General features: G+C 41.8%; 15 protein-coding genes and 2 long non-coding RNA genes across 32 annotated transcripts in view; 13 read left to right on the forward strand and 4 right to left on the reverse strand.

The window, feature by feature from the left end:
* Positions 1-14,502, forward strand: part of tnikb (TRAF2 and NCK interacting kinase b) — a 35,606-nt gene extending 21,104 nt beyond the window's left edge. Inside the window, exons 14-33 of one of the 5 annotated variants that reach the window (XM_027008045.2) lie at positions 696-782; positions 1,806-1,997; positions 2,161-2,466; positions 3,653-3,817; positions 3,901-4,146; positions 4,278-4,387; positions 4,740-4,858; positions 5,026-5,123; positions 6,711-6,892; positions 7,458-7,572; positions 7,970-8,137; positions 8,720-8,816; positions 8,929-9,105; positions 9,199-9,342; positions 9,850-9,984; positions 10,123-10,223; positions 10,448-10,597; positions 11,382-11,541; positions 13,121-13,260; positions 13,556-14,502. In XM_027008045.2, the coding sequence (XP_026863846.2) occupies positions 696-782; positions 1,806-1,997; positions 2,161-2,466; positions 3,653-3,817; positions 3,901-4,146; positions 4,278-4,387; positions 4,740-4,858; positions 5,026-5,123; positions 6,711-6,892; positions 7,458-7,572; positions 7,970-8,137; positions 8,720-8,816; positions 8,929-9,105; positions 9,199-9,342; positions 9,850-9,984; positions 10,123-10,223; positions 10,448-10,597; positions 11,382-11,541; positions 13,121-13,260; positions 13,556-13,639 (2,976 nt within the window). In that variant the 3' untranslated portion in view covers positions 13,640-14,502. The remainder of the gene's footprint in view (positions 1-695; positions 783-1,805; positions 1,998-2,160; positions 2,467-3,652; positions 3,818-3,900; positions 4,147-4,277; positions 4,388-4,739; positions 4,859-5,025; positions 5,124-6,710; positions 6,893-7,457; positions 7,573-7,969; positions 8,138-8,719; positions 8,817-8,928; positions 9,106-9,198; positions 9,343-9,849; positions 9,985-10,122; positions 10,224-10,447; positions 10,598-11,381; positions 11,542-13,120; positions 13,261-13,555) is intronic. The other 4 variants (XM_027008042.2, XM_035525998.1, XM_027008043.2 and 1 more) reach the window with 4 other exon arrangements.
* Positions 14,503-19,558: 5,056 nt separating this feature from the next.
* Positions 19,559-23,255, forward strand: eif5a (eukaryotic translation initiation factor 5A). The gene is made up of 5 exons (XM_027008105.2): positions 19,559-19,634; positions 20,273-20,462; positions 20,567-20,671; positions 21,862-21,993; positions 22,196-23,255. The coding sequence occupies exons 2-5, from the start codon at positions 20,295-20,297 to the stop codon at positions 22,256-22,258; spliced, it is 468 nt and encodes a 155-aa protein (XP_026863906.1). The 5' UTR covers positions 19,559-19,634; positions 20,273-20,294; the 3' UTR covers positions 22,259-23,255.
* A 2,411-nt stretch (positions 23,256-25,666) lies between these two features.
* rpl22l1 (ribosomal protein L22-like 1) lies at positions 25,667-27,619 on the forward strand. Of its 2 annotated transcripts, XM_027008026.2 has the most exons (4): positions 25,667-25,704; positions 26,673-26,777; positions 26,948-27,069; positions 27,378-27,619. In XM_027008026.2, the coding sequence occupies exons 1-4, from the start codon at positions 25,696-25,698 to the stop codon at positions 27,517-27,519; spliced, it is 378 nt and encodes a 125-aa protein (XP_026863827.1). In that variant the 5' UTR covers positions 25,667-25,695; the 3' UTR covers positions 27,520-27,619. The 2 variants fall into 2 exon arrangements, with proteins under 2 accessions (XP_026863827.1, XP_026863828.1); XM_027008027.2 differs by lacking the exon at positions 25,667-25,704 and having other exon boundaries at positions 26,684-26,777; positions 26,878-27,069.
* A 9,173-nt stretch (positions 27,620-36,792) lies between these two features.
* On the forward strand, positions 36,793-44,732 carry slc7a14b (solute carrier family 7 member 14b). The gene is made up of 8 exons (XM_027008120.2): positions 36,793-36,870; positions 39,694-40,236; positions 40,692-40,928; positions 41,081-41,298; positions 41,480-41,626; positions 42,287-42,495; positions 42,661-43,496; positions 43,605-44,732. Exons 2-8 carry the CDS (start codon positions 39,939-39,941, stop codon positions 43,832-43,834), a joined length of 2,175 nt encoding a protein of 724 aa, XP_026863921.1. The 5' UTR covers positions 36,793-36,870; positions 39,694-39,938; the 3' UTR covers positions 43,835-44,732.
* Positions 44,404-47,539, reverse strand: cldn11b (claudin 11b). Its single transcript, XM_027008121.2, has 3 exons — positions 47,148-47,539; positions 46,698-46,862; positions 44,404-45,975 (listed from the first exon to the last, which is right to left on the reverse strand). The coding sequence occupies exons 1-3, from the start codon at positions 47,371-47,373 to the stop codon at positions 45,716-45,718; spliced, it is 651 nt and encodes a 216-aa protein (XP_026863922.1). The 5' UTR covers positions 47,374-47,539; the 3' UTR covers positions 44,404-45,715.
* A 5,127-nt stretch (positions 47,540-52,666) lies between these two features.
* si:ch211-230g15.5 (polyhomeotic-like protein 3) lies at positions 52,667-63,326 on the reverse strand. 4 transcript variants are annotated; one of them, XM_027008095.2, is made up of 15 exons: positions 63,223-63,326; positions 60,777-61,001; positions 60,512-60,655; positions 60,000-60,074; positions 59,580-59,732; positions 58,186-58,284; positions 57,728-57,983; positions 56,783-57,642; positions 56,504-56,663; positions 55,841-56,091; positions 55,382-55,520; positions 55,059-55,173; positions 54,283-54,394; positions 53,887-54,154; positions 52,667-53,749 (listed from the first exon to the last, which is right to left on the reverse strand). In XM_027008095.2, the coding sequence occupies exons 2-15, from the start codon at positions 60,972-60,974 to the stop codon at positions 53,589-53,591; spliced, it is 2,991 nt and encodes a 996-aa protein (XP_026863896.2). In that variant the 5' UTR covers positions 60,975-61,001; positions 63,223-63,326; the 3' UTR covers positions 52,667-53,588. The 4 variants fall into 4 exon arrangements, with proteins under 4 accessions (XP_026863896.2, XP_026863897.2, XP_026863899.2 ...); XM_027008096.2 differs by having other exon boundaries at positions 60,777-60,987; positions 63,223-63,316; XM_027008098.2 differs by lacking the exon at positions 60,512-60,655.
* A 749-nt stretch (positions 63,327-64,075) lies between these two features.
* On the forward strand, positions 64,076-65,989 carry LOC113576156. Its single transcript, XR_003410474.2, has 4 exons — positions 64,076-64,217; positions 64,426-64,484; positions 64,590-64,673; positions 64,942-65,989. It is a non-coding gene; the product is annotated as an uncharacterized LOC113576156 (long non-coding RNA).
* A 2,328-nt stretch (positions 65,990-68,317) lies between these two features.
* On the forward strand, positions 68,318-77,800 carry skilb (SKI-like proto-oncogene b). Of its 2 annotated transcripts, none has more exons than XM_027008106.2 (8): positions 68,318-68,715; positions 70,186-71,492; positions 73,897-73,974; positions 74,071-74,159; positions 74,477-74,670; positions 74,801-75,015; positions 75,142-75,327; positions 75,697-77,800. In XM_027008106.2, the coding sequence occupies exons 2-8, from the start codon at positions 70,320-70,322 to the stop codon at positions 75,904-75,906; spliced, it is 2,145 nt and encodes a 714-aa protein (XP_026863907.2). In that variant the 5' UTR covers positions 68,318-68,715; positions 70,186-70,319; the 3' UTR covers positions 75,907-77,800. The 2 variants fall into 2 exon arrangements, with proteins under 2 accessions (XP_026863907.2, XP_026863908.2); XM_027008107.2 differs by lacking the exon at positions 68,318-68,715 and adding an exon at positions 69,366-69,438.
* A 219-nt stretch (positions 77,801-78,019) lies between these two features.
* lrrc31 (leucine rich repeat containing 31) lies at positions 78,020-82,431 on the forward strand. 3 transcript variants are annotated; one of them, XM_027008030.2, is made up of 11 exons: positions 78,037-78,056; positions 78,370-78,435; positions 79,089-79,299; positions 79,568-79,714; positions 79,819-79,986; positions 80,138-80,308; positions 80,605-80,772; positions 81,021-81,188; positions 81,285-81,449; positions 81,837-82,004; positions 82,091-82,431. In XM_027008030.2, exons 1-11 carry the CDS (start codon positions 78,054-78,056, stop codon positions 82,429-82,431), a joined length of 1,776 nt encoding a protein of 591 aa, XP_026863831.2. In that variant the 5' UTR covers positions 78,037-78,053. The 3 variants fall into 3 exon arrangements, with proteins under 3 accessions (XP_026863832.2, XP_026863831.2, XP_026863833.2); XM_027008032.2 differs by lacking the exon at positions 78,037-78,056 and adding an exon at positions 78,258-78,277 and having other exon boundaries at positions 79,084-79,299; XM_027008031.2 differs by having other exon boundaries at positions 78,020-78,435; positions 79,084-79,299.
* A 5-nt stretch (positions 82,432-82,436) lies between these two features.
* lrrc34 (leucine rich repeat containing 34) lies at positions 82,437-85,984 on the reverse strand. 3 transcript variants are annotated; one of them, XR_003410472.2, is made up of 11 exons: positions 85,852-85,984; positions 85,653-85,777; positions 85,444-85,508; positions 85,262-85,345; positions 85,035-85,163; positions 84,817-84,912; positions 84,577-84,731; positions 84,318-84,473; positions 84,096-84,222; positions 83,118-83,996; positions 82,437-82,988 (listed from the first exon to the last, which is right to left on the reverse strand). XR_003410472.2 is itself a non-coding variant. In XM_027008033.2 (10 exons), the coding sequence occupies exons 1-10, from the start codon at positions 85,950-85,952 to the stop codon at positions 83,784-83,786; spliced, it is 1,251 nt and encodes a 416-aa protein (XP_026863834.2). In that variant the 5' UTR covers positions 85,953-85,984; the 3' UTR covers positions 82,437-83,783. The 3 variants fall into 3 exon arrangements, 2 of the variants coding, with proteins under 2 accessions (XP_026863834.2, XP_026863835.2); XM_027008033.2 differs by having other exon boundaries at positions 82,437-83,996; XM_027008034.2 differs by lacking the exon at positions 82,437-82,988 and having other exon boundaries at positions 83,856-83,970.
* Positions 85,985-86,007: 23 nt separating this feature from the next.
* mynn (myoneurin) lies at positions 86,008-91,026 on the reverse strand. 2 transcript variants are annotated; one of them, XM_027008021.2, is made up of 8 exons: positions 90,953-91,026; positions 90,045-90,335; positions 88,422-89,914; positions 88,096-88,255; positions 87,808-87,986; positions 87,577-87,660; positions 87,386-87,472; positions 86,008-87,282 (listed from the first exon to the last, which is right to left on the reverse strand). In XM_027008021.2, exons 2-8 carry the CDS (start codon positions 90,314-90,316, stop codon positions 86,702-86,704), a joined length of 2,856 nt encoding a protein of 951 aa, XP_026863822.2. In that variant the 5' UTR covers positions 90,317-90,335; positions 90,953-91,026; the 3' UTR covers positions 86,008-86,701. The 2 variants fall into 2 exon arrangements, with proteins under 2 accessions (XP_026863822.2, XP_035382426.1); XM_035526533.1 differs by lacking the exon at positions 90,953-91,026 and adding an exon at positions 90,418-90,539.
* LOC113576100 lies at positions 90,395-93,387 on the forward strand. The gene is made up of 3 exons (XR_003410471.2): positions 90,395-90,449; positions 91,530-91,700; positions 93,323-93,387. It is a non-coding gene; the product is annotated as an uncharacterized LOC113576100 (long non-coding RNA).
* A 5,082-nt stretch (positions 93,388-98,469) lies between these two features.
* apodb (apolipoprotein Db) lies at positions 98,470-100,875 on the forward strand. The gene is made up of 5 exons (XM_027008099.2): positions 98,470-98,557; positions 99,248-99,386; positions 99,473-99,594; positions 99,696-99,781; positions 100,137-100,875. Exons 2-5 carry the CDS (start codon positions 99,270-99,272, stop codon positions 100,370-100,372), a joined length of 561 nt encoding a protein of 186 aa, XP_026863900.2. The 5' UTR covers positions 98,470-98,557; positions 99,248-99,269; the 3' UTR covers positions 100,373-100,875.
* Positions 100,876-101,391: 516 nt separating this feature from the next.
* Positions 101,392-102,482, forward strand: otos (otospiralin). The gene is made up of 3 exons (XM_027008028.2): positions 101,392-101,443; positions 101,779-101,820; positions 102,295-102,482. Exons 1-3 carry the CDS (start codon positions 101,392-101,394, stop codon positions 102,480-102,482), a joined length of 282 nt encoding a protein of 93 aa, XP_026863829.1.
* A 496-nt stretch (positions 102,483-102,978) lies between these two features.
* Positions 102,979-104,971, forward strand: cops9 (COP9 signalosome subunit 9). The gene is made up of 3 exons (XM_027008078.2): positions 102,979-103,178; positions 103,590-103,662; positions 104,797-104,971. Exons 1-3 carry the CDS (start codon positions 103,116-103,118, stop codon positions 104,832-104,834), a joined length of 174 nt encoding a protein of 57 aa, XP_026863879.1. The 5' UTR covers positions 102,979-103,115; the 3' UTR covers positions 104,835-104,971.
* A 1,116-nt stretch (positions 104,972-106,087) lies between these two features.
* and1 (actinodin1) lies at positions 106,088-111,667 on the forward strand. The gene is given in 6 exon segments (XM_027008103.2): positions 106,088-106,175; positions 106,386-106,474; positions 108,355-108,400; positions 108,881-109,026; positions 109,575-110,555; positions 110,557-111,667. Coding segments are annotated over 4 exon segments (1,692 nt in total). The 5' UTR covers positions 106,088-106,175; positions 106,386-106,474; positions 108,355-108,387; the 3' UTR covers positions 111,109-111,667.
* A 729-nt stretch (positions 111,668-112,396) lies between these two features.
* Positions 112,397-120,830, forward strand: LOC113576168 (beta-galactoside alpha-2,6-sialyltransferase 1). Of its 2 annotated transcripts, none has more exons than XM_035526531.1 (6): positions 112,397-112,748; positions 117,696-118,312; positions 118,469-118,566; positions 118,786-118,887; positions 119,587-119,761; positions 119,876-120,830. In XM_035526531.1, exons 2-6 carry the CDS (start codon positions 117,901-117,903, stop codon positions 120,115-120,117), a joined length of 1,029 nt encoding a protein of 342 aa, XP_035382424.1. In that variant the 5' UTR covers positions 112,397-112,748; positions 117,696-117,900; the 3' UTR covers positions 120,118-120,830. The 2 variants fall into 2 exon arrangements, with proteins under 2 accessions (XP_035382424.1, XP_035382425.1); XM_035526532.1 differs by lacking the exon at positions 112,397-112,748 and adding an exon at positions 113,184-113,213.
* The last annotated feature ends 11,908 nt before the right edge of the window (positions 120,831-132,738 follow it).

The raw sequence follows: 132,738 nt of genomic DNA on the forward strand, positions 1-132,738 counted from the left end.
CAGTTACAGAGCACAGTTATGGACATGCAATCTATAGATACACACACACACACACACACACACACACACACACACACACACACACACACGGGCGCTCGAACCGGGGAAAAAAAAAAACCCACGCTCGCAAAAACATTCCGACAGCACTTCAGAGCTACAGCAGTATGGCTGCCAGAACACAGCGTCAAGAGCTGAGCGCGTTTAAAAGTGACAAGCCTTCTCTGCAGCCAGGAGAGAGGCTCAGAGTTTTCCTGCTGCTGACAGACTACTTTAACCAGGGGCGTGGTCAGTGGAGGTGTGGTCGGGCCACGCCCACTTGGTGCGCCCCACATCTGCTTCACTCTTTATGCTTTGCCCAATGACTGCACCCCCAGGTTCTCCTCATCCAATGTTTCCTTTTTTCACCTCCTTTACTTCAGTGGTTTCTTTTGGGGTTTTCTGTCAATGCATATTGCAGATTAATTCAGAAACCTGTTCTGCCCTTCCTGTATCCTTGATGTTTGCTCCTCGTTTAGGTTTCTAATTTCCTCTGATACTATTTCTGCTTCTTCTCTCTTTCCACTCATCCTTGTTTTTGTTATTGTTCTCTTGCTCTCATCCTCTCTTTCTCCTCTCTCTCCGTCTGTCCGTCTCTCTCTCTCTCTCTCTCTCTTCCTGTCTGTTGGGGTGTGCTCCGCTCTGTGCGGGGATGGCAGGAGTATATCCGCCGTCAGCTGGAGGAGGAGCAGAGGCAGCTGGAGATCCTGCAGCAACAGCTACTGCAGGAGCAGGCTCTCCTCCTGGTAAACTGACCCTACGCCACTGAGCCCTCAACTTTCACCCTTCTCCTCCATCCCGTCTTTGCTCGAGCCTGATTCAGACCCAAAAACTAATCCTCTACCTTCTACCATTTTCCTTCCTGTTGACAGATTATAGCCTCTAGTTCTGCCATGCTCTCATATGGCAACACGCTAAATTCTAATAATAGATTCAATATCCCTGTCACTTTTACTACACGGTTTTACAGCAAATTTCACTGTAAATTGAAAGAGAATAGAAGGGACACAAAAAGTGGATTCCATTAGCTCCATGGCCCAAGGTTTTTCAGCGTAGATCTAGCTGGGGTCCGTGAGGAAGGGCTTTCTCCTAGCTGCTCTTTCACAGCGGTTGTGGTGTGAAGTGCCCCTTAGGCAAGGGGTGGTTATCCCCCCGCACCCGTCCTTGGCCTGCACTCCCTCTGCAGTGCACACAGGGTCGCGTCCAATGGGCCGATCAATTTTTCGACAGCCTGGAGGTGATTAGGCAGCTCTGTAACTTTGCCTTATTGCTGTGGGGAAATTAGATTTTGAGGTGGTAGATAATTGGCTATCAATAAATTTATCTCGCGTAGCTGATGGGTTCATGTGAAATTGTTTCCCCTGTAGATGTCTGTCGTAGATACAAATGCCCTCGATTCAAAAAGTTTCTGAGCCTTGGGGCCACCTCAAGTTCGAAGGTCTCGCCTGCGTTGTTTGGGAGTGATGTTATAGCAAAGCACGGTAACGGGATCTGTTGGCAAGGCTGATATACACCAGGCTGTGATTCTTCTGCACGGCATCCAGAGGTCAAAAAATCACAAGATTTGCCTTTTAGAATCATCTCACATGATCGTTGTGTGTGTTTGTGTGTTTGTGTGTGTGTGTGTGTGTGTGTGTGTGTCTTTCCTCTTACACACATACCATCAATTACAGCATTCCTCCAGGTGTTGCAGAGGCACCATAAGCATGTACGCAATAATCCTGTAATTCCCTCTTGCTGTCGCTCGTCTATCTGTCCGCCGGCTCCAGGAGTACAAGCGGAAGCAGCTAGAGGAGCAGAGGCAGGCAGAGAGGCTGCAGAGACAGCTCCAGCAAGAGAGGGCCTACCTGGTCTCCCTGCAACAGCAGCAGCAGGAGCAGCCGCGGCCTGCCGACAAGAAGCAGCTCTACCACTACAAGGACTCGGTCAACCCCAGTGACAAGCCTGCCTGGGCTAAAGAGGTATGGAAGGAGGTGGCCGACGGTAGCGAAACCGCCCCACAGAGTGTTTTGGGGGTGGGAGTGGGACTCCGTTTTATTGCTGAACATTGTTCTCTCATCTGCAAGCGTCAGCGGCGTCTCTGTCGTGTTTTAAGTGCCTTTTGTGGTGCTGGTGTGCATACAGGTGATGCGGCGAGCCCAAAGTAACTCCCCCCGTCTCGCCACAAAGAACGAGCACTCCTGCAGTCACCACGCGGAGGCGCGAGTTTCGCACCACATCCCAAGCCATCTCCCCAACCGGCCCCCCTCCTACCCGGCCGCCGCCCCCTCCCACAACCAGAGGGAGAGGGCCGAGGCTCAGCTCAGGCAGATGGGTGGGAATGCCTCCCGGATTCGGGTGTCCTGCGAGCCCGACCTGGCCCAACTTGCCCAGCTGTATCCAGGTTTCGAGGGGCGGGGACGCACCCCTGGCCGCTCCTTCCAGAGCGAGGTAGAAGGAGACAGGAAGGCGTGACTTCAGACACGATCTTACTGTCGCTGCCTTCAGTCATGACTGGAACTGTTGTCCAGTCTTGCTACCTTTTTATCAAAGGGCCTGTGGGAAAATATTTCTACCGAAATTTTCTCCAAATCCCTCTCTTTCATCTCTCGGGGAATGCTCATGCCTTCTTCGTCCTTTTCCTGGTCATAACTTCCAATCTTATGGGTGCTAACTCCTGTTTGGTGGGATTCTGGGTTTGGTGCCTGCAAAACTCCTTTGTCTCTCCAACTGCCAGGGTTGGCCTCGTCTCTTGTGATCTACAGACCATTCCTCTTCCTCTTCCTGCTAGCACAACAACCTCTGCAATGGCAGTGGGATCTGAGTGTGTCCTGCCATGTGAACCATAGTTAATGCCAAAGCAAAACTAGAACTGAACATAACTGAATGATTTAATACCTATTCATTGCTGTATTATGGTTGCACATCAGATTTGCACTGAAGACCACACAAATCCCTCTATGTTGACCAGTGGGAATAGAAAATGATCAGTAACTAAGCTTTTCTCTCCTCTCATCCTTTCAATGTTTTTTTCCATTAGGTGATTTCCTCTGCTGAGAGATTAACATTTTGGTTGAGAGTATATTCCATATACGCAAAACCAAAAACGTTGTATACCGTAAGGCTTTCTGAGCACACCCTTTATTGTCTGTATGACAGCGACATTTTGAATTGAACACGTCTCCTGTTTTGCTGACAAGCGGGTTCATATGACCTTTACCACCCCCCACGTTTAACCCCTTGTCTTCCTGTAAGTGAGCAAAACGTAGCCATATTCCCAAACCAATTGGATTAATGAGACAAATGTATACAGTCCAGATAAAGTGCTCTTTTAAAGTGCAGTCTGAGGAACTAATTTTGGGCAGGTCTATTTCTGAAAATATCCTGAAATGAGGGCATCCTGTCAATGTAGGACAAAAGGATTGTTACAAGATTTTTGATCGATACAGATCAAAAACCTAAACTCTTTTGGTGATGGACACATCTACTTATCTCGGTAGCACAATAGAATCAGTTGTGAAGTGTAAGTATTAGGGCTGTAAGCTGCTGAGTTCAGAACTCAAAGCCCAGATTACCCTTTAGGGTAATGCATTCCCGACAGCATTCCTCACTTCAGCGGGCTTTCCCTTTGTCCCAGGTGGAGGAGCGTTCCAAACTGAACCGCCAGAGTTCTCCTGCCCTGCAGCACAAGGTGGCCAACCGCATCTCCGACCCATCGCTGCCCCCTCGCTCCGAGTCGTTCAGCAGTGGCGGCATCCAGCAGGCCCGGACGCCGCCGGTGCACCGGTCCGTCGAACCCCAGGTACAGCCTCTTGCAGACGGCTTCGCACTCTGTCCAGTCCACGGAAGTGGCACGTGTTGACCGTGAAGTTGTGGCTTCCACAGATGGCCCACCTCGTGTCGGTGAAGTCCCACGGCTCCTCCATGACAGGCTCCCAGTCGCTGCATGACCAGTCTTCCCAGGGTGTCTCGGCGTTCCAGGAGAGCCTGTCGCCCCACCGGCCCCCCATGCCCCGGCAGAACTCCGACCCCACCTCGGAGACGCCGCTGCCTCCACCCCGCGTCACCAGCCGGGAAGAGAAGTTCGACCGCAGCTCCTGGCTAAGGCAGGAAGAGGAAGTTCCGCCAAAGGTGAGCGCTTTGGGCCAGAGAGGGTGCACAGACGCAGAGTTATTTCGCAGTGGGATAGGTGAATGTCTTTCCACTTTTCATTTCACCCCACAGGCTTATCTGTCGGTATCTGTGATGTTTGCTGCTTTTAGGTCCCTCAGAGGACCACCTCTATATCACCTGCCCTGGTCAGGAAGAACTCCCCTGGGAATGGACCAGGAGGTCTTGGACCAAGGGCTGGCTCCCATCTCATCCGAGCTAGGTAGATACAGACCTCCTGACCTGTCTTGAAGCTGATAGTTGATAAGTGTGTGGGGTTTTTTGTGTTTGTTTTATGTTTTTGTTTTTAATTTGTGTTCATAAAATAACAACCACTGATCGGCATTTGCTGCTGTTGTTGTTCCTTGTTGTTATTTAGAAATAAGACTTTGTTCCCTGACTTGTCTTCTTTTTGACTTGAAACCTGAAAATAAAATTAAATAAAAAAACTTTATCATCTCTCAACAAAAGCAACAGGTTCTGAATGTGAAAGGCCAAGTATTCAATGCACCTTAAACTTTAAGCAGTCGCTAACCTTCTCAACACCTCTTGCTTGTGGTCCTCTATTGCCGCAGCAACCCAGACCTTCGCGTTTCCATAGAGCCTTCCCTCCCGAGGACGAGTAGTGGCAGCTCCTCCAGCTCCAGCACCCCCAGCTCCCAGGGTGGCTCCAGTGAGAGGAACCGCGTGGGAGGTGAGAGCTCCTCCGAGTCCCAGGCTGAGAAGCTCTCGGAGCTTCCGCTGCACGTTCTTCCCTTGCTAGCACCCAGGGCCTGGCCGTGCGCTTCAGGACGCTGCCATCTGCTAGTGCCTCTGCCCCTACTCTTAGCCGGTTTGTTTGTCGTCTCTGGTTCGCCGCAGGTTCCGCTAAGCCTGAGGGATCTCCAGCCATCTCCCAGGAAGCCAAGTCTAAAACACAGGAGGAGAGCAAGGAGCTGCCCAGGCCCAGCCGACCAGCGGTAGGCATCCAACCGTACATTTTCTCCGAAGGTCACTCTGAAGCTCTCTCGTCTGCCATAAACGTGCCATAAACGTGCCATAAAGTTCACCAAAAACTCTGTCCTAGGACCGTGCCCTAGAGGGTGGATCTCCGTGCGTAATGCTTTGTACCTTAGCTGTGTGCTAATAACCATTTTCCCATCTAACATTTTCTTTAATCCATCTCTCAATTCTTTCTGCATTCCTCTTCCAACATTCTATCTACTGCTGATCCTCTACCACAGAGTTATAAGAGGGCTGTAGATGAGGTTAGTAAGACATTTGTCATCTCTCTCTCTCTCTCTCTCACTTCCCACTCTCTCGACACTCATTTACTCACATCTTTTTCTCCAGCATTCACTCACTCAGGCACTCAGTCACTGTCTCTCTTTTGCTCCTCCACCGCTCATTCTGAGAGCGGGCTATAAATGTAATGACTTCTCATCTACGTACCAGCGCCGTGTCACACACCTTCATTAGCTGCACTTTTCTGCATCACTCTAATTCGACTCGGTCTCTCGCAGTCTCAATAAATCCCTGACACTGTCTCAGGGTTCTAACTGTTACCTTGGCAACAGCGGTCTCCGGGCAGGGGGAAGCAGAGATTTGTTTGCCTAACCTCCACTGCCACAGACATGGAGATGTGCCATTCTTGGGTTTGCTTTTGAACAATTTCAGCCAAATGCCCATATCACACTGCAAGCACAGCTGGTTCTTTTCCCCTAGATGCAGGTTTCCCACATATGGTGGTAGATGTAGAGCAGGGGTGTCCTACTGCGTGCCTGCAGGACTCCAGCGCAGCAGGGTTTAGTGGCATTCCCTCAACTCGCCCACCTGATTCAACACATGAGGGGCTTGATAATTAGCTGGCAAGTTGATTCAGGAGTGTTAACACAGGGGGTGGGTCTCCAGGATTGCCATTTGTTGCAAGATTTTGAGGGTCCATCTTCCCGGCTTCTGCCTCACTTGTACATTTTAATAACTTGGAGTTTGATGATGTGCCACGTGTTGCGCTCGTGGAATTCTGTTTTCTCAGTGGCATTTCCTTTTCTGTTCGGCTGCACGGTCCTCGGCTTCAGGAGGAACTGGTAAGAGTTGCAGGCTGTTAGGACTCCCTCTAACCCTCCTGCATGCGATGTCCAGGCACGACAGGCTGCTCTGCCTCGTGGGCCCGTTCCACCTGACTCGAGACTCTGCACGAGGCTGCCCTACCCTCCCCGTTATGCATCATTCACTGAAATGATGGACAGACTTCCCTTCTCCCACCCCATCAAGGATCCTGCTGGCACTGTCCACCATTTTGTTTCTGTCCTTTTGTTACAAGTTAGCGTTAGTGTATAAAACTGAGATAATGCTCAGCTTGTGACACATCCCTTGCTTCCCACAGACAAGCATCTTTGCTGCTGTCAGAGTCATTTCCTGTTCCTGACAGAGTAGTCACAAGAGCTTTGTTTCTAGTCTTTTTTTTCCCCACATCGGACATTCGGATAAGTTGCAAAGCGGTCTTTGAAGACTGGTGATTAATGTGAAACCTCACGTTAATCATCACTGTGACCTTTCACCCGCAGGATCTCACCGCTCTGGCCAAAGAACTCAGAGAGCTGCGCTCCAACGAGGAGACCAACCGGCCGCCTGTCAAAGTGACTGACTACTCATCATCCAGTGAAGAGTCTGAAAGCAGTGAGGAGGAGGAGGGAGAGGGAGGAGCCCACGATGGAACAGTGCCCGTCAGCGACATTCCGCGCATTATGTGAGGCTTTCGCTGTTTTTTGCTGTTCACATTTTTGTTAAAAAAGAATAGGTGTGTGGTTTTTGGGTGGGTGGGTGGGTATGTGTGCGCTCCATGCCTGGCTGTATTCAAGTACAATCTCCAAATTCTTCAAAATGTCTGTTCAATTCTTATGTTAGTGTTTGTTATCTTCTCAAATTCACAGTGAACCTTCTTTATAATCTTGCTTTTTGTGAAGTGCGAGTATTCGTTCCTGCGTGTGTGCGTGGTGCCCTTTTGAATGATGTTCCAAGTGACCAGGATTTTTTTGTCAGAATATCATTTCTTACATAAACTTTGCCCTCACCAGTTAGAATGCTCCAACGTCGATTTAACAAAACTGCACTGATGCATTCTCACACTGTTTAGAGTGAGAAACCTAGTGAGCAAGGACTATCTAGCAAGCACAAGCTAATGATGATTTTGAATGATTTGGGTTTTTTCCTGTTTAATTATTCTTGGGAAAGTTTCCTAAATGTTTAATATAACACCATCTTGGTATCGTAGTCATTTTTATTATTATACAACGTTTCCTGGCTTTTAACAGGCCATCGGCTGGCCATGGTGGCAGTGAATCCTTTGGAGGAATGGTTGGTCAAGAGGACTCTCACGAAGAGCCGTATGGAAACAACTCCAAAGACAGCACCCTGATGATGAGAGAGGTAAGACCCCCAGCACTGATGGCTCACATGACCTTCTGACCTATGACCCGTCATCTCTAGCATCAATGAACTCTGGTCCAGATGGTTCCTTCTACACTCATCTGTTTTGTCTGCCACCTTTTCGTTTTCTTCTTGGTTTGTTTTTATTAGTTAATTTTATTTCTCTTCACTATGATTTGATGGTTCAGTTCTTCTCACCATCTTGACTTCCCCAGCACCTCCACTTTATTAAAAAAAAGTGTTCTCTGATGGCTCCTCCCTCTCTCACTGCCAGGGGAGCCCAGGTTGCGTTCCCCACGTTTCCCCCCCAAGGTGGCGCACTGGCCGTGCTTGGCGGGGTGCTTGCAGGGGCCAGCAGTAGCATAGCCGTTCTTCTGTCTTTGTTCCTCTCCTGCAGATGTTTGGGGAAAGAAAGCGCTCGGGTCACGCCGAGAGCAACGGTTTCCCTGGTAACGCCAATCTTCCCGATCTAGTGCAGCAAAGCCACTCCCCCTTGGCCACGCCCAGCGAAGGCCCAGGCCGCCACTCCAGTCTGCATGCGCAGGACCTGGACTCTGTGGCTGAAGTAGGTGATGCTGCAGCTGTCCAAGCCAAACCCCTGCTCTCCAACCCTTGACCCAACTCTAACCTGACCTCCTTCCCTCTCGCCTCTAACCATCACCATCCAGGCCGGTCCAAACAAACATCTCTATCTGGTTGTCTTCTGGCTGTAGGTTCAGGGGTGGCCCGCTCTTATCTGATCTCGGACTCCCGTCCCTTTCTTGTCTGTGGGCAGGTTTTCTTTGTGATGAATTTCTCATTTTACAGTACTGCTCATTTTTTTTTTTTTATCATCTATAAACGCATGAAACGAGAGCCGTGCCATTTATGTACAATGTTGTGTACTTTCTAAACAATTTCTGGTTTTACTCTGACTAAATGCTTCCTTGCCTGTGCTGCCATGAGACTTTGTCTTTTTAAAAATTTTGGATTTTTGGATTTACGTGTTGACAGTTATGTATACATTGGCATTAACACTTGCTGCATACTGTATGCCAATTTAGCACTGTGCTGCATTCAGCCATGTAATCAGTTGCCAGTTTACAATGAAGGGCAAGAGTGCATGTGTGCGTGCGTGAGTGCCATTTTCCTGATCTGTCACCGACAGTATGGGAGTGGGTCAAAAGCCTCCTTTACCCCATTCGTGGACCCAAGGGTATACCAGACCTCACCCACCGAAGACGGCAATGAGAACTCTGCCTCAGGTCTGCATCTCTCAGTGCTCTAATGAGATACGGGATAATAATTCTGTTCCACGGAGCTTGGTTCCCTTGTCCTGTTTTGTGGGTTAATTGAGGTCGTTTTGTCTCGCTGCAGCTCTCTTTGCGGACGAACTGCTGAGGCAGGAGCAGGAGCAGGCACGGCTCAACGAGGCACGCAAGATCTCCGTGGTCAACGTCAACCCCACCAACATCCGGCCGCACAGCGACACGCCCGAGATCCGCAAGTACAAGAAGCGCTTCAACTCCGAGATCCTGTGCGCAGCCCTGTGGGGTGAGTCCAACCGCCATCCTGCCACAGTTCCGCCCCCCAGCTGAGCCCCGTCGGAGGCTGGATGTTGACCCGTCCGCGCTCCGTGTGCCGTAGGAGTGAACCTGCTGGTCGGAACCGAGAACGGACTGATGCTGCTGGACCGTAGTGGTCAGGGCAAGGTCTACAACCTCATCAACCGTCGCCGCTTTCAGCAGATGGATGTGCTGGAGGGTCTCAACGTGCTGGTCACCATATCTGGTAAAACAATACAGGCACTCACAGGGGCTGAACCAATACGAACATTTGGTAACTGATACTGACTGCACAACTGATAATAACTGAAAATTTTTGCATGGTCAAAAATTTAATAGACTGTAGTAGTTTACAGATTTCAGATCTGTAGTTTACAGGTCTGCAGTAAACAGATTTCTTAACCAGCAGAAACTCACAAACTCTTAAATAACAAATATAAAACGGACTACTTCATACATTACCTTATAACGGGTAAAGCAGCTGTCTTGCTGGGACATGTGGCTTGTACATCTTCATTTGGTGGCCACGCAAGGCCCGGTATTCACAAACTGGGTTATTAGTGAGCCTAAGGCTCTGATGGTATAATCCAATTTTATCAGCCAAACAATATATTGTTCGGTACTAGACTTTCGCCATTCAGCTTTCGTACGGATACATCCAGATTCAGAGAAATAAAAAAAATAAAAAAAAGTAGGATTACAAAAAAGATCGTGCCCTTCCTTCCTCCTCCAGGCAAAAAGAATAAACTGAGGGTCTACTACCTGTCGTGGCTCAGGAACAGGATACTCCACAATGACCCTGAAGTGGAGAAGAAACAGGGCTGGACCACTGTGGGGGACCTGGAGGGGTGTGTTCATTACAAAGTTGGTATGTCCCATTCAGTGCTTTAGTGTGATTCTTCCAAATTTTTGTAAAGCACCCTGTCCAAGGTTCCAGATGATTAGTGTTTCACAGAGTGACTTGTATTTATGCTAAACCTTGCATGTATGTCTTTGCATTTAAAAGTGAAATATGAGAGGATCAAGTTCTTGGTGATAGCCTTGAAGAATTCTGTGGAGATTTATGCCTGGGCTCCGAAGCCATACCACAAATTCATGGCTTTCAAGGTGGGAGACAGAATCCATCAAGACTCCATTTACAAAATTTTATCAGTATCTTCAGCTGTCAGACCATTTGTAATCACTAGTGTTATATCAGAGAATTCTTAGCTATCCCATAAGTTGAGAGAGTATATGATTCCAGTTGCTATTTCACTTCTTCAGAAAAACAGAACTCATCAGTAGGGCTCTCACAATTTATTGGTATGGTCTCTCTCCTTCTTCCCCCAAAGTCGTTCACTGATCTGCAGCATAGGCCCCTGCTGGTTGACCTAACTGTGGAGGAGGGCCAGAGGTTAAAGGTCATCTACGGCTCCAGTGTTGGCTTCCACGTGATAGACGTTGACTCTGGGAACCCGTACGACATCTACATCCCATCCCACGTAAGTGACAGTGGGCTGGACAGAGGAGCTTTCGCCTTCCTCAGCCTCCACCGAGCTTCCTGAGGTCAGGGTCAGGGCGGAAGACCTCTACCACAAGGACAGTGTACTGAAATCTGTTGCTGTCCAGCTTCCTAATGTGAAGTATTGCTACTACAACAACTGCTGCTACTGCTACTTAAAACAATAATAATAATAATTTGGTATTATTATTATTATTATTATTATTATTATTATTATTATTATTATTATTATTATGCTGTGTGGATCTGTGGATAATGTATCTAAGACACTGTTATTAACTGAATATTTATTAATGTTGTATATACTGATATGTAAATGTCATGTCTGTATCATTTTCCAATCCTGTGTAATAGTGCTAAACGTATAACGCAAAATGATTTTGCTTAGAGCAAAAGCATTTCCCCCGACCTACGACCTTTGACCAACCAAAAGCGTGTGTCTGATTAAAGCGATCCGAAGCAACCACAACATCCTAAGGTCCCCCATTGGAGGTGGCGCAAGCCGGGAGGCAGCCCATCTGAGGGTGGCCCGGACTTTTGAGCAGGTTTGGGGGCGGTCAGTTTGTGGCGGTGAGGAGACTTTATTGTTGCAGCAGTTTCTCGCCGGGGACAAAAAGCGCTGGCTGGCCCCCGAGGGAGTGGTGCGCTGAGGGGGAGGGGGGAGAGCGCCACCTGCAGGGGAATGTTGTGCACTGCCGCTCGTGCTTGCCACCGAGGCTCATCTGCCCCCACCCCTCCCCCTCCCCCCGTGTTCCCTCCCCCAGATTCAGGGCAGTGTCACCCCCCACGCCATTGTGGTGCTCCCCAAGACTGACGGGATGGAGATGCTTCTGTGTTATGAAGATGAGGGGGTCTATGTGAACACTTACGGCAGAATCACTAAAGACGTGGTGCTACAATGGGGAGAGATGCCCACCTCTGTTGGTAGGTCGTGGTTGTTTTTTTAAATTGGACACAACGCCCCTGTTCTCCTTGCAGGGCCCCCATGCCCTGCTTATAGGCCATGCCACCCCCCTAAGCCCAGCACTTCCCTGCGCTCCAGCCTCAACCATCTATATAAACATACGTTTGCCTCACTAATCCAATAAAAATACACATACACACACCTCTGTTGCATGCCTTTTGTTCTTCAATCTGGATCTTCATTCTTTTTCTGTACAAGACAGCAGTCCCTGCATACAATCAGACCTCGGCCCTGGGCACAGCCGTCTGTATCGCTTTCCTAAACCCCCAGACTCCAGTTCACCTTTTTAGCCATGGCATGTGGTGTGTGTGTATGCAGTTCATTTAGTTGTGGGTTTTTTGGGTTTGGTTTTGTTGTTGTTTTTGTTGTTGTTGTCGTTGTCGTCGTCGTCGTCGTCATCGTCTTCCTTGTTGTTTGAAAGTTCCAGTCTGTAGGTATTACCTGACACCAGATTCAGCACTCCATGTGCCTCTAACAAGCTTAGTTCATTTGAGGTGTGTTTCATTTTGGTCTTCACATTGTTGAATAAATCTGAAACACATCTGACTGTCTTTCTATGTCCCTGAAGCCTCAAATGCACCTCAAATACATACTGGAGCATTGCAGTGAAACAGGATGGGTGCTTCATGGATCCCAAGTGATGTTGATGTATCTGAATGTTAAAAGTGGAGGTCCATTTCAGATGCGAGACCCCACCATGAGAATCATGAACATTGCTGACTCTGGTGTGGAAGGGGTCTAACTTTTTAGGATGTCTTGTTTACAGCAAATGAGCTATCTGTGTGTCTTGGATGTGCATCATTCATTTTTAGCACTAAATATTTTGGGGGTTTTTTGTTCTCATCTTTGTTTTGGAAGAATGTGAACGTAAGTTATAATTTATTTTATTTCAGTTATTTCTTTTATTGCCAATACTGAGAATTCCAGTTCAGCCCAAGCAACTGGCCCCTCCCTCTCCCCCGGCTCAAAAATAGTAAATCCAAATGTTCAGTGGTTTCTTACCCAGAATGTGAACAGTTCACATCCCTCTGGTTTTCTGAAACCTAATCTCTTGTGATCTGCCTTGTTATCGTCATAGTTTCATTATCAACATCTGTGAAATTACCTTTACATTCATGTCGGTACATAACATTGCTCATAGTCAGTGTAGGTTTCCGCATGGTCTTCATAGACCCACTGTGCATCGAATCTTGACTGCTGTCATGTTGAGTGCTTCAGTCTCTTTATCCAGCCTTACTGATATCCTGCCTACAGAGGAGAACAAATATGCCATCATAATCATTGCTGATCTCGAGCAGGCTGTATTTTCTGAGCTTCAGAAACTGCTGCAATAATTACCTCCTGGTGGTGTGGGGTGTCTGGGGTGAGACTGTCTTTTATTCTGGCCCAGGCCAGTTTTGGGTTGCTGTTGACAGTCAGAAGTCGTTGAGGAACGGGGCGTTCTCACAAACGTGTCGTGCTTCCTGCCCTCCCTTTTCAGTGGCAGTCATCGCTGTCCTGTCGTATGTCCTGCGTCCTGTCCCCCTTACCCTTCTGTAGCCTACATCCACTCCAACCAGATCATGGGCTGGGGAGAGAAAGCCATTGAGATCCGGTCCGTGGAAACGGGACACCTCGACGGAGTTTTCATGCACAAGCGAGCTCAGCGACTGAAGTTCCTGTCTGAGCGAAATGACAAGGTGAGTTACTGCAGTTGCTGTCCTTGGATTTGTGGGGATGTTGAGCTCCATTGGTTCCAACACACCGTTTATTGATTTTTGGACTGGCACATTCGAGGACATTTGATCTGCTGGTCCAGCTAAATGTTCAGTAGATGTGGTGAGTGGTTGAGTCGAAAATACTTTTAGAATATATCAACCTGTTGCTTAAAATAATCCACAATGATCAGTAGGCAGTTTGTGCTATTGGCCACTGAGAAAGGGGCTGTGTTAACATCTGTTTCCCTGAGTGTCCCTTCCCTCTGCTTTTTGGCAGGTCTTCTTCGCCTCAGTCAGATCAGGAGGCAGTAGCCAAGTTTTCTTCATGACCTTGAACCGAAACTCCATGATGAACTGGTAACTTGTCCACACCCTCCCCTGTATTGTGTCTGTGGACATGTTCTGTTTTGACAAGCAAGGGAGGGGGGAAATTGGGGGGGGGGGGGGGCAAACAGAAAACCACGGTATGTGGAATAGCAGAACAGTAGAATAAAGACCTGCCCGGGTTCCGCTCCAGAGAGCCAAACAGTCAGACCCACCTCCACAGTCCGTTATGGAGCGATCCCCAGACCACCAAGGGGCGCCAAAGAACAACAACTTCTATACAGATTTTTTTTTTATGGCTCTTTCCTGTGGGGTTCTTATATTTTTCAAGACAGATATGTATGCTGATTCTTTTGGAGGAGGTTGTTGGTGGAATGGAACACAAATTCCCCAATGTAGAGTGATTATTAAGAAAAAATATTGTAACTGTTTAGACAATTCCAACACAATAATATATTGCTGTTGGTCTATACATGGAAAAATCTCTGACAAACAGTTCCCTGTTAGGGGTTGGTGCGTGCGTGTGCGTGCGTGCATGTGTGTGAGTGCTTGCACACATGCTCACCCTTGTTTGTTGTACACTCCAAACTTACATGGAACACATTTCAACACTTTGTTTTCAAAGTTGCATTATGTCACACTGTAGCTGTACTTGAGTATATGTCCTGTGTGTGGGTGTGTGCGTGAACGAGTGGGTGAGCGATTAGAATGTTGGAAAACAAAAAAAAAAACAAAAACGTACCATTCATAAAAACCACAAGAAACAAAGTATAGCTAAGACAAATCTGGAAAGGGATGTCTCGATGTTTTGTACAATCAGAATAACGAGTAGTTCCAGTACATTTTTGACTGTCCAAAAAAATGAATAAACAAAATAAAATAAAGCTCCATTTCACATTATTATGAGACTATGCTGTAATTTTGTATTTTAGTTTGGACATTCATTGCTCTCAGCACAAGGGCAGTGAAGGCCATAGGTGATCAGTGGAGACGTGTGGCTTAGGGCTGTAAGCGAGGTGCTCGCCACTCCTGCCGTCCTGCTGGCTGACGGCACGTTAGTGATATTCTCCACCTCCCTCTGTGTCCCTGCTCATCCTGTTCGCGCCTCGGCTTTCCGAACAAACAGAGTCCCGCCAGCAAACCCAGAACACACTGAAACTGTGACTCCGTAAGAGAGCAGCTTTCAACAATGCACTCGGCTCTTTGGGCAATCTACTAGCTACTTCATAAAACTACAGTGAATTACTAATGTGATGTTTTTTCCTTTGTCTGAGTTGTGTGAAAAGAAGGAATGAGTTTTATGTATTGAGCTTCCTCTAAACCTACCTCATTTTTTCCATCTAGTCATTCAGTTGCCATTTTGTATACAGACCATGGCTTGTCAAAGATAATGATGATATTTTCACTATAGTTTACACAGGGAAAGGCAATATTTAGATTGTAGATTAGATTAATCAAAACATTAAGCCATCCATTGTATTTGATATTTGATCATATACAACTGACTTTTGACTTCAACCAAATTTTCGTCTGGGCTTATCTTCCCGGAATAAAAAATATGATTGAGTTAGACTGGCACTTTATACAATGAATCAAAAACCCTCAAAATTATTTTAAAAATGTGGTTTGAAATGTTACACCTGGACTCTGTTTACTCAAAATGCATTTTTATCACCAGTGCCAAAATCACAACTTAAAAATGTCATACTCTACAACAAATTATATAAATTAGAATTCTTCTAAATTGTTTACTGTGTTAAAATGAGGGCATATTATGTAATAATATAAAAAGTTCTATACTTTGTGATATTTTTAGCAGTGGCTTTTGGGTGGCAACAGTGTGTGATGTTCACATCTTCTCACATGTGTGTGATAACAGAATGGTGTATAGCTCCCTCTTCTGTAACTGAGTGCTGGCTGGTAGAGTGGGAAAGCTCTTTTTGGGAGCCTAGAGCACTGCTGCACTGACTCGGGGCAGGCTTGCCTTGAGGGCCCCAGCAAGGCATTCAGTTTAAAACATGACTAATGCTGAGTAACGCAGACACCCACCTCTGTGTAATCAAGAAGCATAACGCTGATGCCCATTGTCTGGGAGTACTGGTCACCACCAGGGGGCGCTGGACAAAAGGGTTGGGGCAGGACAAAGGGAAGTGGCACCAATACGGTGCTAGATGGATGTCTGAACGGTGGTTCTCGAGTAAAAAAAGCTTATTGGGTAGGACATACTGGCCCTTGCATCAGAGCTATCTTCAGGTGATCCGTGGTTACAGATGTATCAGGTGTGTTTACAAATGCCGCCGGGAAGTATGTTGCATCTAATCCTTTACTTCTGTTTTGTTTTGGAATTTTTTGTTTTATTTTGGTTTTTAAGCATTAATCTACGAATAGTGAGTGAGGTGCAGGTATGTTTATGCATGACTGGTAAATTCACTAGATTCTCCTGTTACCTTTAGGATTGTATAGTCAGTTTTACCTTCACAGAAACAAACACTGACTGTCAACTGGGGCTGAAATGTGTCACTCTTTTATGTGCTGCCTGCAGTATAGATTACGTATCTCTACTCTCATTTCTATGAAGTTTCACAGTAGTATGTGCGTGATTGCCCTCATATTATCTGGACTCATTAAAAGGGATTTTCACTGTAAGTACATCCTTTGATATTCAGTTTATCATCGTCAGATTGCTAGATTAGAGGTTACTGTCCTGACACCTCATTTACTTATTTGTTTTACAAAACTGGGATAATGGCCCTTAAGGAAATTACAGAAGACCCAGCCAGTGGCCATCTATTGGTCACCTAGCCAAAGCACAGCTTTTGCAGTGCAGAAGTGAATCCTACTGAGGTAGTCTCACTCCCAGATTTTCATCGGGCTCGGATCCACCAGTGAAACTAGCCAAGACAATGTAGTTGTGCTCTAGCAAACACAAGGATGGGGTACAGGGTTTGGTACTTTTAAGCCTTCCCTTCTACTGAGCACACTGAAGCTACTAATTCAACCCTTTGAAATGTGGCATACTCGTGTTTATTCATATAATGGATATTATAACATTTTTTTCTGCTGTCAAAAGTGCTTAACTATAAGAAAATTCAACTATTAGGAGAAATGCGTAGCTAGGTCTTTAAAGAGGTCCAGATCTCATCTTACCTGTGCCTAGTACATCAAGTTTATCTCAGCTGTTCCATTCGATGTAAAGCATTTTTTTGGTTGTATTCCAACACTGCTGAGTTCTGAGTTACCATAAAATTAGTATTTTATGGACATGACCCATTTGTGTGAAACCCAGACTTGCTTAATATTCTTATCCAACCTATTTATTGGTTTGTACAGTACATAATTTCTGGTATGTCATTGTATTTGGAAGCAACAGTATTATTACTGGTTTTGCAAAGGGATTCTTTTCTATAGCTGTATTTTGGATTAGCTTGTTGGTCTGAAAGTGCTATGAAATCTATATTAGAATGTCAGAGATGATGATTAATATCAGTGCTTTACGTATTTACAGGTTTTCCTATTTTTTTCCAGTATTGTTCAATGTTTTCCCTCATTTTCCTTATAAGTTCACTGCTAAATATAGCCAAATGAAATATTACTTTTTTGTATGGTGAAATTTTCCTGGTCTGGTTTGGCAAAAAAAAACAAACAAACATCATATTTATATATGAAGAAGAAGCTAAAACAATGATGTAATTGAAAAGTACACCTAAGAGATCGTCAAAGGTATTATCATTAGCAATAAAGTCTCACTGATTTTGTTAAGGTTTTCTAATATTTCATTTTGTCTTAATTTGGTATAAAATTGTTCAAATTGTTGATGTCCGGTATTTGAGAGAGCAGGATTTCAGGGGTCCAAAATGACAGGCATGGCAATGGACACATGATCTCTATCTCCAACTTTTAAGACTTTGTTCATAGTTTGTTCCCATGTAACATAAAACATTAGACTTTGCTGTTTTTTAATAAATTGATGTATCAAATCAAATCTGTTGTTCTTTTCATTCACCATTCGAATAAGAAGATTCCAGCGCACATTTCTGAACTTCACTTCTGCCTGTCACGTTTTCTGCAGTTGAATTTCTGTTGGCATGGCTAGCCTGCTGGTTGGTCAGCCCGGTTCACAGACCTGGTTAGGGTTTTGCCTGAGGCAGCTGTCGAGGGATGAGTATGTGTTCCCTCTAGAAAAGTACTTATACTGTTGTAACTTGGCTGCTTTTACAATCATCACTACTCATGCTAAGCATGTGCTGAGTTTTTGTTGGGCACTGTGGCTATTTGACCAGATTCTTACTGTAGCCCATGGCCACTTGCATGGACCCTTGCATGTGAATGCTTTATTTGCTCAAGTATAATATAATCATGATCCATGATGCTTCATTGAGGAGCGTCAGGACCAAACAGTTACTGTGCCTTCTGGTACCAAAATGTTTGCTTACTTCCAAAAGAGTAATCCATAGAATGTTACTTAAATAAATGAATACATTTGTTATTACTTGATTTATTTCTTAATCCACATTTTCATCATAAGTACAAAACTACCACCTCCTTGGTATTAACCTTATGCTCCCAAAATTCTTGATTATGAACAATTCATTTAATAAAAACTGTAAGTACAATGTAGAAGCAATTAAACTAAATGCAGAATCGACACAATTCATTACGTAAAGGCACGAAGCAATTAAGATTGTCTCGTTTGCTTTGCCATGTTCGGACCTTTTGAAGACGTGCTACCGAGGGGCACATTCTGCAGGCTCAAACGATGTGTTGAGAAAGTAAAATAAGATCAAGTACGGGATTCAGCTGTTGCTCCACACTGAACATAAATATAAAGACAGTTTTGAGAAGCGAAAGAACGTTACACTTGTCAGTACAAAATAATTTGATTCTAAAATATCAAGTACTTAAGCTGCGTGAGTCGCTAAGGAAACGTTAGCGTTATGCCTTTTGTTTAGCCTCCAGCGAGACGTGACGAATTATTTGTTTCATTTAACTGCAGTCTTCTATTATACAGCCAGCAATTAAAGGTAATGCGGAGTTAACGGGTCCTGACAGCGTTGCGTCTCGCCGCCTCGTCCTCCCGGTCGAACAGGGCGCTAAACACGCCGCTCCACAGGCGGACATCGTTTTCCGCAGAAGAAGAAGAGGCCCCGCCCACTTTACGGGTGCCGCAGTAAAATTGGGCGCGCGTGCGTATTGACATTCCTTTTTTTCTTGGAAGTAAGTATTGCATGGCGCGTGCCTTTCTCTTATGAAAAAAATGTGGAATTTTGTTTAATATGGTCGCACGTGGCGTGTTATGGGACGCCTTCGTGCGCCGGCTCGGTTGGTAAAATAGGCGGCTGGCATGGGGAGCTACCGTTAACCTTTTTAACGCGGCCGTAAGTGGCCGTGCGCTGAGTTCGTGTTTTAAGTGCAACTTGGAAGTTACTAAAGGCTGGCCAGCCACCTCATGCGCGAGGCCTTCCGCGCGCCTGCAGTAGTGACTGGTCACATTTTGTTAATTGTCGCTGCTGTCCATCAGCTTGCTGAACTTTAACTGAAAAAAAAGATTAATGTTCCATTTATTGTTGTCATGTGTGGTATTCTTTTTAAACCACAGTGCCTCTGAGTAAGTTGTGTTGTGCGTGTTGGTTAACTTAGCATGCTAGTTAGCTAACAGCCATCTCGGCTGTCGTTGAGTGTGTAATGGCATCAAGCAACAAACCACGTTGAAGTAAGTACCTAGAAAAGCACAAGAGAGTGCTTGCAATGGCTTGAACGGCGTAATGTGTCTTACCATATCGTTTAAAATAGCCGGGCAATTTAGAAGCTGCTGAGTATTTTTATGTGGCGCTGATAGCTAGCAGACTGCCCGTGAGTTAGCCAGCTACATATGGCCTTGTGTGTTCATTGTGCTGTTCAGCAAACTGTAGCGGTTCTAGCTTCTCACCACGCGCAGTACACCGATTTCCCGTCTCTGTTTTAGTAACTCTTGGAAGACGTTTGTCAGCTGCAACAACTGCTGAAAATTGTGAGGATTATCTGTGCGGTTACAGGTTTGTTTGTGTTTTTTTTTACCGTTAGCGCCCGGCCTTAGGGCGTGAAACCAGAGCGCCATGATGCGGCAGGTTAGCGAGCGCATGATTGGTAGCGTAGGCATTCACTTTGCGATCAAAAGTTTAGTGCCGTTCAAAGTTATGTAAAAGGGGCCTGACTCGTTTTGGGTGCGTTGAAATCACTCTTTATGCAACTTGATTTGGATTTTTTAAAAGTCTTTTTTTTAAACCGGAGGGGTTAAAAATACTTCGTATTTGACCAGCAATGTGTAACCGCATTAAATGGATGACGTCAAAAAAAAGGGTGGAAAAAAAGTTTCTGCTGTCGAATGGTCAACGTTAGAGGCACCACACCCGGAGTCTCACATTTTAAAGACGCTGTCAGAGCACTTTTTGGGCTATTGTATATAACTGTATGTTTATACATATGTTTGTGTGTGTATCAGTTTTATGCTGTGCTAATAGGAAAATGTGTGTGTGTGTGTGTGTGTGTGTGTGTGAAATAAATAAATATATATATATATATATATATATATTTATATATATTTATATATTTATTTATTTTACACACGCTGTGTAAATACACCAAATGACAACTTTTATTATATCTAGGGGGAAATATGTCTTTGTCTCTGCAGTGCCCTTTGATTAGACCCCATCATGGCAGATCCAGATCTTGATTTCACTAGTGGAGATGCTGGGGCCTCTGTGACCTACCCACAGCAGTGCAGTGCCCTGCGCAAGAACGGATTTGTGGTCCTGAAAGGTCGTCCCTGCAAAATTGTTGAAATGTCCACTTCAAAGACTGGCAAGCATGGTCATGCAAAGGTATTAAACAAAAAAAAAAAGTATTCAGAACTTTTAGTAGTTTAAATGGATGCTTTCCTTCCATTTTTTGTATATCTGAGTAAACTGCCCTTTTTTCCACCTAGGTTCACCTGGTTGGTATCGACATTTTCACTAATAAGAAGTATGAAGATATTTGTCCCTCTACCCACAATATGGATGTACCCAACATAAAGAGAAATGACTTCCAGGTATGCTATAAACTAACTTATGAAACCTTATGGTTTCTCAGACTTGGTTGGAGACATGAGATGTAATCCAGGCCAGTACATTACTATTATCTATACATTTTTCTTTGTTCTGAATACGTAATGTGTAAGATTACCTTTGGCGCTCCTCTCCCCATGATCCCCATTCATTGCTTAATTAAAAGTTGGTCATTGTTTTGAGGCTTCCATTCAGAAACAAATCTTATTCCTTGACTGTACTGCTTGACTAAGGTTCAAGTGCCCTTGGCTGAGCATGAAACTGAAGTGTTTTCAACGTAATTTTCTTACCATTGAAAGGGAACAAAACCAGTTTTGATTGGCTGACTGATGTCTCTGTATTATGCCTCTTGTAATGCTTCAATTCATGCACTTCTGTTTTATTATACAATTCAGAAAGAGTGCTGTCCCATAGGTCTGTTTATGGAGTACTGCATAGTATAGTAAAAGTAATGGTTTGGCTAAACATCAAACTTGCACAGGAAAAGGGGACTTGAGCCTTGTTGGGGCTTGTTGACTTCATTTGCAGTAAGAGGAAAACTGTAATTTACTCTTCCTTCCTTCTTGTGGTATTTAGGGTAACACAGGCATATAGTACTTCAGTATTGTAGCAATTGATATATGCACAGCAACTATGCAGTAATGGGTAACACAGTTGTAATGGGATTGATATGGCCATATTAAAATGGCTTTACTTCATTGTTCCAGAGCAAAGCTTAGTCATTGTCCTTGCATCAAATGTGAAAGACCCAGGTTTTAATTGTAATGACTAATGTATGATTAAATAACTCATGCAAGTGTGTATCTGACCATTAAGACTCCACTTTGCTTTGGTTGTATAATATAATTGTAACCAAAGTGATCTTTTATAGGATATGCAGCACTGCTAAACTTACCATTATGAAATTATAATAGCCTGTAAAGGTGTCCTGATGCTGTAAAGAACAATAGACAAAAACCTCCCCCCCCCCCCCCCCCCCCCCCCGAATTTCTTGTATATGGCATGGCCAGCCTTTAGATCAGGTGCTGCTTTTGCAGGCCCACCACTTACATGTGTTGACTTGCTTATTGCTGTGAAATGAGTATCTGAACATGTAGAAAATCCTGGCATTCATCGAGCAGTTTTAGACATTGAAATGCTGCACTGCATTCATTGTGGCCCTTTTCTCCCTCAGCTGGTTGACATCAATGAAGGGTATCTTTCCCTTATGATGGACAATGGTGATGTGCGTGAGGACCTTCGTGTTCCAGACGGTGACTTGGGCAAGGAAATTGAAGGCAAACATACTGCTGGGGAAGATATGATGGTTGGTATATTTTTTTAGTACTAGTTTACTTGGCTGAAGTTTAGTTTTGGGTCAAATTTCTACTGTTAAACCAACTGTTACTTGCAATCAGTTTAAAATTAATCAATAAGCCTCTGACAGCTTGGTTTAAAGTTGACTTAATACTGTCCTGTGCCCAGTTGTCTTTTTGTTTGGTCAGTATCTTTTTCTCCCCATTCTCTAGATTACTGTGCTCTCAGCTATGGGGGAGGAGGCTGCAGTGGGCATTAAGGCCTTTACCAAATAGGAAGAAGGACTGGGCTGCTCAGGCTGCAACATGCATCACCTTAACAAATTTCCTGCTTTTTGGTTTGGTTTTGTCACCAAAGCTATGGCCTTCACAAGCAACCTCATTTTTTTTTGTTTGTTGCGATTGTACTCCCTTTTTCTTCTCCTTCAAATACTGTGCTGGACTTTTAACAACTTACTCTTGTTAGGTTGTTTTGGCATTCCCTCGGGTCATAGGTTTCGTTTTATTCTTTTAGGTTTTTCCCTTCATTCCACTTTATTTTGCCTTCAAGATGTTGGTCTGGCCACTTACATTCCTGGATGTTAAACAAATGGAATCCATTTTTGTCTTTTATTTTATATATGTACACATGCGTGCGTGCACACATTACATGGATAGTGTGCAGAATTTATGCCTTTTGGGGGAAATGTGCATGAGTTTTAAAGAAGGGGAAGAAAGGCCCTTACTGACACTTACCTGATTTTTATCCCACCCAACACCCCCTCCTCTCTTATGGGTGCCATACCTTTTGCTTAACAATTTATTCCATATATGCACTAAGGTCATTTCTTTCAACATTGAATGCCTTTTTCCCAAAGTAAGATGTGTACTGGTAGTTAGCACTTTGTAGTACTTGCAGTACTTTGAGTACTACCAGAAACATTTTGAATTTCCCCCCTTCATAAAATCACTAATTCACACCAGTGAAATTTCTAAATGCCAGTCTCCATTGTATAGAAGTGGAAAGAAGAATGTGATGGCCATGTGCGAGTACCTCTGTAATGCAATAGCAGCCAGCCTGGTCTTGGCTGTGATTGACAACCATAAATAAAGTGTTGAAGCCTGTATTTGTCTCCAGTAAAAAGGTGTTTATGGATGTTTTACCAGCATTTGCAGGGTGTTTTTCTTTCCACTGGACCCAGTATTTGGTATGATGTGTGATTGGTTGAAAACTCTGTTCACTTGAGGCCTTTGTCTCAGCCATGGCAAAAATAAATATAAAATTAAACAATAATGTTAATGTTCCAAGGATTTATGTGCGATACATTTGGTAATTGGTAGTCACTTTGGTGGTAAAGTAATACCATACGATTGTTTCCTTGGTATGCCTGTAAGTTTTTAGATTTTTGGCTGGGTGCTTTGCTTATTTGTATTTAATAATACAATAATCTGTTGTGACCTTGCCTAATAAGACCTGAGTTTAATTGTTCTCTACCTGTGCTGAGTCTTAAACTGCTCCTTCCTGATTTATTTTTAAACCACAAATCAAAATGAATGTTTGAGAGACTGCCCTTGACTAGCTTCTTCAATTTATATGATATTGCTTCAGAAGGGTTTTGGTGCACTGAAAGTTAAAACTAATGTTAAAGATGAATGTGTAAAAGGAAATTGTTTTAGTGTGTAAGAGGCAGGTTAGGGAGGGGCAGATAGAACATACAGAAGCCAAACTCAAATCTGTCATGGAGAGTTTAATATTGATTGTGTTGGTGAAGACTAGGACAGATATCACTTTTGCAAGTATATAATCTGTAGCTAGTCCCATTTACTATGCTGGTCAGATGCTTTCCTTTATACTTTTATAATTCTGGCCTGGTGCCCAGACTTCATGGTGGCAGTGAATATCTAGCACTAGTACAGACATCTAAAATGTTGGGTTGATGAGTGCTTGCTAAATTATCAGGTTCTTTGGCAATTTGAGACTGTCTAGAGACTTTTTTTTTGTCAGTTTGTAATTTCACATTCTTGAATAACTATCTTACAGAGCTTATGATTGCACAACATTTGTCTGCTACTTGATTATGAACTAGTCAAGTCAGGCTGCAGCTCTGTGGACTCCACCCTGGCCTGAACTGGTTATCTCCCACACTCCTGTAAAGATGAGTCATGCTGCCTTTTTAGTTATGTGCCAAGTCTATATAGAGTTTATGGCTAGGGCATACACTCACAGACACTTAAAAAGAAACACTGGCCTTGTACATGCACTAACTGGTCACTTCATTACACACGACATCTTATAGGTATTTTATGAGCATACTCTAGCCCATCTATAAGCATGGTCCATTTGTCGCTCACCCTCAACCCACTTCAAATCTGGTAATTTTCTGAACAATTGACTAGTGCCAATTCGATTTTTTTTTTTTTTGGGGGGGGGGGGCAGACCTTTCTCAATCCAACATTAAGCCTGAAAAGGCAGTGGCAGGGTTGTGGGTGTTAAGATGGTCAAAGTTTAAAAAGGGGTTGCTGGGGCTTTGACAAGTATCATGTCCCTCCTCAGTTGAGAGTGTATAACCACCTAAAAATATCTAGGAAAGGGTTACTGTCGTGAGAAACAGACTTCTGATGAATGACTAACACAAATTGTAAATGGAAACCGATGGCTATGATAGATTCTACACGTACAAGGTGTTTCTAATAAAGTGGTGTTAGTAGGTTGCCCACGCATCTTGTTTCTGTGTTGGGAATTTTGTTTGTGTTTGATGGTGAATGGATTATGCTTCCATGGATGGAAACAATCATTATAAAAATTCACTGTTTAAAATGGTCATTTATTTTGTGAGTGATTCTTACAGTCCTAACAAAATGAATCTCCTGCCAGTGTTTCCCCTGGTCTGACCTGGACTCACAGAGTCCTGATAATTAGCTGTTGTAGCGAACAAAGTTAGAGAGACAAAACTCTACACAGTAAACAAAGGATAAAAAACATATTTGGGTTTGGGCATTGGCATAGCACGAAATACCTTTCCATTACATTGTACTTTGTTAGCTTGTATAGTTACATTAGCCTGAGACAATAAAAGGACGAAAACTGGTGGATAATAATTAGTAACTACTATTATGTAACAACAACAACAATAATAATAATAATAATAATTATTATTATTATTATTATTATTATTATTATTATTATTATTTGTAGTAGTAGTTGTAGCATACAACCTATTTGACTTCAATCCGCAAAAACCTTTAGGCGAGCTGTATGTGTTGCACTCCATTCAGCTTTAATATTTAATTGCAAAAAGTATTATCTATCGTTACCCCGTGTCAGTAGGTACCGTATCATCTATGGTTCGATACCTGCTATATCAGTACATCTTTAATGTTGATGAAGTTAATGTTTCAGTAACTTAGATGAGTGGGTGGGTGCTACCATAAAGATTCTGCAGGTTACAAAGAGAACTTTAGGTGCTGTGATCATCAAAACATCATTTTGGCACACGAAGCTCTTGGTCTTGAAATGAAATGAAATAAAATAAAAAACCGCTTGGACACAATGCTTTACAAGGAAAAGAACTCAGCTAAGAAGAATAAAAAAAAACAGAGATGTTTGTTTATTGTAGATCTAGCTATGTTATTATTGCTCGGTTCAAATTGATTGAAGAACCACGACAAAAAAGAGAGGGACAAAAGCGCGAACACTAACACGTCACTTCCTCTTTTAACTCGACTTCGTCAAGATGGCACTGGTATGTAAAGTCTCGCAACCCGAATTCCCAAATAGTGGGTTTTGGTGCGATTTTGTTGACGGACTAGCTAGCTAATTGTTAATTAGAGTTAGGAAAGTACTTAACTCTTGACGGTTCCTTACCGCCATGAGAATACATAATGAGCTAATCTGACATCATTGGTTTGCGTGAGCACGTGTAAGGCCAGTAGTTTAGCCTACAGGCTAACTAGTTAGCCATGAAGTGATTAATGCCACCAAAAGGCAAGCAAAAACAAGTAGCTTCACAATACTAACGTAGTTTGTTGTAACTAACTAGGGACGCTATTCCAAAACGATAGTAGCAGTCGTTCTGGTCTAGGTGACCAGGCGTTCTCGCCCATGCGTGGCACCGACCTGGCATTTTCCTTGGATCGCGTTCCTGTGTGTCTGGTCGTGCTCCGCTCGTGTATCTATGTCACACGTATTTTTAGTGGGGTTGGATGAACCATTCGAAGATTATTCAGGTGAAATGCAAGACTGATAGAAAGAGGAAAATGGGAGGACGATTAACAAATGCGCAAGCAACGCTTGTTAACTAGCTAAGTGATTACTCCTCACCGCTGATGGTCACACATTGACGTGATAATGAGTATTTCTAGGTACGAGACGATCAAAGCGTGTGATGTTTATATTCAGGAAATTTGCCCCGTTGGTTTCAGTTGATGTATGTGGTAATTGTGAAGACATATCGAGCCATAATACATAAGTAACATCTAGCTCGGTTATAAGTAATAATCAGGTTTCCATATTAGTTCCATCTCAGCATTTGTAGTGTACAGTGTGCAGAAGTAAAATAAAGCACCGTGAAAAAAACCCAAGAAAGTTCGTACTGGTGCATTACACGAAGAATTTTAAAACATCCGTTAATTTTAGCCAATTGATAGGTTCTGTGAATTCACCGCACCTTGGTGACTTCTAATCCAAAGACTTTTTGTACTGATCCCCCAGAAAAGGCAGACTGTGGTAAAAAAGAACAAAAAAGGAGCTTCCTGGAAATTCACATTGGACTGCACTCACCCCGTGGAGGATGGCATTCTAGACTCAGCTAATTTTGTAAGTAGAATAATGACTTTAAGTATAAAATATTCATGTATAATGATGAATTTTGTGGTGATTTTAGTTACCTGCTTCACTAATGCTGTATTTCAACTAGGGTTCCCTTCCCTAGTTTAATGCCTAGGGCTCTCTTCCCTAGTGGGGTCATTTTGTTTTATCACAAACAGGAGACATTTCTGAGAGAAAAGGTGAAAGTTAATGGCAAAACAGGCAATCTTGGCAACATAATTCAGATTGCTCGCCAAAAGAACAAGATCACAGTGACATCAGAAAAGCAGTTCTCCAAGAGGTGAGGCCTGTGAAGACTCAAAAGAAAATAAATACCTTAATGAAAATGTTTTCTTATTTGCACCCTTAAATGCTTCTCTGGGTGATATGATGCCCTTGTTAATTATTTGCAGAAATGCTTATAATTCTTAATTCCAATCTTGTAATTCTTGTTCATACATACTTTTCTTTCCATTCATGCTAGGCATTTGCTAACTTGCCAAAATGTCTACCTTGTTTTTAAACTCCAGCTAACTCGTTCTGTTATTTCAAATAAATTTTACTTTCTGACACTTTATGCTCTGAAAGTGACTGTATATTGTTCCTCAGGTATCTGAAGTACCTCACAAAGAAGTACTTGAAAAAGAATAATCTTCGAGACTGGCTGAGAGTGGTGGCCTCCGACAAGGAGAGCTATGAGCTGCGCTACTTCCAGATCAGCCAAGATGAAGAGTCGGAGACTGACGAGTGAAGGTTTAGTTTGTGGGCAAGAGTGGTGTATTGAAATCCTGTAGTAGTCACATCTATGTCGAGTTTTATGATTGTAAATAAATTTATGGATATGCACCAAACTTGAAAATAGTTTTTATTCCCTCTAGGCTCTCATGGCATTTTTTTATATGTAAAAAGATTTAAATTCTTGATTTTGGCATGTTTTATAAATGATGGTGAAAGAAGTGTAACTTGAAATTTAAAAGAATTCAGACAGGCCAGTGGTATCTATAGGCTAATGAAATCTGTCTTTCCATTGTTCTTTATTGAGCAGACTTCCTTGGCATTAATCAATGATTATCTATTCATGTCCCAAGTGTTGGGTAATGTAATTTACTGGGAATGCTCAAACTTTGCCACTAATTAAACAGTATCAGCAGATTGTGTTGCATATGAAGAGCAATGTTTATGTATGTTAACGAAAATGGCACAAGCCTGCTTTTGTCTCAGGACCAATACCTAATATCCTAGCGTTCAAACAATACTCTTAGTTTCTGTGCCTAAGTATCTGTTAGCTTGCAGATTTTCAAATGTCAAAAATAAATTAAGCTTCATGGTAGGCAGGTTGAGGATTTTTGGGCATTATAAAGTTCTGTGTTTAATTACTGGGATGTGCTTTTAGTGCTTACTTTTCAGAAAATAAAATCTCATAAGGCCACATGTTAAATTGGCCCATTGTTAGGTGTAAGCTTTTCACAGAGAAAACTTCAGTTGTTTGGGCCTTTCATCATGTTTATCACCTGATCCAAGCCAAAGATTAGTGAAAATCTCATTAACAGTTTCATCAGCTCATCACAAAGCAACTGGGTGAGGGTGGGATTGTTATCTAGCTAGATGGTTGGGGGATGGGTAACCACTATAAGTGCCCACTCCTAAAAGGAGACGAAGTACTTTTTGCAGTTAATCAAGCAGCACAAGCTGGTTATGGAGGTCTCATCTGATGAGAAAAGAGTAGAACAAGAGGCAACGTTATGGACAACTGAGAGAAGAAAACGCATGAGAGGACGTTTCCGCGCAACTTTAGCTGGACTACTGGAGCTGGAAGTCCTGAGGGTCAGGCACAAAGAAATGGTGGAGACTGCTTTAGGCATGTGTGAAAGTCCTGACCATTCAGGCAACTTGGAGCTCCAGCAAAGACGATATCAATACTGGGTGGAAGAGAGCTCCTCCAGGCTGAAGCTCAAACGTAGTCTCTCGCATGAGAACAACATTGAACACAAAACGTCTCTGACCTCTCTGGACATTAAAAGGACTGCCATGCACTCTTCAGAAGACCTACCACAGCTCTTCTGCCACAAGAAAAGCACAGCCCTTGCACAAGAAGACAGTCAGTCAAGGGCTACCTCCGGATTCTGCGAGAGTGAGTTTGGAGACATTTATAATTGCACTGATTATAACCATGCTATTAGTTCTCTCTCCACATCTTTGGCCTCTTTAAGTTACCAGAGCACTGTGAGCGATGCAGGATACAGTAGGTGGGAAGGTGCTGTGCAGCGATGGCCTTTGCTACTGAGAAATGGTGAAAAGCATAGGGGGAAGAGTGACCAAGAGGCGCAAACTTTTTCAGGGGATGTGATTCCCAATGCCAGCTTTCTCTCTGTGGCTGACCTGTACCCCGATTCACACTGGCCTGACATTTCTGACATATTGCTGCCGCAAGTGGTGTTGGAGCATTCTTATAGGTCTGATCTCAAAAGTTGTCAGGGTTCAAAGGTTTATCACTACCCAAGTCCACTACATGCTGTAGCTTTGCTGAGTCCTCTATATACCCCGCAGAGCCCAAGAACACACAGGAGGAGAAACGGGAGATGTTCTCCAGGAAGTTCTACCCGTAACTCAAGCTCTTTACCAAGACATGGTTCTGTTCAGGAGAAAAGAGATTTTGAACATGCTTGCTACCGTTCAGAATCTTCTCCATTGCTGCAGTCCACCATGTCACTGCCTCAGTGGCATGCCAGTCGGAAAGACAAACATGCTCATTCAGAGAACTGTAGGTGTGAGGATATCATTTTAAAGCGAGTCCATGGTCAACTCTGGAGATATGCTTCTGCAAAGAGCAATGAAGGTATCCACTCATGGTCAAGGAGAAGCGCAGTTACACTTCACCGCCCTTGTTCAATGGGCAAAAACAGGGCAGCTTTTAAATGTTCCCATTTTCAGATTAGAGGAACAGAAGCAACAGCATGTGAGCCAGCAATCTCATTAGCACCTCCCCAAACATCGTATAGTGGGTGCCTTAGCACACTGAAGGAGAGAGCTAGAAGACACACAGCTGCTTTGACCAACCTGAACATTTTCATGGAAAGCAATAACACTTCATTTGATGCATTATTTCATCGCCGCCGTAGTCTTAGAGGTTTTGGTGAGAAAAACTTAATTTGTCGTGGGCATTCCTTTCCATAACTAAAATATAAGGGAGAAGAGCCAGATTTGGTTGCAACAACTTATTTCCAATGAGGCTATGTGAGCAAGACCAAAGGTTTAAAATAAGGGAACACATTTTAGCAGCATGGTTTTATGATTAAAAAATAATTGGAGAAACTGTTCATTTTATCACATTTTGTTTTGTTGCTTACAGCTTCTCAATATGTAGTTGACCTACAATTTATTTGGTGAAGGATGTTGAGCAATGCATTATGTTATGTTCCTGATTCATTTAGTATTAAGATGATTAAGTCTTTCACATTTATAATATTTATTCTCATGATTATGAACTTTTATGAACTTATAATAAAAACAAACAAACAAAAAATGCATGTCATTTTGCAAGGTTGGAAAGTTGATTGCATTATTTAAAGACTACCAAAATTCAATTTAAATACTATTTTTCAATCTCTTAAGTGATCCTTTATTGTGAGTTCAAAAGCATTGTTTGCAAAGTACTTGAATTAATCACCCAGATTATCATTCAGTTATTATGTACTTTAAATAAAAGAACACATTCACAAAACCAGCTACGTTTGATGTCATGTTATGTGTCCTGATTCTGGATGTATTAATCATTGTATCTGAGATGAGACCAAAGAAAAAATTCCAATCTCACTTGGACAATAAGGTCATTCAGTTCAATTCAATTTTAACGGTCCTGTTTAGTTGAGGTGTAGCCAGTGAAATGGATTTTTGATTGTGGATCCACCAGATGTCAGCAGCGATTCAAACGGGTAGCCGACGGTTAGAGACTAGGATATACACTTTAGCGAACCATATTATAAAATATTTTGGATTAAGTCAGAGTTTTGGATTTAGTGAAATTATTTCAAGAAACAAATTATGTTTTTTTTCCTTTGATATCATGTCAGTACTATTGTTTATCTTCTGAATGTGTATGGGGATTGCCAAAAAACCCAATTTTCACTGTTTCTAGACCAAAATAGCATTTTCAAACTTACAACATACCATGAACTCAGGCTCTACTTTATCTATCATAAAAAGGATTTTCTTTTAAAGGGGATGGGAGAGTAGCCTGCAGGTCTTACTGGGCTATTTTTGCTGACGAGAAAGTTATATGTTCATACATGTGGGAGTCCCTGTCTTCCAGATGTTAAAGATAAAAAGGGGTTCTTACAAATACATGTGGACAAAGAATAATTTTAAATTAGAAAGGCAAAGTTTGTGAACAAACATTATTCTGGCTTGACAAAGCAGCTAAAAACAGATTAAAGGCTGTTTGGCTGTTTTAACACTGATAACTCAATAAATACTGTTAAATGATGCTAAACATTGTATAAACATAAAATGTAATCCTGAAGTACTGTTTAATGATGTTAAATGCTGTTTAAACATAAAATGAAATGTAATTTGCTGTGGGGTAGTTGAGAGTGAGGGGCTATTTCGTTGTTGTGGTAGTTGTGATTAGCTGTGGTGCTCTTTTTCTCTGCTAATAGGGTAGATAGTGTTGAGGGGTATTTTGCTAAGGGATCATTTGGGTTGAGAGGTAATTGGCTGTGAGGTAGTTGAGGCTGAAGAGTTATTTAGCTGTCAGGGTAGTTGTTGAGGCCAATTTGGCTGATGGAGTAGTTTTTGAGGGGCTGCGGAGCAGTTTGGCTTGAGGGGTAATTGGCTGTGGCGTAGTTTCAGCTGATGGGTTGTTTAACTGTCCATGTAGTTCTGGCTGGGGAATGAGAGTGGAGAGGGTCTGTGAATGTGCTTTGTGAAACTGGCCAAAAGAACATTCTGCCATTCATTTCCTATGGGAAAAAAAAAATCATAATTACAATCTGTGCCAGAACCACAAACACACAATTCCCTCATGGGAACTACATTTGTGCTGAATTTGGTAGCTCTACAACAGAAACTGTGGAAAGTGAAAAGGTCCACAACAGTTAAATAACCCCACAGCTTCAAGCTCCTCACAGCAAATTACATTTCATTTATTTTTCCATTTTCACAGCGTTTAACATCAGTTCACCTTATTTCAGGATTTCAACTGTATTTCAGGGTTGCTTTTTACATTTAAGCAGTCTTTAACATCATTTAATGGCATTTATTTTATTGCTGCTGAGTCCCCTCATCAAGTCTGATAGCTATAGCTTGAGAATTATGGGACTTCACATAATATCACACAAAATTACAGGGTTCCTGTGGAGGGATGGATGATGCAGGCATGAATAAAGGGATAGAAAGGGTTGAATAAAGAGTGCCATCAGTATGTCAGTAGGTGCAGTTTGGTGATTGGGCACAGTAGTATAATCAGTACAGCAAATTTAGTTGTTTTACCTTTACCACTGAATTTTGATTACAGATACAGTTTGATGACTATAACTTGAAAATTAAAGGAGTTATAAAATGAATGGATTCCAATGGAAGGATGGAGGGATGAATTGGCTATGGGGTAGTTGATAATGAGGGGTTATTTAGCTGGGAGGAGGTTGTTGAGGTCAATTTGGCTGATGAAGTAATTGTTGTTAAGGGGCTTGTGAGGGGTGATTAGTTATGAGGGGTAATTGGCTAGCTGAGGGGTAGCTGAGGTAGAGGGGGGTTTAGCTTTTCGGGAACCTGTGGTTAGGAGGTTATTTAGTAGTTGGGGTAGTTGTTGAAGGCAATTTGGCTGATGGGGCAGTTGTTGAGGGGCTGTAGATGTAATTTGGGCTGAGAGGTAACTGGCTGTGGGATAGATGAACCTAAGCGGTTATTTAGCTGTGAGGGTGGTTTTGCTTGAGGGTTATTTGGCTGTGTAGGGCAATTTGAGTGTGGGGTAATTGGCTATGGGCTAGTTGAGGCTGACAGGTTATAAAGCTGACATGCAATTCTGATTGAGGGAATGAGGGAGAGGAGAGGGATCAGTGTGTGTTCTGTGAAAGCGGCCTATTGTGATGTCATGGAATCTTACTGTTACCTTTTCTGCCATTTATTCCCTGTGGAAAAATATCGACTTTGCCCGGTCGTCACGCAAAACTGGAAGTCCAACATGTCCCAAAAGCACAAGCACACTATTATGCGATATATGTTTATACCAAATTTGATGATTCTACGACAAAAGCTGTGGGCTGTAAAAAAGTTTAAAGTTTGCGAATACGGTAAGAAGAAGAAGAACTAGAAAGGCAAAGTTTGTGAACAAACTTTATGTTTGCTTGTCAAAGCAGATAAAAATGAATAAAAGATGGTTTGGCTGTTTTAACCCAACCCTAGAAATGTGCATTTCCTGAAGAAAATGAAGAGTGATTGTGCAGCTCATTTGAGTCCCAGGTGGTTTCTAGGTAGTTGCTATGGGGTACAATGTGGTTGGTAGTTGGTTGCTATGCTGTTGCCAGGTGCTTGCTAGCTGGTTTCTATGGTATAGAAGTTGCTTGCTATGGACTTGCTAGGTGGTTGCTGTGGTATCACAGGTGACTGTTATGCAATTGCTAAGAGGTTGCTGTGGTCTTGCTAGGTGGTTTCTCTGATATCTCATGTGGTTGCCTGAAGAATATACTGTCAGATAAAAGTAGTGATTGCGCATTGCATGTACAATCATTAAATAATACGAAATGAGATCAGAGAATAAGAACAGAATGTTGGCTTGGTCAAACCAACATCACAATAAAAAATAGAGAACAGGTTTGTCAAGCCAACCTAATAAGAAGAATATCAAGAAGAAGACAATATTGGATATGTCTAGTCAACATTACAAAGGATACCATTTTAATAACAACAACAACAACAAAAAACATTTTATTCCTCAAACCTCATTCCAAGAGCTTGAGTTAAGGTGTGTTGAAATTTTGGGCATGTTTAATGATGGAGACTGAGGTTGGTTTTGGAAGCATGAAAGAATTTTGGAGCATACTTTCAAAGAAAACATTTAAATGCAAACTAAACCACCACAGGCTATACCAACACTTCAAATTCAGACTCTCATGACACAACTCTGGACAGACATGATCAGTGGTTGTTTTCAATTGCAGATGAAATAAAAACAGAGAGAATAGAAGAACATTTTTTCTTGTTTTATATATGCCAGTGCCTTGGAGGCCATTGTGAATAAATCTACTGTGATCTTTTTTTTTTGGTCCATAAGACATTAGGCCTGTTTTAGAAAATCCCATAAACATGTATAGAACGCTACCGTGTAAGAGCAACTATATGTTCAGTAGGTAAGTAAATGAATATTTTTTAACATATCTAGGTTCATGTTCCCTTACTCATCTGTTTTGTGTTATTCTCTCAAAGTTTAAGGTATTTTCAAAGCTGGTATTGCTCCTGCCCTTTCAGATTATTTAAAATATGGATAATCTTCTGCAGTTTTAACATTCGCACTACAAACACTAATTAGGGGTAACTGGTTTATCACCATATTTCTGTATCTCTATTTTTTACTATACGAAGCTACTGGCTTCAGACATGTTTTGTTTTCTTGCCTCTAAGATGGCCCTAAATGGGTGTATAGGCTTCCTTCCAAAGGGAACCCCATTGAGGTATGAGCTTTAAAATAACCAGGGATCTTGTAATTCAGTTCAGTCTTCAGTTCAGTCTCCAGAACACACTCATAATCCTACTCCATCAGGCTCTCTCTCTGCTGGACAATAGTTAAGCACAGATTCTAACCCCCTTTAAAATTAAGCATGGAGCTGCAGTAGAAAAGCACTCTGATGGTTATATTGTTTGTTTTTTAAAGTTCTTTATGTCATTGCTTTCAGCTTAATTTGCATAAAATTGCTGATACACAATTAGATGATGACCCCTTATATGTTTCAAAGAGTCATCATGGTGCCTACAGAAGTGATGTAGTTAGAGTGTAACCATGGCAACAGTGAGTCATCCAAGGCAGATCTCTGCGTCCTTTGCAGAGACAAGAGACCAGATCACCCTGATGTTGTTATTGGGCACTGACCAAGCTCATTGTTTTTGGGCTGGGGCTCAAAGTTGCTAATAAAACATGTGATTTGGAAGGATGTAGATATTACAAAAAATATAAAGGTGTGATAGATATGAATCAAAGCAAAAATCATGTTCAGATCAGAATGTCTTAAAACATTCTGAACTCTCTGTGGCTCTGTTCTTTTCAGAAGCACTTTTCAGAAAGTGTTAAATTTTTAAAGACTTTTAAGTATTCAGTAAAACAGTAATCTTTTATTTGGTTAGGACAGCTGTTAGTGGGATGAGCCAAGCTCTTCTTTTTATGCACTTAAAAAGGCCAGAAAAGCTTTCAGGATGCCATGCCCAGCTGAATGAGTCACAGCTTTCCTGCTGTAACAACACCAGATCAAAGCAGTGAGGAGCAAAAGCCTCTTACGTCAGTTTTACTCCTCTAGTTGAGCTGATGTGCACAGTCTGTGCTCTGGCTTATCTTTGCTGCTGGCACTATCTCAGCCGATAGTGATAGCAGAGTTAAAGAGGCTGTTGCAAATCACACACTGCTGAGCTTTCAGAGATGAGCAATACCTACTTTTATTAAACCTGCCATATTTTCCAGCATTAAGCATTGCTAGATAATAGAGTATGAAGAATTGTTATGCCAAAAATGATGACCTGTAAAATAAGTGTTATATAGAATCTGCATACTCAAAGGCATCTATATTAGGAGATACCTTCATTTGGAAATACATTAATTAATTCCATCATCTGCATTATTAATTTACTTATTAATACTGTAAGTTGAAGAAACTTGGCAAGTATGAGGGGCTGCTGATAGTAAGGATTTATTTATGAGCATTTCTGGTTCTTTTTTTAATTTAAGTTTGAATGTCCCATTCAACCAAGAGCTGCCCAGTGCACGCTTTTGTGTGTGATGCCTGGTCGGTAATAATGCCCATGCTGTCCTTAGATCAGTTTAGTGTGACTTGTACTGGCATTGGCACAAGTGAATACACCCCATGACAATAAAGCTGAGGTTTAACTCATTATGCATGTTACGTGGTGCCTTTTTATTCCTCAGGTAGCCTAACTAGGTCAGCAGTGCAGGCATGTGTCTAATGTAGGCTACTATTAATGAAAATGGTGTATTGAAAAGGCTACTTGTTTAGTGCAGCACTATGAGAGTGACGCAAACGTGAAGCCGTGGCATCCTCTGACTGTCACCATAGCTACACGTTGATTGAAGCGGAACCTGAGATCCACTTGAGTCTCGAGAGCTGGAGCCCAGAAGGAAGGAAGGTGATTAAAAATAAATTAGTTGGCATATTCCAGTTTAGCACAATAAAAACAAATCCTCCATTTGCGACGCTTTGTTGCCACACTTGCTTTTCTGTTTAATCATTTGCTGTGTCAAATACGTTGTATATTGAACCCTGACGTTTTGGAAACCGAACTACATTTAAGGCGTTGCAACTAATCAGCCGCCGCAGTCCAAAAACAATATCTATCATGCTATTCATTGAAACATATCTGTTTGGAAATCCAGTTTTCAGTCTGTTTTTAGGGATTTTTATATACGTTTATCAGGATATTGAACGTGCTTCTGGTTATTGCTGGTCATTTTGACTACAGGCTACCTCAGGTTTTTTGCTTATGTCTTGGTGTGAGCGACGCCTGTGTGGTTCACTCTGGAGAGAGAAGGAAGGAGGTAAACCTTTAAATAGGCACTATTTTCTTTTTTATTTTCTCATCGTCGCATTAAATATTTTCATATATTTAGCTTAGGTTTTGTGTCGGGCAGCGCATGGAGGTTGAGAAATATTAATTTAGGAATTTTTAAAAAGTAGGCAATAGACTACTTTGAAATATCCGCCGAAGCAGCGGTGACGTGAGCAGCCGCTGAATGGAGGACAGCGCTGAATAATTCATTTTGATCACATGGAATAACCAATGAATAATTCACCACACCTCGGCACTGTCTGTATTTTCTGTGCCTGGACGATTTCCTCTAGAGATGGCTCAAACAAGCGCGGTCTGTTGATCTGTAGGTCCACCACGGGTAAGTTTCATGCTCCGTGTGAACTAATAATTGTTGCTTTTCAACCGAAATTAGACAGCACCACCCGGTTCGAAGTCATTTCAACTAGCTGCATCACCATGAAAGCGGACACATACAGGTCATTCCAGTCCCACGCGACTTAAAACAGTATTAAAACAAGAGCTGAAGCGTGCTACTTTTTTTTTTTTTTTTTTTTTTCCAAAATCTGCCATCACAGGATTGCCTCATGGTGTTCCTGCGTGTCCCGGGTAGTTTGGAGAATTGAGAAGTTGCACGCTCTATTTTGATAACTCTCGATGGGCACGGAATCGACTCATCATCCTTATGAATATTTCATTCGAGAATGGCTTTACATTACAGCAATATAAGATGCACGTTTCACGAAAAATTATATTAGATGGACTAGGTATAGATATACCTTAGTTGATTCGTCATCGGTAGCTTTAAACAAGGCGTCTTTCTGTGTTTACACAACCGCCAGAAGAAAGTATGAAAAAGGAATGTTGACGAGGACTTGTGTTGTCCCAGCGGCGTGCCACAGGAGCTAACCAAGGTCCTGAATGTCTGTGGAGATTAGCTCTTCTTTGTCTGTTGGAGATTTGGATGCATAATTATAAACACATACGGGGCCTAATTACCCCGATATTAATTTTAAAGTTTAACGTAAAAGTGTTTCTAAAAGTGTTTCAAAATGTCAGAAACCTTCTCTTTGGACGTAATGTTGATTTCAGGTCGTTTTGTACGCGTGCACCTGGTTGACCCTGTGTAATTCTTTTAGTTTTGCATTTCAGAATTTTCAAGTTTGTCATTGCTTCTGCTTATCAAGGTGTAGGTGTTGGAGGTCTGAAAGGACTGGATAAAATAGAAATTTCTGTCATGATATTTAGATATTTAAATGTCAAAAGCAATCAAAAACAACTGACAAAATCCTCTAAATAGCATTCGCATAGGTTATCCAGTAATTTACCCCTATCCATTCTCAAATGAATCCTCAATTAGTTCACTGATTACAGGAATGTAACTAATCTGAAGTAATTATTGGTGGCTGCCGAGCGCCATGGTTTGGACGGCTCCAGTTCATCCAGCAGTACCAGCTGTATGATCTAATTTCCCTTTAGCTCAGAGCAGAGATGGACTGCAGGCCGCATTCGGTAGCACGCTACTGCGCGCCTGTGTTGCGTGCCCCTGTTGCGTGGTCCTGTTGGATGCCCATGTCACGTAAACCGCAACAACAGTGTTTTACTCTCTCTTAGCATGTTCCTGCAACTATACACTTTTCTGTTCTTGTCCATGGCAAGTACTACAATCATTATAGACCTTAAACATGTGATTTTATAAATGTCACTAATACCATGTAAGTAATACAGGATCAGCTGCTTATAATTCTAATGGTCTGGGTTGGCGTTATGCCTTTCCCCTCTTCTGTAGTGTTTTGGTTCTGTCTTTATCCAGCACTCCAGCCTTAGAGTGCCATTAGAGCTGATGGGAAGCAAAGTCTGTTGCTTTTAGACTTACTTCCTAAACACTGTCTGGGAAATGGTCCATTCTTCAGCCCAGACCCCCTTTCCAGATCCCAGCTGTGACGTCAGTGCTTTGTCTGTACATAAAGAGCAAATGCAATGAAATGACCTCATCAGTCAAGGTGCCCTGAGTGATTCATCTCAAAGTCTATATTGATTAATCTTTTTATCAGTGACTGACTTGTGTTTCTGAGCTTACTGTCCCTTTTTATTTTGTAGGATTTCAATTTGTCTTCAATTTTAACTTATATACAGTAGCTTGTGGAGACTGAAATATTACTTTACATTTTGTGATGTCTGCCACTGTACATTTATCTAACTGTAGAGTCACAGAGGTCACAAAATGTAAAGGAAAATTATAGACCAGGTCGAGATGAGTTTGCTAAATACTATTAAAGCCTACAAAATTGTGCAAGAGAAAACATGGCTTGATGAGCATGTGGTCCAGCAAGGTGCTGAGTCATAAGTGAGACATGAGCTACAGACTTGTAGCTGTGACACAGGAGGAGAAGTGTCTGCCTCTCTCTCTCTCTCTCTCTCTCGGAAGATCCCTCTCTTTGTAGCCTATCAGGGTCGAAGAATAAACCTCTTCCATCTGCCTGTTTCAAAAAAGTGGTCATAGCAGTGGCACTTTCTGACGTTATGAGGATGGAGCAGTCGTCCTGTGCCCGGACTGGTAATTACAGCCAGGCGGAGGGGGCATCTCAAATGTCTGAGGTCTGGACTCATTCAGCTGCAGTTAGTGGAGCTTGTTTGAGTCAGACACAGGTGTACATTAGAGTGAAAGAGATCAACTGTGGGGATGGTGTCAGTGTGAAGCACCACAGTGGAAAGAAAGCTGCTGAGGAAAGGAGACACAACTTAAAGGCATTACCAAGGAAGTGTTTGATGTGTAGGTGATGGAAATGGAGAAAGTGAGAGTAATAATGCATGAAAGTAAAAGATTAAAGACTAGGTGCAATTTCCTCTCATTTTTTTAGTACTTGTCAACAGTGGTGCTTCTAATTGTTCTGTATAAATCTACCTCCATTTTGTTTGGTCTGTAACTGTTATTGTTGTTGTCTATTCTCCATTCTGCCTCTTCAGAATGAAACTCAGGAATGGTCTGTGATGCTAGGCCACAGAGCTCACTTTGTTCTTGCCATTTGTATTTCAAGACCCTGCTGCATATAATGTCTGATTGTTGTCAAACTCTGGGCTGTATTCACTTTGATTTCCTGGAGTTTTGTCCAGCAGTTAATGTTACATGAGTGCTTTTGGCTAATTCTCTTGCTCCTGTCCTGCATTTTGTGGTCTCTCCCAGCATCTCAGCACAGGCCCTGGTTTTGAGCAGCACCATGCTGTCACACATGCTGGTGGGTCCTCTCTAAGAGACCAGCAACAGCGAGAGAGGGAGAGAGAGAGAGAAACGGGAAAACGAGAGGTGAGGCACCAACACTTACGAGCACAGGAGCAAGAGGCTTCTGGAACGCAAGGTCACGAGGCACTAAGACGGAGCGCATTCATCACTGGGCCACTAAGTCAACCTGCGCATCCTAATCATCCAAGATGAACTCCTTTTTATCGAAGCTGGACCCCAGGCGCATTGAGTGGGACATGTCCTGGTATGGGTTCCACTCCCGTGTGCTGCGCACCAAACCAATGGAGTCCATGTTGGAGGGCTCTGTTGACATGCATGGGACCAGGCTGGCGCAGGTGCTCACTACTGTGGACCTCGTCTCTCTCGGCGTGGGCAGCTGCGTGGGCACTGGGATGTATGTGGTCGCTGGGCTTGTGGCCAAGGAGATGGCGGGGCCCGGAGTGATCATGTCCTTCATCATTGCGGCCATGGCATCGATCCTGTCAGGTTAGACAACAAGCGCTCGGGATTGGTGGTGGTGCTTGTGAAAATGTTCAGTGGAGGTTTGAGGCTTTTGTGTTGTTGCTAATGATGCTAGATTGTCTTGTATCTTTCTATCTGTCTGCTTTTTTGTCTCTCTATTTTTCCAAGCCTTTGTGTGCGTGTATGTGTGGGTATGTGCATGGGTATGTGCATGAAGGAAATACAGGGAGCTGATAAAAATGACCAATTATCTGTGTTTACTTTCCCATTCAATCTGATCCAGGACCTCACTAATCATTCTGAAATGGCTTCTTCAGCCTGCTGCACCCTTTTCAGTCTGCTTTTATCTGGCATCTTACTCTTTACAGTTCACAATGTCACTTATGTATGAACCCAATTTGCAAACATTTCTGGTAAAAAACTATTTCAATGGGTTTAACTATGCAGTCTGTGTAAATGTATACATATTTCACCGCAAGGAGTGTGCTATGCTGAATTTGGGGTACGAGTGCCAAAGACCACTGGCTCAGCCTACACCTACAGCTACGTCACAGTGGGGGAGTTTGTGGCATTCTTCATTGGGTGGAACCTCATCCTGGAATACCTGATAGGTACAGCAGCAGGGGCCAGTGCTCTTAGTAGCATGTTCGACTCCCTGGCCAACCACACCATCAGCCAATTCATGATCAATCATCTGGGCACTCTTAATGGTTTGGGTGAGTGACCTTGACATTCTGCAAAATTTCCATGCAATGCATTACGCATATCAGGATACTCTGATCTAACATTACATGTTGATTTTTGACCTTTCAGTCAGGGAGGTCATTATATGCAATATGCATACGCAGTGCCTCTCTGCCTTGCTCAGGTAAAGGAGAAGAGTCTTATCCTGACCTGCTGGCTCTACTCATTGCTGTGGTAGTAACGGTGATTATAGCATTAGGCGTGAAGAACTCTGTGAGCTTCAACAATGTACTAAACATCATCAACTTGGTCGTCTGGGTGTTCATGGTGATTGTGGGCCTCTTCTTCCTCTCCGGATCCAACTGGGACGATGGCAGGTTCCTGCCCTACGGCTGGTCAGGGGTGAGGACAGGAACAGCCTGCTTCCATTTGCCATGTGACCAGTGCGTTGTGAAGTCATGTCTGTAAACGTAATGGAGGATCAGTTTATCTTGTGGCAAATGGAAGATCTCACTATTGTGCACAGAAAGCGTATAGGTGTACTGAAACACCAGCCATAAAGTGCTAATGTTTTGTTGTGCAGGTGATGCAAGGAGCAGCCACTTGCTTCTATGCCTTCATCGGGTTCGATATAATTGCTACTACGGGCGAGGAGGCCAAAAGTCCGAACACTTCCATCCCCTACGCCATCACCGCCTCCCTGGTCACCTGCCTCACAGCATATGTCTCTGTTAGTAGCCGACTGCACACACTGAGCTGGGCCTGTTTCCCTTATGTCATTTTACATTCTTATTCATTAATATAATCAGTAGTCTTAGAACATACTGGACTCTCTATTTATACTTGTTTCTCCTTTCATAAAAAGCAGTGTAAAGAGTTATCTGTACTCTTGCTGAAGGGTTTTCACTGCATTAGCCAGCATTAGCTGGTTTCTAGGTCATTGCTGGGAAAACTGGTGGTTTTTACCGACCGTTCATCACACTGTGTATTTTGCAGTATTGGTTATTCAACATTTAGTTATCTGAATTGTGAAAAGTGAATGAAAAGTTTTTGCAATTAAAATCCCTCATCCAAAAAGCTGAACATACTTTGAGACAGGAATAACCATCTAATTGTCATTTTCACTGCTAATAAATTACTTATGTCTACATTGTTATTGAAAAATTGGAATTTGTGTAGTCATGAGTCATACCATGAAAGCCAACCATCCATAGCCAGAAGAGCATTCATTCAACACTCATTCATTCCTTCAACAATCCTCCCTGGCATTTGACTTTCACTTCTGCAATTTTTGTGGTATAAATGTTTCAGTGTTCATTACATTTTTTGTAGTACTTTGGAAAATAACTGAATACCTAATAAACGTATGTGTTGATTTATTTTGCGCTAGGTGAGTGTGATCCTCACCCTCATGGTACCCTATAATCAGATCGACGAGGATGCTCCGCTGATGGAGATGTTTGCTGCGCATGGCTTTCTGGCTGGGAAGTACATAGTGTCTGTGGGTGCCATCGCAGGTCTCACTGTCAGTCTGCTGGGCTCTCTTTTCCCTATGCCCAGAGTCATCTACGCCATGTCAGGCGATGGCCTGCTTTTTAGGTCAGCGGGTGATCATCTATGTGTATGAGCTTTGCAGACGTGTGACTCCACGTATATGCATGTTTCTGCTCTTTTGGTCATTTATGGAACAAATGAAATGTGATTGAAAAAAAAAAAAGCTGTTCTTCCTTTGAATGTGTGTGTGTGTGCATGCTTTCTCGACAGGTTCCTGTCTCACGTCAGTCCACACACGGAGACTCCCATGGTGGCATGTATCGTGTCTGGCTCCATGGCTGCTCTGCTGGCCCTCCTGGTCAGCCTGAGGGACCTGATTGAGATGATGTCCATCGGCACACTGTTGGCCTACACGCTGGTGTCCGTGTGTGTGCTCCTGCTGCGCTACCAGCCCGAGAGAGATGGCTTCACCACCATCCTCCCGGAGGAGGCCGAGGCCTGGAAGAGCAGTGAGGTTGACATCAGCTCGCCCACCAGCGATGGAGGCGAATATGGCAACACCTGCGGAGCCAAGAACCTCCCCTCCAAGGGATATGATGAGCGGCTGATCACATCTGACTCCGGTGGCTACCAGTCTGACAGCTCGGTCTACAGCGAGAAGGGCATGGAGTTCGATGACAAGGCAGAGGGCATGCTGACCTGCCTGCTGAAGCGTGTGCTGGGGGCCAACTACTACACTTTGAGGATACGTCTGGGCCTGCCTGATTTGAGTGCCCAGCCCACGCCTGCTACGGGACGTACTGTCACCTCCTGTGTCTTCCTGCTGTTCTTCCTGTCCTTCCTACTCTGGACCCTCGTCATATATGGCCTGGACGAGACCTCAGGGGCGGCGCTCTGGGTCCTGGAGCCACTTGTGATGTCCATTGTAGGCTTCATTGCTTCCTTGATTATCATTATTCTACGGCAGCCGGAGAGTCCTAGAAAACTGCCATACATGGCGCCTTGCGTGCCCTTCGTGCCCGCAGCTGCCATTCTGGTGAATGTCTACTTGATGCTCAAGCTGTCCAGCATCACCTGGGTTCGCTTTGCCGTGTGGTGTTCTTTGGGTATGATGACTCTAATAATCAAATTAAATTTTAAAAAAGGTTTCCACACTTGGGGATTGAGATGTGGGCATCATCTCCAGTCTCTGTCCCTCTTCTCTCCTCATGCAGGTCTCATGATCTACTTCGGCTATGGGATGTGGAACAGCTCTCTGGAGCTGAGCGCCAGAGAAGAGGAGGCTCATGCCAGCACCTACCAGAGGTACGATGCCGAGGTTGACGACAGCTTCGCCGTTGATGAAGAGTCCCACCCTAAGGAGAGCGCAGAGGAGGGCTACCATGGCTGGGCAGCCGAGCAGAGGGGCTACCAGTACCAGAACCAGCAGCAGCAATACCAGTAGTGAGCCAACAAACACAGAACACCTCCTGATGGTTGCAGACCCCTGAGGCAGGGACAGGAGAAAAGGGCTTTGAGCAGCTGGCCATTGATGACATGGGACCAACAAATGAGGGAGGACTGCACAGACCATTTGTGGAAATGGCAATTAGTATTGGTTTGACAGCTGTTTCCACCTGACCATATTTTGTTAAACATGACTATAGTTGAGTAGTTTTTGTTTGTTTTTTTCAAAGCTTCTTTTTTTATTTGCTTGACATTGTACAGTAATGTGCAATTATTATATAACTATGTTTATGATGATGGTATCTGCATTTTCAGATCGAAATTAAAGGCAGATATGCATGGGAGGTCTGGAAAGGTAGTTCAGTTTGGCTCAGTCAGGAGATGAAGCTGCCCACCCATCTGCTTTGAATAACGCTTCAATAGTGCCTTCTCATTTCCCAATTACTCTAATGACGCTTTCAAAAAAGAGAACATGTCTCTGTGTCTGCTTGGTGTGTACTACAACTTGAAATTCCCCAAAATTATGTTTGTCAGAGCCCACTTGGAACAAAAAAACACAATGCATGATTTTGTTTTTCCTTATTTTATATGAAAAGAAAAAGCAATGCAAGTTTATCTTTTCTAAAGATGCCTGTACTTCATAACAACATTCATGCGGCTGTCTTGTTTTAAGAGGTCAGTGTACAGAAATATGACTGGCATGGCTGAACAAATAATACAAAACCTTTTCAAAATATTCCACAACATTAATATCATGTTATTTATATTGTGGTTTGCAGAATATTTTACTGCTGTGGTTCCCTCCCCCAGCTGTTCGAATCTGTATGTCTTTGTTCCTGTTTTAGATTCAGCTATGCGTATAACTTTTGTCTCAAAATAAAAAGTGTGTAAATATACTTAGATCCAGAGTGATTTTGTTGAACAATGCATATTTCAAATTAATTAAAATTATTATTTTTATTTACTTTATTTATTCATTCTACAATTTATGCTCACTTTACGCTATTCTCTGTGTGTGTGTGTGTGTGTGTGTGTGGTGAATGCATGCCCTATGGGATGTATTCATTTTTTTAGCATGGGTAAACAAAATAGATATTAGTCCTGCTATTAGTCCTGCAGCCAGTTCAGACCTAATTTGGTTAGAATTGATCCCAAACAGTGCATTACTCTCTACGCTCTTTTGAATATTGTCCAGCATGAACATCAAGAATTCATTAAATGTGACAGACATAACTGAGTTAACAGACCACATGCGAGAGAATGAGGCATTAATTGGTTTAACTAATGAATATTTTCTCTTTGGGTTCACAGATTTCCTGAGGGATCCTGAGCAGGATGGAGGGAAGAGCTTTGCAGGAAAAAACAGAGAGAAGACAACTGGCCTCCTAGCACCTCCAGCTTCCTGCCTGCCTGCAGTTTGACTATCTCTCTGTCATATGACCAGGTAGAACAAATAAAATCCCATGACTAACATCTTCTTACAAGGGCAGTCTGCGATACACATAAAACAAACTTTGTAGGACTATCGTAAATGAATACAATCAAAAGATGAACATAGTAAAAAGCTTATAAAAAGATTAGAAAGAAGCATTATAGAGGACACTGATGGTTGAACGCGTCCAGAGTGGAATAAAAAGGTAAAATGGGTTTTCTAGGTGTTCAGGTGGTTGCAGTGAAACCACGGCTATGGAAAATCGCACATGCTTTCCTTCTGTGTGTGTGTGTGTGTGTGTGTGTGTGTGTGTGTGTGTGTGTGTGTGTGTGAACATATGCCTGTGTATGCAAGTGTGAAAGGTAGAGGGAGTGACAGAACATTCCCTGCCTTCAGACGTGAATCTGTGAATCTGTTTGAAGTCTGTTCCAGCCTGTGTCTCTGCTCTCAGACGTGGGCGCTTTTGGCATGGCTGTTCGAGGCCTGGATGGAGTTGCTCAGGCCGCTCTGTTTGGAGTAGTAGAAGCGGTTCTCATGGTGCCGGGCTGCAGCGTCCTCCCCTGAGCAGCACATCACAAGAGAACCCCCCAGGAGACAAAGGGCAGAACCCAACCAGCCAGCATACAGGGAGAACCCAAATGACATCAAGCCGTCCTCGTGATGAATTCCGACTGGAAACCACACAGTAGACACCATTCCACATACAGCTGTGAAAGGAGAACACACCTTTATAAATAATCCCCTGATTTTACATCACTAAATATCTAATAAACATGGACTGACAATAGGTCAACAAACAATCTAACACTCACAGCAACAAGTGTATATGTGGAATTTTTAAAGTATAAAAAGAACATCCTCAAAATAGCTGAATTATCAGACAGTATAACACAATGTCATTCTGTGACAAATGACTAGGGCAGGCCCTTCCTACAGGATGACGGATACCTCTGGAGAATCTAGGGAAGAGTACCCAGGCTTGCAGCTAGTTTCAACACCATCACTACAGAGAGGAAAAGGACTTCGCAAACAGATGGTGAGTGACCTCATCCTGATTTGAGCTTCGTTTAGGAAACCTCAAACTTCAAATATGTATATAATCTGTAGAAGATTACAGAGATTAACTGCAGTGTACTGTAGTTAAGGAGGTAGAGGCTGAAGTAATAAAAAGTGCAAAGTAGTGCTTTAGTGCACAAGGTTTCAAAAGAGACAGGCCGTTTAATTCATTCTTAGTCGTCAAACAACTGCTTTGTTGTATTAGTTGCACACTAGCGTGGCTGGAATCACAACCTGCAGTCTTTTTCTGAGGAGACCGAACAGCATAAGCACACAACACATTGTCCACCCACCAACAAAACACCTCAAATCACAAACGTGCGCACTTGAGCGGTTCGTTTTGAGTGCCAGCGTATATGCGAGAACAACTTACACATCAAGAGTATTAGGACCCCTCCCGTGATGGCGCGCCTGCGCTTGGTGCTTTCTGTCTCGTGGTTGAGCTTGACGCACGGCATCGCCAACAGCACGAGCATCATACACGGGAGGCCAAGGAGGGAGGCAGAGATCATCAGAGCGCGAGAAATCTGAATATACGCTGGCAGTCCAAAGGTTCAAACACATGCAAAAAAAGAAAAACAAAGAACGGCTTAAAAGACACTTCAGATGCTGAAAATGGCAATAATGATGAAATGACAAAATATTCCACATGGGCAACTTAATTAGAAAAGTTCCCAACACTTTTTATAAATTGCGACAATTCGTTATTCCTGCGTAGTAGGTGATTAGAGCATATCAGACGTCTCCTCGAAAAATCAAAACTCAGGTCAAGCAAGTAGACAGGTATAACGAACAAAGTGTTTCAGAACCTTATTAATCTTACCAGGCAGCGTAAGAATCTGATTCAAGGATTCACAGTGGTAAAGAGATGCAGAAATAACGCATTCTGCCCATAAGCCTTTAGACTCCAACTTGTCCAACTTTCTGCAGGTCTGTATTCCATACTGGCATGTCACCACCCAGTCATTTGTAGAGGTCGCAATTATAATTCCAATCCATCCGATCACACTCAAAAAGAACCCACAAAGTAGTCGACAGCTTAGCGACATGTTGAAAATTGTTTTTTAAATGTTATGGGGAAGAGCGGAATGGGTTCAATAAATAGTTTACGTGACAGTGAGTTCGATGAAACTTGGATTCTGTAAGTTATTTTTGTATCATGGTCCTTCGGTCCACAGGCAACGAGAAACTGACCTCAAAACACACTAAAACGTAAACTGTATCTTTACATAAAAGATCGCTTTTATAGTAGGCCATTGGCGCCGCGCCCCCTTTATGATTTTAAACCAATTAAAAGAAGGGGAAATACATACGAAATAACGTCTGTTGTCATATACCCTGCTCTAGAATCAAAACTTCACTAAACATTAGTCTAGCCTAATACATATGCATAGTAATTACAGCAGACAAATACGAATATATACACCAAGATGACTTTATTCACATATATATATTAAAGTGCTTCAGCAACATTTTGACAAACTAGCTAGAGAAGATGATGTAGATAATATAAATATATATATATATATATATATATATATATATATATATATATATATATATTAGAGTGAGACAATCAGCAGGACTTAACTGACACGATAAGTGAATAAAGTCATCTTGGTGTATATAATCGTGTATGTGTGTGTATATATATATATATATATAGTTTCCTCCTTTGAGTACATTCTCTGTACCTTTGACATTTTAATAAATAAAGTATGCATAGTTTGTAAAGCTTAAAAAAAGATCACAAAAGTCACAATGTCTCATGTCCCTGAGATTAATTGAAGGATAGCAAGTAGGCTAATATTTTTTAATTAGCTAACATGAGCTAATACGTAAATTAAACATTGTTACAATTTTACACATGAATCTTTAAAATAATATTTTATGCATAAACAATGCAAAAAAAAATTATAAATTTGATCAATTTGTCCTCATTTTTTGTCAGCTTTGCTATATTGAGGGGGGGGGGGGGGGGGGGGGGGGGGGGGTGCATCCTGGAAGTTGTAATTGCCTGTCTTGAGTCACATGACCTGAGTGAAATATATGCGTGTGTGTGTGTGGGGGGGGGGGGGGGGGTGTTATATATAATATTTGGTCAATTAAATGTTCATTTTTTTGTAATTAGTTCTTATCATGGTGTGCCAGGCATGCCGCCCAAGGAACACGCCCATTGTCACACCACTGTCTCTCACTCTCACACACACACACACACACACACACTCACACTCAAACACATACACACAGACGCTAACTGACACGCACACACTCACACTCACACACACACACACACACACACACACACACACATCACTTGCCCTGCTCCCAATCACCAGATTACTGACTGCTTGCACCTTTGGTTTGTTTCCTCCTTTGTTTTCTCTTTCTATTTAAAGCCCAAAGGAACATTTGTGCAGTGCTGTGCATCACTTCTCATTACTGCATGCAAAGGATGCCCCTAGTGAACACACTAGTGAACACACTAGTGAACACACTATGCTGCTGCATTGCTACACCTTGAGAGCTACGGCCAGCAATATCGCCTTTCCTTTCCTTTTTTTAGTCTCCTCGCTGCAGTCCTTCCTTTGTTAGTTTGTATCTCGATGGAGAACACACACACTTCATACCCAAACTCGGGTCTCTCTCCTTCCCTGCCAATGACACAGAGGCGAATGCAGCGAACTTCAATCCATGATTGATTGACTTCACTGGTTGTATGGAGAGCCTCTCTGTGAGTCCGGCCATCAGGTCTGCTGAGCGCCCAAGCCTCTTGGTGACTGAGGAAGTGCCCTGCCATATTACCACTTCGGAAGTGTATGGTGGAGATCCTGATGGCTGCGAGGGGTTCGTGATGCAGTGTGTACTCTATTCCTCTTACCAGCCCTGCCTGCCTGAACATGCTAAGGTGGCCTTCGCTCCTGGCTCATGTGGAGGGCTGAGGCCTGGTGGAATGCACTGATGTTCTACTCCTCTCTACTACTGTATGATTACCACAGAACTTATTCCAAGAACCAAAGGCAGTGTGCCATCATTGGTGTAAGGTTTGCAGTCAGCCAATGAACTACACAATGGAGTTCCAGACATTTGTTGCCGCTGTGTGGTGGAATGAACCATTGCTTGTGGACTCCTTCATCAAGGGTCTATGAGGAGAGCTGCAGACAGAGCTTGCCTGCAAACAGGAGGTGGCATCCTTGAATGACATTGTCCACCTTGGCATAATCTAAGACTGCCTCCTGGAAGAAAAACACTGCTCTCTTATTCGCATGTCTAGGCAATCCATGTCCCCAATGCAAAAGTCAGAAGGAGCCCATACAGTGAGGGGGAGTCTAGCACAGGGCTGATGAGAGATAGAAAAAGAGAGAAGCTGAGTGCAACTCCTGTCTCAGTGATGTTTTGCATAGGTCCATACACAATCCTCTGTAAACAAGGTGACATACAGGGTCATCTTTCTGGGGAGCAGCCATGCATCATTTGGCCTTCCATGTCTCTGCCCTGAAGCCGCCTCAAGGAGAGTGGCAACACTACCAGATCACCACCATCACCGCTGGAGCTTAAGCGGGGTCCATTGTATAAGGTGAGTACCCTGCTGGACTCACAGTGAAGGAAGAGGCAGCTGCAGTACCTTGTAGAATGGGAGAGGTACAGCCTGGAAGAGAGAAGCTGGGGGCCTGCATCCCAAATCTGGATCCAGACCTGGTGGCCTCCTTCCATTGGGCGCACCCATCCAAACCTGCTCCCCACTCTCAGGAGAGGGGGAGGTTCAGGAGAGGGGATACTGTAACGGTGCACTAGGCACCAGCCTGAGGGACAAGCCCATTGTCAAGGTCAAAGTCAAATTGATTTATATAGTGCTTTTTTACAACAGCTGTTGTCACAAAGCACCTTTACGCATGTATGCTTTGAGCAAGCCAAAGGTTATCGTCACAAGGAAAAACTCCCTAGATCATGGGGAAGAAACCTTGAGAGGAACCAAGACTCAAAGGGGGGGGGGGGGGGGTTCCTCACCTGACAATCGACACCATAGTAGCAACAATATTAAACAATAGACAATCGAACAAATTAAGTAGTGAGAGAAATAACAATAAAAAATAAGCAATGAATGTCTATTCCAGACTTCTAGAAGTCCTAGTCTGGATTTGATGAGTGTACATATGTCTGAAACCCATCTTGCACTAGACCTGTCCAGGGCATCAAGATTTATTATGTAATTAAAGAGGAAAGTCCTAGCTATCTTTGGGTCTAATAGAAGTACTGTTTTGTCATAATTAAGTGAAAGTTTGCAACATCCTGTGTCTGATGTCCTTTACATATTCTTGAATACTATTAAGCTCATATTTGCCCTCTGGTTTGGCTGAGCAATATAACAGTATCGTCAGCATAGCAGAGGAAACTAGCACAGTGTTTTATGTACAATCACACCTAGAAGTAGCATATATAAAGAAAAAAAGCAGGACCCTAGAACAGAGCCTTGTGGGACACCAAAACTAACCTGTTGTATACTGAAAAGTCTCCATTTATGTTGACAAACTAGTAATAATAGGCTAAATAAGATTTAAACCAGGAAAGGAAATGATTCCTCTAATCCCCTAATACTTTCCCCAGGAAATTATTCCCTTAATCCCAACAACATTTTTGAGTCTATTTAGTAAAATGTGATCTATGGTGTGAAATGCTGCATTGAGATCAAACAATATAAGAAAAGAGACATAAGCCAACAACAGTTCATTAACTAGTTTAATCAGTGTTATCTCTGTACTATGATGAGGCCTAAACTTTGACTGAAAGACTTCATGTATCTGGTTCTGATTCAGATACAGAGCTTGGCTGCTAAGATACAGCTTTTTCTAGGAGCTTGAAAATATACGGAAAGTTTGAGATCAGCCTGTAGTTTGACAGCTGACATGGGTCAAAGGTAGATTTTTTTGGTAAGTGGTCTGATTACTGCTGAGTTGATTTAGGTAAGTAGTCAGTGTTCAAAGAAGATTTCAATAAGTTTAGTAATGGTTCAATTACTTCAAGTATAATTTCTTTAAGAAAGTATGTCGGCAGCAAACATGCACATCGCACCTGCCCTGCATCCAATCAGCTGATTACTGAGTGCACCTGTTCATTGTTTCCTCCCTTTGTTTTCTCCATCTATTTAAAGCCCATGGGAATGCTTACCCAGTGCTGTGCGTCGCTCCTCTTTGTTGCATGCAAAGGATGCCCCGTGTGAAACTGCTACTCTGCTGTGTCGCTACGCCTCGAGAACTACTGCCAGCACTATCGCCTTTCTGTTCTTTTTTTATTCTTCTCGCCACAGTGCTTCCTTTGTTAGTTTGTGTCTCATTCCCTCACTCACGTTTCGCTCCCTCCCTGCTGAAGTCACAGTACTCAGTATATCATGAGAACAGTATGTACTACCATTACAAATAAGTACATAGTGCATATGGTACCTGATTTTGGATATAGCCAAATATAAATTTATGGTGAATTTGTCTGGCCTGGTATTATTAAACACTGATCACCCAAACAAATGCATTAGATGTTAAAACAAGAGTTGGAGCTCATTACCTTATTACTAAAAGGAGTGGCAGATCAGAGTGGCACCTGGTGGTTTCCAGAAACTGTAATTATAGCAGTCAAAGTGTACTCAAAGTATACAACCACCACACTGGTTTCAAATTTGTCAGTAGCAGCAGCAAAAAAAAACCCCAAAAAACAAAAGATTTTGCTGCTTTATTTCCAAAATTTCCAATAAAAAAGATGACCAGGGACTTTACTCTCTCTTGGGCTATGAGATACAAGACTTTGATAAAGCTTTGATGCACAGGTGAATCAATATGCTTTGCAATAGTGAAATGGACTATCAAACATCCCATCCCTAATGATAACCCTAAGTGAGTCATTTTAACTTTCAAAGTATTGATAATTCCAATGGACATCAGTTTTCCATAATACTATTTTATGGCACAAAGTTTTCCATTGAGATAATTTTATTTAACAATCAATCCAATTTTAAGTGAATTGTAGTCTAAGGCATAACTTTTAAAGAATTTAAGGGGTTAACTGTGCCTCTGCAATACTTGGTAGTATTTTTAGTCTGGCTATTTATATTCTGCACAAGATTGCCATCTAGTGATTATCTGGTATTAGGATTTCTAAGGGAGGCTTGTAAAACTATATGAACTGCAAAAGACAGATTAAAACAGAACTGAAAAGAAAAGATAAAACTGACCAAAAACTGACTTTGAATTTAGAATACAACAAAAGTCAAATGCTAATCAGTGCAGAACATTTTTTGCATAGCTTTCATTTAGCCAAACACAAAATGTCCAACACAAGAAAATAATTTCAAGGTTCAGTAACAAAATGTAGTCTGTTTAATTATTAAATAATCAAAAATGGCACAAGAAAGGTAATGTAACAATGACAAACAACACTTTGATGACAATATAGAGTACAATGCCTACAGCAGTTTCATAAGGTCTCCATTTCAGAAAAAGGCACGTTTGCTGTACCTTGATTGGGTGAGACTGCGTTCAAGTACCTACACTTTTTTCCTCTGTACTGTAACATACTGTGACATGTTTGATTTTCACAGTTGGACTGGAGCAAGATTCATAAAATTTATTTTAGCCTACATTATCTTGTCAGCATGTCAAATGTTATTTAAAAAGGCTTAAAAATTGAAATCACTTGCATTTGTATTTCCTAGAGCCTTAGAAGACAAATATATTAAATATTACAAATCCTTCACAAAACATTTGTATAGATTTATACACACAGAGCACTGCATTGCTATACATGTACACATATACAGTACATTAAGAAAATATCTACAATGGGACATGCTCACAATAATAGCACTTCCATTCCTTTCTGACTTCTCCACAGACACAGGAAGCAATCTTTTCCTCTCAGTGAAAAATAAAAACTCAACAACCCTGATTATAATAACCCATACAAAAAGCAGACACAAACATTTCCCTCCTACTATGACTGTATATAGGTCTTGTATTATGCTCACAGAAAGAGACCATTATATTGCTATCATGCTTTCAGACAGAGGCTAAGGTTACTGGTAGGCTACTGTAATGTTATGCTAGCTCAGGTCAAGCAAATACACACAAGTTATCTCAACACGTTGACTTTATCGCGTAAATCTCTTAAGATTAAAGTGCACAAAATGGCTCTATTCTATTGGCAAGTGCTCTGATCGTCCACAAGGGCAAACCAATCCTTTCTGTGTCTCTTTTTCTTTCTCTGTGCTTTCATCTCTTTACCTCCCTCCCTCCTTCAGGGAGTTGATCCGGGCGCAGATTTTAAGAGCCGGCCCTAGTTTGACATTCATGGCACTCATCAGGTGATCCTCAGTGAGCAGTAGCAAGGCCTGTCCATCAATCTCTTGTGCTCGAAAGGATTCGGCAATGTCTTGACACCCTGAGGAGGTGACATGATTTTGGTGTTTGGTACAACACACAGAATAGCAAACACAGATCATTGAATACTCAAAATGCCTGTGCATGCGTTTGGAGAACTCAGATCTCAAACGTGTTTCGGTTCTTAAATTTTCTTACCTGGTAAATTGGATATAAAGCTCCAGACTTGATCTACTGTCCACTGAGCAGGTCTAGGGTGTGCCGAAAGGTCTGCAGGCGACACAGGGTCCAACGGTGAGGTGGGGGCACTGGCGGTCTCGCTTGGTGTCTCCCGGGCCCTCATCTCACGCGTGCCCTGTTCTGTGTGCCGGCGCAGCCTGGTCTTCATTGGCGCCGACATCTCGTCCTCACCCTCCTGCAGGGGGCGCTGGAGAATCCTCCACTGCTCTGTGGCACCATGCTTTGCCTGAAACATAATAATGTCGCCGAGGCTGTGAGGGAAGGCCAGCCCCTGAAAGTGTACCAAGCTGAGAGTTTGGTCAGATTGGCCTAGACAGAGATGCATGATGCTGGTGAGACGTGACCGAGCCAGACCTGTTGGAAGTTCTCCTCCTGCAGCTCTTCCTCTCCACCATTGCACTCCGATCGATGGCCCCCTTCGCTCACACAGCGTCTTAGGCTACGGAAGCGTTTGGTGTAGCTGAACCTAGAGCCAGTAAAACAGGGCAGAGAGGTGAGCTCAAACCCCGACGTTCAGTCCCTCCCACACTGGCCCATCTCACCCCTGCTGCCCAGGTGAAGATAAAGGAAGTACTGTGACAAACAATGATGCAGTGCTGTTCGCAGTATGAGCTGTCTGGCAAAGCGTTACTTCTGACCACATCCTGCAAGTTTGTCGACATGTATTAAGGTGATGGTTTCTTTAAATACACTCAATAAGAGAGGTATGAGAATAGCTCCCGCATTAGCACATGTACACGCATTTATATGGTTTGCTGCCTGGAAACAGAAATATTTAAATAGATTATTTATGTCGTATGCTCTTTTGTCAAGCCTACAGCATTTCATGAATTAAAAAATGTCCTTGAAAAGAGGTGGCTTTCTTTAGGTACACACAGAAGCCATACTCTGACCTTTATCACTGTGGTCAGCAAACCTCTGAAAATGAAATATAATCATTTTTTAATAAAATATTTTCTCATGCATATATGGTTTTAAAAGAAAAACAACACATAAATGAATAACAATGGAGTTTTTCGATCAGCCAACATACACAATACTGCAATACAGTTCCACATGGGTTTTTACAGCCAGTCTCCCTGAGTGCATGATGTGTAGGTGTGATGTGTAGTTTTGAGCTGGAGCCCCACCTTTTGGCACAGGACTTGGAGCAGAAGCGCTTGGAGCGGGCAAATGTTTGGGCGGTGCCTTTCCTCTTGCAGAACTGGCACTGCAACACAAGCCTGTGTCCTACTCCAGCACCATCTAGACAAAGATACCATGCAGAGTGTCAACCTAATCCCAACATACTTACACACCTCTACACAGTACACACCCTTAGCTCCTCTCACTCTCATCTTGGTGCCCTGGAATGCATCAGCAGATTGCAACACCTTAGCTATGGTCCCCACAGGTCCCTTAATAATAGGTTGTAGCACAGTGATTGAGAGAATATGGTATACATGATACCCACTGTTTGTGATAGTGGTCTCATCGTCTGAGTCAGTGGAGTCATCTGGGGGTTCAGAGGAAGTGGGAAACAAATCAGTCCCGCCTGTCCCGTTCAGTCCTGAACCACAGTGTGGTGACACCATGAGAGATGACCGGCTCACCTGAAGGCAAACAGGCAAAGGTCCTATAACACCCTTCTAGAGTGAGCCAGCACACTGGGCTGGGCTGTTTTGCAAAGCACACACGTGCTTCCGACAGGAATGGGCACTTAACGGTGGCCCTACCAGTTGTTATTCCAAAGTATGCATTTTATGTGTCCATGCAGAGAATGCTGTTGTTAGTGTGCATGCGTTTTGAAAAGCAGCCTTGATCATAGTCAAAGAGTGCTGAACAATGACAAAGCTAACTTGTGCTACCTTCACACATACAATTGTATTAATACTCCTAAAACTAAGAAGCGCTTTCAGGTTGAGCAGTGTACCGGAAATGGCTCAAGTCCTTCCTGAATGATGAAGCCCTCCACCAGGTGGGTGAGGATGAGTGGTCCGGCCGTGTCTGGGCAGTGCTGGGTTCCCGCTGGGCTCACATCGCTCGATGGGGGCTGCTGAGCTGGTTGCCCATCCGGCGTACCGGTGAACTTGGGTGGAGAGGCGTAGGCAGTGGGGGATGCTTCTGATGGCCGTATGGCAGTGGACTGCAGTGGCGAAAGGTCCGAGGACAGGCTGGATATAGCTAGGGAAGTGGTTCAAAGGCAAGATTAAGGTCTGCTACCATCTCTTTTAATCATATGGGGTTCAGACTTATTTAATCGAGTTTTAATTAATGTAGTATTATAGTTTTTGTATTATATTATATTAATAAAATATAACTGCTATTCCTTTTCATGTCTAACACACAACACTGATATTAGTTCTAAGAAGGTTAAAACTAAGTATGATGCAATAGGTCTGTGTGGGGGGAAAAAAAAAAAAATTATAATAACAATAATGGTTCCCACTGAAATGTAGATTATCCACATTTACCACGGTGGCTTGTTTCAGGCACCTCTAGTTCTGGGTCATCCAGCTGCTGCTCGGAGCGTTAACACAGATGCATTCTGAAAAACAAACCGGTTTGACGCTGCCGTTAGACTCATCCCGCCTACCAGAGTGATTGTCTGAATGAGCAGACAAGTCCTCGCAGATGTCCTCTCTGTCAGCGGGTGATGCTCTGACTGAGATAGGTAGCGCCTCGGGCTTGAGAGGCAGTTTAGCGTGACACTGGCTCGTCGACTCCTCTGCGCAGACAGCCACTCTCTTACATACCTGAGAAACACAATACACACGCATGAAAAAAACAAACAAACAAACAAACTGAAGACTGGGACCTGGCATGGTCTTAATCTAGTTAAAATAATACACAGAGTGACTCGAGAGTAACTGACTGTGGGCTTGTCCACAGCCTCTCCACACTGAGGATCCGTTGCCGTGTTCTGCACCGTTTGGTTCTGTTCCGCTCCTTTCACGTGGGATGCTGGTAGTTTGAGGTCTTGGGGAGTCTCTATGACACTGTCTTCCTGCTTCCTTCTCTCTGCGGAGGCTCTCGGTTCAGTGGACGTGACGCCGGCATGCGCGGGGCTGCGGGAGGCGAGGGGAGACCGTGGCGGTGGTGCGGAGGAGGTACTGCTGCTGGTGGACATGAGGGGGAGCACAGGGGAGGGAGGGGAAGCCCTCTGGGGGGACGCCAGGCGAGGAGCGGTGGCCTGTCTGGAGGGCGACAGCTGTGCCAGCTGGGGGCACGAGGTCGAAGTCTGTGGTGATTGGACGGGGCATTCAGGCTTGGCCAGCACGGTGGAGGCTAAAGGCTTTGATTGGATGACCTCGTGGGGCGGTGACACAGTGGTAGCCTTAGATTGGCCATTGGTGCACTGGGCAGATGCAGAGGACAGCGCGATCCTTAGCAGCTGCTTAGTGGCCAGAAAAGAGCCGCCAGGAGAGGAGGAGCTTAAGGGCAGGGACATGGTGGGCGGGGTCAGATGGGACCTGCTGGGGCTGGGGACAGTGATAGGTACAGAGACCTGTGTCGGCCCACTCTGAGCAGGCTGAGAGGCAGGGCAACGCTTCAGCTCTGGCAGGGGCTTCTTTGGTGCAGCTGGAGGGGAACTGGGGTGAGCCTGCCTCTGGGAGAACGGATGCTGAGGGATGCTGATCTGGCTGTGGGACCTCTTGAGGCTTCCACCTCCAGCACCACTGCTGGCCAACTTCTGCTTTGCCAGGGCATGAGACTGGGCAGGGGCATACAGAGCTGCAAACACAAAGTGCCTTTTCAGAATTATGCTCCCAACACAGTATCCCACAATAGTCTGTTTTTATATATAACAGTCACTTACATGGAGGCGGAACTGTGAGATGGCGCACAGGTGGAGCTTTGGGTGATGCAGAGGGTGCCTGCAGGGTTGTGCCCTCAGCCCCCATGGTCGTCTCTTTCCCAGTGGCACTTGGAGGCGGGCTGGGTCTCAAGCTGAAGTTGGATGCTTTCGGGCGAGACAGGGCTGGGCGCTGGCCTGGGGTGGCGGACTTCAGCGGGAGGTTCGGTGGGATGGTCAGAGTGCCAGGAGGTGGGGGACGGAGTGTGAGGCTCTGAAGCTATAGGGGAAAGAGCCAGGAAACCTTATGATGTTACACCAGGGATTTTCTCAAATATCACAAGGAAAACAGCTGTGACTGTTGCTGCAGTAATGAGCCAGTGTTGTAGTGGAGCAATAATGTACACTCACAAAATGACATTAGCGAGGCACGTTTACCTCGAAGGTGATAAAGCAGAGCATTTACTGACTGAGGGGCTCACCTGTGAAGAGGGGAATCGAGGTGAAGAGGAAGAGGGGGAGGAGGAAGAAGAGGAGGAGAGGACAGGAGCATCAGGTCGCACTGCAGATGTTAGAATTAACTGCCAGATCAGAAAGAGATCAGAGATGAAGAAAAAGAGAGACAGAACACAGAGCGAGAGAGAGAGAGAGAGAGAGAGAGAGAGAGAGAGAGAGATTGAAGTAAAGAGGTGCTACGAGAGACAAAGGGAAGCCCTGCCCACGTATTCAGATGTCTCTATATGAGTATAGGACAGTTTCACTGCAAAAGTGCTTTTCATGTGGTAAAGACACGACACATGCACTGAGAGCAGGCCTTCAGAGACCCCTGTGCTTTCCTATTGATGGAGAAAGAAGCGCTGAGTACCAAAACGCAAGTTGCTCACCAAATGCTCAATTTCTAGTTTCCATACGCCACTTCTCTTGCCATGTGCTAGTCACTGCCCCTTCTAAAAAAGGAAGTCACTAAATCATTCAGGAGCGGGTAAGTAACGGCTCGCTTGAAACAGTGCAGCCAAGTACAGTAAGAGTGGGAGGAACATACTTGTGAAAGACACACGCAGCATAAACGCTTTCACATACTCCGGCCTCAGAATTTTCCAGCCACAATCAGAAGTGAGACCATCAAAATGAACAGCAAAATCCCTGATGTCGACTGATCACCTACTATGTTGATTTAACAAACTTATGTGTTGTATTAACGCCTACAGAATTTGTTTAAATACAGCTGGACACTAAAGAACATCATAAAAGTTAGTTCAAAATAGGATGTGTTTTGTTTCATTTAAATACCTTGGTGAAATGTGTATACTTCAAATACATCAAAGTCTAAAAGTTCTCTCCAGATTATGAATGAGATCCTTTGCACCTCCTCTTTTAAACATCATTATTCTTAATATATCGCCAAGAAGCACTTTTAAATTAAAATTACATTAAAAATCTAAATACACTTTATTTAGATTTACCTTACTTCATTTATGTGGGCATATCAAATTAAATCTTGCAATAATGCTTTAGATAATTGTTGTAAATTTTGTTTTAGTTTAGTTTTTTAGTTATATTTCTTGTTGCGGGCAGTGGTAGCTCAGTGATTACGGTGGCTGACTTGTAATTGGAAGTTCAAGCTCCACTGTTGGGCCCTTGAGCAAGACACTTAACCTTCAATTGCTTAAGCTGTACTCACTCATAATTGTAAGTAGCTTTGGATAAAGGTGTCAGCTAAATCTTGGATGTAGAAATACAGTAAATGGACATGTATGGTTTTTCATTGCAAGGGCTCAATTATAATAATATTTTTGCACAAACAAGTGATATACTATCATTGGCTTTTCATGTCACATGGAAAGGAGAAGCGTATGAGAAAAGTGCCATCTCCTACCATCTGAGCCCTCAGGAGCATCTGGGCTTGGCTGCAGGGACTCTTCCCCAGGAGAAGGGCCTGGGGCGAGATCTTGCGACTGGTGCTGGTGGGACTGGGGCTGGGGCTGGCTCTGACCATCGGTGGTGACCCTGGCACCGAAGGCGCTGAGACCTGAGGGGTGATGAGGACAGAGCTGGGTCACAACGACGCGGTCGGGCAGCATGCTGGAGCCTGCGGCTGGACGATCTGAATACCACAAGAAAAACTGCTCTGGCAGGAGGCGTGGGATCATGCTTGAATGAGCTCGAACTTTCGACATGACAGGATCATCCTGTATGCAAATCAAAAAGTCTTCAGGAAGGGAAACAGTGTACAGCCTCTTTCAGAGAGTGATAAGGGAGGGGGAGGGGACTGTTAAGATCCGGTGTTGCCACATACCACTTTCTGAGTCTGTTGTGATGATGAAACAGCAGTTGAGAAGGAGGGGGCCAATCTGTCCCCAAAAAGATTGACCTGACAGGGAAAAGACCGAAAATCACATTCCAAACTCAACACAAACAAACTCTCTTGGATCCTGCCCAATTTTGTTGCATGCAAGCAGCGATGGAGCAGGTGGTGGCAATCAAAGAGCTTTGTGGCAAATGACAACTGTTTAGAAACATCTGTCTTATTCATGCACTAAAACACACATGGGACGCAATCAACCTGTGTCATACCTAAAGTAAGGAAAGGGAGTGACCTAGCATGAGGGAATAAGGTATGAGTGCTCATAAAGCTGACAAAGTCAGGGAGCTACGTGCAGGCAGCCACAACAGAGCCACAAGATGTGACGAAGAAGCATATGGGTCTATGAGGAGGTGAGTGGCAGGGTCACTACCCTTAACCATAGACAAGCAGCAGGTACAAGAGATAGATGGGGAGGGTGAAATAAGACCCTGGGACTTCTGCACCTGCTGTGCAGAAGCTGACCGGCTGCATTGCTGCTGTGGAGCGGCTGGCTGAAGCACGCCATGCTGCTGCTGCTGGGCCGCATACATCTGCTGCAACAACTGCGCAGCCGAGCCCCGGGGTTGCCGACTGGTCTGCTGGATTACCTAGGGGAAGGGGCCAAGCGTCACAGCATGGGAGAAGAAGGCGGGGACACAGCGGTGCAGACTAAAGGTTTGAAAGTGTATGAAGGGAAAAATAATATTTGCAGAGTTGAACTTTAGTTACCTGGATAACTTTTCGGTCTGTGGTAGGAGGCTGATTGTGGAAGGTTGTAACTGTGGTGAGCGCAGCGGTGCTTTTCGGAGTGCCATTGGTCTGCTGAGAGGGGCTGACGGTTGAAGCGGTTGCAGTAGTGGTGGTGGTAGTCACAGTAGGGCTTGCACTCTTGGCAGGTTCGGGTTTTGCCTGGGACTCCTTGTCCATTGCTCCACACAGACTGGACACAGGACACTGAAATGAAGTTGGTAGGTCATTGAGAGGTGGCTGCATGTTTCGCACTTACACTGAATTTGCAAGGTGGGTCTGTGGTTCATTTTGAATATGTTAATCTTTCAAACCTTTACTTTTTTTTGCAATTTTTGTATCTCTTATCTCTTACCTTTATCACAAATGTATGCATAAATTAAAATTTCCAATAGGGTACACCTTAAATGTATGGCTTACATCTTACATGTACGGCTTATGACCATACCAAGTTGATAAAGTTTGCTCTTGGCAGCTAAGCAGCGTTAGCCCTGGTTAGTACTTGGCTGGGAGACTGCCTGGGATTACAGGGTTCTGTAAGATTCTCTAACCTACTGCACTGGCTAGGAAACGTTAAATGACAAAGCACTTTTGTAAGTCGCCCTAAATAAGAGCATCTACTAAATGTAGTCTTCTACTATAAATGTTTATTTTACAAAAAATAATAACACTATTACAATTAACAGCTATAAATGTAACAGGGACAAATCAAAATTGATAAATTAAAATAATTTAATATTAATAAATTATAAGACGGAGTAAATTGTCTCTGAAAACAATGTGCAGTAAGTTTTTACTGGGCCTCTAATTCAAATGGCTTTTATCAATTAATATGCAATGAACACCAATTTACTGGCCTAGAAGAAAACTTCAATCTTCAATCACTATCAGTTAGGTTGATCTAATTTAACTGTTTATCTACAGTCTGAATTAATGTGGCAGTAGGAAGGCAATCAGCAAAGAGGGTGCTGTTTTTCTATTTTCCACAAAGAAGAAAAAGTGAACTTTAATGTGGTCCATAGACAGACACCCCACCACGCGAGCACATCAGATAAGGTCTGAATAAAGGAAGCAAAAAATTAATGTCTCCTTTTGGAACAAAACAAAGCAGCACATATTATCGGTTACATTTCATCCTGTTGGCTCGTAAACTACGAGAAACATAGAGGCTGTTACACACATGCAAAGTAGTAATAAAAGGAAATAATCATATATAATTTGGAGGGAAGTTACAGACATTTGGTTGCCTACAAAAGAAAAGAAAAGAAAAGAAAAGAAAAGAAAAGAAAAGAAAAGAAAAAAGAAAAGAAACAATAAATAAATATCATTAACCTAAATCTCATCCTCCCATCCCTGAGTTTACGCTATTCTGTTAATAGATGCCTCCCTAGTGTTTCACTGCAGCTGGAAAATAAGGCATGTCCACAACCATCTCATTCCAAAATTAAGGATAATATAATTGTATATACTGTGTGTGTGTGTGTGTGTGTGTGTGTGTGTGTGTGTGTGTGTATATATATATATATATATATATATATATATATATATATATATATATATATATATATATATATATAAATTCTAAGCAATAGCTTGATGTTCCCTAAAAAGGTGGCAACACAGCGAAAAACGACGCTGCCCTTTTGTTTCAGTCGGCCAAGTGTGTCTTGAGCTTCACTGGTACCAGAATCCAGATGCAGGGAAACAGGCAACGTGCGTCCCAGTGTTATTACCCAGCACGCTAGGCTACCCGTACAGGTTAGGCTGCTCTCCAACGCCAACCACATAATGGACATGCCAGGAAATACTGCAGTAACGTGCAGCATCAGTGGCCAGCGCTCAGGTGGCATCTTGTCATTTACCTACATTTTACGCACGACGTATCGAGGGTCGAGCGTAGTCATTTCTACCGAAACACAGGCCGTTGTAAGTCAGAGATTACGTTTGACGTGACGAACGTTATTTTAAAAATAACGCGGAATAAAAATCAATGAAAACTTCTCTGACCTGTATTGACTGGCGCCCTCGACAGGTAGTCAAATTATACTTGACATTAATATGATGGCGAATATCGTCATTTTTTTTTTTGCTGTTTATGGAAGGAAAAATGGGCGTGTGTGCGCGTAGTGACAGAACCCTTGCACAAATCTCGTGCTACACTTCCTTAATTTGTAGAGCCATCGATAAATATTGACAATTATCCTTTACAAAGCCAATAGTAACCAGGGAAATCGTCACGGTGACAAATCACCATAACTTTGCCGAGCATCGAATGCACAAAATGAAAGTCAAAAGAATAGGATGCTTTATAGCTTGCCTTCCACGACTATGTACGCACGCTCCTCCCATCGCACAACCGGTCTCATGCAATTCTAAAAATCTCATTTGTAATTTTTTCCCCGTTTAATTGCAGTTGAATTACACATACCTGTCCGAAGTCAACAGGGGAGATCACCCATCTCACTCTGACCGTTTTCCGAGAGCGTTACAATCCCGTCATGTTCTAATGCGTCAAAGGTAAAAGTAGAGAGCGAAAAAAAACACTGCGCGCACGGAACTGAATCTCCTACAGCACCACTTGCGGTGTAGGAGGACCTCCGCTGATGCCACTCATATCACTCATCCTTTATTACTAAAACCAATAATGCCCTCGGTTTTGAAAATACCCCTATTCCTGTAAGACATTTTGAGATCTATGCATTTGGTAATTTGCAGTAAATACAACCTTACTAAAATGGAAATGCATAAAGATTTAGTGTGCTAGTACGTTGTTTTTTTTCCTGAAGTAAATTATTAGTCAAAATTAAACTGGAAATTTTTTTTCTGACACTTGTTGACTTGTTAATTCCGGGTTTAATTTGTTATTTTTGTTAATTTCTTTTGTATATATTTCACCCATTTCACATTGGTTGATTATTCACATTCACACACACACACACACACACAGTCAGATCATTAGACAAACAACATTTATATCTTTATATACTTTTTAATAGATCATTTAGAGCTATATTTATCAAATCATGACCTTATAGTCTAAGTTCTCACGCTAGAATGGACCTAGGCTTGGTTTCATAGAATTCTGATTGTGGCTAATTTTCGCGAAATGGCAACCACGAGAATTATCAAGACACAATTTAAGACCTAATTTAATCCCCAAAGAATGACTACGACAGCGAGGACAGCTGAAACAAACACGCAGCGTCGAGAGTTTAGCTGCTGGAAGAAGGGTATCAAGTTGCCCTCCATGTTACCATGACAACATACGCAAATCTGTTACAGCAGAGTTAGACGCAGCGTTTCAGAATGTAAGGTGATGGCGAAGTCAACTGCGACTTCAACAAAATCCAGAAGTCCAACATCTGGGCTTGCGAAACTGCAATTGCCACAAGCGCAACCGAAGGCACCCGTTGATAAACAAAGGTAGGAATTACTGCGATACATCTGGTCGGCTATGCTGTTGGTCGTGTGCTGCAAAGCTGCAACCCACATGGTAACTGCGCTGAACTATTCCAGCGTAGCCTGGCCGTGTGCATTGGCCAAACAAACATTTATATCGCTTGTCCTTTGCACACTAGTTGTCTATCTGGGTGCTACAATAAAATAACAGCCAGTGTGTTTCCTTTGACAGCCATAAAGGGTTTACAGTTTTTACTCCAAACCCCAATAAAAGAAAAGATATTCAGAAAAGTGAGTTATTTTAAGCGCAGCTACATTTTATATCGAGTGTAAGTAGTTTCTTTAAGTGCTGCAGTTTCATAACCACTAGAACGTCCCATTGACCTGCGATTATAGAAGCCGAAGCAGAACTAGCAGCTCTAGAGGACTTTCCCTTGAGTCGGGCTATGGGCTATGTTTCCTTAACGCCTAGACCCGTAGGTAAGTCACGGCTGTTTAAAATAGTTAGTATTGTACACACACACACACACACACACACACACACACACACACACAAACACAGAGTATATTAAGTCCACTTGGTGGCGCTGCTACGCTTTTAATAGTCATTTAGATGGACTAATGCCTGACCAGCAAAGAGATGTGTCAGAAAATAATGAAACGCACATTGTGTATTATGTATTCAGACGATTTTATCCTTGGCGTCAGGAAAATATGGAGTGGATTATGTTTCTGTTCCAATTTTCAGGTGGACGCCTAACACTGGAGGAAGTCAGAATAAAACAGCAACAAGAGATGAAAATAAAAGATAACAAAAAACAGGGCCCGATTGACTTTCAGTGAAATACTAGTTTGAGTCCCTCTTCAGCTGATCGGATTTCTTAGGCCTTCCTTTGTTTTCCAGATGAAAAATGCTTTGAAAGCATGTCCCATAGTATATAGTATAAATAACCCAATAATCAGGTTTAATTGCAGCTTCCATAATTCAGATCCTTATGCTCAGTGTGTACACTAATATAACATTTTTTTAACCTAAATTGCAATAAAATATTATTTTGAATCTTTTAAAAATAAATATGACTTATTTCCCCTCTGTCTCAGAAGTAATGTTGACTTTGTTTACTGTATTGTAAAGTTGTTAATGGTTACCGTATTTGTACTTTATCATTTAAACGTCCATTGTATAAAACTTTAACAACTTTAAATGTATTGCTTATTTTTGAGAAGACATACATCATGCAGTACTGCAATTCAAATTCACACAGTAGCCAAATATTCCTATACTTGTGTAAAATAATGAAAACTCACTTTTCTTACATGCCTGGCGTATGTTGCACAATCCAATCTGAGTATGCCAAAGAAAAAACACAATAACAAAAGATGTACTATTACTGCGTTATTACAAATGAGCAGTGTGTTACTGAGTTTCATTCATTCCGTTATATCATGCTGTTCAAAGCACACTGTAGTGTTTCTCATCTGTTCCCTAGCAACAACGTCTTCTCTCTCTTCTTTGTTTTGTCCTCCGTGTATATTCTGAGAGCCGTCTACTTTGAAGTTTCCAAAAATACAAACTGGTCTCCTGCTGCCTGGGAGAGAGACTGAGAGCTGTGCATATAACAGGATGAACGTGGAAAACAGAGGGAGCAGCCGGGGATGACCAGCTAGATATTTCCTTAGTGTTTTTTAGGCTTACATTTCCTTAACACACCATCGCTCCCTACCAAGCAGTAGTACTTAGCCATAATCTATGGAGTCAGTTGTGAATGTTTGGACAATGCTACCATAAGACCGTGTTGTTGATGACTTAAACAAAATAAAGATATTAAAATCTCACCAGAACGGACAAGATTCTGATCTGCATTTAATGCTACTTTGTAGAATGACAGTACAACAATGACTCATTCCCACATTTGAGGAAGACTCGTTTTGCCAGGGTGTGCCTGCATGTTCGTCTCTGCCTGTTTGGGTCACAGCCCAGTTACTGACCCCCCCCCCACACAACTTCTTTAAGTAAATACAGACTTACACATAGTCTATAAATATTAGACAAGGGCCATTATCACTCAGTGACACAGTCAACCATTTGTTTAGCACTATAAAAGCATGAGAACCAGGAAAAGGCATTGAAGTAGTGGAAGCCATGGAGATTCCAATATCGCAGAAAAAAATGTCAAAACCATATATACACACTCTAACACTCAGCACTCAGGAGTAAATCAACCTCTAAAGATGTTTGTTTGCTAAAGAAGTGTTAAGAATTAGGGTCACTTGCCAGCAGCTTTGCCATGAAAGTAAAATCAATCTGGAACTATGATCATTTATTTATACATCCCCACAATTTAGATACAGCCAGTTCTCCATTTGCATAAGCTCTCTTTGTGTGAATACCAGCAGTTCAAGAGAAACGCTACTATCTTTCTTAACAATAAAATGGCAAATGGTGTCCCCAGGAACTTCACACCTTGGATAGTTATTGACCCTACTGACTGAGATCACTACTGACCTGCCCTCAGATCCAAACTTAATTGTCTGTAGGTTCATACTCTTTACTGCTGAGCAGAACTTTTTCAAGAGACATTCATAACTGAGGAGTTTCAATTTTAAAAGTTGGAAGAAAAAGAAAGAATATGTTAATATGGAAATTAAAGTTAGAATACATTTTTATTTAGAGACCAGCCTTAACTATATGTCTATTGCTTCTTTTCCTTCCTCTCCTTTTAAATTAATAAATCGTAACTAAAACTTTAAACTCCCAGGAACTGAGGGGTTCAGACTCCCATTCCTCAATCTTGTAACCATATAATTATTTTTATAGTAGTTTCACTGGAGTTACTGATTATTTTAGTATTTACTGCATAATATATGCCTGAAGATTAATAACTAAATACACAGATAGATTGTGATGTACAAAGCAGAAAAAAAAGGTTCTTTGAAATTTTTTTTGAAAGTCCAGAATATTGTATGTTCATTTGTCACAGAGCTAAGTAGCAGCACATACTGTGTTTCAAGTTTCAAGTTTGGTTTATTTGTCACATACATAGCCATACACTGTATAACTCACAGTGAAATGGTTGATAACTCGCAGTGAAATGGTTGATAACTCGCAGTGAAATGGTTGTGTGCAAACATATACTGTATAATATAACATCCTGGTTTTTGTTATGTAAATATATGGTTCTGAAGAGCACAATGTAAATTCTGACGGTCAAAACATTTTAATAGGACTATTAATAAAGACAGCTTGTCAGTGCATGTCTGGAACTGTAGCCAGTACATATAGGCTACTTCCGGTGTAAGATCTGCAGCACATGGAAGCGTAATAAAGTCTGTATAATCTGGATGGGCCAGCACACAGGTGTTTCCTCATGCTGCTTTTGAGTCACCATGCCCTAGACAGACCAGGGCGGAAGCCTATATTAGACGTGCGGCATAGAAATGCAAAGCCTGACGCAAATTAGCACTATTTGCATTATGCTAACAGAGAATCAGACAAAAGAGAATGCAAATGCTTGCCTGGTTTGAGTTTCATAAGACAAACACAGACAGTCCAGTAGATAGAGTAGCCAAAATGAGACATGATATACAAAAGTACGTAGCTGGAATATCCATGTGGGAGCATAACTTGGGGGTGTCATAACAGTGTAATAGTTTAGTTTGGTTTTTGAGTCAGATTTCTTCATGCTTCATAACATAATATGTGTGAAGTAATTATACACTGCTAGAAGAAGAAAGAAAGCAAACAACAGTATAGTCCAGGTTGAGGAAGATTTGTTTACACCTGGAAACTGAAACACACTATAGGTGGCATATCCTGACATCTTAGCCCAGTAGAGTAATCTTAAATTTTGGTTAATTAGGCCTACTTACATCCATCCTAAGGTCAATGCAGGGGAAATGCCAGTAGTTTCAACTAATGTCTTTAAATCTAAAACATTTTAAATAACTTACAGAATCACTCATCGAGTTATTACAAATTATTGCATTACAGTGTCCTAGCGAAGTCCTTAAAGTAACGTCTATCTAAACCTTTGTTGCGTTATAAGTATCAACGGACCAGGGCTCTTCGATTGCAGTACATTAGCCTACCAGCTGTTCTGTTAATTCGTTGATTCATTCGTCGGTTTGGCTTGTCACGTCAATGAACGACAAGAGCAACAAACTGTCATTAAAAAGTTACAACGCAGGTGCTTATCTGCCAGATGTAAACCCCAGTCTGCGAGACAGACTTCCTCTTTGCTAAACTCTGCCGTCTAGCCGTGGCGTGCTCGGTTCCTGAGGTAGGATATGGTCTGGTGACGTAGCTTGTCGGGCTGCGGATTGACGTCGCTGGTCTATCACCACGAAGTGCTCGTCTCGGCGGTGAGGAGAGAGCGACGGCGACTCGAATGCAGCAGACGGTAAACACCCTGCCACCAAGAGAAGATAGGCTACGATTGTTCCACGATTATTCTTCGCTTACTGGTGAAGGGCATCGTCTTAAATTAAGGGACCATTGTTTTTAATGTTTCATCTTAAAGAGGTACGGTACGATTTTTTTTTTCTTACTGAATGCATCGATGGTTCGCAGTTTTAATTTGATAGCGTTAACATTTGTCGGCGTATGGGGGTTCATTTCGTTGTGTAACGCATTTAAGAATCGTTTGTGTTGTGACCACACCATTTACGTGGTGTAACCTAAATAGACTCGTCGCAAGTGTGACAGAATAGTAGCCTATAGCCGTCTTAAAGATGAAATGTAGCTTAGGTATTTTATCTGAAACAAGTTCAAAGGGCAGTTTACGTCGGCTACAAAAGGTGTCTGTTGGAGAATTGACACGCTAATGGAAACATTTGGTTAGTGGGCTGCGTGCGATTGTAATCCTGCTGCCTACAGTAGGCTGGTTACAGCGGGCTTGGCATACCGTATTTTAAGGTTGCAGTAAGTGGTTAGAGAGAAAATATGTATTTTTCCCTTACACGGCAGTTAATGTTTTCTTTACATTATTGAATGAATAACTTTTCGTGGCTTCACGGTTTGTTGTGAAATGCAGACAGGGCTCGGGTAGCGAGTATGGGGGTAGTCCCGTAAAGGTCTGTGGAGTGGTGAATGTCATTACCACAGCGGAGGGGGGAGGGGAGAGCCATAGTGAGGAAGCTCGAGTTGTAGGCGGGGGCGGATTGTCTGTCACTTCCAGCTACATTTGCGTGACTCATTTCTGAATCTTAAAAGATAGGGTACCGAGAGGGCTTCTTTACAACGAAGGTAGTTATTTTTGTTTGCTTGTTGTTGTTGTTGTTTTTTAATTTTTATTTCACTTTATTTATTTATTTATTTATTTATTTTTTTAACATGTATGTTGTAAAAAAGATTAGAAGCATGACAGATGATGTTTTCTGTATCCAAGCACCGCGCAGTAAATGGGATGGCCTTCACTTTCCGTAACATTTTATAGTAGGCTACCGTTTACTCAGAATGTTGACTGTGGTTTTTATTTTTCGGTTTAACTTGGGCAGAGCTAGCTATTGAGGTTCTTATTGTCGAGGAAGGGGTTATGAATCGACAGAAATACAGTAACCTCGACACAAGTTTAGAGCAGAATGTGCTGCAGTTTCGCTTTGGAATTGCGTAGAGGACATGACCATTGCAACGTGGAGCCGACAGCACAAACGCACTAATCCAGGCTAGAACTAGAAATTCCGTCAACATAATGGATGGACATGTTGGTAAAATGCTTGTTACTACAGTGATTAGGCTGTCTGACAGTAGTAAATCCTATCAATGATTTTCGGTATTTAGGACAGGGAAACTTGGGATGGACAAGCGCAATATATTAAAATTTTGCTTCATATATTCATGATAGATGGCATTGTTTAATATAAAATCTTAACATCTAAATGTAAAAATGTGTGATTTCTAACATTAATTTCTTTACTAAATAATTTACCTACAATAACTGATATGTGATATGTAATATGAGTTTACTGAGTTCAAGTTACTGATTTTTTTCAGAGATCAAGAAGCCTGATGTACAGATGACGACAATGCTTCTCATCTTATAAAAAATAAAAAATACTGTTCCTGAGTGGCAGACAGTGAACCTTGTGTTACTGAAAATCGCTTATTGATATCTCAGTCATTGTAATATGGCTATGGTCCAGAATAACCGTCCTCACCCTGACAAGGACCAGGCTCTCCTTCGAGTGCCACTGAAGAGGCTGATGCGAGAGCGACCAGTAGACACCACACCAATAAAAAAACGTGTAATGGCTGCCCTTAACCTGTCGTGCAAAAAACTCTCAGAGTCGTCGATTTCATCGTCGCCTTCCTCATCGTCAAAGCTGCCCATTGTAAAGACTGAGCATGTGGACAAAGACTCCATGTATCTGGGCTGTGGCCATGATGCTGGCTATCAGCAGGACTCTAAGCTAAAATGTGGAAGGGACAGTGCCCTGGACCTGAGCCCGGCTCTCAGACACACTCTGGCCCAGTTCACTCTGAGCAGCCAGTGTTCTTTGGGTGGACCAGCCGCCTTCGCTGGCCATCTTGGCACGGACAGGCTCGTCCCGTTGCTCACCCAGGGCAGCGTGACGGGAGGGCCCCTGCTGGTGCCTCCAGACAGCTCGACGGAGCTCGCCCTGTGCGCCCTGCAGGGCGAGTCCATCTCATGCTTCTCGGTGGGGGGGGAGCTGCGGCTCTGCCTCCCCCAGGTGCTGAACACCGTGCTGCGCAACTTCTCCCTGCAGCAGATCAACTCAGTGTGCGACCAGCTCTACGTCTACTGCTCCCGCTGTGACGGTGCCCAGCTGCATGTCCTCAAGGCTGTGGGTGTCCTCCCACCCGGCGCCCCCTCCTGTGGCCTCATCACGCTCACTGATGCCCAGCGCCTCTGCAATACCCTGCTCAACCCAGGCGATGCCGCCCTGACTGAGCCCCCCAAGGACCGCACAGAAGAGGAAGAGGAGGAACAGGAGAGTGAAGAGGGCAGTGGCTTGTGGGTGGAGCATCAGTGCCTGGGCAAGTGCCAGGGCCTGTTCGAGCCACGCCTCTACGTGGGGCCCAGCGCACCATGCATCCGCTGCTCACAGTGCCGCCGCCTGTTCTGCCCTGAGCGCTTCGTCATGCACTCGCACCGGCAGCCTGATAAGCGCACGTGTCACTGGGGCTTCGACTCGGCCAAGTGGCCCCGCTACCTGCAGCTCGGGCGTCGCTACCATGGCACGGCGGAGGAGACCAAGCTGCAGTCGCTGCTGGAGGTGCTGAAGATGAAGTTTCACAGCCTCCTGCCAGAGACAAAGCAGCCTTACCAGCCACATCTGGTAAGAGTTTCTCGCTGTTTCCTCGGCCTGTTGGGGAAAAGAGTGCTTATTAGGAAATATGCTTAGATTTAAGGTTTTTTCAATGCCAGACATGTTCGCTTGCTCAATCCTGCGTTTAGAAGCCTGTGACCCATATGCTTCAGGTAAGTACATGCATTTAAAACCAACAGGGAGATAAAGCAGTTTACATTGGTTACTAATGTATGTGATTAGTAACTAATGTAATGTAATGTAATGATGGTAAGGAACTACAAGTAAATGTTAATATTATGAGAAACCTTTTATAAGTAATATCTATTTGCGAGAATTGTGTCAATAATCTTCCTCTAGAAACAAGCAGAGGTGGCTGTTTTTTGTAGCATAGGAATAGGATGTGTCTGAGGGGATGGCGCTTGTCTCCAAAACCAGCTGTAAAAAGGTTTTGAATCAAGAGTAAACAGCAAACCTGACTTATACTGGGTGTATGGTAGGAGAGACACCCCCCACCGCCCCCAGAGGAAGCCACAGGACACAGTTCATCCAGGGTCGCCTGGCCCACAAGCTCCAACTGACAGTCTGCACAAACAGTAGGAACCACAGCAACAGGGCAGAGAAACAGAGAAAAGAGAGAGGGAGAGGGAGGGGAGTGAGTGGGAGGGAGAGAGAGGGAGGTAAAGAGAGATGAGGAAAGAATGGCAGACAGAGAACACAAGAGAGGCCAGGGCAGTTCGTCACATGTGCCTATAACCTGCCATTCTCTCATCGTGAGCACAGCACTCACCTCACAGGACCTCCTTCCCAGCCAATGAAAGCACAGACCCCCTGCTCCAGCCTCTCTGGTAGCCAATGGACTTTAAGAACATTCAGTCAATTCCCAGCTCATTATATAATAGTTAGTCTGAGACTCAACAACAGTGGCCAGTGACTGTGGTTCTGGGAATATGCCGGTGTTCTCAGGACACTGACATGACTGCTAGTTTTAATTATTTATTAAATTTGGATGGATCACATGATGGTGTTATTATAATGACATAACAACCTTGACAGAAAAAAAACAAATTGTTTTTCATTTAGCCATACTACAACCTCAGTATTAAATACGCATAATGAAATATAATCAGAGCAGACAAGTGACCTTTGGACTTGGGTTGCTGCCACAGTGTAGAAAAGATTGATTGAAGGCACCTATTAATAGCCATTATTAACCTTTTCTAAGATAAGACAAAGAATCAGTTGTATTTTTGACACAAATACCAGCACCACTATGATAAAAGGTGGAAATGTTAAATGTATAAATAAATAAACAACCAGGTAAAGAAATAATATTATTACATATTCCTTTTTAAAAATAATATCTACATAAGAAATGTTAGTATTTTCTTTGTATCTTTTGAAAAGCCTTACAAGTGCCATAGGCTTTTTGTATAGATTCACATTTCAGATTGCTTCTTGCAAGTAAGCTGCGCACTAGAGACAGAGACACAACCTGCAGTGAAGTGAAGTTGAGACCGTAGCCCCAAGGATTATTGATCAGGCCCAGAGGCAGGTCTGGCGCGACGGAACTATTTCAGCCAGGTCACCACCAAGCCCTGTCAGTGTGCTGGTGCAAGGGGATGACTGGAGTTTCTCACGTCACATGTTGTAAATAACAGTGTGGAGCCCTCACTGCAAAGGCCACGTGACAGCTTCCAGACATGCACACACACACACACACACACACACACACACACACACAAACGCACGCACACGCACGCACGCACACACGCACGCACACACACACACACACACACACACACACACACACACACACACACACACACACACACACACACACACACACCCCAGAGTCGTCTGGAGTCTTCATGCATGACTTCACACATAAATAATGGTTTGCAGCCAAAAATATTCAAACCTGCAATGTCTGTTAGGTTTCCAGGAGACGTGAGCTAAATCATTCCGTTTGTCTTTGGGTGATAGTGATCTGAATGTCTGCTAGATTGTGTTGGCAGATATAACTATGGTAAGGGCAAAACATCAGCTGTTGTAATTATTGTGCATGTAATAGGAATCTCAGTTCATTGTCCCATGGCATTCAGAAAAGTGCCATTTTGGTCCCCAGACAAAAAGGTGTGCCGCAGTGTTTCCCTATGGTCTTCTGAATGCATCGTGATGCCTGGTGCATTTCATTAAACTACATTATCCTCCTGCCTGCTTTTGTAAGGCACAACCACCCCAGCCTCCCCGGTGCGGTCTCGTTCATACATGCCTTCCTGGCTGCCATTTGAAAGACAGAACTGCGGGGCCACCATGAGCCCAGCCTGCCCATAAGGAAGTGTTCAGAGCTTTCAGTTAATCCCCCCCTCCCCCGCTCTCCTATGCTGAGCTGGGCAGCACTGACACACTATCCCGTGTTGGTGTGCCGCAGGAGGTTGTGGAAGCAGACGAAGGATTAAATCTCTGTTCTGGGAAGGGGAAGCTGTGTGAAAGCAGCTCAGAGGGAAAGGTAAGGCAGCCGCCTGTAATAAGCACTGTCTGCACATGTCACCAGGTCATAGCCACAAAACCTGACCAACAGGTTCTTTTGGTCTTTTCCACACAGGTAGTTCCTTTGCCTGCCTATGCGTTCGACCCATGTCTGCTCAACAGTGTGAAGGATGACCCTGGCCACCTTGACCTCATGTGGCGAAGGTACTTGTTTAAGTTAATTAACTTGTTTAATAATAAAAACTTGTATATATACAACACTTTTCTCAGACTCAAGGTCACTGTTTATAAGCATTCACATGGAGATATGGATTTACATTTATTTAATGACTAATAAATTAGTGTTGACCCATTAAGATTGTAATGCTGCTTTGCGGTAGGAGTAAGTTTACTGTCACTGTCACTAGTGCAGCTTATTCACAAAATTAGATTTTTAAATTTATACCAAAATATCACTTCCACACTGGAAACAATTAGCAGTTAGCAGTAGTACTGATGGTTCTTCTTGTATCCTTCTCCAGCTGGTACCTTTACATGCATGATAAGCTGACTAGTCCCAGCATTCAGACTTCGGTCTGCGTTGCTGGGAAAGGCGTGGAGACGCTGAGAGCTGAGATGCCAGGCAGCCTGCTCAACCATGGAGACAGCCAGACAGGCAGCGAGAGGCTGAGCCAGGACGGGAGAGAGCCTTGTCCCAAGACATCTGCAACTGCAGGTCCGTCATCACACGCCCGTCGTCACACGTGAATCCGTGTGTGGGCTCATGGCTCATGTGATTTGGCTCTGGGCTGTTTCTTGAAGCCATGTTTCCTCCCCCCCCCCCCCCCCCCCCCCGGTTTTAACAGGGTCGAGAAAAATAAGCTGCTCCACCAGCCGATCTCAACGTGACAGTCCAGATGAGTGGCCGAGGGTTTCCACGGAAACGGCCGTGCGTGAGAAGCCTTGCGGTGGCGGTCTGGAGGAGAACAAGGATGGCATGGTGGCGGAGGTGCTTCAGTTGTACAATGTGCAGCACGAGAAGCTCCAGACAACGCTCCGCAGACAGCTGCAGCTGGAGAAGGTTTGCCTTGTACCACATTTATCCTCCAACCACGGCCTCCCAAACTCAGCACCTCATACAAACCTAGTCCGAGAGAGTAAAACACCTGAGCTTGACCCCAGCACCCGCCTCTCTTGCTTGGAACAGGAGCTGCAAGCTCTGCGCAGGGATGAGGTGGTGGAGCAGCGCCACCCACAGGCTGAGACGGAGGAGGCGCCAGTGGCACATGGCCAGCAGCTGGAGGAAGTGAAGAAGGAGCAAAGACAGCAGGGCTGCAGTTGCAAAGAGCAGCGAGGAGGCGAGCGACAGCGGGAGAACCGATACGCTGCACAGGTGGGGTTACCACTGCCACCACTGAGCCCTGCTGTCCACTAGGGCTGGACACAGAGAACCACTGCGAAGAATATGCTTATGTTACGTAATGAGAATGTGCTCTGCTGGAAAGTTTTTTAAGCATTTCATGAATAGCAGTGTTGTGCAGGATTGAGCTACGGACTGATGAATACTGGCTTTACTCTATACGAGCAGCTTTGGTCTAAAGGGAGTTCCACCAAGAAATCCTGTTTCTCAGTGCTGAAAAGGAGAAAGTGCTGCCCCCTACTGGATCCCCTTTCAAGCAATGAACTTTCTTTTAGCGTTTGTCCTGACATATCCCTGACACTCTGTGTGTGTGTGCGCCGTTTTGTTTGCGTGTATGTGTAGATATCAGAGTTGCGTCAGAGGCTGGACCGTGCTGAGGAGGACCGGGAGGAGTTGCAGGAGGAGCTCCGCCGAGAGAGGGAGGCCCGGGAGAAGCTGGAGCGCACCATTGCTGAGCTCAAACAGCAAATGAAGGAGTCTGTGCCCATGTCGACACTGGACAGCCCCCTCTCAAACTCCTCAAGTGATGTGCTGATATCCCTGGTGCCATAGTTTAGTCTCCAGACCAGTTAACTGCAGAACATCATAATGACTCGAGTTTTATTTTGGGACACTCTCTCGGCCTTGGAATTTTAGAGCCAAATTACGTTTTTATTGTAGCTGAAGACAGCCAAAGCCTTAAATCTCATTGACTTCGGTAAGGCTTTTATTAATAAAACATTACTGTTCAGTTACATACTTCTCAATGTGCAGACAAATACAACAGTATCCTTGGGCTAAATATTTGTTCTGCAATATAAATTTAATCAAGTAGAGCATTTACTGCCTTGTTATTTTTGGTACATCATTCACATCACATACATACGTGCCCTCTGTGTGGGGGATCAATATCAGAATTCCGCCCTTTGTGTGGGGGATCAATATCAGAATTCCGCCCTCTGCGTGGGAGTCTACATCAGAATCTTATAACCTGCACACGTAGACTCTGCACCATTTATTAGTCAGTGCAATGACTACTGGAAAAAAGAATTTCAGAATTTTAATTGTTGCAAATTTATAATGTGATAAATTGTTTATAAAAGTATTTATTGTTTTATTGTTAAATGTTACGTGAGCAGGCCTGTGTAAAATTATACATACTTAAAGGTACACTAAGTAATATGATTTTACTGCTTCACCTGTAACCATATAGGCCTGGTAACTGGCAAGCTGCTCGTATTACCATAGGACTTGCTGTGACATAGGGATAAGAGGTAACGTTCAGGATTGTCAAGCCCAGTGTACACGTAAAACATTTTCCCAGCTTACAGAATTTATGGGGTCCTGTAAAGCTTGCCATTGTGTAACATTCCAAACCTATGACCATTAAGTACCACCATTTTTTTCTTAATATCATTTTGTATTAAGAAAAAAAAAATTGTCTATTTTTAATGGAACTTTTTACTTAGTGTACCTTTAAGATTTTTTTTTTGCTAGATGCATCTTTTATGTATGTATACACAGTTTGAATGTACAATATGTATGCATGTATGTTTGCTAAAATATATGGATATATTAACCATGTTTACACCATGTTATGAGTTATGAAAAAATGAATTATGTATATAAATGTTTTGTAAACCATTTCTTATGAATGTTGTAAATCCTGATACTTTCTGTTTATACTGCTACATTTCATTTTGAACTTTTAACAAATTAACAAGTTTATGTTGGTAAAATCAAAAGGTATAATACTCTTCGCATTCTCACATTAATTATAATCATGGGAAATCATATTAATTACTATATAATTGTGTCATGAGTTTAGATAAACAGTGTTACTTTAAATATGCCGTGAGAGCAACATGATCATATATCATATATGAGAATTAATTGATTTTTTTCCCAATTTATTTGGATTGTAAGCTCTCTCATTGACAATCAGAAGGGATATCTTTAATTCCTTGAACATAAACACTTAAAGATGAGCTGATGAAATTGTTGCTACCTCAGATGAATATATAAGCTATGTATTTGTGTTTCATACAATATGTACTGAAGGAAATGAAGATGGAATATTTTGGCAGTCAGATATAATTACCTCTGTGCTGTTTCTATGCTGCTTTATGGACTAAGTGTTATTGGCTTTTTTTCATCGGAGCTGAGTGAGATTTGCATGCATAATATTAAACACACAAAAGAGGTTTGCCTTTATACATATACTAAGTATTTCTTTAACCATCTTTCACTGTCAGACGTTATTTTAGAGTTACACTGTCATGTGTGCCGTTATATTGGTTTTCTTCTTAATGCCATTGTTTGTGTTTCTATAGTAATTCCCACTCTTGTCCTACCTCCACCTGTGATTGACACTTTGTATCACCCTAAACATTGTGTATGTCAGTTCATCACGACTGAAATACTAATTTATCATAGGGGTTAAAAAATAAAATATATTGGTACACTTGACCGAATCATTATTTTCCACAGCCACGTAACCAAGCCTTTGTGAAGGTATCGCGCTCACCATTGTAATACCCTAATAGTGGGATATTTTCTAGACAGTATATGTATCAGAAATAAATCCATGATGATACCTGTGTAAAATTCCCATGAGTACTTAGAACAAATCCAAAGTTCATTCGGTACTTCCGGGATTAATGTAACATTGCCTACCCGTGACTCGGTGAAGTCAGACCGGATTCGTCGTTTCTTTTACGATGGTTAAGTTTTAGGCTCAATTACTTTCCCTCTTGGTGAAACAGATAATTCTGTACCAGCATAAAAAGGGCAAAATCAACTACCCGGGGTAGCACATTAGGTGTGAATGACGGTGATCACGGATATTCACTGAGAATGTGGCACGAATAAACAATTTATTTATTTTAGAACCGGAGATCCTGTTCACTGCTCAGACCAGCATATACCTGTTTTAGATACTGCCGTAAGAGAAATCTTCGTGGTTTGGTCGTGTTTCACGCTAAACATCTGTTTTTTTTGTGACACAGTTTAGACTAGCCTCTCATTTTCTTATAGGTTAGTCTCATCACTACACGAGAATTGCTCCGAGGCCTCTGTTGCAGCCAGCGCAAATGGAAACAGGTAGCCTACATTACACGAATCCGTGTATCCTTCTCTGAATCATTCACACCAGATGTATTTTGAAACAAAACCCGAACCCACTGTCACCCTGCAAATACAGATTGCTTAATGTAAAACGTGTTCACATTCACATGAATTTTCTTTTCCCATTTCCTACTTTTCCTTTTTAACGCGTTTTTAAACTCGTTTTCTTTTCATTGCACGCAGAAGTCACCAGCAGGGGGCAACTGAGGATTTTAAAAACGCGAAAAATAGCTAAATATGGCATTTAGATATCCTATTTATGAGCTATTATAACAGCGAATTAGAGTACTAACAAAAGCATAATTCTGTCCTTCTTTTCACATATTATCATTTCCTCCTAATAAATAGGAACGATCAATACATGTACAGAATAAAATTAGCATGTTATGATTGACAAAGCAAACGAGCTGGATTCACCAAATGATTGACACACGCCGACTTTTCCTAAAACTTTCAAATGAGCTCAACAACTCTAAACTGTATTAAAACGACATATTTTTGGGGAATGTTTATTTTTCATTGTTTTATGTTCTTTCTGTGATTTTTTTAAAGTATAATTTGAAACATTTGAAACAATTTGACATGTCAGGTGCCCAAAATTTTAAGTTTGTAAATTGTTGCCAGACCAGCAGAGAGGGCGTGATGGCTCTCAGAAAAGATCACCTTTGGATATGATAATGAACCAGATCCGGCGAAAAACCTCTTTCACGGAACGGAGGAAGCCATCTGTGGGTCGTTTTTTCCGCTCATCCGAGAGCAGCGAAAAGAAGAATGCAGACATCACTGAAACCAAGGAGACAGAGATCAATGAGGGAAGAAACAGCAGAGGAACTGGAACAGGTATACACAGACACAGCTATGTTTCCTTAACGCCTAGACACGTAGGTAAGTCACGGCTGTTTAAAATAGTATTTTACGCACGCGCGCCCGCACACACACACACACACACACACACACACACACACACACACACACACACACACACACACACACACACACTCTCTCTCTCTCTCTCTCTCTCTCTCTCTCTCTCTCTCTTTATATATGGTATTTTAAAGAGTAAACTATATATCCCAAGACAGAATAACTAATAAATGCTGTTTCTCAGAGAGCAACGAGACAGATACAGAGTTAGGCTCTGTGGTAGGCTGGGGCCGCATCAAACAGTTTGTCCAGAAGCTTGGAAAGACACCAGACAGCCAGAGCTTGAACCTGAGCCACTGTGATCTGACAGCCACTGATCTTGTGGAGCTCGGTGAGACCTAAGACACTGCTTTGAGCGTACACGTTTCCGCCTCATGACAATGAGCAAGTGTGTGCATCTCTCTGTCCCTCACTGGCGGCTCAACTCTCTCTCAGGGACCTTGCTGCCATTCCTGGCTCAGCTGGAGGTGATGGATCTCTCCTGGAATGACTTGCTGGGGGGCTCCCTGCAGGTACTTGCTGTACATCTGCAGCACGTGGGCAAACTGAAGACGCTGAAAATGAGCGGCTGCAGGCTCACAGCACAAGATCTCAGTGCACTGGGTAAAAGAAATATGTAATGCTGCATAATGTTATGTAATGATTTAGAAACGACTACAATATCAGCGATGGGTGCTCTTGGGAAAAAAAAGCTGAAATATCAACAGATATGACAGTGTTAAATCCTGTGTGGGTGCTGGTGAATGTCTGGCAGGGGAGGCCCTGGATAGTGTTCCTATGCTGGAGATCCTGGATTTGTCCTGGAACGCTGGAGCAGGGGGAGGAAATCTGCACTACCTGACCAGCCATTTCAGCTCGGCTAGTGCTCTGAGGGAGCTCCACCTGGTCGACTGTCAGCTTTCTGAGGCAGATGCTATGTCAGTGGGTGAGTTCCAACCTACACAGCAAAATGTCCAGTGTTGAATTAACACCTACAGTGTTTATATAAGATCAGTTGGACACAAATAGCCACCTTAATAGGGCATTGAACATTGGGAATTTTGCTGGGTGGCCATACTATAAGCCCTAATAAAGAAAGTGAATGTTTTACAAAAATTGTAGCATTATTGCTTTTTCACATTTTGTGTGACACAAAACACACCTGTGACCAGTTCAATATGATGTGATTTAAAATATCATTGCTTTGCTTTACATGAGAGTTCCTTGGCTTTTGTTTCCCAGGTGAACTGCTTCTGCTGCTCCCATGTCTGGAGGTGCTGGACCTGTCCAGCAACCAGCTGGTAGTGAGGGGCATGGAGGACGTGGCGTCCTGTCTTGGCTCCACGCCACACCTGAGGAGCCTCAAGCTGAGAATGTGCAGGCTGGATCATGGCAGTCTCACCGTCCTGGGTATGAGAACCCTTCTTGTGAAGGATTTGAACACTAAAATGTCAACAGAAATGTGACTCTAAAGAAAACCACAAACCCATATAAATTCTCAGAACCATATTTTGCAACAAAACAAAAAATTACTGTAGTGGTATGGAATTGTGATTCAAATAGACCTCTGCAGATCTGTGTGAACAAAAATGAAGACTGATGAAAGCTGCATTCTAGTTTTTTTTTTTTTTTTTCCTTTTCTTGTACATCATGAACAGGAGAGAAGCTTAAACTGAACCCAGCCCTTGAGCATCTAGACTTGTCGTGCAATAAGGAGTGCGGAGGTGGTTTCAGTGCAGTGGCCATTAGCTTGCCTCTACTCACGCATCTGAAATGCTTGGACATCCATTCATGCTGTCTAACAGAAGAAGATGTCCTCGTGCTGGGTAAGGAGAGAGGCTCTTTATTGTAATTATTTATTCTCATTATAAATGGTTTTGGTCAGTGTGCTTTTTTTTTTTGGCTGTGGTTTGGTTTTTCAGCGCAGGCCATTCCTTCTCTGGGTGAGCTCACAGACCTGGATCTGTCCTCCAACAAAGGTGCTGGGGCTGTGCTTCAAACTCTCCTGCATGACCTGCCTCTATCCAAGATGAAGAGGCTTCACTTAAGTGACTGTGGGCTCAGTCATGAGGCATACCATGCTTTAGGTATGAAATTAATAGGCTAGGTTGGTTACTTTAGATTGCACTTACCATTTACATTTACATTTATGGCATTTAGCAGACGCTCTTATCCAGAGCTTTGTCATTTACTCATAGAATATATCCAAGTACTTACCAAAGAACCATCAATTAACGAGGGGTTAAGTGTTAAAGTTTTAAACCATTAATAGTCTTAAGGATCCATCTGAGAGTCAAAACTCATTTCTCATTCTTCTCGTATTCTCACTACATATCATTTTGGTTTCAGTGTATTTACTGAATAATTAACAGTAATTACTAAATAACTACATAATGTGGAGTTTGATATGTTAATGAAATACTGATTGTTTGGCTGGGTGTATGTTTATGTAAATGGCATGGCCTGCATCACAGCCACATCCATGCAGTCCCTCACCCAGCTGGAGAGTTTAACCCTGTCATGGAACAAGAGTGTCGGGAAAAATCTGCAGTGGCTCTTGGAGCCATTGCAGGCCGGCTGTAAACTACAGGAGCTGAGACTGAGTAGCTGTGACCTGATGACCGAGGACATGCTTCACATAGGTATGTTCTCTTACACTGTTTTAAGTGGTCACATTTCTCCGCTTGTGTTGACTGGACACTTTTTGCGTGCGAACGCCCTCTCGCAGAATCTGCCTGCAAGCGAGGCGCTTTGTTGCAGCTGAAGATTTTGGACCTGTCTTACAACAGCAGTGTGAGTGACGGTGGCTGGGTCTCCCTCTTCGGGGAAGCCAGTGGCCTGAAGGAACTGCGGGAGATGGATATTAGCCTGCGGCCCACCACCTCTCTCTCCGCCTCCCCCTGGCTGCCTGCCCTGCTGGATGCACTGCCCCAGCTGCCCTCCCTCTGCCATCTGGCCCTGAAGCGCTGGGCCCTCACCCCCGGTGAGTGGGAGAAGCTGCAGAAAGCCATAAGCCAGAGGAACGTGGGCCTCGAGTGGGATGAAGTCGCCATGCCAGGTAGTAGATAAGCTTCATGTTGTTATAGTGGGTAGCGGCGTATATGATTTAAGAGTAGCTGTCTACACCAGTGTTTTTTTCTACCATCTGAATTTTTGTGCCATAATCTTTTAATACCCTTATCATCACACTGCTGACATGGTACTGAAACAGCCTTTTGTGAGGTAAAAGTGTCTTTCGAGTTTAAATGTTTGCATCCATTCCATTTCAACCAATATTTTTAAGGTTCCATTTAAGAATGTTGATCAAGAGGAATAATTTTTGTTGATCTAGGCATAACCCTCAGACATTGTGCTCACTTCCCCCCAAAAATTGTGTTATTTGGGGGAATTTGAAAGCAAATGGTATTATTTGGGGGGTGTTTTGCCCATTTGTTTATTGTGTCACAAACTGGAGCACTAAATGAAGGATATCTGTACCACTCAAATGTATCATTTATACCTTTACTTTGACCATGAATAATCCATTTATTTTTTGCACTGTGTTGTCATCCTTTATTTGTATCATTTTCTTCATTAAAGCAGTTCATTTTTGTTTTTACATCCTCACAGCTACTAAAAAAGTTGTCCTGAGGAAAAATTTAAGGAATCTGTAATCAGCAACTAAAAATTCTATCATTTTTTTTTGCAGCATTAAACCTCCTTCTCTCAAGGCAGGCAGCCATCCCTGTTTGTCAATATTAAGTGTTTGCACTCACCACATAGGAGTGTAAATGCCTGTCTTTGGAGGGAGGGGCTTTGGATTTAAGATAATGGATGGACTCCTCTGCTGGAGTTTGGCAGGTTAATAAGAGCTGTAAACTCTCTTACTGCAGCTGTAATTCTTGCTCCAGGGTTTTGAGGGGTGGTAATCTGGCCTGTACCTGCCACACCAGCTATGAGGATTCAGCAAAGAAAAAGGGTTAGAATAGAAGCATTAATGCGTAAATACGTTTAGCTTGGCTCTAATAACTTACTAGTCTTCAACATCACTATGAAGTTGAACTTCATAGTTCAATTTCTATGAAGAAACTTTAGATATGGTAGAAAACTAGTTCTACATTTTCTTAACACAAAATGCACCTACTCAATATCATAATCTCACCATGCTCTTCAGTTGTGCCTTTTTCTCACATCTAAATATATTCACTTAATCAACATCCACATACACTGTTCCTGTGCCTTTATAGCTATCTCTTCCCATCTACCCAGCAGCTAGCTTCATTTCCTTCTAGTTAACAAGTGTTGCTAATATGACACAAACTTCAATCTCACAACATGTAATTTACATCATTTAACTGCCCATTGCTCCACAGTTCATTGCAAAAGCTGCAAAGGCATGGGGCGAAAATCAGTTTGATAAAACCAACGGCAGAGTGCCAGGATCATGACGGCTGAAGATGAGGGCTGTGTAATGTTTTCAAGGCCAGGGCTGCGTTGCAGGCTGGGTCCCTGTCCCCGGAGCTTGGCGTCCAGTAGTAATGCTGCCGGAGACCATGGAACACCTCTGCTAAGTAAAACCGACCATCCGCCTCATAGGGAAAGACGTCAGTGTGCTCCTTCAGCAGACGTCTGCTGGCAATAAGATGGGAGAATGCCTGAAATTAAAAGGGGCACAGAAAGCATGCAGGTTTTTTGTCTTTATATACATCAACGTTTAATGCATTTTGGAGACTACAGATGGAATGTTATCTCACCATACACACTGGCTCCTCAAGTCTGTTGCCCCAAATATAAATGTGTGTCAGGCATGGGTTCACATTCATAGCTTTGGTGAGGGACACCAGACCGACTGTGGCAATGCTGTTGCTCGGGATGGCCAATCTGTATGAATAATTATAACAAAGAGGTCAGTGAGTGTGTATAATAGATTCAACTTTTTTGACATGCTGTTCACACTGAAAAAAAAAGACACCAACGCTCTCAGTTTGCTGTGTGGCTGTGCGATGGCTTCACTCAGATAGACAGCACCCTCATCCTCAATCCGATTGGAGGCCAAATCCAGAATTTCCAATGTGCCATTTTGTTTCAGGACTTCTGCCAAGCATTTTGCCCCATCCCTTGTTATTCTGTTACTATAGAAACAACAAAAGACATTTCTGTCATCCTCTTGAATAATAAGAATACATTACAGTGGTAATTAAGAGAATTTGGTTAATGTAGTGTATGTATGAGTACCAGCGGAGGTCCAGGTAATGCAGGGTGTGGTTTTGCATCAAGGCTTCACATAGTCTCTCAACACCAGAGTCTGTCATGCCATGCTTTCCCATATGGAGCTCCCTCAAAGTCTGATTAACCACCAACATGCGGGCCATATGGACCGTTGGCTCCTCCTATCAAACACACCAAATTTCCACTTAACCACCTCTGACAAACAGGCAAGTCAGCCCGTTATGCAGCACCCACTGCTGGCCATACCTGCAGACTAAAGAGAATAGGTCGACTGACGTTGACAGAACGTATACTTCTGTTATTGTTTAGGACGATGGAAAACGCAATCACACTCTGTGTGCCCTAAAAAGTTGAGAAGAAAGGTCAGAGGAATTTGCTTAGTAAAAAGACCTTAGGCAAAAATATGATCTCAACTGCACCCTACAATGCGCTGCTACATATAAAGGTTTCCTGTTCTGCAATACCAGGTCACAGTCAGACAAGTCCAGTTCTGCTAATGTGTTGTTGATTTGCAGCATGCTAGCAAAGTGCATGCCACCTTTATTCTCGATTTTATTGCCAGTCATTCTCAGCCTCTTCAAAGTCGCGTTTTGCTGCAGAAAGACACGATATATAAAATATTAAACAATGTAGTTACTTGGTGTTATTATACTAAATAGGACGACTCGTTTGCTACATTGCAGCTACTTACATGTAAACTTTTTGCAATTCTCTCTGCACCCTCAACTCCAATGTTGTTGCACATAAGATCAATCGAATGAAGAGCCACATTATCCTGTATCAATGGATACAGTTAGAGAAAATAATTTAAACTTGAATAGCTAGCCAGCCATCTTGAATATGTAGAGGTGAGGTCAAAACAGTCACCATTACCTGCAGGAGATCTGCAATGTGCACAGCTCCTTTATCTGAGATCCTGTTGTATCTTACATCTAGAGCTAAGTAGACATAGGTTACGACTGTGGATAATGCAACTTTACCAACTCCCCCCGCCCAACGTTAACACTAAGGGGGAATAAAAGCTATCCGTCACTATTATCGGAGTTACCATGAGCGTTGGATACTGATGAATTTAAACTCACCTTTAACAGTTGAATTATTACGAAGCAATTTCGACAAGACAAGTAGATCATTATCGGTTAGTGTGAACACTTGCTTCAAATGATCGTTTCCTGCCAACTTCAGGGAAATATCACGGGAAATATCACTGGAAACCACACACACGAAGCTGCATTAGTTCAGTAATTTTAAACAAAGAACAGAGCAAATTAATTAACCAACCTGCGATTGTCTGTCTGTTGCAGCGCTTGTAAAATATATGCATTTGCAGAGAGATTAAGGTCAGCGCAAAGACACACATAAAGTCCTTCCAAACTTCCCATGTTGACATTCCTAACTCGCTAGCTACATCATCTTACAAACGCAGAACGACTCAAGTGAAATGTTTCACTTTATTTGTGTTCCTATAGCAACATTAACACCCTGCGCGAACTGTACGACGACCTCTTGTGGCAAAATCTGTAGTACAATATGGTCAGAATAGATATTTAAAAAAAACGTGACCAAGTTTATTTTTCAGGCGTAAGGGGTACAAGTAATATAATATGCTATGGATGTCTATTTTGTATCACAGTTGCACAAAATAGTTTTCAAAATCACATCAGAGAAACACACAACAAATAATTGATAAATTATCATCATGTCAAACTGACCCCCAAAGAATAATTATTTTTAGTAGCAATATGTAATAAAATGTTATAGGTGTAGATGTCATATTAAAGAGCACAACATTAACTTAAGCACTGCTTCCATTGAGCAGTTATGGGATACCATTACATTTTCAAAGTCACTGTTTAAATCATACAAATATAAAATCAAACTGGGTACAACAATGTACAGACGATCAGGAATATTAACTGGATTTTCAATCTTGGGGGGGGGGGGGGGTAAAGAAAAAAAAAAAAAAAAGGACACAATGACCCTCTGGCACTGATGTCTGTGAAATACATTAAAGATTGAAAATGGGGGATGGCTGTGACCCTAATACAACTGTAGGACCATGGTATTATATGTGACAGAGACCGGATTTTCTTCAAAGGAGACATTCAATATGGAGGCAAGGCCAGCCACCTTAATCGATAGTCTGGACAATGACAATTTGAGCATGCTCCATCTCTGAGGATGCAGGAATTTCATACTGCTCTACCACATAACTAACTTGCTCTGAGGAATCTGCATGCTGGATAAGCATGGGGGCTTCTGAGGACTCTTCATGTTGGATGATCATTGGTGATCCTGTGGCCTCTCCGTGCTGGATGATCATCGGGGTCTCAGAAGATTCTGCATGCTGGATGATCACAGATGCCTCTGAAGATTCAGCGTGCTGGATGATCATCGGTGTCCCTGAGATCATCTGCGTTCCCGCAGATTCCTCATGCTGGATAATCACTGGTGCGTCTGAGGCATCCGAATGCTGGATGATCATTGGAGATCCCGAAGCTTCCGAATGTTGGATGATCATCGGCACCTCTGGCTGATGGATGATCACGGAGGTCTCTGAAGGCAATGTGGATTCTGCTGGAAAGCTTGGTTCTGGAGAATCAGCTAGAGCGGAGCGCACTCGAGCTATCAGACCTTGGTGGTCTATCGGGATGTTGATTGGACACTGGATTGTCTCATTTTTTGGTGGATCGCTGTCTTGCTCTGGAGGAGCTAAATGGTTAAACATATATTAGAAGCAAATCATAATACTTACAAATGTTGCTAAACGCAATCATTAATATATTTTATTTGCTATGCCAAACTCCACACATACCATTGTGTTTTAGAGCCCTGTGCTTCTTTAGACTATAAATGTCTGAGAGGGAATTTCCACATATGTTACATGTCACTCTTCTTGAGCCTAAGTTAAGAAATACATTTATTAATACACATCTTGGACTGTGATTCACATACACGGCAATGCTTCAGTAAATATGTCTGATTTCATGTTTCATTCACACTCACCATTGTGGATGTCCATATGTTTCCTAAGTTCCCCAGATGTTAAGCAGGGTTTCCCGCAGTCCAAGCAGATGTAAGGTGTCACTCCTAAAAAATGAGGTCAAAGAAAAATAAAAAAAAACACCACCACCAACAAAACTTTAAAAACTGACCAACAGTGTGTATTTAGTATCTTTGAATTCATTTATTTGTTTGTCTGTTTTCCTGTGTCAATCTGTCTCTGTCGGTCCTTACCTGTGTGTTTTCTGGAGTGTGCAATGAGAGAGCTGGACACAGCAAATGACATGCCACATGTGTCACAAATATAGGGTTTCTCCCCCGTGTGCCGTCGCTTGTGGTACATCAGAGTGCTTGCCTGGGTGAAACGCTTGCCGCACTCCCCACACTCATAGGGCTTTTCTCCACTGTGTGTCCTGTAAACGGGAGGAGGGGAAATGTCATGTTTGAATATATGATTACACGCACGCATTAAACCCCCTTGAATGTACCATGATCAAACCGAAGCGTACTGAAGGAAGGCACCTCATGTGGATTTTCAGGTTGCTGGACGTGGCGAAGGCCGCAGGGCAGGCATCGCACTTGTGAGGCTTCTCTTCTCCGTGGTGCATGCGGCAGTGGTAGACCAACTGACATTTCTGCGCAAAGCGTGCATCACAGCGGCTGCAGGCAAATGGCTTCTCTCCTGTGCACGTGGAGGAATTGGCGATAGCGGGCGTACAGCATCAACAGCCGACTCAAGTACGTCAGTGCTCAAGTGCCCAAGACACGCTACTCTGTTTACATCAAAACCTGTAAAACTTTTACAATAAAACCCATGATGTATTTATTTCCCATCCCCCACCTCCTACCTGTGTGAATGCGCATGTGTGTCTTGAGCTGGTTGCCCTGCCGGAAGCAGCGGCCACACAGCTGGCACTGATAGGGCTTGATGCCCTTGTGGATGCGCATGTGCCTTCGCAGGCTGCTCATCTCCGAGAACAGGTTCCCACAGACGTTGCAAATGGGGCGGAGCTTGTCCTGAAGCAGCTTGACATCCTCCTCCTCCTCCTCTTCTTCCTCTTCCTCCTCCTCCTCCTCCTCCTCCTCCATCTCCTCCATGCCCCATTCGTCCACGCCCGCCCCGTCCTCTTCTGCCTCATCATCATTCTCTTCCTTGCTGGCTTGGCTCTCCCGCAGCTTCCTGCTCATGCTCCTCTTCCTGGTGCTCACACGCAGTTTCTTGGATGGGCTGGCATCGGGGGCCGCCTCGCCCAGGGCCTCGTCGCTTTGTGAAAAGTTGTCGCCAACAGTGGCGCCTTCATTGGTGGCTTCAGAGGGCGGCGTCTGTGGCCTGTCCTTCTCCTGGTCTGCCCTCTCTTCTTGCTCTGCGGTTTCTTGTTCCACACCACGGTCTAGGTTCGAGGGCTTGGACACCTCGGAGGGCAGTGGCTTGGTGCGAGGCCTGCCTCTCTTGCGTACCACCCCTTCTGTTTCTTTTACTTGCGTGGACGCTGCGGATTCCTCGGCCCCTGCCGCTCCCAACACCTCAGGAGGCAGCGGTCTCGTCCGTGGCCGGCCTCTCCCTCGCTTAGCCACCACGACCTCTTTAGCGTTTTCCACCTCTGACTTGGCCCGTGATTCTCCTTCCTCTACAGTCTTGACTTCTTTCGTGTTTACATCCTCTGCCTCTCCAACAGGCAGGCCGGAGGACACGGGCCTGGTTTGGGGTCGGCCTCGTTTAGGTCTAGTGCCTTCGGTCTCCTTGTCGTTCACTACCATCATGCTGTCTTCAGCGCTGGTAGAATCTGCTGCCTCGGAGGACAGCGGCCTGGTCCGTGGACGGCCTCTCGGCCTTCCGCTGCCTCTTCCTGCTCCAGTCCCCTCTGCATGCGAGCTCTTTTCTGTTGCCACAAGAACCGTTTTATCAGGAGCCAAGGGCCTCGTTCGCGGCCGACCTCTTGGCCTGCCCCTTCCTCGTCCTCTCCCTCTGGGTGAAACAGGGCTCTTTCTCTCTGCGACCTCCTCATAAAGTCGCGTTTTGGGCTTCCGGCTCCTCTTCTCAATGTTCTGGGCAGTCTGTTCACTGGATGAATGGGATTCTTCATTGGAAGCTGCCTCTTCCTGCAAGATGCCTTTCTTCTCTCCCTCCTCTCTTAGTCTTTCTCGGGCCTCCACCTCCTCGATCGGTTCCAGTGGGTCATAGTCGTCTGGACTCAGTGGAGAACGGGGATCTGTGTAGAAGGCGTCCCTTGCCAAGTCTGCAGGGTTGTCTTTGACATCTCTCTCAGGTAGGGCACAGCGAGTCACCACCTCTTGAATTCCAAGGTAAGATGCTGCTTTTTCAATGCTTGAAACTTCATCGCTACGAAACACATGGGAGCACATGTAGAATATTTCTTTAAACTTCTAAATAATAACCCTCCTCCAAAATAATAATTAAAAAACAAAGAACAACAAAAGCTACCCTTCTGTCTCAGACTTATGCAACTCACCCATCCATGATCAGGTTCCCCGTATACATGTAATCCAGTAATTTCTCAAACACTGTAGCATTCACCCACTCTGCATCCAACGTTATGGTGGCGTCTTCTCTTCCTGCCTCAATACACTGAGTTGAGAAATACTCGCTGAAGGCGGCCAAGACATTATGGTGTGCTGCATACCGTGCCTGTCCTATTACAACCGTGCAGTCGCATAGGAAGCCTCTTTCGCGCTGCTTTTTCAGTTGCTCCAGGAGAAAATCGCTGTGAGAAATATGCGTCATGATGTGTGACACGACGAATCTGTAAGCAATAGATAAAACATAACCATTTCAGTTATCTGTCTAATATCCTCAGACTCAAAACAAACCAAAACCGCACTTACATTGGGAATTTCACAGGTAATCAACTTCAACGGTACGGTTAGTATCATGTTAAGATATATCTGAATAGGTCAGACGTTAAGATAAATATATAATTAGCTGGACAACTTTCAGAAAGCTCTATCTGATAATCCGTCTTGACTAGAACAGCTCGGAATAAAAATAAAAGTTCCCGCCTATAAAAAGTTGGCTAGCTAACGTAAATGCATAACGTAGCCAACGCGCAAGCAAATGAACAGAGACTTTGCTTCACCAGAAATTAAAATATTCTTAATATTTGTATTTTTAAAAATGTTATAAATAACAAATACGCAATTTCTTTGTATTCTCGTCGTCCTGAATGATACAAGTTTTGACATTCAAAACAAAGGGCTCTTATTTCGAAAATCGCTCAATCCGGTGCAGCACGAGCTACCTTTTATAGATTATTTCTTAAATACTGGCACCGTATGATAAATCACTAAATTATTGCTTCTAAATCCCATAGTGGAAATATACATAATTATATCCAAAATCGATTAAAAGTTTACGTCTTACGTTAATACAACAGAAGATTAAAATCCTTCGGTATTGTCGGCCATTTTCAGCCTATTCCGGGGATTTGCCAGTTGACGTAATTTCCGGTTTCACTCTGTGGTTTCTGAAAGACCGGGCCACTAGATGGACCCAGAGTGATATGCGATATGTGTACAAAATCAGTAAATAGTAAATAAGCACATAGCTTAATTCATACTTTGGTTAGGAAATGAGTTTTGTTTCTGGTGGCCACAGCTGATAAAACCTTGACATAATGACATAAATGCTTGTTGCAAGGTAAATGATTACACAGTTTTATTTTTGAAACGGCTATTACTTATTTATATAACTATAGTTATAAAAGGAAAATGTAAAATTATAAAACAAAATAAAAATCAGAAATAATTATAAAACTTCTGCACCACCCAAATGAATTTACATTTTATTTATTTAAAAAGCAGCTAAAACTTGGTATAGGAGCAAAGTAAAATGTTAATGGTTTTAAGGGAATTTTGTTGTGACACGTTACACAGGGGGTGGAACTGAGTGATGAATACTGCAGTATGGTTTGATGTGATCATGAGCTGTGTTCCCACAGATGTGATCAGCACAACTCAGGCCTGCCACCTCATAGAATGTGGACATCATGACTGAGAGCAAACCCAGGAGAACCACACAGCCTAGGCCCATCATTCCAGCAACACTGAGCCTTCTTTTCAGATTTCCAGAGCTCTTCTTCAGCCACCTAATAAATATAAAAATGGCACTGGTGAGCACAGGGAAAATTAATTCAAGTGACCTATGACATAGACCTGAATGAGCTAATTAGTATTAAATTAGGACAAATGACATGACAGTTACACACCTCATTGGAGCTTGAAGTTGACTGGCTTCTTTTTCTATGGGTTTGGGTTTTGCAATGGATCCCTGTTTTTCTGTTTTCAGGTCATCCTTACTCTGCTCATTTTCCCATCCATCCTCCTCTTCATAAATTTCATCCTCTTTCACTCTCCCACTGTGACACTCCATGTAGCGCATTAAAAGAGTAATTCACTAGTTCACTCATCAGCAAATAAAGCATTGGTTACAACACTGTGTAATGACAACACTTTTAAATATTTTTGACACAGCTAGTGGGATACAGTAGTAAGATTTAGTAAGATACAATAGTCTGTGCAATCATAAAGGTATGTCATTTCAGACATCTGAAATGTCCTACAACAGAGAATGCCAAACAGTAATATTTCAATATTGTCACTAAAAGATCTACCTGGCCTCCAGGAAGAAGGCCAAGCTCTTCACCAAGAGAGACAGAGCGCTGTGTGGCAATTGATAGTGTTCCATCCAAATACACAAAGCTCCCTTCTCCTCCATTACTGTTAAATAAGAGATTCAGTTTGCAGTTGTATGTGTAATGACGGAACAAATCTTAGAATGGAAAATGCACATACACCAAAGCCCAAGACAACTGGCATTCCAAGTCCTTTATCTTCTCTTTCAGGTCCTTTATTAAAAAAAACAAAAAACAAGTAATTTTACTACATAATCTTTCACAACTGAAGGGGGTAAACGTAATGTAATTGAGTCGATGAACAATGCACCTGGATGATAGTGCTGTACTCAGAGACTGAGCATTCCAATTGCTTGATCACAAACTCTCTCTGAGAGAAAAATATCATAAATCCATAGATTAACACAATGTAAAACCTGTATTACAGCATCTTTTGGCACTGAAAACGTGTGGGCTATTTTTAATAAAACAAAATGGATATAAGGTCATTAAACCATTTCTAAATTACAGCAGCAAGTTACCTGATCAGTGAGTTCATCTTTTTGCTTAAGATGAAGACTGTATTCCTCTACTTGCTGCTACATTTAACAAATGACATTTCAAACTAAACATTCTGAACAAATATCAGGTACCTAAACCGATCAATCGTGATAAATATAACACCTCCAAACATTATAAGATTAGAAAGCTTATACCTGTAATGCCTTAAGGAATTTACTGAGCTCTGAAATCTGTCTTTTGTGCATGTCATTTTCAGACAGGATACTGGACATCTGTAGGACAAATATAATCATGTATACAAGACCTTTTTACTAATTAATAAAGAAGAGTAATTTAAATGATAATTATCAAGTCCAACTTATTCGTACCTCACTAGAAAGTACCACCATCTGATCTTTGAGTGTTTCATTTTGCTTTTGCTGTTGAAGGTTTACAACAGTAAACAATGATTTGTAAACTTTGTAAATTATTTGTTAGCTACTGTAAGATAACAAAGTTGTTAATACTCATATTATACATCAAATATTATTTGATTGCTTGGTACACACAAGCTGTTTGCACTTGGCCTCAGATGTGCTTAAAAGTCCTTCTCTCTCCAGCTTTTCTGTATGCAGGTTCTCCAGCTCCTCCCTAAGTTGCTGAGCATCTTGAAAGGACTGCTTCCATCTTCAGAAACACATATTTCACTGCTCAAAGTATTCTGATGTGCATGCTTGTAACATCCCTATTTTAGAATTCTAGTAGCAATTACCCAAAATGATGTAGATGAAGGGTCCCACTGATTAACCAGGTTTGCAATAAAACTGTGGCTGCTAAGAGGATGTTTACCCTTGGTTCTCGTTTTTCAGATTAGTGTTTTCAGCTCTCAGGGACATGTTGCACTCGTCTGACATATCGAGAGACTTCTGCAAATCTGCATTCAATTTCTTAAGGTGTTTCTGGGAGTGCACAAGCTCTGCAAATAATTCGTCCTTCTCTTCTAAATTACTTTGTTTAATACACACAGACGCACGCGCACACACACACACACACACACACACACACACACACACACACACACACACACACACACTGTTAGTTAATTAGTCAATTTCCTTTTTGTTTAGATAAAAAAAATAATTTAAACTTACACATCTGAAGAATTGGTTCTCTCTTCCTCGGAAACATATACATCATACATTTCTAAAAACAAGAAAATAATTAATTTGTGATACATAAAATATACATTGATGTTATTGTAGCCTCAATAAGAAAAATAAATCACCTTTACGTTCTTCTTTTCCTTCATCATAGACTCTTCAAATAAACAAACCCACAGTAAATTGCACACACGTTGTGGGCGTAGTATTCAACTTTTTAACGGGTCTAGAGTTATATTTAAGTACTAATAACTCCTACCTGGGCTCCCGTAAAATGGCACACACATTTTCAGGTAACAAACCTGAATCCGTCCAAAACAGTAATTCTTTTTTTATTTTTAGTTATACCATTTCTCTAGTTAGCTTTTACCGTGTGAATGTTCTACTTGCCACTATAAATGTACTGAACTAAATTCTAATACATGTAAAATGCAAGCTCCTGTGTGATCATGGAACATTTAATTTCTGTGGCAATAACTTGAGTTTTGCTCATACTATTCTTACCTAAATTGGGTGAGGAAGTAACGGGAGACGTGGGTTCGGTAAAAACCGTTTCTCCCTGGACCAAAGTTAGAAACATCGCCCTTCGATCCGTTTTAAATGTCAGCTCGTCTATGGAATGCGTCCTACTGGCATTCAAAAGGTCCAATTTAGGAAGTTTATCGACTTGCAACGGAAAGACGTTCCTCCGCAACATTCTTTATGTTATTTTTTTCAAGTTTTCTGTAAGGCTACATAAATTGATTTAACCTATTCCATGTGAATAGCTAATACTCGACACGGCATAGCAAAAATCTGTTCCGAACCAGAATACACATATCACAACGTTCAGATTGGCGTCTCGGGGGCCATTATTGCAGTTGGGTAACAATAAATTACTTTAATCAGTGATGTACTTCTAACACACGACAAGCCCCAAAATCATTAATTTGACAACTTGCTAGCGAACTATCTAACCTAACCTAGGTTAGCTAGTTAACGTTAGCCAGACAAGCTAACTAGCTGGCTCGCTATCTTACGCGTTCGGCTAACGATCGCACACTGACGCTAAGTTACCGAACGGTATAGTATAAAAAAGTATAAAGAGCGAATAGCTAATAAATATGTTAAATACGTATTTATAGCACATTCAATCCCGTGTTAGCAATCGATGCAATTTCTCTATTTAACTCTACCGTTTCGTTCCTAACACCACTGGCTGGCTATCCAGGTAGCTATAAAACAATATCTAACTTGAAGCCCTCGTGTTTTCCGTGACGTAGAACTAAACACTGTTAGGAGCGAATAAAATACATATTTTAACTACAGCGAGATTTCTGCAGATTTCTATTGAGTAGAAATTTGGTAGGGTGCTGTTTATTTTTAATTGAGAAACCCCCCAAAAACACTGACAATGTCTCACCGTTTATTTGTTTCATACACAGTGCTTTACACAGACATAGTCTGCTTTACATTTACGTTTACATAAATGTAAAGCAGACTATGTCGACTATGTGTAAAGTATTTTGAATCGCTATTGGTAGACATAGTCTGCTTTACAGTCTGCTTTACACAGACATAGTTGTTATAATTATAAAATAATTTATAAAAGAACACTAGGAAGTATTTTTGCAAAATTAAAGTTATGTAAATTAATGTTTTAAATAGAAAATGTAACGATAACGTAAAAAAATAAATAATGGAATAATAAACTAAAAAAGGGAAAATGCTTAAATAATCTAAAGTGCAATAATAATTGCAAATAATAACTGAAAACAGTATTGCCAGATATAGTGCAAGAGCTCAACTATAAGCATGAAAGATTATAAATGTGTTTAACCTGGACTTAAAATATTACTATTCTCACACGCGCATGCATAGTTGAGTTCTTTCAGTAGACTAAAATAAACCTAAAATAAACCTTATAAAATAGCAAATATATAAAATAATAAATGAATAATATAAAAATAGTTTCTGATAGACCTACCCCATTTTCCAACATGTCTGTAAATACTCTGTGATATACAGTCTCAAATGCAGCACAAGATTTAGTAACACCCTGACTGACATTTTACCAGAAGTCAGTATTCAGGCAGATATCATTTAGCTATTATTTTTATGAGGGCAGTCTCAGTGCTATGATGGGGACAGAAACCTGACTGGAATTTATTACATTTTGTACTTAAAAAATGACTAGTTGGTTGTACCACACTGTCTCTTTTCTTACTTATAAAAGGGAGATTTGAACCATGTCTGCAGTTGTTAAGCATAGAGGCATCCAGAGTTTTCTTTATCAAGATTGTCTTAGTGGCAGCTAGTTGGTATTTTCTCCTACCACTGCTATGCTGATGACACTCAGTTATTTCTTTCTTTTCCACCCTTTTCCACGTCTGGTCTCCAGACGTATCTCAGCATGCTTGACTGACATTGTGTCATGGATGACAGCCCACCACTTGAAGCTCAACCCCAGTAAAACCGAGCTTCTGTTCATCCAAGGTTCTCCCAGCCCTTACCATGACCTGACAATTTCCTTCGAGAACTCCATGGTATCACCATCCAAAGCTGCCAGTAGCCTGGGCATAACTGGACAACCAGTTGTCGTTCTCAACTCATGTTTCTAATCTAACCTGGTCTTGCAGATTCCTCCTTTGTAACACATGAAGGATTCGGCCCTTTCTCTCACAGGAAGTTACCCAGGTGCTTGTGCAGTCTCTTGTGATCTCAAAGCTAGACTACTGCAACTTGCTACTTGCTGGTCTTCCTCTAAGAGCCATCAAACCTCTACAACTTGTCCAGAATGCAACAGCACGACTGGTCTTCAATCTTCCGAAGTTCACATGTTGCTCCACTGCTGCGCTCCTCAGTAGCTGCATGCTAGATTTAAAACCTTGATGCTTGCCTACAAAGCCAAAAATAGACCAGCCCCTTTATATATGAGGTCAATGGACAAGGCCCGATCCGTACCTTGAGTACTTCAAACCTCATGTATGGCTCGGCTTGAAATACCTTGCTTCGGGTCTCATGGACGACAAGCACTGAGCCTATTTTCTGTCCTGGCTCAAAGATGGTGGAATGATTGTTTGATAGACCTTATGTATTTTGTACTTCTAGGTATCAGCATTAATCCCTGTATTCTACAGTACTGTAGTTCATTGGTATGTTGCACTCTAACCTACTGTACTGTACTAGGATATATTCTATGAGTAAATGACAAAGCACTTTTGTAAGTCGCTCTGGATAAGAGCATCTGCTAAATGCCATAAATGTAAATGTAAATGAAAATGTAAGTGAGCCTTTTTTATATACAGAAGATCAGTTGCTACAGAGTTGAATATGTTTTTGAGAAATTCAGTTGGCAAAGTATCAAGACAACATTGAGACGATTTAAGTTACCAGATTGTTTCCTCAAGTTTATAAGGTCAGTTGTATTAAATTGCAGTATAATAAATTGGTTGTTTTGGGGTGGTGATGGAGTATTTCCCTCATTATTTGAACATAAGGTTTGACGGTAAGCCTAATATTTTGGATTTTATTTTTGAAAATGTTTAAATTCATTACATTTTTTAGTAGGGAGGAGTTAGGCAATTGTCTTATTTAGCAGGGGGTTTGTTGGCTTTTTTGGGGGTATTGTTGCTGCAATTAATATTATATATCTAATATATATTAGATAACTACATCTTAGAATACCTGCTTCTTAGTCTTTTTTGGAGCAACAGCTTCCATGACATTCAAATTTTTCTAGTTGAAATTAAATTCAGGAGTACATCAGTGGACTGTATGTGTGGATGATGTCATGGCTATAGCCTTCATTCTTTATTGGATAAAAGCAGAGTTGGTTTGAGAATCTAGAGAGCTGAAGATGTCAAAACATCAAAATGATCAGAGAGGGAGTAATGTTAGTAGTGTTGAGACCCTTAGCAATGACCAAATCCAAAGTGTAGCCTTGAGTATGTGTAGGTTCTCTAACATGCTGCAAAAGATCATAAATATTAAGTAAAGCAAACATTTCTTTAGCGTTATTCTCCTGGGCAATGTCAATTGCTTATCTTCATTTCATGGGAATGTGCATGGAGAGGTGCAGACGTTTCAAAATTGTCAAAGATAAACTGATTTGATAACTACAGTTGGTTGAGTGAGACAGTTCATGTGACCTAGCTATTATAGCAACTTACTACTTAACCAAGTCTTTACTAAATAATGACACTAGTTTAAGGAGATATTGGTTTACAGTACAGAATTACAGTATAGAATATTACTACTTAATTGCACTCAGAAATGTGGGCCTCTCTGCAGTGGTTGGCTCCTGGGCAGGATAATCTTCCATATAAATTGCTAATCACTAGTTGAGAATTAATCACTATTCTTTTCAGATTTTGCTTATCTTTTCCAACACTGGAATGACATTTAACAACAGTGTAACTTGGTATGCAATAAACATTTTCTAAAAATAAACTATAAGGAAAAAACATTTTCTATAGCTGAATAGTTGTGGCACTGGTAATGAAATATGGGAAGAATTCACATGGTGTTACCTTTTTTATTTGTCCCATGACCTGTGTTTGCTATATCAGCTGCTTTGAGTTAGGAATACTCTCTGACAGAACACATTCAGTCATTCTTCTTGACTACTGGCTTTGTGTAACCATCCTGCTGTCAAGGACTCTGGCAAGAGCTACCCATATTTCAATTCAAAACTGCAGATTGATTCACAGACTGGTAAGATTTACTTTTAAAACTTGTAACTGTTACAAACATTAATAAAATAGACAAACTATCAATAGTCATCTTTTTATAAAAGAATAAAGCAAGTCTTAGACATAAAAACAATGTTTTTCTCTTTTAACTTATCACATTGTATTGTTAGGTATTTATTAATTAGTAGACTATTGTAAGTGTCAAGTGTTATTGCTTAGTGTAATGTAATAATTGGACAAAGTTTTCTAGTAAAGTTTTACATATCATATCCCAAGCATAACAGTTCACCACACATGTACACTTTATAAGGAGGTTCTGCTCTCTGGACTGGCCAATTTGTGTAACAGCTCTGAATTATTTACCTGAAGGGTGCATAACAATCAACATCCCTGTCATATTGTGCGTGGAGTTCTGTTTTGGCTCTGTTTACATAGTTATGCATAATAATTTACCTCCAATCTCATCTGGCTACATGGTAAGTTATTTCTTATTGTGTTTTTACGAGTCCTTATTTCACCATAGATATTTGAAAACCTCTTATGCTATTCTGCGTTTCCAGAGCCACTTAACACAAGACTTAGTGTGTCCTAGAACAGGAAGACTCTTTGCCATGTGATATAGCAATGCTTTTGGGAAATACAGATAGTGAAGCAATGTACACTCATGACTCGTGAGTGATTTCCCTCTTAATCCTCCATATCACTGCTCTAGAGACAGCAGCACTGTGCAAACCATGAAGCCTGCCCTTATATTGATCCTACTCCTTCTGCTGACATTGGTGTCATCTCAGACATTCCATTGGGGTCCTTGTCCCACACCAATGGTCCAGCCAGACTTTGACCTGAACAAGGTATCCATAGCTTTTTTGACAGTCATTTCTTGTTTGATGCAGTGTAAGTTATATGTGGTTACTAATCTTTTCTCATTTACCTGCAGTACCTGGGAAAGTGGTATGAAATTGAAAAGCTCCCTGCATCATTTGAGCGAGGCACATGCATTGAAGACAACTATTCTCTAAGACCTGACAAGACCATCAAGATACTTCATGCTCAGAAAGTGTAAGCGAGTCGTGCTAAAATTAATTTTCTTTCATGGTTATAAACCCTGGATTAAAATTACTGTTTGTCATTATGTACTATTTCAATCTATTATTCCATAGTAAAGGAAAGGTGAGGACTGTTGAGGGTACAGCAATTGTGCAGGACTTGAAAGAACCAGCTAAGCTTGGAGTTAGTTTCTCTTACTGTGAGTGTTACATGCACACTGCATCCCAGTTCAGCCATGTGCCTCTTCTATTTGATGTAAGGCTGTTCAGCCATAACTGTATGAATTAATTTGTACTGCAAAACATACTGAATAATTTATTAATATTATAATAATATTATAACTGAATATGTCATTAATATTATAACTGATAAATTTTTGGCACGAGCCTTCATAGTGGGTGTATCTACAGTATTAGCTAGATAATTGCAGAAAAATCAGAGGCTCCGTTGTTTGTCGAATCATTGTTTGTTGTACAAATGATTCATTGTACAAAACTACATTACACCTATTATTCAAATATTCACCTCTCTTAATTCTTCCATCTTTCATGCAGTTACCCCCTATAGCCCTTACTGGGTCTTGTCCACTGATTATAACACCGTCGCGCTGGTTTACTCCTGCACTGATATTCTCCGACTCTTCCATGTTGACTATGCCTGGATCCTGGCCCGCACCCGTTCTCTGCCAGTGGAGACCATCTACCATGCCAAGGAGATCTTCTCTCGGAACAACATTGATGTCAGTAAAATGGTTCCCACTGATCATCGGGTCTGTGATGTGGGACCTTAAACAAAGAGACTGGATTCCATTTTGAGAAATTCTGCATTGATTGTAAACTGGCACATGGAGAGATTTTTATATTCATGGTTGAGTGATATTGATGTTTGAAGGAGTACATTTCACAAATGAGCAGCAGGTACCCTCATTGGGGAATGTCACTGGGAAATATTTGTATATCTTTTTGACCTTTAACACGTATTAACACTAAATTAACACGAATTATATCAGTTATTTAGTTTACACTAAACGCTTATGTCAGAGCACATGGTGGTATGTCTAGGTATGCCATGATCAAGAAATTTACGATCATGTTTTATAGCGGTTGACTACTGCCCTCTGCTGGCCAGCAGCTGTATATTTATGCTGTTTTACTGTGTGAACTCCATACTGATACTTTCTTTCTGTCCAAAACTGAAAAATGTTTATGGGACATTATATATATTTAATGTACATGATTGCATTTATGATTGATGTTAATATTACTCATGATACAGTTTATGATTGTGGCTTAAAATACCGCTAATGATAATAAAACTCATATTAGCACAAGATCTATTTAGTGTATGTAGTCTATATACTGTGCATTATTGTCAACTGAACAAAATATTAGCATTTTTACTTGTAATGTCATGAAGGTGAAGAAAATCCCTCCCATAAATTACAAATGCATGCAGATGCTTGTAAAGGTGATTTTGAGGAAGGGGCAGTGGTGGGGAGGAGACACACGGTTCCTTAAATTTGGGTCCAGTTATCCTGTATAGTAACTAAATCTTTTCAGTTCTTTCGAGTGGGTCAATTTATTATACTGGTGAACTGCATAAAGCAGGTAATGTTTTAGATATTTTTTAGCAGGTAATGTTTCAGAGGCGAAATATGCATGTTGTAATATTTTAGCTGCATAGGAAAATAAATGTAGAGTGTCGATATAGCATTAAAGAGTTAAATTAGGCATTGACACATTCTAGGTTTTATTTGATTCATTCTTAGTTCACTTTTGTTGTTTTTTATTTGTTTGTATTTAGAAAAAGATGAAGGGGTGTGTGCTATTTTGTATTTTCCTCACATGTTTTGTCACCAGCCGTCCCTGTGGTAAGTAATACTTACAAATATTATTAGAGGGTATCAAATATAGTTGTAGAGCGTATCAAAAAATATGACCATACCTTGTTCCAGATTTTTCAAAGTAAGCATCTTAGTCGGAATCCTTTCCTATGCATATACTCATCAAACATGAATTCATATGGTGCAGAATGCTGTATTAATCTATGAAATCAGTACAATATTGTTTTCATTACTGGGAGAGACTGAAAACCATTAAAAATAATATTTGTCAAGGCAGTCCTTGCATTTCTTCAGTCCCAAAAGGGAGCCTCAGTTTGCAACACCTGAATCAGCTCTTTGTGAGGATTTCACAGACCTCTGTCTCTTCTCAGGTGCAAGAGTAATTCCTGAAGGAGGTAAGGCACTGTTTTCTTATTTTGCTCATGTAAACATGAGCAGTTTGTGTACTTCATACAACACCTCCTGCTTCTGCTTCCCTGATGGACTACAACTTTTTAACAAGCACAGATGAATAATTTTTTTTTCTTTCTGAGAACAGTTTGCATTGCATTTTACATTTTTTTTTTCTTGTTAAGCATTATTTTATAGTCACATTTCCATACTCATGCAGATTATAGAAATATTTTTACTTCAAAACAGACAACATTGGAAAATGCACAACCGACACCAGGGGCAGAGATCCTTAGGCTCCTTGGGATCTCCATTTTTTTAATCTTTCAAAGCATTTTCTTCAGCTATATGTTCTCTCTCTCTCTCTCTCTCTCTCTCTCTCTCTCTCTCTCTCTCTCTCTCTCTCTCTCTCTCTCTCTCTCTCTCTCTCTCTCTCTCTCTCTCTCTCTCTCTCTCTCTCTCTCTCTCTCTCTCTCCAGTGCCCTATGATGAGCCCCCTGCTGTACCCTATTGGCCATACTCAACCTCTGATTTTTGGAACTACATTGAATACTTTCGTAGCATTGGTGCCTATAACCATATCAATCAGATGGCCAGGGCTTTCTTTGCTCACCAGCAGCTTGGAGACTCCTTAGGCTATGAAGTAGCTGAGCACGAGGAACGCTGAGGGAATGTGATAACTTTCTCACGATTTATTAGGCATTTCTAACAGATATTAATAACTTAGAAGCTACTTTTGTTTATAGTATAACCTGATCATGACCCAAAGGCTGTATTTTGTCTTTGTGATGTCTTCATTTCAAATATGACTACCAAAACCTAACCCCAAGTAAACATGTTTTTAATTTTGAATCCTTAATTTTGCATAATTTTGAATTACTTCTTTGTATCTATGGATATTAAACATTAGGCAATATACAATGCTTTATTGTGTAAATCATTTAACCTTGTGATGTAACGAAGGAACAATCACTTACAGTAAAGTATGCTCATCAAACAAACGTAATGCACTTTTTCATTAATAATAAACATAAAAATTAACGTTCGGTGAATTCACGTAGGAACCATAGACTATATTGATTATCACTACGGTTTATGGAAAGGACACGCTGCTGGGCCCCGTTCTCCAACAGTACCGGTGGGTCCTAATTTCAAGCCGAGTACATTTAAATGTTGCAATCCCGGAACTTCTTACCTGGCTACAAACACAAATACTGACAGTCATCGTTGAAAGCTGTCTAGCTAGAACTATTGAAGCAACATTATTCATTGCTGATTTTCAAGTGCCCACTCTGAAGCTATGAAACCAGCGGTCGATGAAATGTTCCCTGAAGGAGCGGGGCCGTATGTAGATCTCGATGAGGTTAGTGGCTCAGAGCAGTCTGTGTTGGAGCGGCCCATTGCTAGGTAGCTAGTTAGCATAGCTAGCTTTAGGTAAAGTGTTCACCTAGCTATGCTCGCTAGCTGTTACCTAGCGTTAGCCAGCTAGAGTTGTTTGTTTGAATAACATTTACACATTGCTGAAGTATGCTGGAGATTCTTTCATGAACATTATGTTGTCATGTCAGGCTCAAGAACGAAAGGCGCTTAGCTGCCAAAAGAAGCATGGAGTAATGTATGTCTCTCCAGCATACTTCAGCAGGATGATAACTATCTGCCTAGCTTTCTTGGGGAGTTTCTCCTTGTTGCCCCTTATTACCTCATTGAAGAAAAAATAAATAAGTAAAAGTTGATATATGAGGATTTTTTAACCGGTAACTGTGTGTTTTCACAGGCAGGTGGCAGCACTGGATTGTTGATGGATTTGGCTGCTAATGAGAAAGCAGTGCACTCGGACTTCTACAATGGTTAGCTTCGCATTTAGTAGTCAGACTTGAATGTTTCTGTCTCTCTTTATTTTTGTGATTTCCTGTAGCAGGAATAAGTGGTGTGCTTCATTTTTTAAAGCCTTGTCAGGATTTATTTTTTAAATACCGCAGCTGTGTTTAAACATGTTTAGCGTTTCAGTTTTAGATGTGTAGTTATAGTCCATTCTCAAGCATGTTTGTGCATTCATGTCATTCTTCTGCTATCTTCATATTAACTATATCCATTTTACAGTTAAACTCTTTTATGGTGTTTGCTGAACCTTGTGGTAATATATCTGTAATGTAGCTTCTGGATTTAAAAGACAACTGTTTTAAATTACCTTTTCATTTAAAGACTGCATTCCATTTAGTAGTATCCCATGTTTTTGTAAATGTTTCTTGAAGACTTGATATATGACTGGAGAATGTAATAAGGTGCTTTAGAACAGGGGAAACAGCAGTTTTGCAGAGCACTGGTACAGAGACTGGGCAACACTACTGTTTAAGAGCTGCCTACTGACACACTTTGTTGGTCTCCATATTGCATGCTAGTGATTACACATTGCCAAACTGGCCACAAGTTCATTGTTTAGGCTTTTGCTTGGCGACAGGCATTAAGCACTACAGCATGTGTAGTCTTTAGTCTCCTTTTATTTGTTTCCACTAGCTCACCAGGGCCACAGAAGTGTAGGAAATGTTTTAGGAAAGGTATGGTTTGGAACCTAGAAAAAAGGCTGTTAGAGACTAAGGAAGAGGTAGCTTGCCACCGTAAATTGTGGTTTTATTGGGGCTCATTGGCTCCAACCCAGCATGGCTCCATGCTTTAAGAGTCTGAACTGTTTCCATCTGTAGCAAATAAATGCAGCTGAACACGTGTCACATGGAGCCATCTTTGTCTGCGGATAATGTGGAATATAACTGAAGGTGTGGGTGTGGAGGTTACCCAGCAAAAAAGGTGCCAGATAAGCATACACTAGGGAAAGGTTTCTGAAAACTTGTTTGAATATGTTTTATGCTCAAATGGTAGAGGTCACTGAAACTTTATCCTTTCATTAGCTGAATCCCTAATTAATGGTGGATTAGGCTGTGCTTTTCCTCCCAGTGTGTTCTAATATATTTTGGATTTTATCACAGATTTTGAAGATCTCTTTGATGATGAAGACATTCAATAGTGAGGACTGGTGGGATGGGATGTTGTAAAAATATTGTCTATTTTACATGAAATGTTTGCTGTTTCTGTATAAAGTGTAGTTTATTGTTTCTGCTCAGGATTTGGTTGTCAATAAAATCTTTATGAAAAAAAAGGTAATTGGATTTTCAGGTGTTTCTGAATGTTAAAAGAACTCAGACATTCCGGGGTGCACACACTGGAATTATCTTTTTTTCATGTTGAAATCTGTTTCCTGGATTGCAGGTTTTTGCAAATTCCTGAACACCTGTAAGTGTATATAATTACATGTTCAATCAAGTGTTAACATAGACACAGATGTTCGTTGGCTAGTGTGTTGACATTTACTGCAAAATGTTTTTTCCTCAGTCATTGGACCTACGTCCCTCTGGCAAGAGGAAAAGAACCTTAATATGGTGCAAAAAACAAACTTCACCCGAGCGTCAACACACACCATTCACACTTCACCACTCATAAAGTTGCTCCATGATGTGACTCTTTTAGTGTTAATCGACTCAGGCCAGCATCTGTTACCCTGTCCCTGTAATGTTTCCTATCAGGCTTTCAGTCCATAATACATTTAAATGTATCTTATTCTCCTGAGTACAGGTATTAGGTCTTCAAAAACGTAACTGGACAATGCTCACTGCGAAAGCATTAGATGTAACCCATGTTTCAGCTCTGCACACTAACATTAAAAAGTTTGCCATAAATCTACATCATTAAAAAAAAGTTCTAAAACATTTTAGAATTAAAAAGATATACCTAAGAGTGTTTGGGTGTAAGAAATAACAAATAACAGTCTATTCACATTATGTACCATAGAATAAATATTTTGTTATATTTTTCAAAAAAGTAAATGAAAGAAAGATGTTAGCATGTCGATGGTAATGTATAAATCTCAAAACTAATAAACCTGATTATGTATTTAAATTATGGAACATTGAAATTAGGTAAAGTTAATTTGTTTTCCTTTGTATTTTTTCTTCTGTTTTTAAGAGGACTTTCCTCTCTACTCTTGCTTTACTCATCTCCTCTCTCCTATTTCATGATGGCTTTAATTGCAACATCCTATTGGTTTGGCTGCTGGGCCAGGAAAAGCCAATCACAATGCTGCTTGCAGTGTGCTCACAACCCCACGGGATGCGCCGTTTTGTTTTAAATTATCACAGTGGTGTTTAAAACGTGGCAAGTCTCTTACTGGTGGCACAGTATAGAGGTGCAGCAGGGATTTGGCGCTCATTCTCATTCACCCATCCTGTCCCCACATTGATCCTCCAGGCCAAGCTAACTCATCCAGTTCCTGCCTCTCTTCAGAGGCCCACACCTCCACACTCTTTAGCAGGTAAGACTACAGCTTGGATATCTACATCCTCTACCAGTGCAAGGTCTTTGTTTTCTTGAATGAATGTCCTTTGCATGTAGTGCAATATAATATGCTTGGTTTGCTGATTCAGACTCTTTTTATTTCAATATAAAACAATATATTAAAATAATAATAATAACTAAAGATGGTTTGCTAAAGTTTGCATCTGAAATGCTGCTTGTTGCCAAGGAAACGGAGATTGAGAATGGCTCATTTGAAGAAATCATTCTTCTGTCACACATTCTGCGGAGTCTTGCTAGCTGCAGTGATATTTCCAGGTGAGAGAAACACATTGTAACTGCCTGTCTATAGGATTATAACGTCCTGCACATCTGTTGACCCATTCACATGTAACAAATTTCAAATATCAGATATAAAAAAACCCTGAATGAGTTAGAATAGGTACAGATGAGTAAATACAGAATGTACATACAGACATTTTCAAAACCCTGGAAAATGTTCAGATTCTGCAACATTACAAGGTGTAGGTGTTGTTTATCTCATGCCGTCTTAGGTCGTCAGTCTTTTTAAAGGAGAGATTTTACTAAACCTAGAAAGAAAAAACCCTACCATAATTAAAGCATGGAAATAACTGGAAAACTATCTATCACCTTGCACCAACTTTGTCCTTGTGTTTGGGCTCATTGTGTTGAAGACTGGATGAAGTTGCAACAGCCAGTGAGTATTGCCTCTAGCAACAGGACGTGTACTTAAAGAATTAAAGATGTTCAGATCCTTCCCCATTACACACCAGTAAACATAATTTATGTGATATTAGACTTCCCGCACACATGATGCTTTGATTTAAATTTTTTTAAAATAAATAATATTGGAAAAAAAAACAACATACAACATATTTGTTGACAGATCTGATCTTAAAACAATTCCATCTTATTGTATGTTTCACCACTAAGCTTTACATTTTTCAACTAACTCCTGATTTCAGTGTCTCTTTCGTTATATGTTTGCAGCTTCGTCACATGGTAAATAACTTTCATAGCATATTTCTTAGGCTTACGTATTGACAAGGGATAGTAGTAAACATGCAAGTAATTACTTTTATATCAATCACTATTAATATACCCACACAACAAATCAGATACAAATGAATCAGATCTATAAATGCCAGCGTTAGTTTAAACTGGCCTTATTGTGATCAAGCAAATATTTTTCAGTCTTTTTTGTTGACCATGTATGTTTATGAAAATGTTGGTACTAAAAATGTAATATGTACAGTTTGTAATTTGCACCAGAGAGAATGCATTTGCAAGAATAATTTAATTTTGAAAACAATTTTGATCATTAGAACATTGCCAAAAAATGCTAAAATTAACAAGGTCTCCCTTGTTAATCTAGAGGCATGCTGCAGTAAATATGGGTACCCAACGTGTCTGAATTCCCCTGAATCACCCAGAGAAATATAGGACTGCTCTAGTGAAAACTGGCAAACTAGTGAATGATTGCTGAACAGATAAATTATTCCCAAATGCTGGTTTACAGATGATCTATTAAAGCATTGTAAAACAGGCCTTCAGTGGCTACAGAACATGTGAGCTATGCTGATTAGGACTGAATGTTTTTGCATTACATGTAACTGATCTCTCCCTCTCAGAATAATATATATACATTGTGGCAAATTTTGAGTGTCGTTGATTGTTCCACCAAATTCCATTTTTCTGCATTATTCCAAGGCATCCCATTCCCTCACTTGTTTTGTTTGACACGGAGAGCTCCTCCTCTTAGAGCTGTCCATGAGTGGTGGTGGATAGATGGCAGTCATTCCAGACTGCAACTCAGCTGGCCATAACCCACTTTTTCCAAAGATAATTAGAGCTGCCTGTGGCCTAGTGGCTCCTGCTCTTTGTAGATTTTATAGCTTTTGCTAGCAGTAAGACCCATTAACTGCAGCCCCCTGCTACTTCACCTTGAAATGCTGATCTGTTGTTTTTCTTTTGTTGTTGTTGTAAGATTAATCTTACACAGTGGCATGTGTCTATTAACATCATCCACCCTAACCCCCTCTGCCCAGCAGTAAATCTGCCACCCACTTTACGCTGCCTGTGGGTTATTAGCCCAGATAAGCATGTTTTGCTTTGCTGTGGGTATATACAACACCTGGTTGAAACACTGACCCCCCCCCAACCCTACCCCCTTACAGAGTTACTGCTGGCTTCTGCCTGTGACTGAGCACATGAAGGAAGATGGTAAAAAAAATGAACTTGGTCTTTTTCATTCCTTGTTCTATTATCAAGTATGAATTCACACAGAATTTGTGTACTAGTACATAAATAAGATTTCTTATCCTATTTCAGTTATTTAGTGACATATTTAAAAACAAATGACAAATAAATATAGCTGTCTGATTCATTTTTCCTACTAAAATATAATTTGATGAGTATATGAACAAAGTGAGATTATAATTGAACAAACTAGGTTAAAGTTATCATCAGTTATCAAGTATTGTCTTTGAATTACTATCCCATATGTACATATTACTGAATTGATGAGAATCCTGATGAATATAAATCTTCACCAAATGTAATTTTTACAATGAGAAAGTGAATTTTAAAAAATGGTTACCATTAATCATAACCAATTTACATGTTACATGTTAACCATGGTGAAATGCTATGGCTGTGATGTGTTAGAAAGTTCCTATTTTTTATGTTTCATGTCTGATGCAGACATGCAACAGGATGGTACTGTGGTTTCCCCTTTCTCACAACAGAAGAAACTTAACCGTAACAGAAGAAACATAAGCTGGTACAAGCAGCACTCTGATTTCTGGAACTGGTACAAGTACTTCACTGACAATGGCAATCAGCAAGGAGTGAGTACTGATGTTGGCTGTGAGCAACACTAAGCGCATCTAAGTGCTCTGGTAGTCCATAGGATGTGCAGATCAGTACATTAATGTGTAGCGACACACCTTTCAATCTTTTGGCCATGTACTATGTGATTATAAGTAATAGGACAGAGTAATATAATCATTAATAAAACTGTCATGTTTATTGCTATTTTCATTGCCTATATTCATTAACAAGTGCATTTACAGCATTTAGCTGACGCCTTTATCCAAAGTGACTTACAATTATGAGTGAATGCAACTTGAGGGTTAAGGGCCTTGCTCAGAGACGCAACAGTGGCAACCTTCCAAATACTAGTCAAGTACCTTAACCACTGAGCTACCACTACCAAGTGGTATTCTAACTATAAAAGTAAATGCCCTCAAACCTCTGTCTAACCTTATTGTTTCATTTCAAATGTAATGTTTTGGAAGCACAAAGCCAGCACAACACAAATTGTGTCATAGTCCAATTACTTATGGACTGTGTTGGAAATGAGTCATATACAGAGTCACTTTCTTGGATATTTCAGGTTGCGGAGCTGGATCGTGTGTATCTGGCATACCTTCAGAATAAGAACCGGGCTGAAGCTCAGCGATCCTACAAACTCTACCTGCAGCACATAGGTGACATCTACAAGTCCTGTGCGGAGTCTGACGACCCAAACTGTGTGGCCTCCTACACTAGTAGGTCAAATCCCAAGGCTGAGTCCTCGCAGCCTGCTCCTGTCAAGTCTTGTGACCCTTTCAGGGATCCTTATTGTCTGCATGCTCAGGGATACTCGCCGTATCCTTACACGGCCCCTGTTGGTGTAAAGGCGGCCGCTGCTGTCCCTGCCCCCGCCCCAGTTAAAACCCCGGCCTATATCCGGACTCCTGCAGTGAAGGACCCGCTCTCAGGCTATTACTACTACTCCCCCATGGTGCAGCCCTTCCTGTCTAACGAGCAGAAAGCTGAACTTCTGCGGATCTGTGATGCTGAAGATGTCGAGTGCCTTCAGTACCACCTGCGTGCTGCCTATGGTTATAAGCCTGCGCCCGGGCCGGCCCCGTCCTACACACATCTTGGCTGTGACCCGAAGAGTGATCCGAACTGCGTTGCCCAACTGATGCAGAAGACCCCATCTAGTCTGTACCTTCGCTACCCAAACTGCGACCCTCATGTCGACCCCTACTGCTCCTATGCTGCTTCCCTTGCAGCTGCCCAGAACCTGGAGTCGCCCTCTTCTCTGGCCCCACGTGGGACGCTCTGCAACCCCCTCTTTGATGAAAACTGCAACCCCCTGATGGCTACCAGGTTTTCCAGCTTGGTCCCTCCTTCTGATGAGCCCAAAGATGAGCCAGCACCAGCAGCTGAAGACATGCAGCTGCCGGCCAGCCCCCGCTTTGACCCCATGGCCATGTACCAGGATTCCACCGCCTCTTCTGCCATGCGCAGAAGGCCACCCGCCCCACGCCAGCAACCGCAGTTCCTACAGCCCCCCAGCCTAGACGAGAGCCGCCACTCACTGGGACCCCCCCGGCAAGACGAAGGAGGGCTATGACTGCTTCATTGGCTATGATGAGGAGTGCTACCCAGTAAGAGGCCAGAATGAACCCCGTGTCCACTCACCCTGGCAGGTGGCCCACTCCACCGAGGCATATGAGCCCCACCGCCATGCCGAAGGCACCCGGAAGGGTGTGATCGAGCCTGACCCCGACTGTGATCCCGAGTATGACAGCAACTGCCGTCTGCGCCGCTATGAGCCTGAGGCAGATGGGGCTGGAGCCCCTGTCCTGAGGGACAGGCAGCGTGAGTACCAACCTAGCCAAGACCAAAAAAGAGATGCTGTCCACCAGGAGAATGTCCAACATCATAGGGAGGAGGTCCACCCCGAACAGCAGGGAGAGAATCTGGGATATGAACAGCTGCAATATGACACCTATATGAGTGGCCAGGAGGACCCCTATGCCAACTATGGTCCCCAGGAGCCAGGTAAGGTCAGCTTCCAGGACATCCTAAGGGGGTACGGAGGCCGCTACCAGGATGACCATCGGGCATACACAGGAGACTACAAAAAGAAATGAGAACAACCAGAAGAATTAGGAGAGCAGGACAGCTCCCCGTGGATAGGTGTTAATATGTACTCTGATTGAAAAATACACAGCAACTGTAATTATGCTGTAATTACAGAAAGGTAGCTCTTTGGCTGATTCACTCATGTCTGATGTAACAGTGTACCTGAGCACATACCAGGCCCAGAGGTTTGACAGCACCTGTATAGGATTCCATTTCTTTGGCCTGTATGTCTAGTTTGTTGATTTAATTGGCTTATCTTAAATAACTGTTTGATAAGATATACAGATTAAGGAAAGGGAGATGTAGAGCACCTCTGTTAAGTTTCTATATTAATATGCATATGAGCTTGTGAAATAACTCTGGGGTGTCAGGTTATTAAAATATGCTGATTACTGTTTGCAGGAGCTGGGAGAATGGACAGGGGGTCTGAATATATTACAGTTTCAACCACCTTACTTCTTTTTTCTTTTTCTTAGTTTTGTTTTTTTGTTTGTTTGTTTCTATTGTTTCTATCCTGTTGCAATATCATGATGTCCATTCAGGGGTATAGTTAATAAATTTCCTGAGTCTGAGCTTATTTGTGCTTCGTTGACTCTCAGTTCCTTTTGTGTTTTTTTATGAAAATTGTTTGAAAGATTTTTTTTTCTCTTTAAATGTCTAGCAATGAAAAGCTTTAAAAACCCCAGTGACCTTTCAGATGTGAGGAGGTATTAGGGGCAGATCTACATATGAGCTCTACATTGCATCAGTCGAATGAACTGAAAAAAGAATTGAACTCAAATGGAAACCATTCATGAAGAAAACATAGACATGATTTAGCTACATGATGCATGCAGATTCCTCTGACTTGCAAGCTGGCTGGGCACGTACATCATATAACATATATATAACAAATGGAATCAGACAGACATAGCAGCAGTAAACAATTACCCACAATTTATGCAAGCACAGCAAAAACTGAGACGGTTGCAAAACCAGGTGGTAGACAAGCTGATGAGAGTTGTCTGAACAATTTCCTGTTTTTTGGGGTTTTTTTTTTTTGTGTGTTTGTGTGTGTGTGTGTGTGTGTGTCTGTCTGTCTGTCTGTGCAGTGGCTTGGTGGTTAGTGTGTGTGTGTGTCTGTCTGTCTGTCTGTCTGTCTGTCTGTGCAGTGGCTTGGTGGTTAGTGTGTGTGTGTGTGTGTGTGTGTGTCTGTCTGTCTGTCTGTGCAGTGGCTTGGTGGTTAGTGTGTGTGTGTGTGTGTGTGTGTGTGTGTGTGTGTGTGTGTGTGTATATATATATATATATATATATATATTAAGCATGCAAAGCTAGCATTTCCTGTGGTGCTTCTGAATTTCAGGAGGATTTATGTGTAGTTTTAGTTCAAACATGAGAGTGGACTTGTTCATTAACCACCTGTGCAAGAAGCAAAAACTGCATCAATTATAAAGTCATGTGACAAACCTTTTATGAATCTTTAATCCAGGTTTTGAATGAGAAGAAACAGCAGAGTGATATATTGCTGCCAACTCCAGTGTGACTGTTGTTCCGTTTTTTGCGCAGTAGTTCTGACACACATCAGATTACTACCTTTCTTGTTACTACTCTGAAGTCCTAGATCAGCAAGAAACATCATCTTCTTTTTGCGTCTACGTAACCGAAGAAGGTAAACTGATTTTGCAGTACTTCTCAATTAAACAGTCAATTAACCTTATTTAAATGTTATAATATGAAAGTAAAACTTAAATCAGTAGCATATTTGTAACAAGAATCCATTGCAGTTACATAGAATACATGTGCATTTAAATAAACAATTGCATGTAATTTATCTTTAGGTAAAAACTGAAAGCACTCGTTTATTTACTTTCAATTTCAGTTAATGGGAAAATGAAAAAGAAAATCTGCATATCACTAAAATGGAGTGATCACAAAATGGAGTAGGACACAATTATATTGTAACAAGAATCCATTGCAGTTACATAGAATACATGTGCATTTAAATAAACAATTGCATGTAATTTATCTTTAGGTAAAAACTGAAAGCACTCGTTTATTTATTTTCCATTTCAGTTAATGGGAAAATGAAAAAAGAAAATCTGCATATCACTAAAATGGAGTGATCACAAATGGAGTAGGACACAATTATATTGTTAGGTTCATTCAGAAGGTGAAATTGCATGCAGGTTAGTAAAAGGAAATAGCTTTAATCAGAGTATAAACATAATCCTGTCCATAAATAAAGGCAAAATTATTATTATACAAGAAATCAGGAAACTGTGATACAAAACACGGCTAAGAAGTGTAACATGTTAAGCGCTATGAGACTTTGCTAAGTCTTTGCTAAGTCTTTACCCGTAGACTACAGCAGCACTGTGTTTGATTGCTTAATCAAACATAATGCTGCTGCAGTCTACGGGTGCAGTTGACAGCCAACCCAAACCCATCCGAACAGACGGTAAGAGCTGACTGTGGCTACTGCCTCTTGGATGGTCCCCATAGAAACTGAGAAGAGAAGGAAGGAAGAGAGAAGTCTGACCTCAGCAATTGACAGCACTCCTCAGGACCATAACCCTCACAGTACCACCCTAGCATGGGGGCGGCAGAGTCCAACAACCAGCAGACCGGATAAGCCCATGTCCCATCCACCTTGAGTGAAGTCTCAGTAAGGAGTGAAGTCTCAGTAAGGAACCTGAAGAGCCAAAGTCCAAGTCGAATTTATTTAGATAGCACTTTTTACAACACATTGTAAAAGACAGTGCTTTTTACAACACAAAGCTGTTCTTTACAGATGTATGGGTACCAGATTCCTGATGAGCAAGCTGAAAGTGACAGTGGCATGGAAAATCTCCCTGAGATATGGCAATGAACTGGAAGGTTGAGTATATATGTGACAATATTAATGAGGCAGTGAATTTAAAAAGGGCATGGGCCTTGTGACGGCAAATGATGTGCCATGGGTGGATGCTCTTCCAAACTCGCTTGTCACTCTTGATCAAGTCATCCACAGTGGGCCCATTCCTCCGGGTTGGGTCCAAAGGACAAAAGTTGGCTGGTATCTCAGAACAAACTGGAACAGATTAAACCTAGCAGATGAGTGAATCCAGGAATTATGAGCTAATTTGGCACAAGAAAGGAAGACTCTCAGAAAACCTACCCTAGTTCTTTATTCATCTGCTTACTTGTGACTAACTGATCCATGAAGATCAGCCATCCCTGAAGAGCATTTTGGGCTGCAATTGGACAGGATGTTTTCAGGGATTCCGTATATACAGACAACATGCTGAAACAGGAGTTTACCAGCTGCAGGGGGTAAAGAAGGTAGAGGCATAAATCAAACTACTTTGAGCAATATAGCTACTGTAGTCAGGATAGCGGCACTTCTTTGTCAGGGAGGCGGATCAAATCTAATGCTATCTGAGACCAGTGGCGCCTCAGGAAGGGCAGAGGCACAGGAAGCATTTTAACTGATCAAGCTGCCCTGAAATCATCATCTTGGGCATTTGCCTTTGCTCCACTCCAGAACATGATTAAAACCAAACTGGCACCTGCATCTTTCTGAAGAAGCAGCAGCACAACAAATACATTGATTCAAATACATTGATTCTGAGCTATTTACATGCTGAAAGGTAATAGAGGTAAAATGAATGGTACTAAATATTTACAAATCCACTGATAGAGTTGATAGGTAATATTTGAACCTCATATATAAATTAACTAGATATTGTGTCAAGCAAGATTAGTATGAATTATGTTCTTGAGAAGGGCAATGGTAAATGCATAGTGTGTGTGTGTGTGTGTATGTATTTAAATATTTTCAATTTTCCTGTTTCCAGAGAACAGACCTTTTCAAACAGTGGCACTTCATAAGCTGTGCAGGTGCTTCTGAAATTTTAGAAGGTTTCCTAATGTTACCTATTACCATTGTTTACATTATGATTGTTTAATTGGCAAAACAATTCGGTATGAATTTTGCATGAATTCAGTCCATTGTTTCCCTTACTGCAACCGTGTGCTATATAGAACAGTTTGCGTATTGCATAGTGAATCAATGTCACAGGACAAATTCATACAGGGATACATCTCTCAAGGACAAAAACTGCATCAAGAACTAGCTTCAAGAAGCTACATGCTTTTGTATCATGCTGGATTACTGTCCGGCCTCTTTATTTGGACTACCACTATATTTAAAATTCACGTCAAGTTCAGAATGCTGCTCTTAATCTAAAGAAGGGACTGATTGCACTACACCACCATTATTAGACTAATTGCATTTATTAAGTTTCAAGTTTCAAGTTTCAAGTTTGGTTTATTTGTCACATACATAGTCATACACATTATAACTCGCAGTGGAATGGTTGAGTGCTCTGTCCAAACTGAGGAAAAAGAAAAACAGGGGTGCATAGAGAAATATATTCTATATATATACAAAAATATATTAACAGTGTATGTACAATATATGTATATTATGTTTATTATATACACAATGTACAATGTATATATGGATATTTATATATGTATGTACACAATGTACAGTCCCATCTTGCAATTGACATATTTACAGTTATATGTTACATGGTGGTGGTGGTCCCCACAGTTTATCAGTTTCCCTGATTCAGGGCCCGAATGGCCTGTGGGAAGAAGCTCCTCTTCAGTCTCTCTATCTTGGTCTTCAGGGAGCGAAAGCGCTTCCCTGACCTCAACAGAGAGAAGAGCCTATTGTTGGGATGGGTGGGGACCTTCACAATCCTCCTGGCCTTGGTCTGGCACCGCTTGTCGTAGATGGTCTGCAGGTCAGGAAGTTCCGTACAAGTGATGCGCTCAGCGGAACGCACCACCCTTTGGAGTGCTTGTCTGTCCTGCTTGGTGCTATTCCCAAACCAGACTGTGATGTTCCCCGTGAGGATGCTCTCAATAGTGCAGGTGTAGAAGTTCCGCAGTACCTTGGTGGGCAGTCTGAAGTCTCTTAGGCGTCTGAAGTGGTAAAGACGCTGACGAGCCTTCTTTGCCTAATCCTAAATACCTGCATATTTTCAATAAAAATTACAGAACAGAATTATGTGATAAAACACTACGTGCAAAAAAAACCAATAAAAAACAATTGGCTCAGTTCTAGATGAGAGAGGTTTGAGCATGGTCCTCATATTTCAGTGAGCATGCTTGATTGAGAGATCGCAGTCACAAACCCAAATCCTGCCACACTACTTAAGCAAAGCTGGATGGTGCAAGAAGTATGCAGTATGCAGACCCCTTTACCTGTGGCACTTTATTGCATTGAGGATTTGATTTTGAATGGATGCAAATGCCATTTTTACCCATCAATCTATGCTTAATTAATCATAATGAAGTAGAAACACTGTTTTGGAGTTTCCAAAGTTAACTAAAAAACAAACAAACCTTGCTTTGAGTTTTCCTGTAATTAATGTCAGTTTAGCCCAACACCTGTTTTGTTGAGATGTGACACCTGTTTTGTTACATCAACTCATGATTCTTCAAAATGCGATCTTGGGGACACCGGGATGCTCTGGTTTGTGTAAGACCACGGGATCAACAAAATTGAGATCTGCATAGACTCTGTTACTCCAAAACAATCATTAAAGTATAGTGATCCACATGTGCAGAGCAGTGAAGGTGATTCAGGATGTCTTCAGAAAGTACACAGTTAGTGTCTTGATAATCATATCATTTGTGCTCTACCTCATTATTTACCATCACTTATTGTCAGTGTTACCAGATCCCATTACTTTATTATTTACATTTGAATAAGGCTTTTGTTCAGTAAGTAACTTTGGCTTGCTAGCTATCTTGCTCAGGGTGAGAAAGTGGAGACACAAAATAAATTAGTCATCTACTGGACCTTCAAATGCTTCTATATTCCAGTACATCTTACTGAAATTATTATTAGATATATTCCCCCAAGATGATACAGCAGTTATCTGAAATTAACTGAAACAAACACTACAGTGTGTATCCTACAGCATTCTATTTCGAATTCCTACCTCAACTGGCCACAAGTACCATTCAAAAGTGCCGCGTCAACAGCAGAATATCCAGAATAATATCGTCAGGACCTCTGTGCATTACTTGTTCACAAAACAAGAGAAGTACAAGACACTGGTTGCAAAAACTTCAGTGCACAACTAATCTCTTATATTAGCTATCTAGATAACTAGTTGGAAGCGGGGTTTTTTTATTTGTAAGTGAAATCAATCTGATTATACAAACAAATGCGATATAACTAAATATATCAAAATAATCCATGGGTAAATCAGAATATAAATAGCTAAGGGGAATGTTTAATGTTTGGTATTAAACTCATTCCATTTTACAAAACATCACATACCTTTAAGACACAAAGTAGTAGCCATTCTGCAATATTGGTTGTTCAAATGTCAAGTTTTTCTGTTCTTATTTAAAGTAAGTCATGTAAATACCTAATGCTATCAGAAATCTGTTATACATCAGTGTACTATAACACTGTTTTTTTATGATCATCTTAATCTTTGTAGCACATCTTGTTTCAATATTTCAGGAAAATGCTAAACATTAGGCAGACTAACATTAGACTAACTAATTATATGTTTGCTCAGTTTGCATTGTATATTTGAACGTACAGATCTACAGCCCTGAAGAGAAGGAGCACACTCTCACTTGCGGTGGGAGATCAGCCTGAGTCTGAAGAGATGCAGCACACTGTCACTCATGGTGGAAGATCAGCATGAATCTGAAGAGATACAGCAGAGTTCTACTCTTGGTGGGAGATCAGCGTGAATCTGAAGACAGGCAGCTGTGGGAGATCTGAATCTGACGAGGCTGTGGCTATGAAATCAACATTACCTATAATGTACATAGTTAGTGTCCTGATTGTCATATCATGTTTGGTCTACTTCATTATTTATTGGAATTCATTCTCAGTGTCACTGGAACACAATCCTATACCTGAAGCAGTCAAATATGCAATTAAAATATATTGGGAGAAAAATAAATTTGGTGTATTTCGAAAGGTCAATCAGTGTCATAGGCGGAACAAGGGTCTCTCAGAACTGATGTGTGAGTTAAAGTGCAGAGTACCCCTGAGCACATTGAAATTGGGAGACAGGCCTTTCTCTGGTGAGCGGTGGGAGAGTTCCCTACCTATTCAGAGTCTACAGGTCACACTGGGGGCCCTAAAAACATGTGCTGTCGTAATGTCTGCGGGGGCCATAAAAGGATCTTCACTAGGTGCTGAGATTGGTAAGGCTTTTGACTTTCAATCACTTGTTTCATGTAACTAAAGCTATGTTCTGATATAAGCTATTACACTGTACAAGACTATAGCAATAGTCTATGATCTTAAACTATAATGCGTAATGTTCTTTGGTCCCTTAACCAAAGTTCTGTTCTTCACAGATTCCCATGATGCTGTGCTTCGCTTTAATTCAGCTCCAACAGAAGGTTACACAAAGGATGTTGGGACAAAAACCACTTTACGCCTTGTAAACTCCCAGGTGAGCAGAAAGTACACAACACACATTTCTATTCCTCTGCTGCATCCACTATTATAGCTTTTATTATCCACTATTATTCACCCTGGTGAATTCTATTTGAATACCTAAAATGTTTATAACCACAAATAAATTCCACAGACATATTTCACATATGCATAAATATCAGAATTAAAAAAAAAAGACCTATAGACAGTGGACCTTTCTTTATGTATCTTCAAGCTTATAATGTCTGAGAAGGCAGACTTTCTCAACGATCCTCAGTACAGCACAGGTGTGCTGATCATGTGGGACCCAGCTCCTTACTCCAGAAATCTGGACGAGGTAAGTGACACAATGACACACACAAGCACTGATGTTGTGACAGATGAGAATTCAAACCAGGAAACATTTTCCAAACGTTTTCTAATACCTTTCCAAACTAACAAGCTAGACTATCCATATAATAATTTACTGACTAAAGGAATCTTAAGACAAGGCAAAGAAATTACTTAAGACATGTCTAACAACAAAAGCCATGTGTTTATGAGAAGTCTTTAAAATCTCATGAGACCTCTATATCTTGTAATCCAGTTATATTTCCAGTTTCCTGCTTTTGATTCCGTTTCTTGCTTCCTCAAAGCATCCTCAGAAGACAAATGCACACACATGTTCACATGCATGAACATGCACGCACGCACACACACAGACACACACACACACACACACACACACGCATGAACATGCACGCACGCGCACGCACACACACACACACACACACACACACACACGCACGCACGCACACACACGCACACACACACGCATGAACATGCACGCACACACACACACACGCATGTTCACACGCATGAACATGCTCGCACGTGCACGCACACACACACACGCATGAACATGCACGCACGCACGCACACACACACACACACACACACACACACACACACACACACACACATGAACATGCACGCACACACACACACACACACATGTTAATTTTAAAATATAATCATTTCTCCCCTTTACCTTTAGTGGTACAAAAAACCTGATTTTAACTTCCATGAGCGGTATCATGAGTACCGCAGACTCCACCCTGAGCAACCCTTCTACATCCTTAGCCCCTCTATGCAGTGGGACTTGTGGGATGTGATTCAGGAAAACTCCCCTATTGACATCCAGCCCAACCCCCCTTCCTCTGGCATGCTGGGTGAGCAAGAACAGTTTTCTACTCATCCAACATGATGGTATGGTAATTTTTGGGGTGGCTCTTAAAATGTTTGTTCTTTCTTTCTTTGTATTTTTGTTACTCTTTCTGCTGAAGGCATCATTGTGATGATGAACCTGTGTCAGCAAATCAGCGTGTATGAGTTCCTCTCCTCCTCGAGGAAGACAGCGCTGTGTCACTACTATGAAGAGGAGTACAACTGGCAATGCACAACGGGTCACTACCATCCATTAATATTTGAAAAGAGGCTGGTCCAACATATGAATCGGGGGAGCAAGTTTGATCTTGTAACATTTGGGAAAGTCACTCTTGACGGATATTCACTGCACACTTGTTGACAGATATAGCTCCTTTCCTGTTCTAGTGGAGATAATCCAGTCTCAAATTGCAGGTTATTTCGCCATCTATACTCATGCAGAATTAACAGAGCGATAGTAGCTGTTAGGATAACTTGAACTGCAAGTGGGAAAAAATCTGGAATAATGCAATCCCATGGCTCCATCTAGTGACCAAGTGATATGCAAAAAGTTTAGATATATCAGAAACGCTTACCTCATAGGTTTATGATTCCATAAACTGACTAAACACATTTTCAAGCAGTCATCACCCAACTCAGCATTAATGGGCAGTTTTTGAGCACAGGTCAGCTGCAGGCTGGATGATTTTGGATGGTGAATCACTCTCAACTCAGCAGTGACAGTGATGCAACAAAACTCCAGAAATCACACCATGCCTGACAGAATCAGTGCAACCCCTAGCACCAACAACATCACTGTCACTGCTGTTAAAAACGCACCGCGACTCACATGCCATGCAGTCAACAGAAGTCAAATAAGTAGAAGTTGACCATTCATGAACAGCATAGATAGTGACTGATGAACTGTGCATGATTTTAGATGTGCTTCCTCATATAACTGTATCAATGCAAAATGTCCTTAAATGTAAGTGTACCAGTGACCTTGGCAATGAACATAGTGTAACGCTGAGCGGTAAGGAGGCGGACGCATGTGTGAAGAAGAGCGAGATTTAATAGGGGCAAATCCAGAATCAGAGTCATTATTACAGTCCAGGGTCATAGAGCCGACACAGAGTACAGGGATACATGAACGGAGCCAAGAAACACAGCCACATAAACACATTCAACCATCAAAACAGGGTTTAAATACATGAACTTAACAAGAATAGAAACGAGAGACAGGTGTGGAAAATTAAACGAGGGTCGAAGAAAAAGAAACTACACAATGGAACTAAAAAAAAAAAACACAAGACGGGGAAAACACGGAACACGGAACCTGGGAGGGACTGATTGTGACACATAGGAGTAAGGTAGATGTGTCTAATTAAGCAGTTGGTGAAATTACTGTTAATCAGAATGATGTGGTTTCTCTGAGTTCGCAAAATGTGTAATTAAAACATGAAACACGGGATATCCGAGGAGATTAAACAAAAACCAAACCGCTTCCCCCTCTGCTCCTGTGTAAAGGTCAGGGGATGTCTTTTGCTGCACCCAGTGTACACAGCTTGGCATCTCCTCTGGAACAATTTACTGCTTGTGCTGATTATAAAATGTCAACACTGTCTGGTTAAACAAAGTTATGTTAAATGTCATCACTGAATAATCACCTTGCTATTTCACTGCTGAATTCAATATTGCAGCCTATTCATAATATAGAGGATGTCACTACACTCGTGACATTGGGAGTCCATAAATTTAAAAAAAAAACAACCCTGGTAACAATTACATTTTGTCTGTCCCTGCAAGTGCTCCACAGGAAGACGGTGCTGTTACTGTTGAATGTCAGCTAAATGTCACTTTGCTCCTTTTTATGGAATTTTGCTCTTTAGTGTTACTACTATAAGCATCAGAGACAGCACTAAGAAAGAACAATGTAAACAATGAATGCTGAAAATATAGCACTAATATAGAACTAAAGAACTAATGTGCATGAAAATACAAGTTTGATTTCTTTTGATCATTGTGAACGTCATTTTTAGCTAAATACTGATTGCTTATCTTTTCTCTTTATATATTTGTATTTAATGTGTTTATTCTTTTATGCTTTGTGTGCTTTTAGTGTTCTTTATTTGAAACATCTTATATTATATTTGGGTATGAAATTCAGCATACAAATAAACTTGTTCTTTCTTGTCTGATGAGCTTCTCTGTCAAGTTCCAAATGAATGTGGGTTTCTTTTTTGGATTTCATTTGATTTCATTTGCAGAGGCCACATAAAAGGGGCATAATTTCACCTGAAGGACACATTTGTGCTTTAGCTTCTGTCTCTGAAGCCTGAATAGTAAACTGTCTAGATACTTTACATTTGTAGAATATGAGGTTGGGAGAAAAAAACAAAACAAAACCCCCCATGCCTACAAATCAAGGGAAGGCACATCATTTTGTGAGAGCACAGCCATCTAGGTCATCTAGGATAAGTGATAAGGACAAAACCCAAGGCATGATGTCTTATAGGCTTTTCCACCTTTCACCAGAGTTTTTAGCCTTAGAGCAGAAGCACAAGCAGGACCACCACACCATGATACATCAGTAAATTCAGCTCTAATAGGGGAAAAAGGCATGTTAACCCCTGAAGACCCAAAAGCAAAATCTAGTTTCCTGCAGTCATTTGACTTAGCCTTCAGTTCAGGCGACTGACTGCATGTCAGTTATTTCAGGGTAAGGACAGAGAGCAGCAACTATAGACATTTTTGGGTAAATACAAAGCAGCACAAGCTCTTTAATAGAGTTCAAGTGGCAGATGATGAACACACCTGTCTTATCTTGCCACTGCAGAAGCTTCCAATTACCCCAGTTAGTGGCATTATGCTTGTGTTCTTTGGTAAGGTGCAGAGAAGGGCATGGCTTTTGAACAGGATAACCATGCAATGGGGAGAAAGGAGACCTTATTTCATGCTCACTGAATGATGATTTTCTTATTACAAGGACTCCACATCATTTGGGTTCCTAATCCAGTTCTAAACAGAAGAGCAAAACAATATCAGACATTTATAGATTATTCTCAAGATTTCCTGTGCTTTGAGACACATGGCTGAAACTTTTACTTGGAAAACCTTCGTAATATGAAGATTGTCAAGCTCAGAAAAAAATCCCTCAAAGTGTCTATGTCTTTCTCTCTTACACTGGTGGTAGAACTTGGCTGAGGAGGTCCATGAATAAAAATGTCATGCTCTCTTTCTTCATGTAATCCTACAGTGGGAATTAGGTGAGGGGAAAAACAGGATTATGGAGGTTTCTCTGGGCTGCAGTTTAGTTAAATCTATTGACTAGTGCCTTGGCTGATGCCTCTAATCACTGCATTAATGAAAGCCGTTGTAAACATTCCCCTTCATATCTTCCTGATCTGGAAGGTTTTGAATGTTACTATGGAAAAGATAAATTATATCTATCTCTTATATTATGGTCTGAACCCATAATCTATCAGTTTTGTTCAAATCTTTTTGCTTGCCTTGATTTGAAGTGGAAAGAAAACAAACATAATTTCTGAGTAAATTCAGAGTAGACATTGTCATAAATAACAGTATCTGTTACAAGTGTGGTTGCCGCAAGAAGTAATAACCATTTCCCTTTATAGCATCTTTTAGAAGACCAGCAGCTTTGAGAGGACCTCTGGTGAGACTGCCTTCAGGCTTCTGTTTATGAATCACAGCAGACCATAGAGAAGAAAACAGACCTGATATAAACATACATCACCGATGCTTGAACTTTTAAGGATATCCAGTTTTTTAGGAGCAACAAGTTTTTTCTTTTGTTTGTGTGTGTGTGTGTGTGTGTGTGTGTGTGTGTGTGTGTGTGTGTGTGCCTGTGTGCCTCTGTGTGACCATATTTTTAACATAATACTTCAGAATCTGCCAGGATGATACAGAGGCTGCACCTCTTTTTAAGGATCCTTCAATAATCTCCTACAGACGAGACACAAACATCAATGACACGCTCAGCAAGAGTGAGATAAATGGCCATTCAGATAATAACTATGGTACTGTAGCCTGCAACCGCTCCAGATGTGCTACACGTACCTTTATTAAAACAGCCACTAAAATGAAAATAACTGGCACAAAAATTGTCATCACCGATTCCTCCTCATGCATCACTGTGGGAGGTGTCTACTGTATTACTTGCAAGAGATGTAATCAGCTTTATATTGGAAAAACCAAGAGATCAGTTTGCTGAACATCTTCTGGCCATCAGGATTAAGGATTTGTTATTTCCAGTAGAAAGGCATTCAAATACTAATGGACACTACATTATTGACATCTGTTTGCATTGCCAATGAATTTAGTTTTGGAACTTAAAACCCCATGGAATGAATGTTATGATTTAAACATCTATTTTTTCATATGAGAAAATAGATGTTTAAATCATAACATTCATTCCATAACATTAGCTTGCACAGCTGATGAAGGACATCGGTGTGAAAATTCTGCTTCTCCGGAAACTGTACTGTACTACAATTTTGAATCTCTCAATTTTGAATCTCTCTTTCACTATATATATATATATATATATATATATATATATACACACACACACACACACACACACACACACACACTGCCTGGATATATATATATATATATATACACACAGTGCCTGGTCAAAAAAAAAAAATCACACACTCTAATATTTCTTTGGACCGCCTTTAGCTTTGATTTTGCCACGTATTCGCTGTGGCATCGTTTCCACAAGCTTCTGCAATGTCACAACATTTATTTCTGTCCAGAGTTGCATTAATCTTTCCTCAAGATCTTATATTGATGATGGGAGATTTGGACCACTGCACAAAGTCTTCTGCAGCACATCGCAAAGATTCTCAATGGGGTTCAGGTCTGGACTCTGTGGTGGCCAATCCATTTGTGAAAATGATGTCTCATGCTCCCTGAACCACTCTTTCACAATTCGAGCCCAATGAATCCTGGCATTGTCATCTTGGAATATGCCCATGCCATCAGGGAAGAAAAAATCCATTGATGGAATAACCTGGTCGTTCAGTATATTCAGGTAGTCAGCTAACCTCATTCTTTGGGCACATAACGTTGCTGAACCTAGACCTGACCAACTGCAGCAACCCAGATCATAGCACTGCCCCCACAGGCTTGTACAGTAGGCACTAGACATGATGGGTGTATCACTTCAGCCGCCTCTCTTCTTACCCTGATGCGCCCGTCACTCTGGGACAGGGTAAATCTGGACTCATCAGACCACATGACCTTCTTCCATTGCTCCAGAGTCCAATCTTTATGCTCCCTAGCAAATTGAAGCTGTTTTTGCTGGTTAGCCTCACTGACAAGTGGTTTTGTTAAGGCTACACAGCTGTTTAGTCCCAATCCCTTGAGTTCCCTTTGCATTGTGCGAGTGGAAATGCTCTTACTTTCACTATTAAACATATCCCTGAGTTCTACTGTAGTTTTTCTACAATTTGATTTCACCACACTTTTAAATGATTACCGATCACGATCATTCAAGATTTTTTTCTGACCACATTCCTTCCTCAAAGATGATCTGTGTTGGACAGTTCTTAACCCGATTTTAGTAGTTTCAGCAATCTCCTTAGATGTTTTCTTTGCTTGATGCATGCCAATTATTTGACCCTTCTGAAACAGATTAACATCTTTTCCATGATCACAGGATGTGTCTTTCAACATGACTGTTTAAAAAATGAGAAGCTACTCACAGCATCAGTTAGTGTTAAATAATTTGTTGCCAGCTGAAACATAATCACCTATGCAGTAATTATCCAATGGGAGGGTCTTACCTATTTACTTAGTTAAATCCAGGTGGTGACATTTTTTTTGGCCAGGCAGTGTGTATGTATATATATATATATATATATATATATATATATATATATATATATATATATATATATATATATAATCACACAGACTGCTGCACTTAATTGTCCTAAATATGTTCCTTTTTGTGTTGACAAAGGAGTAAACACGTAATGGAACATCCGGTCACAAGGAGTATCTGTAACATTGTGCTGGAGTTGGTGTCATGTGAAGGCCAGCTTTCCAGCTGGGAGGAAACAGCTCATGCATTCATCCTCATTATCATTCTAAAACCATTCTTACAGACCCAATTAGGAAACTGAAACAGTGCAGTTACTATTGTGGAATAAGCTAGGGGGTTATTGCATGTATCATTAGAGGGTGGTGGTATTAATTCAAAGCCTTTTTTTCAGTGCTAAAACATATTAAAAGATGCAGTGATTTCTAATTTGATCCTTGTGTTTTTGTTGGATTTTGTTTTATTTAGTTGGTTTAGTTTATTTATTTTTTTTGGTTGTTTTGGGGAGGTCTTTTTTAAATGTTGTATAGTGAAAGGTGAAGAAAGGAATAATTCATCTGTGTGTTAGAAACTCTAGTGACTCAGTACTGAGTTAAGTTTGCATAAGCATAATGGCTACAGAAAAGCCTTTGGGTAGGCCCCTGATACCACGGCAACAGGTTGTTCCAGCAGCTTTTGTTTGATGGATGACCCTTATTTCACTGTCAGCCTTGAACCATTTTGGAGTTTATCTTGTTAGCTTCTCTGCTGCAGCATCATTTTTCTAGTGCAGCTCAGGGAGAGGCAGATCTTCACCACATGTATCATTTGATTAAGTATTAATTGGCAATTAACTTCCAAGTTGCTTTCTGTAGTATAAAATGCACTTGTTGGGTAGCATTGGTGTAAAATTTGTGCTAATAAGCATTTCATATTAAGAAATTGAACATTCACTAGCCCAGGTAAGCCTAATCTACGATACCCTCTTACACTCACATTAGGTAGTAGATAAGGGTAATGTATAAGAGATGAAAAGGAAGGATCAGGTAACCTGATTGGTCTGGAGTGTGAAAAAACCTGGTGGCAGTGTCTAGGATTTCAACAAAAGTGAAAAAGTCAGTGTTTGACCAAAACTGTAGTGAAAGATCAGTGTTTGGCCAAAACTGTAGTGATTTTTTCCCCCCACATGTAACTAACATTGTCACATTATAATTGGTTTAAATTAAAAGTAAACTATCTAACTTTTTATGTTGCCTTTGTTTGGCCAAAACTGTAGTGAAAGGTCACTCTGTGGTGCAGAGTGTATAGAACCCCACCACATGCATGGCCCCAGTGTAGCAGACCTGGCCTGTGTTTAAGTGGGCCCTTGCAGACACAGCATTCAGATATCCAAGAGTGAGGGGAAATGCCACATGAGTTTTGGTTAACGTGTTCATGAGTCACGTTTGCAATCTAAAGGCTTGCATTAAATTTTGGATTTTTCTTTTTGCGCAGGTTGCTCATCTGCGGTCACCTGTTCAGCAGCTGGTGGTCCAGAGATCCCACCTCTGATGGAGGAATGAAAGGATACGTTAGACCTCATCAGTATATGTCATCTGACAGTAGATGTTTCCATACACATTTGACTTCATGGGCCACAATAATTAACAATGGTTTCTTTCAGGGTGGCACCCTAACTTATTCAAAGGTGACATTTTCTTTTATCTATACTTTTTTGATCAAATAGTTTCCAGTACAGTTTTTAAAGTATTTACCCAAAGCAAAATTGAAATTAAGACATCACCGCTGAAAACAGCAATTAATGTTCTACTGTTGCTTTCCAGCAGTCACAATGCCAAAGATTTTGTCAGTTGCTTAATCTAACACTTTGCAGCTGACACATTCATGCCACCTCTTCTAAACTTGAACTAGTTTAGAGGTAAAATTATGAAGATATGTTCATGTGGGCACTTTTTTTGCTTTTGCTGAATTAAAAACTAATACATGTCAGGAAAGCTGAGCTGCCAAAATGCAACATACGATTCAACTGACATGCCAGCATATCAGCAGTAGAAAATAAATCCCACAACAAGAAAGAAGACTTATAATCATTCTTAAATAAAGATACAAAAAGCAAACTACATGCAAGATTTATTGCTTATGTAGACTTTATGAATGTTATACTTAATTTCTTCATTTAGCCTCAACATTAGTTTGTCAAATTTATGTGCAAATGATCTCTCCAGCCCATTAAGCCTAACACTAAACCTTTATGTGCAGAATAAAGCTGTCATTTGCATATTTATCACTGATCAGAACACTGTACTAAACCTCCCAAATGTGAATGTATCACTATACAACATGGACAAGCTGAATTGTGAATATGGGGCTAAACACTCAGATAAACAAATAATCAAGCAACGTGTCACATGAGAGACTGAAACCTAATTATAGTTATAGAATTTGAAAATCAGTTTAAGCAGTACTTTAGAACTGGAAAAGCAGGGCAGCTGAATATTCTGAGACAATGTTTTCATTATTTGATTTGGATTCTGTATGCAACATTCTGAGACAATGTTTTCATTTCTTGATTTGTATGCTGTTTATAAGATTCATAGCAGTGAGCAGCTGTGATCTACACAGGCAGCTGTGATGCCTGAGGTGAGCTTTTTGTATGGGTGTATATTTGTGTGCTTGTGCATCTTTAACTCACATGCTCATAGCATGCGTTGTACTCTCTGGCATCTGATCTCTGCTGACCTCTGACCTAGGCTCACTCTTCCTGTTATTCTTCCTTCCCACATTAAAATGGATGAAAGTAGCTACCTCTCATCCCAAACTCACAACCTCCTTCTAGGCTTCAGGTTTTATCTGCACTCATCTGGAGAAGAAGACTTAATTTTTTTTTTTTTTTGCAATTTTTTTTTCTTGCAAATTTTTTTCCCCACATTTAACTAAGATTGTCACATTATAATTGGTTCAGATTAAAAGTAAACTATCTAACTTTTTATGTTGCCTTTGATTTTTCTGTATAGAGGATGTGCCAGGATATAGTCAGAACCCTAAATCTAAAACCTAAAACTAAACTAAACCCTAAAACCCTAAACTCTCTTAGCAGGCCCAAGCCAAGAACGGAGAGAAGGCGGCAGCATGGAATGACAGAACTCGATGTACATATCTAGATCAAGATGGCAAGCACTCTTGTTCTGAGAAATTCCTCAATGAACATTTTCTCTATCAGTGAGAAACCTGGTGTTCAAATGATCTAAAGTACTTTAAAAATCCAGAAGTAATTTCTCTTCACTTGTGTTACCACTGAAAGGTTGATGCATCCATGGGCCATGGAATCCTGATTCAACATTGTTGTAAAGCCCTTACAGGTATTACAAACCTCACAATGAACTCTGCTTTAAAGATTTTTAAAGGCTCTAAAGGCTTTTTTAAAACTTTTAAAATCATTAGAACTGGTGTGTCAAAGTGCCTTTACAGTCTACATTGCTTTAAAGATTTCTAAATCTTAAGATTGTGGTAATAATGAATATGAATTTATTCAATGCCTGCAACCACTGAAAATCTGAGAAAAAAAAACTTTGAAGGCTAGAAATTATAATAGATCCAAGGGATTTTTAGTGGTTTGTGCTTAGTGCTTATACTTGATAAGGGAAATCTTTATTGGGGTGCTACTGAAAAGCATATACACATCAAGATCAAGAAGTAGATTCCTCGTTCTTTCCTGAAGAAGATTTTTGCTTTTATACTGGCCAATTATCTTAATCCGCTCTGACAGTGAAGAAAATCTACTGCTTGCATTCTGGATCTTATGTATGATGTAAGGAGGATTGCAGATCCTGTAGATCTTCCAGGATGCTATGAGAATTTTGTGTGTCTGAGATGTCTGCTGCTAAATGGGTTGAAGAACGGTAAGTCCTCTATGCTGTAGATGATGGACTGTCAATGAAAGCTGTCTCTTATGCATATGAAAGGTCAAAGGTCTCTCTCCGGAAGCTAGCCTGGCCTGCTGCCCACTGTCAAAGACCCTCTACATCTTTGCCTTTCAAAGATGCATGAGATAAAGAGAGAGAAACCGCTCCAAACACATGACCTATGTTCTCCTTTGTCTTCATCACTGTCTTTGGCTTCCTGGAAGGAGGGAAGTGATCAGCCGTGATGGATGGCTGGGTGACTAATGACGAAAAATGAGCCTCCCTTCCGTGAGTCTGTGAACTGTCAAGGCCTGGCAGGCGGCCCCAAAGGTACTTTGGTGTGTTGGACAGGCTTTTCTTCTGTTTACTGGAACCCTGAAGGAGCCATTTGAATGAACAACCTCCTATGAATAACTGCCAATCAGATAAATAGAAACAAATCCTGATTTTTATTATCATTCAGTTTACTAAGGTATTTATGTGTACTTTATCTTAGCTAAAATGTACCATGAATTTTGGTTTTTCTGCATCTGAAAGCTAAACATCATTCTTAAGTATTTAATTAGATGGGTACAAAAAGTAAACAAATAATTTCTGACTTTTCCTGAGCCAGCGGCTTTGACTTTGAAATTCTTTCCACCATTCTAAAAGAGTCAGATTTGAGGTCATGAGCTGAGACAGTAAAGCCAACTGGTGAGGAAGGAACAAAGCCTCTGAAAAACGACATGGGCTTAGTTATCTTCTTAAACAGAGCCAGATGAACATGCCTCAGGATTAAGGTGAACTGATAATATAATCTCTAATTAACAGAGGGAACAGCACTGCCTTCCACAGACCTGCAATTGCTGCAGCCAAAGTGTTCTGCCTCTGGTCAATGTGTGCCACGTCTGACTGGGAATGTGGCAGACACTGCCAGGGCTAATGTGTCACCAGTTAAATACAAATAAAAACCAAGTCCGTATAAACAACAACAACCTCACTAACTGGTAGCCATGTCTTGTATATTATTATACAATTGTCTTTAGATTATGATGTACAGGATGCAATGAAATCAAGGATTTTCTAGAGGTAGTCTGCTCTTATACTGTTAAGCAACACATAGAAAGTTCGGATCCTGTCTGATCCTTCAGATGCTTCATTAACTACAAAGGCAGAGTAGCTATTGTAGTTACTATAATTAGGTAATAATCTGGTATCTGTCAAAATTAACTGAATTATTGTACAGTTCAAGTATCTTTCCTCTTTATTGTGTGAGCAAGTCTGTTTCTACTTTAGTTAATTCCATCTATAATTATGAAATTTCCTATAAAGCACAACAAAGAGGTCGCTGGATTTACCATTCCGACAGCCTTAGTTCCCTTAGTTCCACCATTCCACTGCGAGTTATACTGTGCATGACTATGTATGTGATGAATAAACCAAACTTGAACTTGAACTTGAAAGCTTCTTCCTTCTTGTTGTCACCATTAAGCCATTAAAAATCTGGAACCAGATTCCTCTATAGCTGCTTTGCCACAGTGTCTGTTATAAAAGGTCTTATACAAATTCATTAATTCTTTACAAAACAGCACCTGCTATGGTTACTGTAGAAGATCGATCGCTATGGTAGTTCCATAGCAGATTCTATGCTGATTTATTATTGTAGAATTCCAGCAATAAATGTCCTATTTCCAGCATGCCTTTTCTAGATACTGTGGAGAGCTAGGGTTGCCTGGAAATGCTAGTGGGTGGCTGGTCAACTGAAAGTTTGAGAAAAATGATCACGCACCACTTCAGAGGCATGGGAGTAGATCTTGGGGAGAAGGAGTGGCTTTTGAGCGGGTGGGGAAGGGGGTGATATGGAGTGAGGTGAGCTAGAGTGTTGAAAAATTAGATGGCGGTTTGGTGAGGGTGCGAGGAGGTGGTGGTGCTGGTAAAGGCCAGATATAATGAGTCACAGAAGGACAGCTAATACATCCTCTCCCAGCGAGCCCTCCTAATGAACAGAGGTACGCCTCACATCGGTGTGCATGTGTGTGTGCACGTGAGCTTGCACTTGCGCACGTGCGCGCGTGCGTGTGTGTGCGTGTGTGTGTGTGTGTGCGTGCGCGCGCGCGCATGTGTGCATGTGCATGCGCTCCCTTTCCCCAATCTCATTGCTCCATCCCAGGCCTGTTTAATGGGGTTTGAGACTCAAAGGCATTTAGCGCTGCACACACATGTAATGAGGTGGTAATGAAGGAATCAAGAGGAAAGTCTTTACATCCATGAAATGATGGAAAAAGGTTGAGTGTGTGCGCACGTGCGCACGCATTTTGTAAGCACTCCCTTTCCCCTTCATCTCGTTCCTTCTCAGACCCATGTAATGGAGATGGAACACAAAGCGATCAGCACTGCACACATATGTTATGAGAGCAATGGGCAAGATCTGTTGCAAGCGTTTACATCCAGAAGGTGTGTGTGAGTGTGTGTGTGCGTATGTGTGTGCAAACACTCTCCAAAAGTTTACAATATCCAGAGTGGGCAAGCGCCCCATTATTTCAGAAAACGTCTAACTGTCAGTACACTGGCTTCATTTGACTGGCAGGTGTGAATCCGTTTCTGATGGAGCTGTCTGTCAGGCAGTGCATGCCTTTACCCAAGCCTAGATGACATGAGTGGAAAATGACATATAGCATAGTGAATGAGCACAGAGTACCCGCAGGCTTGTGGTCTGTGAGTGAGCAGTGACCTGCGGTGAAGCCAGAGAGAAGAGCCCTGCTGCACAAACACCAGCTGCAGCTAAAACAGAAATGCTGGCTAGACTGAATATGTGAATTCGATGTTTGCTTGTTGAGATCTTGCTTGAAATCATATTTCCGAATTATCTAGTAATTAAAGCTGCACAAAATCCGGGCTTGACATTGGGAAAAGTTCTTATACATAAACACACACTTGCTCACTCTGACAAAACCTTATTCTCCTGTCTCGCCATCTCTTTTCCATTTCTTCTTCTTCTTGACTTTTATTGAAGAATAGGCAGCCAGGAGGGGGTTTGGACATCAAGCCAAAAAAGTCCTTCTTGAAACACTTCTATTACCCTTCTCAACACATTCAGTACGCTCAATCTTAAACATAATTTCGTCATAGAGGCTGTGATATACAAGACGTTGCTACAGGCACCGACCTATAATCACTGTCCTCTTACCTGTTTGGGACAGGCACTTTGGGCCAACGAGCAGACGTTCACCCAGATCCTCGCCCAGCTCCATCTGCCTTGAAACATAAAGTGAACGTTAGCCCCCACACCTGC

Source organism: Electrophorus electricus, chromosome 5 (genome assembly GCF_013358815.1).
Source record: "Electrophorus electricus isolate fEleEle1 chromosome 5, fEleEle1.pri, whole genome shotgun sequence".
Lineage (NCBI taxonomy): Eukaryota > Metazoa > Chordata > Actinopteri > Gymnotiformes > Gymnotidae > Electrophorus > Electrophorus electricus.

Bases quoted from the DNA above. Each gene is read 5' to 3' on its own strand.
- eif5a (XM_027008105.2), top strand. From the start codon at position 20,295: ATGGCAGATCCAGATCTTGATTTCACTAGTGGAGATGCTGGGGCCTCT. The intron at 20,672-21,861 runs GTATGCTATAAA...TTTCTCCCTCAG, and splicing joins TAAAGAGAAATGACTTCCAG to CTGGTTGACATCAATGAAGG. The intron at 21,994-22,195 runs GTTGGTATATTT...CCCATTCTCTAG, and splicing joins CTGCTGGGGAAGATATGATG to ATTACTGTGCTCTCAGCTAT.
- rpl22l1 (XM_027008026.2), top strand. The intron at 26,778-26,947 runs GTAAGTAGAATA...TATCACAAACAG, and splicing joins TTCTAGACTCAGCTAATTTT to GAGACATTTCTGAGAGAAAA. The intron at 27,070-27,377 runs GTGAGGCCTGTG...ATTGTTCCTCAG, and splicing joins GAAAAGCAGTTCTCCAAGAG to GTATCTGAAGTACCTCACAA.
- slc7a14b (XM_027008120.2), top strand. From the start codon at position 39,939: ATGAACTCCTTTTTATCGAAGCTGGACCCCAGGCGCATTGAGTGGGAC. The intron at 41,299-41,479 runs GTGAGGACAGGA...TTTGTTGTGCAG, and splicing joins TGCCCTACGGCTGGTCAGGG to GTGATGCAAGGAGCAGCCAC. The intron at 41,627-42,286 runs GTTAGTAGCCGA...ATTTTGCGCTAG, and splicing joins GCCTCACAGCATATGTCTCT to GTGAGTGTGATCCTCACCCT.
- cldn11b (XM_027008121.2), bottom strand. From the start codon at position 47,373: ATGTCGCTAAGCTGTCGACTACTTTGTGGGTTCTTTTTGAGTGTGATC. The intron at 46,863-47,147 runs GTAAGATTAATA...TTGGACTGCCAG, and splicing joins TCAGATTCTTACGCTGCCTG to CGTATATTCAGATTTCTCGC. The intron at 45,976-46,697 runs GTAAGTTGTTCT...CTCCTTTCACAG, and splicing joins GGTCCTAATACTCTTGATGT to CTGTATGTGGAATGGTGTCT.
- si:ch211-230g15.5 (XM_027008095.2), bottom strand. From the start codon at position 60,974: ATGGACAAGGAGTCCCAGGCAAAACCCGAACCTGCCAAGAGTGCAAGC. The intron at 58,285-59,579 runs GTAGGAGATGGC...CTGATCTGGCAG, and splicing joins TGCTCCTGAGGGCTCAGATG to TTAATTCTAACATCTGCAGT. The intron at 57,984-58,185 runs GTGAGCCCCTCA...TTTCCCCTATAG, and splicing joins CTCGATTCCCCTCTTCACAG to CTTCAGAGCCTCACACTCCG.
- skilb (XM_027008106.2), top strand. From the start codon at position 70,320: ATGGCTATGGTCCAGAATAACCGTCCTCACCCTGACAAGGACCAGGCT. The intron at 71,493-73,896 runs GTAAGAGTTTCT...GGTGTGCCGCAG, and splicing joins AGCCTTACCAGCCACATCTG to GAGGTTGTGGAAGCAGACGA. The intron at 74,671-74,800 runs GTCCGTCATCAC...CGGTTTTAACAG, and splicing joins CAAGACATCTGCAACTGCAG to GGTCGAGAAAAATAAGCTGC.
- lrrc31 (XM_027008030.2), top strand. The intron at 80,309-80,604 runs GTGAGTTCCAAC...TTTGTTTCCCAG, and splicing joins GGCAGATGCTATGTCAGTGG to GTGAACTGCTTCTGCTGCTC. The intron at 80,773-81,020 runs GTATGAGAACCC...CATCATGAACAG, and splicing joins TGGCAGTCTCACCGTCCTGG to GAGAGAAGCTTAAACTGAAC.
- lrrc34 (XM_027008033.2), bottom strand. From the start codon at position 85,952: ATGGGAAGTTTGGAAGGACTTTATGTGTGTCTTTGCGCTGACCTTAAT. The intron at 85,778-85,851 runs GTTGGTTAATTA...TGTGGTTTCCAG, and splicing joins CAACAGACAGACAATCGCAG to TGATATTTCCCGTGATATTT. The intron at 84,223-84,317 runs GTTGGTGTCTTT...TTATTCATACAG, and splicing joins CCACACAGCAAACTGAGAGC to ATTGGCCATCCCGAGCAACA.
- mynn (XM_027008021.2), bottom strand. From the start codon at position 90,316: ATGACGCATATTTCTCACAGCGATTTTCTCCTGGAGCAACTGAAAAAG. The intron at 88,256-88,421 runs GTAGGAGGTGGG...CCACGTGCACAG, and splicing joins ACACATGCGCATTCACACAG to GAGAGAAGCCATTTGCCTGC. The intron at 87,661-87,807 runs GTAAGGACCGAC...CTCATTTTTTAG, and splicing joins ACACTCCAGAAAACACACAG to GAGTGACACCTTACATCTGC.
- apodb (XM_027008099.2), top strand. From the start codon at position 99,270: ATGAAGCCTGCCCTTATATTGATCCTACTCCTTCTGCTGACATTGGTG. The intron at 99,595-99,695 runs GTAAGCGAGTCG...ATTATTCCATAG, and splicing joins ATACTTCATGCTCAGAAAGT to TAAAGGAAAGGTGAGGACTG. The intron at 99,782-100,136 runs GTGAGTGTTACA...TCTTTCATGCAG, and splicing joins TGGAGTTAGTTTCTCTTACT to TTACCCCCTATAGCCCTTAC.
- otos (XM_027008028.2), top strand. From the start codon at position 101,392: ATGAAGGGGTGTGTGCTATTTTGTATTTTCCTCACATGTTTTGTCACC. The intron at 101,444-101,778 runs GTCCCTGTGGTA...AGGATTTCACAG, and splicing joins CACATGTTTTGTCACCAGCC to ACCTCTGTCTCTTCTCAGGT. The intron at 101,821-102,294 runs GTAAGGCACTGT...CTCTCTCTCCAG, and splicing joins AAGAGTAATTCCTGAAGGAG to TGCCCTATGATGAGCCCCCT.
- cops9 (XM_027008078.2), top strand. From the start codon at position 103,116: ATGAAACCAGCGGTCGATGAAATGTTCCCTGAAGGAGCGGGGCCGTAT. The intron at 103,179-103,589 runs GTTAGTGGCTCA...GTGTTTTCACAG, and splicing joins CGTATGTAGATCTCGATGAG to GCAGGTGGCAGCACTGGATT. The intron at 103,663-104,796 runs GTTAGCTTCGCA...ATTTTATCACAG, and splicing joins GCACTCGGACTTCTACAATG to ATTTTGAAGATCTCTTTGAT.
- LOC113576168 (XM_035526531.1), top strand. From the start codon at position 117,901: ATGAAATCAACATTACCTATAATGTACATAGTTAGTGTCCTGATTGTC. The intron at 118,313-118,468 runs GTAAGGCTTTTG...TGTTCTTCACAG, and splicing joins TTCACTAGGTGCTGAGATTG to ATTCCCATGATGCTGTGCTT. The intron at 119,762-119,875 runs GTGAGCAAGAAC...TTTCTGCTGAAG, and splicing joins CCCTTCCTCTGGCATGCTGG to GCATCATTGTGATGATGAAC.